Here is a 122,202-nt window from a genome sequence, read left to right on the forward strand (position 1 = left end):
GATAATTTTGGGCGCGTTCCGGGAGGTTTCGGGCTGCTTTGGGGATAATTTCGGGGCGATCCCGGGGGATATTTGGGGCTCTCGAGGGTCGCGCCCCCCAAGCTCAGCTGGGACGGGGAAATCCCAAAAAATCCCATCAAAAAATGAAAAAATCCCATCAAAATCCAATAAAATCCCATCAAAATCCCATCAAAAAACCAAAAAATCCCATAAAAATCCCATAAAAATCAAAAAAATCCCATCAAAATTTTTAAAATCCCATCAAAATCCCATCAGAATCCCAAAAAATCCCATGGAAATCCCATTAAAATCCCATAAAAATGCCATTAAATTTTTTTTTAAAATCCCATAAAAATCCCATTAAAATCCAAAAAAATCCCATCAAAATCTCTAAAAATCCCATAAAAATCCTATAAAATCCATTCAAAATCCCCAAAAAGTCCTATAAAAAACCCATGAAAATCCTATAAAAATCACAAAAAATCCCATTATAATCCTATAAAATTCCCATAAAAATCCCATCAAAATTCCAAATAAATCCCAATAAATTCCATCAAAATCCCATCAAAATCCCATAAAAATCCCATAAAAAAACCATCAAAATCCCATCCAAATCCCAAAAAATGCCATCAAAATCCCAAAAAAATCCAGTGAAAATCCCATTAAAATCCACAAAAATCCGGTAAAACTCAAAAAAATCTCATCAAAATACCTTAAAAACCCATAAAATCCAATAAAAACTCTTAATAAATCTATTAAAGTCCCATAAAAGTCCCATTAAAAATCCGCTCAAATCCATAAAAATTTAAAATAAATCATTTGAAGTCCCATTCAAAATTCATTCCAATCCATGAAAAACCCATTAAAAATCCCAACAACCCATAAAAACCCCCGGGGTTCCATGGAAATCCCATAAAAATCCCCAAAATCCCATAAAAATCCCATAAAAATCCCATTAAATGCATCAATATCCATAAAAACCTCATTAAAAATCAAAAATCCATAAAAATCCCAAAAGTTCCATATAAATCCCATAAAAATCCATATAAATCCTATAAAATGCATTAGAATAAATAAAAAATCCCATGAAAAATCCCAAAACCCCATGAAAAATCCCCAAAATCCATAAAAATCCCCCAAAATTCCATAAAAATCCCTAAAAATCCCTAAAAATCCCATAAATTTCATTAAAATAAATAAAAATCCCATTAAAAATAAAAAAAAATCCATAGAAATCCCCAAAATTCCATATAAATCCCATAAAAATCCCTAAAAATCCCATAAAAAATAATAAAAATCCATTAAGAAATCCCTAAAATTCCATAGAAATCCTATAGAAATTTTAAAAATCCCCAAAATTCCATAAAAATCCCATAAATTTTTTTTTTAATTCCATAAAAATCCCTGAAATTCCCCAAATTCCACTTTGGGGCCCAAAACTGCCTTAAAATCCCCTAAAACAACCCCAAAAATCCCCAAAAAAATCCCCCAAAAATTCAAAAATCCCCAAAATTCCCCCAAATTCCCAATTTCTCCCAAACTCGCAGCTGGAGCAGGGACTGGAAAGTTCATGGGGGTCCCAAACCCCCAAAAAATCCCCAAAAATGCCAAAAAAAGGCCGGGAAAAAAATCCCCCAAAATTCCCAAAAATCCCCGAACCCCAAAATTCCCAAATTTCCCCAAAATTTGCCAAATTTCCCCCAAAATTCCCAATTTTCCCCCAAATTCCCCCCATGAGCAGGGACTGGAAGGTTCCTAAACCCCCCAAAAATCCCCAAAAATGCCCAAAAACACCCGAAAAACGCCCTAAAAAAGCCAAAAAAAATCCCAAAAAAAAAAGAAACCCAAATTCCCGAGACCCCAAATTGCCCAAAAAGCCCCAAATTTGCCCCAAAATCGCACCTGGAGCAGGGACAGGAAGGGGCAGGGGGGTCCCAAAGCCCCAAAAATGCCCAAAAAACCCAAAAAACGCCCTGAGACAGTGAGGGGACAGGAGGGGACAGGAGGGGACAGGAGGGGACAGGAGGGGACAGGAGGGGACAGGAGGGGACAGGAGGGGACAATGAGGGACAGGAGGGGACAGGAGGGGACAGTGAGGGGACAGGAGGGGACAGGAGGGGACAATGAGGGGACAGGAGGGGACAATGAGGGGACAGGAGGGGACAGGAGGGGACAGTGAGGGGACAGGAGGGGACAGGAGGGGACAGGAGGGGACAATGAGGGGACAGGAGGGGACAGGAGGGGACAGGAGGGGACAATGAGGGGACAATGAGGGGACAGGGAGGGGACAGGAGGGGACAGGAGGGGACAGGAGGGGACAGGAGGGGACAGGAGGGGACAATGAGGGGACAGGAGGGGACAGGAGGGGACAGGAGGGGACAGGAGGGGACAATGAGGGGACAATGAGGGGACAGGAGGGGACAGGGAGGGGACAGGAGGGGACAATGAGGGGACAATGAGGGGACAGGAGGGGACAATGAGGGGACAGGAGGGGACAATGAGGGGACAGGAGGGGACAGGGAGGGACAGGAGGGGACAGGAGGGGACAATGAGGGGACAGGAGGGGACAATGAGGGGACAGGAGGGGACAGGGAGGGACAGGAGGGGACAGGAGGGGACAGGAGGGGACAATGAGGGGACAGGAGGGGACAATGAGGGGACAGGAGGGGACAGGGAGGGGACAGGAGGGGACAGGAGGGGACAATGAGGGGACAGTGACACCACGGGGACAGTCCGAGGGTGGCACCGGCGCCGTGGGGACAGGAAGGTGGCACCGGGGACAAGGTGGGGACACTGAGGGGACAATGGCACCGCGGCGACAGCCAGGGGACAGCGGGGGTGGCACGGGCTTGGGGACAGCCTGGGGACACTGCGAGGGTGGCACGGGCTTGGGGACAGCCTGGGGACAGTCCGAGGGTGGCACGGGCTTGGGGACAGCGTGGGGACACTGCGAGGGTGGCACGGGCTTGGGGACAATGTGGGGACACGTTGGGGACGTCGTGGGGAGCGTCCCGAGCCCGTCCCCACGGTGTCCCCACGGTGTCCCCACAATGTCCCCGTGTCCCCTGCGGGTGCCCCAGGCCGGCAGGAGCGGGGAGGGGACAAAGGTGACAAAGGTGACAAGGGTGACAAGGGTGACAAAGGTGACAAAGGTGACAAGGGTGACAAGGGTGACAAGGGTGACAAGGGTGACAAAGGTGACAAAGGTGACAAGGGTGACAAGGCGGACAGGAGGGGACAAAGGTGGCACGGCTCGCACAGCGCGGGGACAGGCACGGGGACACGCGGGTGACAGCGCTGTCCCCAAGGGCTGCCACTGTCCCCAAGGTCCGGCAGTGTCCCCAAACCCTCGGTGCCACCTCGGGAGTGTCCCCAAGGTCCGGGAGTGTCCCCGAGGGCTCGGTGCCACCTCGGGAGTGTCCCCAAGGTCCGGGAGTGTCCCCAAACCCTCGGTGCCACCTCGTCCTCCTTCTCCTCTTCTTCATCATCCTGGCACCTTCCTCCTCCTCCTCCTCCTCTTCGTCATCCCGGGAAAATCTTTTCCTCCTCCGTTATCCCGGGACCTTCCTCCCGGCCCGGGACCTTCCTCCTCCTCCTCATCCTCCGTTATCCCGGGACCTTCCTCCACCCCTGGGACCTTCATCCCGCCCCCGCCCTCCTCCTCCTCCTCCTCCTCCTCCTCCTCCTCCCTTTTTCCGTTATCCCGGGAATTTCATCTCCCCGGGGACCTTCCTCCTCCCCCGCCTCCTCTTCGTCATCCCGGGAAAACTTTTCCTCCTCCGTCATCCCGGAGCCTTCCTCCACCCCCGCGCTCCTCCTCCTCCTCCTCCTCCTCCCTTTTTCCGTCATCCCGGGAATTTCATCCCCGCCCGGGACCTTCCTCCACCCCCGCGCTCCTCCTCCTCCTCTTTTCCGTTATCCCGGGACCTTCCTCCCGGCCCGGGACCTTCCTCCTCCTCCTCCTCCTCCGTCATCCCGGGACCTTCCTCCACCCCGCCCGCCTCCTCCTCCTCCTCCTCCTCCCTTTTTCCGTTATCCCGGGAATTTCATCCCCGCCCGGGACCTTCATCCCGCCCCCGCCTCCTCTTCGTCATCCTGGCAAAACTTTTCTTCCTCCGTCATCCCGGAGCCTTCCTCCACCCCCGCGCTCCTCCTCCTCCTCCTCCTCCTCTTTTCCGTTATCCCAGGACCTTCCTCCTCCTCCTCCTCCTCCTCCTCCTCCTCCTCCTCCTCCTCCTCCTCCTCCTCCTCCTCCTCCTGTTTTCCGTTATCCCGGGACCTTCATCCCTCCCCCGCCTCCTTTTCGTCATCCCGGGAAAACTTTTCCTCCTCCGTCATCCCGGAGCCTTCCTCCACCCCCGCGCTCCTCCTCCTCCTCCTCCTCCTCCTCTTTTCCGTTATCCCGGGACCTTCCTCCCGGCCCGGGACCTTCCTCCACCTCCTCCTCCTCCTCCCCGGCTGTCCCCCGGCCATGGGCGGGGGTCTCGGCGGGGTCCCCCCGCTCCTGTCGCCGCTGTCGCTGTCGCTGCTGGTGGCGGCCGCCGCCCTGGGGGCGACCCCGGCCCCGCCCGGTGAGTCCGGAGGGTCCCGGTTTGGGGGTGTCCCGGTTTTGGGGATCCCGGTTTTTGGGATGTCCCGGTTTGGGGGTCCCGGTTTGGGGGTCCCGGTTTGGGGGTCCCGGTTTGGGGGTCCCGGTTTTGGGTGTCCCGGTTTGGGGGATCCCGGTTTGCGGGTCCCGGTTTGGGGGTCCCGGTTTTGGGGATCCCGGTTTGGGGGTCCCGGTTTTGGGTGTCCCGGTTTTTGGTGTCCCGCTTTTGGCGGTCCCGGTTTTGGGCGGGTCCCGGTTTTGGGCGGGTCTCAATTTTGGAGATTCCCGATGTTGAAAGGTCCCGGTTTTGGGGTGTGCCGGTTCTGGGGTGTCCCGGTTTTGGGGGATCCCGGTTTTGGGGGTCCCGGTTTGGGGGTCCCGATTTTGGGGTCCCGGTTTGGGGGTCCCTGTTGGGGGGGTCCCGGTTTTTGGTGTCCCGGTTTGGGAGGGTCCCGGTTTTTGGCAGTCCCGGTTTTGGGCGGGTCTCAATTTTGGAGATTCGCGATTTTTAAGGGTCCCAATTTAGGGGTGTCCCGGTTTGGGGTGTCCCGGGACAGGAGGGGCCCGGTTTTGGGGATCCCGGTTTTGGGGTGTCCCGGTTTTGAGGATCCCAGTTTTGGGCGGGTCCCGGTTTTGGGCGGGTCTCAGTTTTGGAGATTCCCGATGTTGAAAGGTCCCGGTTTTGGCGGTCCCGATTTTGGGTGTCCCGGTTTTGGGGTGTCCCGGTTTTGGGGTGTCCTGGTTTTGGGGTATCCCGGTTCTAGTGTCCCGGTTTTTAGTGTCCCGGTTTTGGGCGGGTCCCGGTTTTGGGCGGGTCCCGGTTTTGGGCGGGTCTCAATTTTGGAGATTCCCGATGTTGAAAGGTCCCGGTTTTGGGGTGTGCCGGTTCTGGGGTGTCCCGACTTTGGGGATCCCAATTTTGGGGTGTCCCGATTTGGGGATCCCGGTTTTGGGTGTCCCAATTTGGGGATCCCGGTTTTGGGGGTCCCGGTTTTGGGTGTCCCGATTTTGGGGATCCCAATTTTGGGGTGTCCCGATTTGGGGATCCCGGTTTTGGGAGGGTCCAGATTTTGGGGATCCCGATTTGGGGTGTCCCGATTTTGGGGATCCGTCCCGGTTTTGGGGTGTCCCGGTTTGGGGTGTTTCAGTTTTGGGGTGTCCCAGTTTTGTGGTGTCCCGGTTTTCAGTATTCCGATTTTGGGGTGTCCCGGTTTTGGGGTGTCCCGGTTTTGGGTGTCCCACTTTTGGAGGATCCCAATTTTGGGGTGTCCCAATTTCGGGGCGATCCAAATTTTGGGGTCTCCCAAATTCTGGGGTTTCCCAATTATGGGAGGATCCAAATTTTGGGGTGTGCAAAGTTCGGGGGTTTCCCAATTTGGGGAATCCAAATTTTGGCGTGTCCCAATTTTAATCAATCCCAATTTTTGGGGCTCCCTGATTTTCGGATGTCCCAATTTTAGGGGATCCCAATTTTTGGGGCTCCCCGATTTTCGGGTGTCCCAATTTTGGGGTTTTCCCAATTTTTGGGCATTCCCAATTTCGGGGGACCCCAATTTTTGGGGTCTTCTGATTTTGGGGTGCTGCAATTTCTGAATTTCCCAAATTTTGACATTCCCAATTTTGTGATTCCCTGATTTTTAGAAATTGGGGTTCCCCAATTTTGGGGTGTCCCAATTTTTGGGTTTCCCAATTTTAGGCAATCCCAATTTTTTTGGTTTCCCGAACTCTGGGGTTCCCGTATTTTGGGGTCTCCCAATTTTTGGGTTTCCCAGATTTTGGGGTGTCCCAATTTTAGGGGATCCCATTTTTGGGCATTCCCAATTTCGAGGGACCCCAATTTTTGACTTTCCCAATTTTGGGGTTATCCCAATTTTTGGGAACCCCAATTTTGGGATTCCCTGATTTTTTGGGGGGGTCCGAAATTTGGGGTGCGGCCCCCCCGGGGGGATGGGCGGGTCTGGCCCGCCCCCACCCCGGCCGCGATTTTTGGGAATTTTCCAAAATTCCCAAAATTCCGGAGCCTCCCGGGGGAGGGGGAGGGGCAACGGGAACCGGAAACGCCCGGCTCGGACCGGCTCGGACCGGCTCGGACCGGCTCGGACCAGTTTGGGACCAGTTCAGACCAGTTCAGACCAGTTCAGGACCAGTTCGGACAAGTTCGGGACCAGTTTGGGACCAGTTTGGACCAGTTCAGACCAGTTTGGGACTAGTTTGGAACCAGTTCAGGACCAGTTCAGACCAGTTCATTACCAGTTCAGGACCAGTTCAGACCAGTTTGGGACCAGTTCAGGACCAGTTTGGACCAGTTCAGACCAGATCGGGACCAGTTCGGGACCAGTTCAGGACCAGTTCAGGACCAGTTCAGACCAGTTCGGGACCAGTTCGGGACCAGTTCAGGACCAGTTCAGGACCAGTTCGGGACCAGTTCAGGACCAGTTCAGGACCAGTTTGGACCAGTTCAGGACCAGTTCAGACCAGTTCGGGACCAGTTCAGGACCAGTTCAGACCAGTTTGGGATCAGTTCGGACCAGTTCAGGACCAGTTTGGACCAGTTCGGGACCAGTTCAGGACCAGTTCAGACCAGTTCGGGACCAGTTCAGGACCAGTTCAGACCAGTTCGGGACCAGTTCAGGACCAGTTCAGACCAGTTTGGGACCAGTTCAGGACCAGTTCAGGACCAGTTTGGACCAGTTCGGACCAGTTCAGGACCAGTTCAGGACCAGTTCGGACCAGTTCAGACCAGTTTGGGACCAGTTTGGACCAGTTCAGACCAGTTCGGGACCAGTTCAGGACCAGTTCAGGACCAGTTCAGGACCAGTTCAGACCAGTTCGGGACCAGTTCAGACCAGTTTGGGACCAGTTCAGACCAGTTCAGACCAGTTCGGGACCAGTTCGGGACCAGTTTGGGACCAGTTCAGGACCAGTTCGGGACCAGTTTGGAACCAGTTTTGGGTGGATTTTGGGGCAATTTTGGGGGATTTTGGGGCCATTTTGGTTGAATTTTGAGGGGATTTTGGGAGGATTTGGGGTGAATTTTGAGGGGACTTTCCCCATTTTTCCCCACATATCCCATTTTTCCTTTTTTTTTTTTTGGGAATTCCGACATTCCCGATTTTCTCCTGCCCTTTCCCAGCCCTGACCTTCCTGGAGCTGCCCTGACCCAATTCCGGGGCTCCAATTTTCCCATTTTTTCCCATACTTTCGCCGTTTTTCCCCATTTTTTCCTGTTTTTTCCCATTTTTTCCCCATTTCTCCCCCATTTCCCCAACTTTTCCCATTTTTTTTTGGGAATTCCGCCATTCCCGGTTCTCTCCCCAGCCCTGACCTTCCTGGAGCTGCCCTGACCCAATTCCAGGACTGGAAATTTACCGTTTTTTCCCATTTTTTCACCGTTTTTCCCCATTTTTCCCATTTTTTCCCCATTTCCCCCATATTTCCCCCACTTTTCCCATTTTCTTTGGGAATCCCGCCATTCCTGTTTTCCCCAGCCCTGACCTTCCTGGAGCTGCCCTGACCCAATTCCGGGACTGGAAATTTTCCCATTTTCCCCCATTTTTATTGCAATTTTCCCCATTTTTTCGCCCTTTTCCCCCCATATTTCCCCCACTTTTCCCATTTTCTTTGGGAATCCCGCCATTCCCATTTCCGCAGCCCTGACCTTCCTGGAGCTGCCCTGACCCAATTCCGGGACTGGAAATTTTCCCATTTTTTCCCATTTTTTCACCATTTTCCCCCATTTTTATTGCATTTTTCCCATTTTTTCCCCCTTTTTCCCCCATTTCCCCCACTTTTCCCATTTTCTTTGGGAATCCCGCCATTCCCGTTCCCGCAGCCCTGACCTTCCTGGAGCACCCTTCGGACGCGCGCGCGGCCCCGGGGGGGTCGGTGCGGCTGCGCTGCCGCGTCCGCGGCCGGGCCCCGGGGCCGCCCCCCGAGCTGGGCTGGGAGCGCGACGGGCGCGACCTGGACGGGGACAGCGACCTGGCCCAGGTGGCACTGCCCGGGGGGGGGTGGGTGGCCACCAGCCAGCTCAGGTGGGCCACCTGTGTCACCTCTGTGTGTCATTGATGTCACCCGTGTCACCTGTGTCACCTGTGTCACCTCAGTGTCACCTCAGTGTCACCTGTGTCACCCCTGTGTCCCAGCACAGCGACCTGGCCCAGGTGGCACTGCCCGGGGGGGGGTGGGTGGCCACCAGCCAGCTCAGGTGGGCCACCTGTGTCACCCCTGTGTCACCTCAGTGTCACCTGTGTCACCTCTGTGTCACCCCTGTGTCACCTGTGTCACCTGTGTCACCTGTGTCACTCCTGTGTCATTGGTGTCACCTCTGTGTCCCAGCACAGCGACCTGGCCCAGGTGGCACTGCCCGGGGGGGGGTGGGTGGCCACCAGCCAGCTCAGGTGGGCCACCTGTGTCACCCCTGTGTGTCATTGATGTCACCCCTGTGTCACCTGTGTCACCTCTGTGTCACCCCTGTGTCATTGATGTCACCCCTGTGTCACCTGTGTCACCTGTGTCATTGGTGTCACCTCTGTGTCACCCCTGTGTCACCTGTGTCACCTGTGTCACCCCTGTGTCCTGGCACAGCGACCTGGCCCAGGTGGCACTGCCCGGGGGCGGCTGGGTGGCCACCAGCCAGATCAGGTGGGCCACCTGTGTCACCCCTGTGTCACCTCTGTGTCACCTGTGTCACCTGTGTCACCTGTGTCACCTCAGTGTCACCTGTGTCACCCCTGTGTCACCTCAGTGTCACCTGTGTCACCTCTGTGTCACCCCTGTGTCACCTCAGTGTCACCTGTGTCACCTGTGTCACCTCTGTGTCATTGGTGTCACCTCTGTGTCATTGATGTCACCTGTGTCACCTGTGTCACCCCTGTGTCACCTCAGTGTCACCTGTGTCACCTGTGTCACCCCTGTGTCCTGGCACAGCGACCTGGCCCAGGTGGCACTGCCCGGGGGCGGCTGGGTGGCCACCAGCCAGCTCAGGTGGGCCACCTGTGTCACCCCTGTGTCACCTCTGTGTCATTGATGTCACCCCTGTGTCACCTCTGTGTCATTGATGTCACCTGTGTCACCTCAGTGTGTCATTGATGTCACCCCTGTGTCACCTGTGTCACCTGTGTCACCTGTGCCACCTCAGTGTCACCCCTGTGTCACCTGTGTCACCTCAGTGTGTCATTGATGTCACCTCTGTGTCACCTGTGTCACCTCAGTGTCACCTCTGTGTCACCTGTGTCATTGGTGTCACCTCTGTGTCACCTCTGTGTCACCAGTGTCACCCCTGTGTCACCTCTGTGTCATTGATGTCACCTGTGTCACCTGTGAGTTTTTAATGTCACCCCTGTGTCACCTGTGTCACCTCTGTGTCATTGGTGTCACCTCTGTGTCATTGGTGTCACCTGTGTCACCTGTGAGTTTTTAATGTCACCCCTGTGTCACCTGTGTCACCTCTGTGTCATTGGTGTCACCTCTGTGTCATTGGTGTCACCTGTGTCACCTGTGAGTTTTTAATGTCACCCCTGTGTCACCTGTGTCACCTCTGTGTCATTGGTGTCACCTCTGTGTCATTGGTGTCACCTGTGTCACCTGTGAGTTTTTAATGTCACCCCTGTGTCACCTGTGTCACCTCTGTGTCATTGGTGTCACCTGTGTCACCCCTGTGTGTCACTGATGTCACCCAGGTGTGGTTGTTGATGGCACCGACATCTCCGAGTCTCTGCGTCCCCAAAAATCCAAAATCCCCACAAAAATCCCCAAATCCCCAAATCCCCAAATCCCCAAAAATCCCCAAAAATCCCCAAAAATCCCCAAAAACCCCCAAATCCTCAAATCCCTAAATCCCCAAAAATCCCCAAATCTCCAAAAATCCCCAAATCCCCAAATCCCAAAATCCCCAAAAATCCCCAAATCCCCAAAAATCCCCAAACCCCAAATTCCCAAATGCCCAAATCCCCAAAAATCCCAAATCCCAAATCCCAAAAAAAAACCCAAAAAAACCCAAATCCCCCCAAAACCACCAAATCTCCCCTCAAAATCCTGCCAAAGAAACCCCAAAAATCCCCAAAACACCCCAAAATCCTGCCAAAAAAATCCACAAAACACCCCAAAAATCCACAAAACACCCCCAAAATCCCCCAAAATCCCCCCAAAATCCCCAAAATCCCCGAATTCCCCGAATTCCGCAGGCTGGCGCCGCTCTCCGAGTCCGACTCCGGCCGCTTCCGCTGCTGGGCCCGGGCGGGGCCGGGGCCGCGGCTGCTCTCGCGGCCCGCCACGCTGGAGCTGGCAGGTGAGCCCCAAAAACACCCCAAAAACACCCCAAAAACACCCCAAAACCTCACCCGAAATACCCAAAAACACACCCAAAAAACCACCCAAAAACACACCAAAAATACCCCAAAAACACCCCAAAAACGCCCCAAAAACACCCCAAAAGCACACCAAAAACACCCCAAAAACACCCCAAAAACACCCCCGAAATACCCAAAAACACACCCAAAAAAACCACCCAAAAACACCCCAAAACCACACCCGAAATACCCAAAAACACACCCAAAAAAACCACCCAAAAACACCCCAAAACCACACCCGAAATACCCAAAAACACACCCAAAAAAACCACCCAAAAACACCCCAAAACACCCCAAAAACACCCCAAAACCACACCCGAAATACCCAAAAACACACCCAAAATAAACACCAAAAAAAACCACCCAAAATCCCCCAAAAACACACTCGAAATACCCAAAAACACACCACAAAATCGCCCCAAAATATCCCAAAAATCCACCCAAAAAATCCACCCGAAATACCCAAAAACACACCCAAAAAAACCACCCAAAAACACACCCAAAAAAACCACCCAAAACCACACCCAAAACCACCCAAAAACACACCCGAAATACCCAAAAACACACCCAAAAATACCCAAAAAAACTCCCAAAACCACACCCAAAATATCAAAAAAAAACACCCAAAACCACACCCAAAATACCCAAAAATACCCCAAAATCACACCCCAAATACAAAAAAAATCCCTCCAAAAATCCCCCCAAAAATCTCCCCAAAATACCAAAAAAACCACCCAAAACCACACCCAAAACACCTCAAAACACACCCAAAATACCCAAAAATACCCAAAAAACCCCAAAAATACCCAAAAAACCCACCCAAAACCCCGAAAACCACCCCCATAATACCCAAAAAAACCCAAAAATCCCCCAAAACCCCCCAAAAAATCCCCAAAAAACCCACCCAAAATACCCAAAAAGCCCACCCAAAAACCTCCCAAAATATCAAAAAAAAACCCCAAAGATCCCCCCAAAAATGCACTCAAAATACCCAAAAAAACACCCAAAAAACCCACCCAAATATCCCCCAAAAAATACCCAAAAAACCACCCAAAAATCCCCACAAACCCCCCAAAAATCCCCCAAAAAAACCCCAAAAATACTCAAAAAATGCACCCAAAAATCCCCCCAAAAATCCCCCCAAAAAATCCCCAAAAAATCCCCCAAAAATCCTGAAAGGATCTGCCAAAAAATTCCCCCAAAATTCCAGAAGAATGCCCTGAAAAATCCCTGAAAAATCCCAAAAATCCACCCCAAAAAATCCCAAACGAATCTGCCGGAAAATCCCCCCCAAAATCCCAAAATCCCTCCAAAAAATAAAAAAAAAACCAAAAAATTCCCCCAAAATTCCCAAAAGAATGCCCTGAAAAATCCCTGAAAAATCCCAAAAAATCCCCCAAAAAAGACCAAAAAATCCCAAAAAAATCCCAAAAGAATCTGCTGAAAAATCCCCCCAAAAATCCCAAAAAACCCCAAAAACCTCCAAAAATTTCCCTGAATATCCCAAAAAAAAATCCCCAAAAAATCTCCCAAAATCACAAAAATCCCCCAAAATCCCAAATAGCACCCAAAAAATCCCAAAAAAACCCCAAAGAATCTGCCAAAAAAATTTTCCCGTTTTTCCTCCAATTTCCCCTAAAATTCACCAAAAATTTTCCAAAAATTCCCCAAAGTTTCACAATTTTTTCCCAAATTTTCCAAAACTTTTCCTTAAAATTTCCCGAATTTTCCCCAATTTTTTCTCAAAATTTTCCAAATCTCCCCCAAATTTTCCCCAAATTTCCTCCAAATTTTCCCTAAAAATCCCCAAATTTTCCCAAAATGTTGTCAAAAATTTCCCAAATTTTCCCCAAATTCCTTCAAATTTTCCCTAAAAATTCCCAAATTTTCCCCAATTTTTTATCAAAAAATTCACAAATTTCCCCCAAATTCCCTCCAAATTTCTCCCAGATTTCCTCCAAATTTCCCCCAAATTTTTCCCAAAATTTCCTCCAAATTTCCCCCAAATTTTTCCAATCCTTTCCCCAAAGTTTCCAAAATTTTCTCAACATTTTTCCCAGTTTTTTCTCCAATTTTCCCCAAAATTCTCCATATTTTTCTAAAATTCTCCCCAAATTTCCCCCTAATTTTTCTCAAATTTTCCCCAAACTTTTTCCTTATTTTCCCTCGGTTTTTTCCCAAATTTTCCATCAATGTTTCCCCAAAATTCCCCAATTTTTTTCAGATTGCTCCCCATTTTTTTCCCAAATTCTGGCCCCGTTAAAATCCCAAATTTACCCAAATTTTGGGTTTTTTGGGGGGTTTTTTTGGGGGTTTTCACCCCCAAAACTCCCGGAATTTTTCCCAAAATTCCCCAAATTTCCCCCAAATTGTTCTGGAACGTCCCAGGGCTGCCACAGACCCAGAGCCGGGAATTCTGCTCCCGTTTGAACCCCAAATTTACCCAAATTTTGACCGATTTTCCCGGGGTTTTTTGCTGTTTTCACCCCCAAAACTCCCGGAATTTCCCCCAATTTTCCCAAAATGTCCCAAATTTTCCCAAAATCCCGGGAATTTGCCCCAAATCTCGTCCAGGGCTGCCGGAGTTCGAGGAGGAGCCGCGGGCGTTGCGGGTGCCGGGAATTCTACTCCCGTTTGAACCCCAAATTTACCCAAATTTATCCAAATTTACCCAAATTTACCCAAATTTACCCAAATTTTGGGGGTTTTTTGTGGTTTTTTTTGGGGTTTTCACCCCCAAAACTCCCGGAATTTTTCCCAAAATTTCCCAAATTTCCCCCAAATTGTTCCGGAACATCCCAGGGCTGCCACGCACCCAGAGCCGGGAATTCTGCTCCCATTGAAACCCCAAAACTGCCCAAATTTACCCAAATTTATCCCATTTTTGAGCAATATTTTTGGGGTTCTTTTCGGAATTTTTGGAGGGATTTTTTTGTGTTTTCACCCTGGAATTTTTCCCAAAATTCCCCAAATTTCGCCCAAATTGTTCCGGAACGTCCCAGGGCTGCCACGCACCCAGAGCCGGGAATTCTGCTCCCGTTTGAACCCCAAATTTACCCCAATTTTGACCGATTTTCCCGGGGTTTTTTGCTGTTTCCACCCCCGGAACTCCCGGAATTTCCCCCAATTTTCCCAAAATCCCGGGAATTTGCCCCAAAGCTCGGCCAGGGCTGCCGGAGTTCGAGGAGGAGCCGCGGGCGCTGCGGGTGCCGGCGCTCGCCCCGTTCTCGCTGCGCTGCTCCGCCCGCGGCGCCGCGCGGCTGCGCTGGCTGCGGGACGGGACCGCGCTGGGACCGCCCGGGGAGCGCCCGGAGCGGAGCCCGTCCGTGCTGAGAGTGCCAGGTGGGACAGGGGACAGCTGGGGACACCTGGGGACATTTGGGGACAGCTGGGGACATCTGGAATTTGGGGTTTCGGGGGATTTTGGGGGTTTTATTTGGGATTTTTGGGGTTTTTTGGGGGTTTTTGGGGGGCTCGGGGACCCCCTGGGACAGAGCCCGTCCACCCTGCGGGTGCCAGGTGGGGCTGGGGACACTTGGGGACATTTGGGGGCATCTTGGGGACATCTTAGGGACATTTGGGGACATCTGGGGTTACGGGTTTTGGGGATTTTTTGGGTTTTATTTGGGATTTTTGGGGGTTTCAGGGGGATTTTGGGGGGCTCGGGGACCCCCCGGCACGGAGCCCGTCCGTGCTGCGGGTGCCAGGTGGGGTTTGGGACATTTGGGGACACCTGGGGACACCTGGGGACAGCTGAGGACAGCTGGGGACATCTGGGGTTACGGGTTTTGGGGGGTTTGGGGGGTTTTATTTGGGATTTTTGGGGGTTTCTGGGGGATTTTGGGGGGCTCGGGGACCTCCTGGGACAGAGCCCGTCCGTGCTGCGGGTGCCAGGTGGGGCTGGGGACACCTGGGGACAGCTGGGGACAGCTGGGGACACTTGGGGACACCTGGGGACATTTGGGGTTTGGGGTTTTGGGGGTTTTGGGGGTTTATTTGGGACTTTTTGGGGGTTTCTGGGGGATTTTGGGGGGTTTTGGGGGCTCGGGGACCCCCTGGAATGGAGCCCATCCGTGCTCCGGGTGCCAGGTGGGACAGCTGGGGACACCTGGGGACATCTTGGGTTACGGGTTTTGGGTTTTTTTGGGGGTTTATTGGGGATTTTGGGGGTTTCTGGGGGGTTTGGGGGGGTTTTGGGGGGCTCGGGGACCCCCTGGGACAGAGCCCGTCCGTGCTGCAGGTGCCAGGTGGGGCTGGGGACACCTGGGGACATTTGGGGACATCTGGGGTTACGGGTTTGGGGGTTTTTTTAGGGTTTTCTTGGGGTTTTTCAGGGGGATTTTGGGGTTTTTGGAGGCTCGGGGATCCACTGGCACAGAGCCCGTCCGTGCTCCGCATGCCAGGTGGGGTTTGGGACATTTGGGGACACCTGGGGACACCTGGGGACAGCTGGGGACAGCTGGGGTTTGGGGTTTTGGGGGTTTTGGGGGTTTTATTTGGGATTTTTGGGGGTTTCTGGGGGGTTTTGGGGGGCTCGGGGATCCACTGGCACAGAGCCCGTCCGTGCTCCGTGTGCCAGGTGGGGCTGGGGACATTTGGGGACATTTGGGGACACCTGGGGACACCTGGGGACATCTTGGGTTACGGGTTTTGGGGGGTTTTGGGGGCTCGGGGACCCCCTGGCATGGAGCCCGTCCATGCTGAGGGTGCCAGGTGGGGCTGGGGACATCTTGGGGACACTTGGGGACACCTGGGGACACCTGGGGACACCTGGGGACATTTTGGGGACATTTGGGGTTTGGGAAATGGAGGAATTTGGGGGAATTGGGGGGGAATTTGGGGTTTTGGGAAATGGGGGAATTTGGGGGAATTTTGGGGGATTTGGGGGGAATTTGGGGGGGATTTGGGTTTTGGGAAATGAGGGAATTTGGGGGGATTTGGGGGGATTTGGGGGGAATTTTGGGGAGAATTTTGGGGAGAATTTTGGGGACATTTGGAGGGTTGGGAAATGGAGGAATTTGGGGGTATTTGGAGAGTTGAAAAAATGGGTATTTTTGGTGGATTTCGGGGGGAATTTTGGGGGATTTGGGGACATTTGGGTTTTCGGAAATGGGGGAATTTGGGGGGATTCGGGAGGAATTTGGGGTAATTTGGAGAGTTGAAAAATTGGGTATTTTCGGTGGATTTTGGGGGGAATTTGGAGGAATTTGGAGGGTTGGGAAATGGAGGAATTTGGGGGGATTTTGAGGGATTTTGGGGGGATTTGGAGAGTTGAAAAATTGGGTTTTTTTGGTGGATTTTGGTGTGAATTCGGGGGGATTTGGCGACATCTGAGTCCCTTGGGAAGGCCCCGGGGTGTCACTGCTGTGGAGGGGGGTTTGGATGACTAAAATTTTTCCCCAAAACCCCCAAAATTGTCCCCAAATTTGTCCCCCCCCCCCCCCCAGGGCTGAACCGCAGCAGCTCCTTCGTCTGCGAGGCGCACAACGAGCGCGGCGTCAGCAGCTCCCGCATCGCCACCGTCACCGGTGAGCAAAACCACCAAAATCCCCGGAATTCAGCCCAAAATGCACCCAAATATCCCCGGGATTCGGCCCAAAATAACCCCCAAAACACAGCCCAAAATCCCCCCAATTCAGCCCAAAATGCACCCAAATATCCCCGGAATTCAGCCCAAAATATCCCCCAAAACACAGCCCAAAATCGCCCGGATTTGGCCCAAAATAACCCCCAAAACACAGCCCAAAATCCCCCGGATTCGGCCCAAAATAACCCCCAAAATGCCCCGAATTCAGCCCAAAATAACCCTCAAAACACAGCCCAAAATTCCCCCAATTCAGCCCAAAATGCACCCGGAATCCACCTGAATATCCCCCGGATTCAGCCCAAAATATCCCCCAAAACACAGCCCAAAATCCCCGGAATTCAGCCCAAAATACACCCAAATATCCCCCAAAATCCCCCCAAAATCCCCGGAATTCAGCCCAAAATCCCTGGGGTGGCATTTGGGGACATTTTGGGGAATTTTTTGGACATTTGGGGACCCTTGGGGACACCTGGGGACATTTGAGGACCCTGAGGTGACATTTGGGGACATTTGGGTGGAATTTGGGTCGAATTTGGGGACATTTGGGGGCCCTGGGGTGACATTTGGGGATATTTGAGGACATTTGGGTGGAATTTGGGGACATTTGGGTGGAATTTGGGGACATTTGAGGACATTTGGGGACATTTGGTGATCCTTGGGTGACATTTGGGCACATTTGAGGACATTTGGGAGGAATTTGGGGACATTTTGGGACCCTGGGGTGGCATTTGGGGCCATTTGGGCACATTTGAGGACATTTGGGGACATTTTGGGGAATTTGGGGACTTTTGGTGACCCTTGGGTGACATTTGGGGCCATTTGGGCACATTTGAGGACATTTGGGAGGAATTTGGGGACATTTTGGGACCCTGGGGTGGCATTTGGGGCCATTTGGGGGCATTTTGGGGCCATGTGGGGCAATTTGGGGCCATTTGGGGACATTTTGGGGCCACTTGGAGACATTTGGGGACCCTGGGGTGACATTTGGGGCCATCTGGGGCCATTTTGGGCCCTTTTGGGGCCATTTGGGGACACTTGGGGACCCTGGGGTGCCATTTGGGACATTTGGGTGGAATTTGGGGACATTTGGTGACCCTTGGGTGACATTTGGGGCCATTTGGTGACATTTGGGGACATTTGGGGACATTTGGGGACATTTGAGGACATTTTGGGGACCCTGGAGTGATATTTGGGGCCACTTGGGGACACTTGGGGACCCTGGGGTGCCACTGGGGACCCTGGGGGGACACTTGGTGACACTTGGGGCCCCTGGGGTGACATTTGGGGCCATTTGGGGCCACTTGGGGACATTTGGGGGACATTTGGTGACCCTTGGGTGACATTTGGGCACATTTGAGGACATTTGGGTGGAATATGGGGACATTTTGGGACCCTGGGGTGCCATTTGGGGCCATTTGGGGCCATTTTGGGGCCATTTGGGGCCATTTGGGGCCATTTTGGGGCCATTTGGGGCCATTTGGGGCCATTTTGGGGCCATCTGGGGCCATTTTGGGGCCATTTGGGGCCATTTTGGGGCCATTTGAGGACATTTTGGGGACTTTTGAGGACATTTGGGGACCCTATGGTGCCATTTGGGGCCATTTGGGGACCCTGGGGTGACACTTGGGGCCCTTAGGGTGCCACAGGGGACCCTGGGGTGACACTTGGGAACCCTGGGGTGCCATTTGGGGACCCTGGGGTGACATTTGGGGCCATTTGGGGCCCCTGGGGTGCCACTTGAGAACCCTGGGGTGCCATTTGGTGCCACTTGGGGTCCCCGGGGTGCCTCTGGGTCCCCGGGGCGCCGCTGACGCCGGCCGTGTCCCAGTGGTGCCCGCGGCGCCGCGGCACCCGCGGGTGTCGGGGACGGGCCCGCGCTGGCTGGAGCTGAGCTGGGAGCCGGGGGAGGCGCCCGGGGCCGCGGGGCCGCAGGAGTGCGCGCTGCAGGTGAGCCCGGGCCCGAATCCCGGGAAATCCGCCCAAAAATCAATCCCAAAATACCCCGAAATCCGCCCAAAAATCAATCCCAAAATACCCCGAAATCCGCGGGAAATCCACCCAAAAATCAATCCTGAAATCCGCCCAAAAATCAGTCCTGAAATCTGCCCAAAAACCAGTCCTGAAATCTGCCCAAAAATCAGTCCTGAAATCTGCCCAAAAACCAGTCCTGAAATCTGCCCAAAAATCAATCCTGAAATCCACCCAAAAATCAATCCTGAAATCCACCCGAAATCCGCGGGAAATCCGCCCAAAAATCAATCCCGAATTCTGCCCAAAATCAGCCCAAAAATCAATCCTGAAATCTGCCCGAAATCCACCCAAAAATCAATCCCGAAATCCGCCCAAAAATCAATCCTAAAATCTGCCCAAAAATCAATCCCGAAATCCGCCCAAAAATCAATCCTGAAATCTGCCCGAAATCAGCAAAAAAATCAATCCCGAGATCTGCCCGAAATCCACCCAAAAATCAATCCCGAAATCTGCCTGAAAATCAATCCCAAAATCCGCCCGAAATCCACCTGAAATCTGCACGAAATCCGCCTGAAAATTAATCCCAAAATCACCCCAAAATTGTCCCAAAATTGCCTCAAAATCACTCCAAAATTCCCCAAATTGCCCCAAAATTCCCCAAAATTTGCTCTAAATTGCCCCAAAATCAGCCCCAAAATCGCCCCAAAATTGCCCCAAACTAACCCCCAAATGATCCCAGAATTGCCTTAAATTGCCCCAAAATCACCCCAAAATCAACCCCAAATCGCCCCAAAATCACCCCAAAATTGGCCCAAAATGAGACCAAAATTGCCCCAAAATCACCCAAAAAAGCCCCAAATTGCCCCAAAATCAACCAAAAATCACCTCAAAATCAGCCAAAAATCACCTCAAAATAGGCCCAAAATCACCCCAAAATCAGCCCAAAATTATCCCAAAATCGCCCTAAAATTGCCTTAAATTGCCCCAAAATTGGCCCAAAATCCCCCCAAAATCCCCCCACTTTTCCCCAAAATCACCCCAATTTTCCCCCCCAAAAAAACTCCCCAAATTTTCCCAAAACCGCCCAAATTTTGTGCCGCTTTGGGCCAATCGGGGGCCGGTTTTGGTGTCCCCAAGGTGGTCCCGGCCGATGTCGCCGATGTCGCCTCTGACGCCCCCGTGTCGCGACATGGGGGCGACGTCACTGACTCCTCCATATCGCGACATGGGGATGACGTCACCGCGTCCGCCATGTCGCGACATGGGGATGACGTCACCGCGTCCGCCATGTCGGAACATGGGGATGACGTCACCGAGTCCGCCATGTCGCGACATGGGGGCGATGTCACCGAGTCATCCATGTCGCGACATGGGGGCGATGTCACCGCATCCGCCATGTCGCGACACGCCGCCGCTGTCACCGCCCCATCCATGTCGCGACATGGGGGCGATGTCGCCGCCTCCCCCATGTCGCGACATGCCGCCGCTGTCGCGACAGCGCTGGTGTCGCGCTGGGCGGCCGTGCCGCCGTTCCGGCTGCGGCTGGCGGGGCTGCGGCCGCTGTCGCGATACCGCGCGCGCGTCGCCTGTCGCGACAGGCGCGGCCGCTCGGGATGGAGCCGCTGGGAGCCCGCGGCCACCGGAGAGGGCGGTGAGGAGGGGGAAGTGGGAAATGGGAAATAATGGGGAAATGGGAAATAATGGGGAAATGGGGAATGGGAAATGGGAAATAATGGGGAAATGGGAAATAATGGGGAAATGGGAAATGGGAAATGGGAAATGGGAAATGGGAAATGGGGAATGGGGAAATGGGGAAATGGGAAATGGGGAAATGGGGAAATGGGAAATGGGAAATAATGGGGAAATGGGGAAATGGGGAATGGGGAATGGGAAATGGGGAATGGGAAATGGGAAATGGGAAATGGGGAATGGGGAAATGGGGAAATGGGGAAATGGGGAGGGGAAATGGGGAAATGGGGAGGGGAAATGGGGAAATGGGGAAATGGGGAGGGGATCCCAAATTTGGGGACGGGGAGCCCGAGACTGGGGAGGGGGGAAATGGGGAGGGGGAGGGGAGAAATGGGGAGGGGACCCCAAATTTGGGGAGGGGGAGCCCGAGATTGGGAGGGGGGAAATGGGGAGGGGGGAAATGGGGAGGGGGAACTGGAGAGGGGCAGCCCGAATTTGGGGAGGGGGAGGTGGGAAATGGGCTTTCCGAATTTGGGGAGGGGGACCCCGAGACTGGGGAGGAGGACCCCGAATTTGGGGAGGGGGAGGGGAGAAATGGGGAGGGGGACCCCTAAAATGAAGAGGGGGGACCCAAATTTGGGGAGGGGGAGGAGGGAGGGGATCCCAAATTTGGGGAGGGGGGACCCCGAAAATGGGGAGGGGGGCCTCGAATTTGGGGAGGGGAAGGGGGGGACCCCAAATTTGGGGAGGGGGGAGCGAATTTGGGGAGGCGGAGGGGGGGACCCCAAAAATGGGAGGGAAAGTGGAAAAATGGGGGGGACGCCAAAAATGGGGAGGGGGGACCCCAAAATTTTGGGGGAGAGAAACAAAAAAATGGGGGGGACCCCAAATCTGGGGAGGGGCTCTCCCCCCAATTTTGGTGTTTCCCCCCCAAATTTTGGATTTCTCACCCCAATTTCGGGTTTCTGACCCGATTTTGGGGTCTCTCACCCCAATTTCGTGTTTCTCACCCCAATTTTGGGTTTCTGGCCTGATTTTCGGGTTTCTGACCCCAAATTTCGGGTCTCTCACCCCAATTTTGGTTTTCTCTCCCCGATTTCGGGTCTCTCACCCCAATTTTGGGTTTCTGACCTGATTTTCAGGTTTCTCACCCCAATTTTGGGTTTCTGGCCCGATTTTCGGGTTTCTGACTCCAAATTTTGGGTTTCTGACCCCAATTTATTGTTTCTGACCCGATTTTGGGGTTTCTCACCCCAATTTCGGGTCTCTCACCCCAATGTCGGGTTTCTGCCCCCAAATTTCGTGTTCCTCACCCCAATTTCGTGTTCCTCACCCCAATTTCGGGTTCCTCACCCCAATTTCGGGTTCCTCACCCCAATTTCGGGTTCCTCACCCCAATGTCGGGTTTCTGCCCCCAAATTTCGTGTTTCTCTCCCCAATGTCGGGTTTCTCACCCCAATTTCGGGTTTCTCTCCCCAATGTCGGGTTTCCGACCCCAAATTTCGTGTTTCTCACCCCAATTCCGGTGTCCCCCCAGTTCCCGAGGGGCCCCCCCAGAACCTGAGCGCTCGCTGGGTGGGGGCGGGGCGGGCGCGGCTGCGCTGGGGCCCCCCCCGCGCCCCCCTCAACGGGGTCCTGGGGGGGTTCCGGGTGGGCGTCGGGAGCCCCGCCCACCCCGAGGTGAGACCCCAAACCCCCGGAATCACCCCCAAAATCACCCCGAAAACCCCCAAAATCACCCCGAAAATCACACCGAAAATCCCAGAAATCACCCCGAAAATCACCCCAAAAACTCCCCAATTCACCCCCAAAATCACCCCCAAAATCACCCCGAAAATCCTAGAAATCACCCCGAAAATCACCCTGAAAATCCCAAAAACCACCCCCAAAATCACCCCGAAAACCCCCGAAATCACCCCAAAAATCACCCCGAAAATCACCCCGAAAATCACCCCGAAAACCCCTGAAATCACCCCAAAAATCACCCCGAAAATCACCCTGAAAATCACCCCAAAATCACCCAACTCACCCCAAAAATCACCCCGAAAATCCCCAAACCCACCCCAAAAATCACCCCAAAAATCCCAAAAATCACCCCAAAAATCACCCCAAAACCCCCCAAACTCACCCCAAAAATCACCCCGAAAATCACCCCAAAAACCCCCGAACTCACCCCAAATATCACCCCGAAAATCACCCGGGAAATCCCCCAAAATCACCCTGAAAATCCCAAAAATCACCCCGAAAATCACCCCAAATTCACCCCTAATCTCCCCCGAAATCCCTCAAATTTCCCCAAAATTCCCCCAGATCCCCCCAAATTCCCCCCCAAATCCCCAAATCCCCCCAAATCCCCAAATCCCCCCAAATCCCCAAATCCCCAAACCCCCCAAATCCCCCCAAATCCCCAAATCCCCCCAAAATTCCCCAAAATTGCTTCAAATCCCCCCAAACCCCCCAAATTCCCCCAAATCCCCAAATCCCCAAACCCCCCAAATCCCCCCAAATCCCAAAATCCCCTCAAAATCCCCCCAAAATCCCACCAAAATCCCCAAATCCCCCCAAATCCCCAAATTCCCCCAAATCCCCAAATTCCCCCAAATCCCCAAATTCCCCCAAATACCCCAAATCCCCCCAATTCCCCCCAAATTCCCCCAAAATCCCCAAACCCCCCAAATCCCCAAATTCCCCCAAATCCCCAAATTCCCCCAAATACCCCAAATCCCCCCAATTCCCCCCAAATTCCCCCCAAAATCCCCAAACCCCCCAAATCCCCAAATCCCCAATTCCCCCCAAATCCCCCAAATTCCCCCCAAAATCCCCAATTCCCCCCAAATTTACCCCAAATCCCCAAAATCCCCTGAATTTTCCCCAAAACGGGGCCCGCAGCGGGTTCTGGACGTGGGGCTGGCCCAGGAGGCGTCGCTGGATTTGGGGGCGCTGGGCCCCAACGTCTCCCTGCGGGTGGCGCCCTACACCGGGGGGGGGCAGGGGCCCTGGAGCCCCCCCCTGCTGCTGCCGCCCCCCCGTGAGTCACCCCGAAATCCCAAAATCACCCCAAAAAAAACCCCGACCCCGAAAACCCCAAAAAACCCGAAATTCCATCGTTCTGTACCCCAAAAAACCCAAAATCCCAATTCTGCTCCCCAAAATCCCCAATTCTGTCCCCAAAATCACCCCAAAAAAAACCCCGACCCCGAAAACCCCAAAAAACCCGAAATTCCCACCGTTCTGTACCCCAAAAAACCCAAAAACCCCAATTCTGTTCCCCAAAATCTTCAATTCTGCTCCCCAAAATCCCCAATTCTGCTCCCTAAAAATATCCAATTCTGCTCCCCAAAAATCCCCAATTCTGTCCCCAAAAATCCCCCCTGGTGCTGCCCCATGAGTGACCCCGAAACCCCAAAATCACCCCAAAAAAACCCCGACCCCAAAAACCCCAAAAAAACCCGAAATTCCCACCGTTCTGTACCCCAAAAAACCCAAAATCCCCAATTCTGACCCCAAAATCCCTCCCTGCTGCTGCCGCCCCCCCGTGAGTCACCCCAAAATCCCAAAATCACCCCAAAATCACCCCAAAAAAAACCCGACCCCGAAAACCCCAAAAACCCCGAAATTCCCACCGTTCTGTACCCCAAAAAACCCAAAATCCCCAGTTCTGTTCCCCAAAATCTTCAATTCTGCTCCCCAAAAATCCCCAATTCTGTCCCCAACATCTCCCCCCTGCCGCCGCCCCGTGAGTCACCCCGAAATCCCCCAAAATCACCCCAAAAAAAACCCCGACCCCAAAAACCCCCAAAAAAAACTAAATTCCCACTGTTCTGTACTCCAAAAAACCCAAAATCCCCAATTCTGTCCCCAAAATCCTCAATTCTGTCCCCAAAAATCCCCCCTGGTGCCCCCTCATGAGTCACCCCAAAATCCCCCAAAATCACCCCAAAAAAAACCCGACACCAAAAACCCCAAAAACCCCGAAATTCCCACCATTATTTACCCCAAAATCCCCAAAAATCCCCAATTCTGTCCCCAAAAATCCCCAATTCTGTCCCCAAAATCCCCAATTCTGCTCCCAAAACCCTGGCCCTGCACCCCAAATGTCCCAAAATGTCCCCAATTGTCCCCAAATCCCCCCAAATGTCCCCAAATCCCCCCAAATGTCCCCAAATCCCCCCATTGTCCCCACAGCTGCCGAGGTGCCGCTGGAGACGCAGCTGGGTGAGGAGGAGGAGGAGGGGAGGAAGGACGGGGGGAGGATGATGAGGGGGGGATGGGTGGGATGAAGATGAGGATGGGATGGGATGAGGATGATGAGGATGAGGATGGGATGAAGATGATGAGGATGGGATGGGATGGATGGGATGGGATGGGATGAAGATGATGAGGATGAGGATGGGATGAAGATGAGGATGGATGGGATGGGATGAGGATGGATGGGGTGGGATGGATGGGATGGGATGAAGATGATGAGGATGGGATGGGATGGGATGAAGATGAAGATGATGGGATGGGATGAGGATGATGAGGATGGATGGGATGAGGATGATGAGGATGGATGGGATGAAGATGATGAGGATGAGGATGGGATGAAGATGATGAGGATGGATGGGATGAGGATGATGAGGATGGATGGGATGAAGATGATGAGGATGGGATGGGATGAAGATGATGAGGATGGGATGGGATGGGATGAAGATGATGAGGATGGGATGGGATGAGGATGATGAGGATGGATGGGATGGATGGGGTGGGATGAAAATGATGGTGAGGGTGATGCTGATGATGACAATGCCGATGATGATGATGGTGATGACGATGACAATGATGATGACGATGATGATGATGACGACATCAATGACGAAGATGCCAACGATGACAATGCCAATGACCATGACCATGACGATGATGATGACAATGACGATGACAACGATGACGATGACAAATGATGATGACGATGACATTGCCGATGACCATGACGATGACAATACTGATGATGACGATGCCAATGACAATGGTGACAATGGTGACAATGACGATGACGCCGATGCCAAAGACGCCGACGATGACGATGACGATGAAGATGATGACAGTGACGATGATGACAATGACGATGATGACGATGACGACGATGATGACAATGATGACAATGACGATGGTGACCATGCCAATGGTGATGACAATGACGATGACAATGATGATGAAGATGATGACAGTGACGATGATGGCAATGACGATGACAATGATGCTGATGCCAAAAACGCCGACGATGACAATGACGACGACAATGATGATGATGATGATGATGATGATGGTGATGATGATGATGACAGTGACGATGATAACGATGACGATGAAGATGATGACAGTGACGATGATGACGATGACAATGACGATGATGACGCCAATGATGACTATGATGACAATGACGATGGTGACCATGCCAATGACGATGACGATGATGTCAACACCAATGACAATAACAATGACAGTGATGACAATGACGATGACAATGACCATGATGCCAATGACGATGACAATGACAATGACGATGAAGATGACAATGATGACAATGACGATGACAATGATGACAATGACAATGATGACGATGAAGATGAGCCTTCCTCCCTCCGCAGTGCGGCCGCCGCTGGTGGCCGGCGCCGGGTGGCCGCTGCTGGTGGCCCTGGTGGCCCTGGGGACGCTGGTCCTGGTGGCCCTGGTGGCCCTGGTGGCCCTGGCGGCGCGGAGACGCCACAAAGAGACGCGCTACGGGTGAGGGGATGGCGATGGCACCCGTGTCACGCGTGTGTCACGTGTGTGTCATCCGTGTCACCTGTGTCACCTGTGAGTCACCTCAATGTCACCTCAGTGTCACCTCTGTCATCTGTCACCTGTGTCACCTGTGTCACCTCCGTGTCTCCTGTACCACCTCAGTGTCACCTCTGTCACCGGTGCCTCTGCTGGTGACCACGTGGCCATGGTGACCACAATGGCCGTGGTGGCCATGGTGACCCCAGTGACCATGTTGGCCATGGTGACCATGTTGGCCATAGTGACCATGTTGGCCATGGTGGCCGCAGTGACCATGTTGGCCATGGTGGCCGTGGCGGCCGCAGTGTCCCGTTGGTGACCATGGTGACCACGGTGCCATGGCAATGCTGTGGCGATGACCATGCTGGCTGTGGTGGCCATGATGGCCATGGTGACCATGGTGACCACGATGGCCATGGTGGCCATGGCGCCATGGCAATGCTGTGGGTGGTGGCCATGGTGGCTGTGGTGACCACGGTGACCACATGGCCATGGTGGCCGTGGTGGCCGTGGTGACCACATGGCCATGGTGGCCATAGTGACCATGGTGGCTGTGGTGATCACCGTGACCATGTTGACTGTGGTGGCCATGGCGCCATGGCAATGCTGTGGTGGTGACCATGCTGGCTGTGGTGACCACATGGCCATGGTGACCATGGTGACCACGATGGCCGTGGTGACCATGGCGCCATGGCAATGCTGTGGGTGGTGGCCATGGTGGTTGTGGTGACCACGGTGACCACATGGCCGTGGTGGCCGTGGTGACCACGATGGCCATGGTGGCCATGGCGCCATGGCAATGCTGTGGGTGGTGGCCATGGTGGCTGTGGTGACCACGGTGACCACATGGCCATGGTGGCCGTGGTGGCCGTGGTGACCACATGGCCATGGTGGCCATAGTGACCATGGTGGCTGTGGTGATCACCGTGACCATGTTGACTGTGGTGGCCATGGCGCCATGGCAATGCTGTGGTGGTGACCATGCTGGCTGTGGTGACCACATGGCCATGGTGACCATGGTGACCACGATGGCCGTGGTGACCATGGCGCCATGGCAATGCTGTGGGTGGTGGCCATGGTGGTTGTGGTGACCACGGTGACCACATGGCCGTGGTGGCCGTGGTGACCACATGGCCATGGTGGCCATAGTGACCATGGTGGCTGTGGTGATCACCGTGACCATGTTGACTGTGGTGGCCACGGTGCCATGGCAATGCTGTGGTGGTGACCATGCTGGCTGTGGTGACCACATGGCCATGGTGACCATGGTGACCACGATGGCCATGGTGACCACAATGGCCATGGTGACCATGGTGCCATGGCAATGCTGTGGGTGGTGGCCATGGTGGCCATGGTGGCTGTGGTGACCATGGTGCCCCTGGTGGCCTGGGTGTCCCTGGTGACCACAGTGACCATGGTGAACACTATGACCATGGTGGCCACGGTGCCCCTGGTGACCCTGGTGGCCATGGTGACCACAATGACCACCGTGGCCATGGTGGCCATGGTTACCCTGGTGGCCGTGGTGACCACGGTGACAACGTTGGCCTTGGTGACCACGGTGGCCATGGTGACCCTGGTGACCCTGATGTCCCCGCTGTCCCAGGGCCGCCTTCTCTCCGGCCGTTCGCTTCCGCGCCCGCAGCTCCTACGGCCGCGGCACGGCGCAGAGCACGCGTGAGTGATGGCGCGGGACAGCGGTGGCACCTCGGTGGCACCTGTGTCACCTCGGTGGCACCCGTGTCATCTGTGTGTCACCTGTGTCACCTGTGTCATCCAATGTCCCCAGTGTCCCCAGTGTCCCCAATGTCACCAATGTCCCCGATGTCCCCAATGTCCCCAATCCCCCCAATGTCCTCAATGTCCCCAAATGTCCCCAAAATGTCCCCGATGTCCCCAATCCCCCCAGTCCCCCCAATGTCCCCGATGTCCCCAATGTCCCCACTGTCCCCACTGTCCCCAATGTCCCCAATGTCCCCGATATCCCCATGCTATCCCGTGCTGTCCCGTGATGTCCCCATGCTCTCCCCATGATGTCCCCGTGCTGTCCCATGCTGTCCCGTGCTGTCCCCAATGTCCCCGTGCTGTCCCCATGATGTCCCCGTGCTGTCCCCAATGTCCCGTGCTGTCCCCAATGTCCCGTGCTGTCCCCAATGTCCCGTGCTGTCCCCATGATGTCCCCATGCTCTCCCCATGATGTCCCGTGCTGTCCCCGTGCTGTCCCGTGCTGTCCCGTGCTGTCCCCAATGTCCCGTGCTGTCCCCAATGTCCCGTGCTGTCCCGTGCTGTCCCGTGCTGTCCCCAATGTCCCCATGATGTCCCCGTGCTGTCCCGTGCTGTCCCCATGATGTCCCGTGCTGTCCCCATGATGTCCCGTGCTGTCCCGTGCTGTCCCCAATGTCCCGTGCTGTCCCCATGATGTCCCGTGCTGTCCCCAATGTCCCGTGCTGTCCCGTGCTGTCCCCATGATGTCCCGTGCTGTCCCGTGCTGTCCCGTGCTGTCCCGTGCTGTCCCGTGCTCTCCCCATGATGTCCCCATGATGTCCCCGTGCTGTCCCGTGCTGTCCCCGTGATGTCCCGTGCTGTCCCGTGCTGTCCCGTGCTCTCCCCATGATGTCCCCATGATGTCCCCGTGCTGTCCCGTGCTGTCCCCGTGATGTCCCGTGCTGTCCCGTGCTGTCCCGTGCTCTCCCCATGATGTCCCCATGCTCTCCCCGTGCTGTCCCGTGCTGTCCCGTGCTCTCCCCATGCTGTCCCCATGATGTCCCCATGCTGTCCCGTGCTGTCCCGTGCTCTCCCCATGATGTCCCGTGCTGTCCCTGTCCCAGTTCGCTCTCTGGGTCTCAGTGAGGTTCTCCAGGAGCAGCTCCAGGAGGTTTTGGTCGAGCGGCGCCGGGTGGTGCTGGGCAAGGCCCTGGGCCAGGGTGGGTCCCCAAAATCCCCAAAATCCCCTAAAATCACCCAAAATCCCCCAAAATCACCCAAAATCCCCCAAAATCCCCCAAATCCCCCAAAATCCCCCAAAATCCCCAAAATCCCCAAAATCCCCAAAATCCCCAAAATCCCCAAAATCCCCAAAATCCCCAAAATCCCCAAAATCACCCAAAATCCCCCAAAATCCCCAAAATCCCCAAAATCCCCCAAAATCCCCCAAAATCCCCAAAATCCCCCAAAATCCCCCAAAATCCCCCAAAATCCCCCAAAATCCCCCAAAATCACCCAAAATCACCCAAAATCCCCCCAAATCACCCAAAATCCCCAAAATCCCCCAAAATCCCCCAAAATCCCCCAAAATCCCCAAAATCCCCCAAAATCCCCCAAAATCCCCCAAAATCCCCCAAAATCACCCCAAAATCCTCCAAAATCCCCCCAGAATCCCCCTAAACCTCCCCAGATCCCCCCAAACCCCCTCAGAACCCCGCTAAATCTCCTCAAAACCTTCTCGGGAGCCCCCAGATTCCTTCTGGATCCCCCAAATTCCTTCGGGACCCCCCAAATTCCTGCGGGCCCCCCCGAATTCCTCGGGACCCCCCAAATTCCTCGGCCCCCCCCAAAATTCCTTCGGGCCCCCCGAAAATTCCTTTGGGACCCCCCCAAATTCCTTTGGGACCCCCCAAAATTCCTTTGGGGACCCCCCAGATTCCTTCGGGACCCCCCAAAATTCCTTCGGGATCCCCCAAAATTCCTTCGGGACCCCCCCATAATTCCTTCGCGAGCCCCAAATCCCTTCTGGACCCCCCAAATCCCTTCTGGACCCCCCGAATTCCTTCTGGACCCCCCAAATCCCTTCAGGACCCCCCGAATTCCTTCTGGACCCCCCGAATTCCTCGGGCCCCCCCGAATTCCTTCGGGCCCCCCCAAATTCCTTCGGGGCCCCCCGAATTCCTTCTGGACCCCCCAAATTCCTTCTGGACCCCCCGAATTCCTTCTGGACCCCCCAAATTCCTCGGGCCCCCCCGAATTCCTTCGGGCCCCCCAATTCCGTTCCCGGCAGGCGAGTTCGGCGCCGTGCTGGAGGGGACGCTGCAGCAGGACTCGGGCGCGCTGCGCGTGGCCGTGAAGACGATGAAATGTGAGCCCCAAAATCCCCCAAATCCCCCCCAAAATCCCCCCCGAAAAAGTGTCCCCGGATTTGCCCAAAACGGCCGGAATTCGCCCCGAAGTCGCCGTGGGCTCGCCGCGGGAGCTGGAGGATTTCCTGCGCGAGGCCGCGCGCATGAAGGACTTCGACCACCCCAACGTCATGAAGCTGATCGGTGAGCGGCGCCCCGGAATAGCCCAAAAATCACCCCAAAGTACCCCAAAATCACCCCAAAATCACCCAAAAATCACCCCAAAATTACCCCAAAATTACCCCAAAATTACCCCCAAAATCACCCCAAAATCACCCCAAATTACCCCAAAATCACCCCAAAATCACCCCAAAAATCACCCAAAAATCATCCCAAAATCACCCCAAAATTACCCCAAAAATCACCCAAAAATCACCCAAAAATCATCCCAAAATCACCCCAAAATTACCCCAAAAATCACCCAAAAATCACCCCAAAATCACCCAAAAATCACCCCAAAATTAACCCAAAAATCACCCCAAAATTACCCCAAAAATCACCCAAAAATCACCCCAAAATTAACCCAAAAATCACCCCAAAAATCACCCCAAAGTACCCCAAAATCACCCCAAAATACCCCAAAATCACCCAAAAATCACCCCAAAATTACCCCCAAAATCACCCCGAAATCACCCAAAAATCACCCCAAAATTACCCCAAAAATCACCCAAAAATCATCCCAAAATACCCCAAAATCACCCCAAAAATCACCCCAAAGTACCCCAAAATCACCCAAAAATCACCCAAAAATCAACCCAAAATCACCCCAAAAATCACCCCAAAATTACCCCAAAATCACCCCAAAATCACCCAAAAATCACCCCAAAATCACCCCAAAGTACCCCAAAATCACCCAAAAATCACCCCAAAATCACCCCAAAAATCACCCAAAAATCATCCCAAAATTACCCCAAAATTACCCCAAAATCACCCAAAAATCACCCCAAAATCACCCCAAAGTACCCCAAAATCACCCAAAAATCACCCCAAAATCACCCCAAAAATCACCCAAAAATCATCCCAAAATTACCCCAAAATTACCCCAAAATCACCCAAAAATCACCCCAAAATCACCCCAAAGTACCCCAAAATCACCCCAAAATCACCCCAAAATACCCCAAAATTACCCCAAAAATCATCCCAAAATTACCCCAAAATCACCCAAAAATCACCCCAAAATCATCTCAAAGTACCCCAAAATTACCCCAAAATTACCCCAAAAATCACCCAAAATTACCCCAAAATCAGCCAAAAATCACCCCCAAACTACCCCAAAAATCACCCGAAAATCACCCCAAAAATCACCCCAAAATCACCCCAAAATTACCCCAAAAATCACCCCAAAATCACCCCAAAAATCACCCCAAAATTACCCCAAAATCACCCGAAAATCACCCCAAAAATCACCCCAAAAATCACCCCAAAATCACCCCAAAATTACCCCAAAAATCACCCCAAAAATCACCCCAAAATCACCCCAAAAATCACCCAAAAATCATCCCAAAATTACCCCCAAAATCACCCCAAAAATGCCTCCAGATCGCCCCAAAAAAACCCCAAAATACCCCAAAAATCACCCAAATTTATGCCAAAATCATCCGCCCAAAGTCCCCCAAAATCAGCCCCAAAAACCCCAATCACCTCAAAAATGCCCCAAAATCACCCCAAAATACCCCCAAATCACCCCAAAAATCACCTCAAAAATGCCCCAAAATCGCCCCAAAATCACCCAAAAATGCCCCCAAATCCCCCAAAAATCCCCAAAAATCCCCAAAAATCCCAAAAATCTCTGTCCCAATTTTTTTTTTTTTTTTTGGGGGGGGGGGCGGGTCTCAGCTCCATTTTTGAGGGATCTGCACCCAAATTTTTGGGGTTCAGCGCCTCAATTTTGGGGCTCTTCACCCCAAATTTTGGGGGGATTTGCGTCTCAATGTTGGGGTTCTGCACCCCATTTTTTGGGGATCGGTGTCGCATTTTGGGGGGTTCTGAGCCCAAATTTTGGGGGGATTTATGTCTCAATTTTGGGGCTCTTCACCCCAAATTTTGGGGATCCATGTCCCATTTTGGGGGGTTCTGTGCTCCAATTTTGGGGATCCTCGTCCCAGTTTTGGGGTTTTCTGAGCCCCAATTTTGGGGTTTTCTGAGCCCAAATTTTGGGGGGATGCCTGTCCCAATTTTGGGGCTCTGCGCCCCAATTTCGGGGATCCGTGTCCCAATTTTGGGGTTTTCTGAGCCCCAGTTTTGGGGGGATCCCTGTCCCAATTTTGGGGGGCTCTGCACCCCAATTTTGGGGTTCTCTGAGCCGAAATTTTGGGGATACCACTCCCAATTTTGGGGCTCTGCACCCCAATTTTGGGACCCCTGTCCCAATTTTGGGGTCTGCACCCCAATTTTGGGATCCCTGTCCCAATTTTGGGCTCTGTACCCCAATTTTGGGATCCCTGTCCCAGTTTTGGGCTCTGCACCCCAATTTCGGGGATCCATGTCCCAATTTTGGGGTTTTCTGAGCCCCAATGTTGGGGGGATCCCTCTCCCAATTTTGGGGCTCTTCACCCCAATTTAGGGATCCCTGTCCCAATTTTGGGATCCGTGTCCCAATTTTGGGACCCCTGTCCCAATTTTGGGATCCCTCTCCCAATTTTGGGATCTCTCTCCCAATTTTGGGGCTCTTCACCCCAATTTTGGGATCCGAGCCCCATTTCCGGCTCCCCCCAGCCCCATTCCCGCGGGGTCTTCCTCCAGATTTTGGGGGTGTTGAGGGGGTTGCGCCCCCCAGCTCTGGGGGTCGTGCCCCCCAAATTTGGGGGTTTTGGGGTGACGCCCCTCCCCCCGCAGGGGTGTGCCTGCCGCCGTGGGGGAGGGGCTGGGAGGAGCCGCCCCCTCCCCCCATCGTCCTGCTGCCCCTCATGGCCCACGGGGACCTGCACAGCTTCCTGCTGGGAGCGCGCCTCGGGGACCCCCCCACGGTGAGAGACCCCCCAAAAATCCCCAAACATCCCCCCGAAAATCCCCGAAAAAACCCCAAAAAAAATCCCAAAAAAATCCCATTGGAATAACCCCAAAAATCGCCAAAAATCCCTCCAAAATCCCCCCAAAAATCCTCCAAATATCCCCAAAAAATCACCCCAAAAATCCCCCAAAAAAACCCCAAAATTCCCCCGAAAATCCCCAAAAAAACCCCAAAAAATCCCATTGAAATAACCCCAAAAATCCCATCAAAATCCCTCCGAAACCCCCAAATTTGGGTCCTGGGAGCTTCCTGCTGGGAGCGCGCCTCGGGGACCCCCCACGGTGAGAGACCCCCCAAAAAATCCCCAAAAATCCCCCTGAAAATCCCCCAAAAAAACCCCAAAATTCCCCCAAAAATCCCCAAAAAAACCCAAAAAAACCCAAAAAAAATCCCATTGGAATAACCCCAAAAATCGCCAAAAATCCCATCAAAATCCCAAAAATACCTCCAAAATCCCCCAAAATCCTCAAAATATCCCCAAAACATCACCCCAAAAATCCCCCAAAAAAACCCCCAAATCCCCCCAAAACCCCCCCGAAAATCCCCCAAAAAAACCCCAAAAAATCCCATTGAAATAACCCCAAAAATCCCATCAAAATCCCACCGAAACCCCCAAATTTGGGTCCTGGGAGCTTCCTGCTGGGAGCGCGCCTCGGGGACCCCCCACGGTGAGAGACCCCCCAAAAAATCCCCAAACATCCCCCCGAAAATCCCAAAAAAAAACCAAAAAATTACCATTGGAATAACCACAAAAATCGCCAAAAATCCCATCAAAATCGCAAAAATCCCTCCAAAATCCACCAAAAATCCTCCAAATATCCCCAAAAAATCACCCCAAAAATCCCCAAAAAAATCACCCCAAACATTCCCCCGAAACCCCCCGAAAATCCCCGAAAAAAACCCCAAAAAAATCCCATTGGAATAACCCCAAAAATCCCATCAAAATCCCAAAAATCCCTCCAAAATCCACCAAAAATCCTCCAAATATCCCAAAAAAATCACCCCAAAAATCCCCAAAAAAAACCCAAAATCCCCCCGAAACCCCCCGAAAATCCCCAAAAAAAACCCCAAAAAAATCCCATTGGAATAACCCCCAAAATCGCCAAAAATCCCATCAAAATCCCAAAAATCCCTCCAAAATACCCCAAAAATCCTCCAAATATCCCCAAAAAATCACCCCAAAAATCCCCAAAAAAATCACCCCAAACATCCCCCTGAAACCCCCCCGAAAATCCCCGAAAAAACCCAAAAAAAATCCCATTGGAATAACCAAAAAAATCGCCAAAAATCCCATCAAAATCCCAAAAATCCCTCCAAAATACCCCCAAAATCCTCAAAATATCCCAAAAAAATCACCCCAAAAATCCCCCCAAAAAACCCAAAAATCTCCCTCAAAACCCCCCGAAAATCCCCCCCAAAAAACCCCAAAAAATCCCATTGGAATAACCCCAAAAATCCCATCAAAATCCCACCAAAACCTCCAAATTTGGGTCCTGGGAGATTCCTGCTGGGAGCGCGCCTCGGGGACCCCCCACGGTGAGAGACCCCCCAAAACATCCCCAAACATCCCCCCAAAAATCCCCCAAAAAAACCCAAAAAAACCCCAAAAAAATACCATTGGAATAACCACAAAAATCGCCAAAAATCCCATCAAAATCCCAAAAATCCCTCCAAAATACCCCAAAAATCCTCCAAATATCCCCAAAAAATCACCCCAAAAATCCCCCAAAAAAACCCCAAAATTCCCCCGAAACCCCCCAAAAATCCCCAAAAAAACCCCAAAAAATCCCATTAAAATAACACCAAAAATCCCATCAAAATCCCAAAAATCCCTCCAAAATTCCCCAAAAATTTCCCAAATATCCCCAAAAAATCCCCTCCAAACCCCCCAAAATTAAAAAATGCCCCAAAAATCCCCAAAAATCCCCAAAAATCTCAAATTTCCCCAAAAACCCAACAAAAAATCCCCCAAAATCCCCCAAAAATTAAAAAAATCCCCCCAAATCCCCCCCAAATATTCCAAAAATCCCCAAATATTCCCAAAAAACCCCCAAAAAATCCCAAATTTGGGGCTCCATGGAGGATTTTTGGGGATTTGTGAGGGAGTTTTGGGCATTATTTTGGAATTTTTGGCGTCTGTTTGAGGAATATTTGGGAATTTTGGAGTTTTTTGGGGGGGATTTTTAAAGGATTTTTTGGGGATTTTTTTGGGGAATTTTGGGGGAATTTTGGGGGAGTTTTTGGGGGATTTTTTGGGGATTTTTGGAGGATTTTTGGAGCATTTTTGGGGGATTTTTTGGGACTTTTCAGGGATTGTTTTGAGGATTTTTTTGGGGAATTTTTGGGAGATTTTTCAGGGATTTTTTGAGGATTTTTTGGGGATTTTTAGGGGATTTTTTTGGGATTTTTTTGGGAATTTTTAAGGAATTTTGGGGGAATTTTTTTGGGATTTTTCAGGGATTTTTTGAGGATTTTTTGGGGAATTTTTGGGGATTTTTTGAGGATATTTGGGGATTCCTCTGGGATTTTTCAGGAATTTTTTTGAGGATTTTTGGAGGTTTTTTTTGGGACTTTTTGGGGGATTTTTTGGGACTTTTCAGGGATTTTTTGGGGATGTTTTGGGACACTTTTTAGGGAATTTTTTGGGTTTTTTTTTTTTTCTTTTTTTGGTGATTTTTTTGGTGGACTTTTTGGGGATTTTTTGGGATTTTTTGGGGATTTTTTGGGGATTTTTGGGGATTTTTGGGGGATTTTTGGGATTTGGGGACCGTCCCCTCAGTGTCCCCACGCGCTGTCCCAGGTCCTGTCCCCCGGACCCTGCTGGACTTTGGGGCATTTCCGGGGGATTTTTTTGGGGGATATTTTGGGAATTTTTGGGGGATTTTTCGGGGGGATTTTTGGAGTTTTTTTGGTGGATATTTTTGGGATTTTTTGGGGATTTTTGGGGGGATTTTTGGGGGTTTTTTTTTGGTGGATATTTTTGGGATTTTTGGGGGGATTTTTTGGGATTTTTGGGGGGATTTTTGGGGGGGTTTTTTTGGTGGATATTTTTGGGATTTTTGGGGGGATTTTTGGGGATTTTTGGGATTTGGGGACCGTCCCCTCAGTGTCCCCATGCTGTCCCAGGTCCTGTCCCCCGGACCCTGCTGGGCTTTGGGGCATTTCCGGGGGATTTTGGGGGGGTTTTTTGGGGTTTTTTTTTGGTGGATATTTTTGGGAATTTTGGGATTTTTGGGGGGATTTTTTGGGATTTTTGGGGGATTTTTCGGGGGGATTTTTGGAGGTTTTTTGGTGGATATTTTTGGGATTTTTGGGGGATTTTTGGGGGGATTTTGGGGATTTGGGGACCGTCCCCTCACATCCCCCCGCGCTGTCCCAGGTCCTGTCCCCCCAGACCCTGCTGCGCTTCCTGGCCGACATCGCGGCCGGGATGAGTTACCTGAGCCAGAGGAGCTTCGTGCACCGAGACCTGGCGGCACGGAACTGCATGTGGGACACGGACACGGGACAGGGGACATGGGACATGGGACATGGGATACGGACACGGACACGGACACGGACACGGGACACGGGACATGGGATATGGGACACGGACACGGACACGGACACGGGACAGGGGACAGGGACACGGACACGGGACACGGGACATGGGACACGGGATATGAACACGGACACGGACACGGACACGGACACGGGACATGGACACGGACACGGGATATGGGACACGGACACGGACACGGACACGGGACAGGGGACAGGGACACGGACACGGGACACGGGACATGGGACACGGGATATGGGACACGGACACGGACACGGACACGGACACGGGACATGGACACGGACACGGGACATGGGACACGGACACGGGATATGGGACACGGGATATGGGACACGGGACATGGGACATGGGACATGGGACATGGGATACGGACACGGGACATGGGATATGGGACATGGACACGGACACGGACACAGGACAGGGGACACGGACACGGACACGGGACACGGACACAGGACATGGGACACGGAAACGGGATATGGACACGGACACGGGGACATCACTGGGGACATTGGGGACACTGGGGGGATTGGGGGGATTTGGGACATTTTGGGACATTTTGGGGACATTTTGGGACATTTTGGGACATTTTGGGGACATTTTGGGACATTTTGGGGACACTGGGGCAGGATGTGGATTTGGGGTTTTTGGCGTCATTGAGATTTTTGTGATTTGGGGTTTTTGGGATTTGGGGATTTTGAGATTCGGAGTTTTTGATTTTTGGGGATTAAAGCGCAGCTCCACATTTGGGATTTGGGGTTTTTGGGATTTGGGGTTTTTGGGGTTTTTGGTTTTTTGGGGGTTTTGGGGTTTTTGGGATTTGGGGTTTTGGGGGTTTTTGGTTTTTTGGGGTTTTTGGTTTTTGGGGTTTTTGGGGTTTTGGGGTTTTGGGGATTTGGAATTTTTCAGATTTGGGGATTTGGGATTTTTTGATTTGGGATTTGGGGATCGGGGATTTTTAGGGGTTTTGGGATTCGGGGGATTTGGGGTTTTTGGGATTTGGAATTTTGGGATTCGGGGCTTTTGGGGTTTGGGGTTTTTTGGGGTTTGGGGTTTTTTGGGATTTGGGTTTTTTGGGGTGACTCTGACCCGTCCCCAGGCTGGACGAGCGGCTCCGGGTGCGCGTGGCCAATTCGGGGATTTCGTTTTTCGGATTTGGGGTTTTTGGGATTTGGGTTTTTTGGGATTTGGGGTTTTTGGGATTTGGGGTTTTTGGGGTTTGGGGTTTTTGGGATTTGGGGTTTTTGGGATTTGGGGTTTTTGGTTTTTGGGTTTTTTGGGATTTGGTGATTTGGAGTTTTTGGGGTTTGGGGTTTTTGGGATTTGGGGTTTTTGGTTTTTGGGGTTTTTGGGATTTGGGGTTTTTGGTTTTTGGGGTTTTTGGGATTTGGGGTTTTTGCGGTTTGGGTTTTTTGGGATTTGGTGATTTGGAGTTTTTGGGGTTTGGGGTTTTTGGGATTTGGGGTTTTTGCGGTTTGGGGTTTTTGGGATTTGCGGCTTTTGGGGGTTTGGGATTCAGGGTTTTTGGGGGTTTTGGGATTTGGGGTTTTGGGGGTTTTGGGATTCGGGGTTTTGGGATTTGGGGTTTTTGGGATTCGGGGTTTTGGGGGTTTTGGGATTTGGGGTTTTGGGATTTGGGGTTTTTGGGGTTTGGGGTTTTGGGGTTTTGGGGGTTTTGGGATTCGGGGTTTTGGGGTTTTTGGGATTCGGGGTTTTTGGGGTTTTGGGATTCGGGGTTTTGGGGTTTTGGGATTCAGGGTTTGGGGGGGTTTTGGGATTTGGGGTTTTGGGGTTTTTGGGATTTGGGGTGACTCTGGCCCGTCCCCAGGCTGGACGAGCGGCTCCGGGTGTGCGTGGCCGATTTTGGGATTTGGTTTTTGGGGTTTGGGGTTTTTGAGGATTTGGGATTTGGGGTTTTGGGGGTTTGGGGTTTTGGGATTCAGGGTTTTTGGGGTTTTGGGATTTGGGGTTTGGGGTTTTTGGGATTCAGGGTTTTTGGGGTTTTTGGGATTTGGGTTTTGGGGTTTTTGGGATTTGGGGTGACTCTGGCCCGTCCCCAGGCTGGACGAGCGGCTCCGGGTGTGCGTGGCTGATTTTGGGATTTGGTTTTTGGGGTTTGGGGTTTTTGGGATTTGGGGTGACTCTGGCCCGTCCCCAGGCTGGACGAGCGGCTCCGGGTGTGCGTGGCCGATTTTGGGCTCTCGCGCCGCGTCGGCCGATCCCAGTATTACCGGCAGGGCCGCAGCGCCCCCGTGCCCGTCAAGTGGGCGGCCCTGGAGAGCCTGGCTGAGCGCATCTACACCACCAAGAGCGACGTGGTGAGACCAAAAACCCCAAAAATCACCCCAAAAACGGAGCCGGGGCGCCCAAAAACCCTAAAAACCAAAAAAATCCCATTAAAAACCCATAAATCACAAAATAACCCCATAAAACACAATGGAGCCTGGCTGAGCGCATCGACACCACCAAGATCGATGTTGTGAGCCCCAAAAACCCCAAAAATCACCCCAAAAACGGAGCCGGGGCGCCCAAAAACCCTAAAAACCCAAAAAATCCCATTAAAAACCCATAAATCACAAAATAACCCCATAAACGCCAATGGAGCCTGGCTGAGCGCATCTACACCACCAAGAGCGACGTGGTGAGCCCCAAAAACCCCAAAAATCACCCCAAAAATGGCCCCGGGGCGCCCAAAAACCCTAAAAACCCAAAAAATCCCATTAAAAACTCAAAAAATCCCATAAAAAACCCATTAAATCCCATAAAACCCCATAAACGCCAATGGAGCCTGGCTGAGCGCATCTACACCACCAAGAGCAACGTGGTGAGCCCAAAAACCCCAAAAACCACCCCAAAAACAGAGCCGGGGCGCCCAAAAACCCTAAAAAACAAAAAAAAACCCAATAAAATCCCATAAAACCCCATTAAAAACCCAGAGAAACTTCCCAAAAATCCCATAAAATCCCATAAAACCATAAAAATCCCTCCCCAATCCACAAAAATCGTAAAAAAAAACCTTAAAATGCCACAAAATTCCCCAAAAATCACATAAAAATCCTATAAAATCCCATAAAATCCCATAAAACCCATTAAAAATCCTATAAAATCCCATAAAATCTCATAAAATCCCATTAAATCCCATAAAAATCCCATTAAATTCCATAAAAATCCATAAAACCCAAAAACCCCAATGGAGCCTGGCTGAGCGCATCGACACCACCAAGAGTGACGTGGTGAGACCCAAAAACCCCAAAAATCACCCCAAAAACGGAGCCGGGGAGAGCCAAAACCTAAAAAAAACCCCAAAACCCCTAAAAAACCCCATAAAAACCCAATAAAATCATTGGAAACTCCACAAAAATCCCATAAAACCATAAAATATCCCATAAAAATACCATAAAAACCCAAAAAACTCCATAAAAATCCCATAAAAATCCTATTAAAATCCTATTAAAATCCCATAAAAATTCCATTAAAATCCCATAAAAATCCTATTAAAATCCTATTAAAATCCCATAAAAATCCCATAAAAATCCTATTAAAATCCCATTAAAATCCCATAAAAATTCTATAAAAATCCCATAAAATACCATAACAATCCCATAAAAATTCCATAGAAATCCTATGAAAATCCCATAAAATCCCAAAAAAAACAATAAAAACCCCCAAAAAAGCAAAAAATTCCCCATAAAATCTCCGTAGAAGCCACCCAGAAATTCCCCAAAAATCTTCCCAAAATCCCCCCAAAATTGCCCCAAAATCCTTGAAAAATCCCCAAAAATCCCATTTAAAAATCTCATTGAATGTCCCCCAAAAATCCCCCCAAAATCTCCCCAAAATCCCATTTAAAAATCTAAAAAAATTCCCCCAAAATATAAAAAAATCCCAAAAAGTTCCATTTAAAAAACCCCAAAATATTCCCCCAAAATATCCAAAAATCCCAAAAAAATTCCCCAAAATTCCATTTAAAATTCTCCAAAAAATCCCAAAAAATTCTGAATTATCCCCCAAAATAATCCCCCAAATCCCTCCAAAATTTCATTTAAAATCCCAAAAAATCCCAAAAAATCCCAAAAATCCCCCAAAACATTTCCCCCAAAACTCCCCAAAATGTCCCAAAATTTGCCAGGGGTCACTCAGGGGTCACTCAGAGTGACCATGGGGCAATGACCCCTGAGTGACCCTGAGTGACCCTGAGTGACCCTGAGTGACCAATGAGTGACCCTGAGTGACCAATGAGTGACCAATGAGTGACCCCTGAGTGACCAATGAGTGACCAATGAGTGACCAATGAGTGACCCTGAGTGACCAATGAGTGACCAATGAGTGACCCTGAATGACCAATGAGTGACCAATGAGTGACCAATGAGTGACCAATGAGTGACCCTGAGTGACCAATGAGTGACCAATGAGTGACCAATGAGTGACCCTGAGTGACCCTGAGTGACCAATGAGTGACCAATGAGTGACCATGAGTGACCAATGAGTGACCAATGAGTGATCAATGAGTGACCATGGGGCAATGACCCCTGAGTGACCAATGAGTGACCCCTGAGTGACCCTGAGTGACCCCTGAGTGACCAATGAGTGACCAATGAGTGACCCTGAGTGACCCTGAGTGACCAATGAGTGACCAATGAGTGACCCCTGAGTGACCCTGAGTGACCAATGAGTGACCAATGACTGACCCCTGAGTGACCAATGAGTGACCCTGAGTGACCAATGAGTGATCAATGAGTGACCAATGAGTGACCACTGACCACTGAGTGACCAATGAGTGACCCTGAGTGACCCCTGAGTGACCCCTGAGTGACCCTGAGTGACCAATGAGTGACCAATGAGTGACCAATGAGTGACCCTGAGTGACCAATGAGTGACCCCTGAGTGACCCTGAGTGACCCCTGAGTGACCAATGAGTGACCAGAGTGACCAATGAGTGACCACTGAGTGACCCCTGAGTGACCCTGAGTGACCCTGAGTGACCCTGAATGACCAATGAGTGACCAGAGTGACCAATGAGTGACCAGAGTGACCTTGAGTGACCAATGAGTGACCAATGAGTGACCCCTGAGTGACCCCTGAGTGACCCCTGAGTGACCATTGGTGATATCGCAGTGGTCACTCTGGTCACTCTGGTCACTCAGTGGTCACTCTGGTCACTCTGGTCACGCAGTGGTCATTCGGGGTCACCATGTGGGAGGTGTGCCATGGCAGTGGTCACTCAGTGGTCACTCTGGTCACTCACTGGTCACTCTGGTCACTCTGGTCACTCAGTGGTCACTCTGGTCACTCTGGTCACTCTGGTCACTCTGGTCACGCAGTGGTCACTCACTGGTCACTCTGGTCACTCTGGTCACTCTGGTCACGCAGTGGTCATTCGGGGTCACCATGTGGGAGGTGTGCCATGGCAGTGGTCACTCTGGTCACTCTGGTCACTCTGGTCACTCTGGTCACTCAGTGGTCACTCTGGTCACGCAGTGGTCACTCTGGTCACTCTGGTCACTCACTGGTCACTCTGGTCACTCAGTGGTCACTCTGGTCACTCTGGTCACTCTGGTCACTCTGGTCACTCAGTGGTCACTCTGGTCACTCTGGTCACTCTGGTCACTCAGTGGTCACTCTGGTCACGCAGTGGTCACTCTGGTCACTCTGGTCACTCAGTGGTCACTCTGGTCACGCAGTGGTCACTCTGGTCACTCTGGTCACTCACTGGTCACTCTGGTCACTCAGTGGTCACTCTGGTCACTCTGGTCACTCTGGTCACTCTGGTCACTCAGTGGTCACTCTGGTCACTCTGGTCACTCTGGTCACGCAGTGGTCACTCTGGTCACTCTGGTCACTCAGTGGTCACTCTGGTCACGCAGTGGTCACTCTGGTCACTCACTGGTCACTCAGTGGTCACTCTGGTCACTCACTGGTCACTCTGGTCACTCTGGTCACTCAGTGGTCACTCAGTGGTCACTCTGGTCACTCTGGTCACTCTGGTCACTCACTGGTCACTCAGTGGTCACTCAGTGGTCACTCACTGGTCACTCTGGTCACGCAGTGGTCATTCGGGGTCACCATGTGGGAGGTGTGCCATGGCAGTGGTCACTCACTGGTCACTCTGGTCACTCTGGTCACTCAGTGGTCACTCAGTGGTCACTCTGGTCACGCAGTGGTCATTCGGGGTCACCATGTGGGAGGTGGCCGCGGCCGGCCGGACGCCGTACCCGGGGCTGGACAATGCCGAGGTGTTGCCGTTCCTGCGGGGGGGGCGGCGCCTGGGGGCGCCCCCCGAGTGTCCGGCGGGGCTGTGAGTGACCCCTGACCCCTGACCCCTGACCCCTGAGTGACCCCCGAGTGTCCGGCGGGGCTGTGAGTGACCCCTGACCCCTGACCCCTGACCCCTGAGTGACCCCCGAGTGTCCGGCGGGGCTGTGAGTGACCCCTGACCCCTGACCCCTGACCCCTGAGTGACCCCCGAGTGTCCGGCGGGGCTGTGAGTGACCCCTGACCCCTGACCCCTGACCCCTGACCCCTGAGTGACCCCCGAGTGTCCGGCGGGGCTGTGAGTGACCCCTGACCCCTGACCCCTGACCCCTGAGTGACCCCCGAGTGTCCGGCGGGGCTGTGAGTGACCCCTGACCCCTGACCCCTGACCCCTGAGTGACCCCCGAGTGTCCGGCGGGGCTGTGAGTGACCCCTGACCCCTGACCCCTGACCCCTGAGTGACCCCTGGGCCCTCCCACTGAAGCCCCCAGCCCCATTTCCCAAAGTCCCCAGCCCCATTTCCCCATTCCCAAGCCCCCAGCCCCATTTCCCCCATCCCCATTTCCCCCAGCCCCATTTCCCCATTTCCCCATTTCCCCAAGCCCCCAGCCCCATTTCCCCCATCCCCATTTCCCCATTTCCTGAAGCCCCCAGCCCCATTTCCCCAAGCCCCCAGCCCCATTTCCCCCAGCCCCATTTCCCCATTTCCCCAAGCCCCCAGCCCCATTTCCCCATTCCCAAGCCCCCAGCCCCATTTCCCCAAGCCCCCAGCCCCATTTCCCCATTCCCAAGCCCCCAGCCCCATTTCCCCATTTCCCCAAGCCCCCAGCCCCATTTCCCCAAGCCCCCAGCCCCATTTCCCCATTCCCAAGCCCCCAGCCCCATTTCCCCAAGCCCCCAGCCCCATTTCCCCATTCCCAAGCCCCCAGCCCCATTTCCCCAAGCTCCCAGCCCCATTTCCCCATTCCCAAGCCCCCAGCCCCATTTCCCCATTCCCAAGCCCCCAGCCCCATTTCCCCATTTCCCCAAGCCCCCAGCCCCATTTCCCCCAGCCCCATTTCCCCATTCCCAAGCCCCCAGCCCCATTTCCCAAAGCCCCCAGCCCCATTTCCCCCAGCCCCATTTCCCCAAGCCCCCAGCCCCATTCCCCAAGCCCCCAGCCCCATTTCCCCCAGCCCCATTTCCCCAAGCCCCCAGCCCCATTTCCCCAAGCCCCCAGCCCCATTTCCCCCAGCCCCATTTCCCCATTTCCCGAAGCCCCCAGCCCCATTTCCCCCCAGGTACCCTCTCATGCGCCGCTGCTGGGCCGCGGACCCCCGGGCGCGCCCCACCTTCGAGGAGCTGGGGGGGGTCCTGGGGGGGCTCCTGCGGGGGTCGCCGCCCCCCCCCGAGACCCCCGACCCCCTCTACGTCAACATGGCGGCGGCGGGGGGGGGCGGGGACCCCCCCGAGCCCCCCAAAACCCCCCCGGAGCCCCCCGAGAGCGGGGGGGGGGGGCCCGGCCGCTACGTGCTCTGCCCCGCCCCCCCCGAGCCCGGGACCCCTCCCCAATTCGGGACCCCCCCTGATTTTGGGGTCCCCCCCCAGGTCGGGACCCCCCCCGATTTTGGGACCCCCCCCGATTTCGGGGCTTCTGAGGAGGGGGCCTGATGGGTGCCCCCCACCCAAAATAAGTATTGGGGACCCCCCCCCAAAAAGAGAGGAGGGACCCCCCCCAAAATAAGTGTTGGGGACCCCTCCCAAAAAATGCAGGGACCCCCCCAAAAAGGGACTCGGGCATTGTGGGACCCCCCCCAAAAAAATAAAGGGACCCTCCCAAAATTAAGGGACACCCTCCCTAAAAAAGGGACCCCCCCTAAAAAAAGGGACACCCCCAAAAAAAGGTACTGAGACCCCCCTGGGGACCCCCCCAAAAAATAAAGGGACGCCCCCAAAAAGGTACTGGGACCCTCAGGGACCCCCCAAAATAAAGGGACCCCCCCCCTCCCAAAAAAAGGTACTGGGACCCTCAGGGACCCCCCTAAAATAAAGGGACCCCCCCAAAAATAATGGGACCCCCCCAAAAAAGGGACTGGGACCCCCAGGGACCCCCCCCCAAAAATAATGGGACCCCCTCAAAAAAAAGGTACTGGGACCCACCGGGGACCCCCCAGGGACCCCCCCCAAAATAAAGGGACTGGGACCCCCGGGGGAACCCCCAAAATAAAGGGACCCCCCCAAAAAAGGCAGGGACCCCCCAAAAAAGGGACTCGGGCATTGTGGGACCCCCCCTCCCTAAAAAATAAAGGGACCCCCCCAAAATGAAGGGACACCCCCCAAAAAAAGGTACTGGGACCTCCTGGGGACCCCCCCCCAAAATAAAGGGACCCCCCGAAAATAAAGGGACCCCCCAAAATTAAGGGACCCCCCCCAAAAAAGGGACTGGGAACCCTGGGGACCTCCCCAAAAAAAGGGACCCCCCCCCCAAAAATAAAGGGAGCCCCCAAAAATAATGGGACCCCCCAAAAAAGGTACTGGGACCCCCGGGGACACCCCCAAAATAAAGGGACCCCCCAAAAAATAATGGGACCCCCCCAAAAAGGGACTCGGGAACTGTAGGACTCCCCCTCCCCAAAAAATAAAGGGACCCCCCCAAAATTAAGGGACCCCCCCCCCAAAATAAAGGGACCCCCCCCCAAAATAAAGGGAACCCCCCAGAAAAGGTACTGAGACCCCCGGGGACCCCCCCCAAAATAAAGGGAGCACCCCAAAAATAATGGCACCCCCCAAAAAAGGTACTGGGACCTCCTGGGGACCCCCCCCCAAAATAAAGGGACCCCCCCCAAAATAAAGGGACCCCCCCCAAAAAATGAAGGGACCCCCCGAAAATAAAGGGACCCCCAAAAAAAGGTACTGGGACCCCCGGGGACACCCCCAAAATAAAGGGAGCCCCCAAAATTAAGGGACCCCCCCCAAAAAAGGGACTGGGAACCCTGGGGACCTCCCCAAAATAAAGGGACCCCCCCCAAAAATAAAGGGAGCCCCCAAAAATAATGGGACCCCCCAAAAAAGGTACTGGGACCCCCGGGGACACCCCCAAAATAAAGGGACTCCCCCAAAAAAATAATGGGAACCCCTCCAAAAAATGCAGGGACCCCCCCAAAAAGGGACTCGGGCATTGTGGGACCCCCTCCCCAAAAAATAAAGGGACCCCCCCAAAATTAAAGGACACCCTCCCTAAAAAAGGGACCCCCCCTAAAAAAAGGGCCCCCCCAAGCAAAGGTACTGAGACCCCCCTGGGGACCCCCCCAAAAAAATAAAGGGACCCCCCCAAAAAGGTACTGGGACCCCCGGGGACACCCCCCAAAAAAAGGGACCTCCCAAAATAAAGGAAATTTCCTGGGACCCCCCCAAAATCTGGGACCCCCCCCCAAAATAAAGGGACCTCCCAAAATAAAGGAAATTTCCTGGGACCCCCCAAAATCGGGACCCCCCCAAAATTCGGTTCACCCCCATTTTGCCCCCCAATAAAGTTTCGTGTTCTGCTCCTGCCTCCGGCCTGGGAATTCGGGGGTTTGGGGAATTTTGGGGGGATTTTGGGGAATTTTGGGGGAATTCTGGCAGAATTTTGGGGGGTTTTGGGAATTTTGGGGTTTTTTTGGAATTTCGGGGGAATTTTGGGGGAATTTCGGGTGAATTTTGGGGGAATTTTTGTGGAATTTTGGGGGAATTTTCGGGGGAATTTCGGGGGGATTTCGGGGGAATTTTTGGTGGAATTTTGGGGGAATTTGGGGTTTTTTGGCCGCTGATTTTTCCAGGGGGGAGAACAAAAGCGGGGCGGAAGCGCTGAACGCCGCGAGCCGCGCGCTCTGGCCCGGCCCCGCCTCTTCCCTCCCGTTTTGGGGCCGATTCCGGGGAAAATTTGCGAAAAATTTGGGGGAAATTTGGGGGAAATTTGGGCATTTTCGGCTCCTCCCGGAACCAAGACGCCCCGGAACCTTCGGGCGCAGCCGCTGCTTCCCTCAGCGGAAGTGACGTCAAAGAGCGCCGGACGCGCTCCCTGAAGCGCCGCCGGTGTCGCAGCGAAACGGGCCCGGGCGGGAGCGCGGGGAAGTTCGGGGGCTCCCGGGCGGGATTTTGGGGTCCCGGGGTGGATTTTGGGGCTCCCGGGCGGGATTTTGGGGGTCCCGGGGCGGATTTTGGGGTCCCGGGGCGGATTTTGGGGGTCCCGGGTGGATTTTGGGGGTCCCGGGGCGGATTTTTGGGGGTCCCGGGGGGATTTTGGGGTCCCGGGGGGATTTTGGGGTCCAGGGGTGGATTTTGGGGGTCCCGGGGCGGATTTTGGGGTCCCTGGGGGAATTTTGGGGGTCCCGGGGGGATTTTGGGGCGGTTTGGGGCTCCCGGGAGCCGCTGGGGGCGATTGGGGCCGCGGGGATTTGGGGGATTTTGGGGTCCCCGAAAGAAGATTTGGGGATTTTTGGGGTCCCTGAGGGGATTTTGGGGGGATTTTGGGGGGATTTTGGGGTCCCTAAAGGAATTTTGGGGTCCCTGAGGGGATTTTCGGGAATTTTGGGGTCCCTGAAGAAATTTTGGAGTCCCTGCGAGGATTTGGGGGGATTTTGGGGTCCCTGAGGGAATTTTGGGGTCCCTGAAAGAATTTTGGGGGATTTTTGGGGTCCCTGGGGGAATTTTGGGGTCCCTGGAAAAAATTTGGGGTCCCTGAGGCGATTTTGGGGATTTTTGGGGTCCCTGAAGGAATTTTGGGATCCCTGAGAGAATTTGGGGGATTTTTGGGGTCCCTGGAAGAATTTTGGGGTCCCTGAAGGGATTTTAGGGAATTTTGGGGTCCCTGAGGGGATTTGGGACCCCTCCCCCCCATTTTGGCCCCTCCCCCATTTTTAGGGACCCCTCCCCAAATTTTGAGACCCCTGCCCCAAATTTTGGCCCCTCCCCCCCATTTTGGCCCCTCCCCCAAATTTCAGGGACCCCTCCCCCATTTTTAGGGACCCCTCCCCCCAAATTTTGACCCTCCCCCAATTCTGGCCCCGCCCCCATGGAGCCCCCGCGCTGCCCCTCCCCCCCCCGGGAGCCCCAAATTCCCCGGAATCGGCCCCAAAAATGCGCCCGGAACACCCAGGTCAGGAACCGGCGCTACGCCGCCATGAGGGAGCTGATCCGAGGTACATGATCGGTTATTGATTATTGATTGATTGGTTATTGATAAATAATGCTAAACGATCAATAAATGATCGATAAATTCAGTGGGGATCAATGCAGCCACAGCCAGGTCAGGAACCGGCGCTACGCCGCCATGAGGGAGCTCGTCCGAGGTAAATTATCGATTATTGATTGGTTATTGATTAATTATTGGTTGGTTATTGATTAATTACTGATAAATAATGATAAACAATCAATTAATGATCGATAACTGATCAATAATCAATGGGGATCAATGCAGGCATGGCCAGGTCAGGAGTGGTTGGGCACGGAGGGAATTGATCAGAGGGATCCAATATCAATTAATTATTGATAAATGATCGACAGCTATTGATAAATATCATTAAATATAGATAAATGTTGATAATTATTGATAATTATTGATAAATTATCGAGAAAGGATCAATTTTTCCCCATTTCCCCAACATTGCTCCCAAATTTCCCCAATTTCCCCCAAATTCCCCCCAAATTCTTTGATTTTCACCCAAATCTCCCCAATTTCCTCCCATTTCCCCCCAAATTTCCCCTCATTTTACCCCAATTTCCCCCCAAATTTCCTCCCAATTTGCCCCAAATTTTCCCAAATATCCCCAATTTTCCCCCAAATTTCCCTCAATTTTTCCCAAATTCTTTCCAAATCTCCCCAATTTTCCCCAAATTCCCCCCAATTTTCACACATTTCCCCCAAATTTTCCCCAAATTTCTCCCAATTTTCCCCCAATTTCCCACAAATTTTATCCCAATTCCCTCCAAATCTCCCCAATTTTCCCCCAAATTCCCCCAAATTTTTCCCCCAATTTTCCCCATTTTCTACTCAAATTTCCCACCAAATTCTCCCAAATTTTCCCCAAATCTCCCCAATTTCCCCAAATCTCCCCATTTTTCCCCTGTATTTTCCCAAATTCTCTCCAAATCTCCCCAATTCCCCCAAATTTCTCCAATTTCCCCCCAATTCACCCCAAATTCACCCCCAATTCACCCCAAATTTACCCCAAATTCCTCAATTTTCACCCAAATCTCCCCAATTCCCCCAATTTTCCCCCAAATTTCCTCCCTTTCCCCCCATTTTTCCCCAATTTTTACCCCAAATTTCCCCCCATTTTCCTCCAATTTCAGCCCTAAATTTTTTCCCAAATTCCCCCAATTTCCCCAAAAACTCCCCCCTAATATCCCCCCATTTCCCCCCAAATTTACCCCAAATTTATCCCAATTCCCCCCCATTTTTCCCCAATTTTTCCCCAAATTTTCTTCCAATTTCCCCCCTTTTTCCCCAATTTTCTCCAATTTCCCCCCAATTTTACCGCAGATCTCCCCCAAATTTTCCCCAAATTCACCCAAATTTCTCCCATTTTTCCTTTATTTTTTACCTCAAATTTCCCCCAATTTCACCCCTAAATTTTCCCCAAATCCCCCCAATTTTCCCCCAAATTTCCCCCATTTTTTCCCAATTTCCCCCCAATTCCCCCCAAACCCCCCAAACTCCCCAATTTTCCCAAATTCCCCCTTTTTTCCCCCAATTCAGAGGGCGACTACTTCAGCGAGGAGCGGATGCGGCTCCGCGCCCCGCGGCTCTTCCATCGCTACATCGGCCGCTTCCGGGACATTCCCAGGAAAAATCCCCAAAATCCGCCGGGAATTCCCCAAAATCCGCCGGGAATTCCCCAAAATCCGCCGGGAATTCCCCAAAATCCGCCGGGAATTCCCCAGAATGCCCAGAAGGGGCCGGAAATGGCCCGAAAAGGCCCGAAATTGCCCCAAAAGGAGGCCGGGAAGGAGCTGCGGGAGCTGCTGCTGAGCGCGCTGGAGGAGAGCGCGGGTCGGGATTTTGGGGGGATTTGGGGCGATTTTGGGCAATTTTGGGGGATTTTGGGAGATTTTAGGGGATTTTTGGGGTGATTTTTGGGGCGGTTTGGGGAGGATTTAGGGGATTTTGGGGGGATTTGGGGCGATTTTGGGCAATTTTAGGGGGGGTTTGGGGGATTATTGGAGATTTTAGGGGATTTTTGGGGCGATTTGGGGAGGTTTTAGGGGATTTTGGGGGGATTTGGGGGGAATTTGGGCAATTTTGGGGGGTTTGAGGGGGTTTGGGGCGTTTTTGGGGGAATTTTGGGGGGTTTTGAGGGGGTTTTGGGGCGATTTTGGGAGGTTTTAGGGGATTTTGGGGATGATTTTGGGGGGATATTGAGGGGATTTTGGGGGGATTTGGGATATTTTGGGGGGTTTGAGGGGATTTTGTGGGGGAGTTTTGGGAGGATTTTGGGGGGATTTGGGATGATTTTGGGATGTTTGAGGGGATTTGGGTGAATTTTGGGGGGTTTTGGGAGATTTTGGGGGTTTTTAGGGGATTTTGCAGAGGGATTTGGGGGGGTTTAGGGGGATTTTGGGGGAATTTGGGGATTTTGGTGCAATTTAGGGAGGGGTTTGGGGGAATTTTGGGGATTTTAGGGGATTTTGCAGAGGGATTTTGGGGGGGTTAAGGGGATTTTAGGGGAATTTTGGAGGGTCTGTGGAAATTTTGGGGGGTTTAAGGGGATTTTGGGGAGATTTCGGGGGATTTTGGGAGGTTTTGGGGGATTTTGGGGGGATAATGGGGTTTTAAGGGGATTTTTGGGATTTTGGGATGATTTTGGGGGATTTTGTGAAGGTTTTGGGGCATTTTAAGGACTTTTCAGGGGATTTGGGGAGATTTTGGGGGCATATTGGGGATTTGGGGAGGTTTGAGGGGATTTTGGGGAATTTTGGGATGATTTTGGGGGGATATTTGGGGTTTTAGGGGATTTGGGGCGGGGGTTGGGGGAGGTTTTGGGGGATTTTGGGGAGATTTTGTGAAAGTTTTGGGGCATTTTAGGGGATTTGGGGGTGTTTTTGGGGGATTTTTGTGGCATTTTGGTGTATTTTGAGAATATTTCAGGCAAATCTGGGGGATTTTTGGTGTTTCAAAGATTTCGAGTCGTTTGGGGGCAGTTTTTCGATGGGATTTTTTTCCGTTTAATTGGGATTTTTTTCCGTTTTCCGGTGACTTCCCTGATTTCTTGGGGGGATTTCCGAGGGCGATTTTGGGGATTTTTGGGGCATTTTGGGGATTTCTGCTCCCGCAGGCGCCGAGGATGAGGATGAGGAGGAGGATGATGAGGATGAGGAGGAGGATGAGGATGAGGATGAGGAAGGTCGGCAGCGCGTCCCCGACGCGGCCGAGCGGGAGCTGCTGCGCCTGGAGTTCACCTCGCACATGTACCAGCGCTTCCTGCAGGGGCTGGACAGCGACTTCGACTACAGGTGCCCCAAAATCCCCCGAATTCACCCCAAAACGGCCTCCAAATGGTGAAAATTAAAAAAAACCCCGAGAAAATCCAACAAAAAATGAGCAAAATAGCCCAAAAATCCTCCCGAATCTGCCAGCACTTCCTGTAGGGGCTGGACAGCGACTTTGACTCCAGGTGCACCAAAATCCCCCAAATTCACCCCAAAATGGCCTCAAAATGCTGAAAATTAAAAAAAAACCCCGAGAAAATCCAACAAAAAATGAGCAAAATAGGCCAAAATACCCAAAAAATCCTCCCAGAGGTGCCAGCACTTCCTGCAGGGGCTGGACAGCGACTTTGACTCCAGGTGCCCCAAAATCCCCCGAATTCACCCCAAAACGGCCTCAAAATAGTGAAAATTAAAAAAAAACCCCGAGAAAATCCCACAAAAAATGAGCAAAATAGCCCAAAATAACCCAAAAATCCTCCCGAATCTGCCAGCGCTTCCTGCAGGGGCTGGACAGCGACTTTGACTCCAGGTGCACCAAAATCCCCCGAATTCACCCCAAAACGGCCTCGAAATGCTGAAAATTAAAAAAAAAAAACAAAAAAAAAAACCAAAAAATGAGCAAAATAGCCCAAAAGTCCAGAAAAAAAATCCACAAAAATTCGACAAATCCACAAATAAAATCCCACAAAAATACCCCAAAAAAACCTCTCATAAAAAAACCCAAAACCACTGAAATGGCCCAAAACCCCCGAAAATTCACGAATAAACCACAAAATATTCAAAAAATTTAAAAATCCCGAAGAAATCCATCAAAAAATGACCAAAATAGCCCCAAAATCCACAAAAAAGCCCCCAAAAAATCCACAAAATCACAGGAAAAAAAAAATCAAAAAACCCAAAAAAGTTTCTCAGAATAAACCCAAAAAAACCCAAAAATCACAAATAAACCCCAAAATATTCAAAATGTTTAAAAATCCCAAAGAAATCCGAAAAAAAAAGACCAAAATAGCCCAAAATAGCCCAAAAATCCTCCTGGAGGTGCCAGCGCTTCCTGCAGGGGCTGGACAGTGACTTCGACTCCAGGTGCCCCAAAATCCCCCAAATTCACCCCAAAACGGCCTCGAAATGCTGAAAATTAAAAAAAAAACCGAAAAAATCCCACAAAAAATGAGCAAAATAGCCCAAAAATCCACCAAAAATTGACAAAAATCCCTGAAAACCACAGAATAAAAATCCCCAAAAAAAACCCCAAAAAAGTCTCTCAGAAATAACCCAAAAAACCCCAAAATTCACAAATAAACCCCAAAATATTCAAAATGTTTAAAAATCCCCCAAACCTTCCCAAATATCGTTCAAAAATTCCCAAAAATTTCCCAAAAAGCCCAAAAAAAACCCCAAATCTTCCCAAGTATTGCCCAAAAATTCACCACAAATTCCCAAAAAGTCCCAAAAACCCCTAAATAGCATCCTAAAAATCCCAAATATTGCCCAAAAATTCCCAAAAATTCAAAAAAATTCCGGAATTCCCCAAATCCTCCCAAACCTTCCCAAATAGTGCCCAAAAATTCCCAGAAAATCCCCAAAACCTTCCCAAATATCACCCTAAAAATCCCAAATGTTGCCCCAAAATTCCCAAAAAATTCCCAAAAATTCCCAAAAATTCCCAGAAATCCCCAAAATCTTTCCAAATATCGCCCTGCAAATCCCAAATATCACCCAAAAATTCCCAAAAAGTCCCAAAAAATCCCTGAAATCCCCCCAAAAAAAACCAAAAATTCCCCCAAAAATCGCCCAAACCCCCCAAAACCTTCCCAAATCTCGCCCTAAAAATCCCAAATATCGCCAAAAAACCCCCCAAAAAAACCCCAAATCCCCTAAATCTCGCCCTAAAAATCCCAAAAATTCCCCAAATCCCCCAAACCTTCCCAAATATTGCCCAAAAATTCCCCAAAAATTCCAAAAAAATCCTGGAAATCCCAAAAAAATCCCCCAAACTTTGGCCTATATCGCCCAAAAATTCCCAAAAAATCCCTGAAACCTTCCCAAATCTCACCCTAAAAATCCCAAATATCGCCAAAAAAAACCCCAAAATTCCGGAATTCCCCAAATCCCCCAAACCTTCCCAAATATTGCCCAAAAATTCGCCAAAAATTCCGAAAAAATCCCCCAAATCTCGCTCTAAAAATCCCAAATATCGCTCAAAAATCCCCCAAAAAATCCCCCAAAAATCCCCCAAAAATCCCCAAAAATCCCCAAAATCCCCCCAAAATCCCCAAATCCCCAATCCCAATCCCCCGTTCTCCCGGAATTCCCGTTGCCAGCGCGCTGGAGCAGGAGCCGTGCCGGGAGCCGCCGGAGCTCTGGCGGGACCTGGAGGATCAATACTTCGATCAGGAGGAGCCGGGCCCGGCGCCGCCGCTGCCCTAGGGCCGGGCAGCTCCCACAAATCCCCAAATCCCCGGAATATCCCCCAAAATAGCACCAAAATATCCCCGGAATATCCCCCAAAATATCCCCGGAACGTCCCCAAAATATCCCCGAAAACTTCCCAAAATATCCCCAAAAGATCCCCAGAATATCCCCCAAAAATTCCCAAAATACCTCCAAAATATCCCCAGAATATCCTCAGAATGTCCCCAAAATATCCCCAAAATATTCCCAAAATATCCCCGGAATATCGCCGGAATATCCTCGGAATGTTCCCAAAATATTCCCAAAATATCCCCAAAATATTCCCAAAATATCCCCCAAAACTTCCCAAAATATCCCCAGAATACCCCCCAAAAATTCCCAAAATATCCCCGGAATATCCCCCAAAAATTCCCAAAATATCCCCAAAATATCCCCAGAATATCCTCAGAATGTCCCCAAAATATCCCCAAAATATTCCCAAAATATCCCCGGAATATCCCCCAAAAATTCCCAAAATATCCCCGGAATGTCCCCAAAATATCCCCCAAAAATTCCCAGAATATCCCCAAAATATCCCCGAAACATCCCCAGAACATTCCCAAAATATCCCCCAAAAATTCCCAAAATATCCCCAGAACATTCCCGAAATATCCTCGGAATGTCCCCAAAATATTCCCAAAATATCCCCAAAAATTCCCAAAAAATTCCTCCAAATATCCCCAGAACATTCCCAGAGTATCCCCGGAATATCCCCAAAATATCCACCAAAATTCCCAAAATATCCCCAAATATCCCCAAAAATTCCCCAGAATATCCCCCAAAATATTCCCAAATATCCCCAGAAAATTCCCAAAATATCCCCAAAATATTCCCAAAAATTCGCAAAATATCCCCAAAATATTCCGAGGACATTCCCCAAATATTCCCAAAAAATTCCTCCAAACATCCCCAAAATATCCCCAAAATATCCCCAAATTTTCCCAAAATATCCCCAAATATTCCACAAAAAACCCAAAAAATTCCCAAAATATGCCAAAAAAAAAAAATCCACCAAAAAATGGGAATTTTCTGCTTTTTTGGGGGGAGAAATGGGAATTTTGTGGATCTTTTTGGGGGGAATTTGGGGGTTTGGGGGAAATTTGGGGGGTTTTGGGGAATTTGGGGATTTTTTGGGGATTTGGGGATTTTTGGGGTGAATTTGGGGCAGTTTTGGGGTGGGTTTTGGGTGGATTTTTGGGGTGAATTTGGGGATTTTTGGGGTGGATTTTTAGGGTGAGTTTGGGGTGGATTTTTGGGGTGAATTTGGGGAATTTTGGGGGATTTTAGGAGGATTTGGGCTTTATTTTTGGGGGATTTTTGGGGTGGTTTTTCGGGTATTTTTGGCATTTTTTGGGGTGAATTTTGGCGATTTTAGGAGGATTTGGGGTTTATTTTTTGGGGTGGATTTTGGGGAATTTTAGGAGGATTTGAGGTTTATTTTTTGGGGTGGATTTTTCGGGGTGGATTTTTGGGTATTTTTGGCATTTTTTGGGGGATTTTAGGAGGATTTGGGCTTTATTTTTGGGGGATTTTTGGGGTGGTTTTTCGGGTATTTTTGGCATTTTTTGGGGTGAATTTTGGCGATTTTAGGAGGATTTGGGGTTTATTTTTTGGGGGATTTTTGGGGCGTTTTTTTGGGTATTTTTGGCAATTTTGGGGTGGATTTGGGAGGATTTTAGGAGGATTTGAGGTTTATTTTTTGGGGATTTTTCCTCGATGTTTTTTGGCGCTTTCGGGTCACAAACCAACCAAAAAAAAAAAAATCCAAATTAAATAACATTTATTGCTGCGACGCCGCAGAACTGAGCCGGGATTTTTGGGCGCGACTCGGGGATTTTTGGGGTGAATCTGGGGGTTTTTGGGGCGGACTGGGGGGGTTTGGGGTGAATTTGGGGATTTTTGGGGTGGATTTGGGGTCGTTTTGGGGTGGATTTGGGGTGGGTTTTTGGGTATTTTTGGCAATTTTGGGGTGGATTTTGGGGGATTTTAGGAGGATTTGGGCTTTATTTTTGGGGGATTTTTGGGGTGGTTTTTCGGGTATTTTTGGCATTTTTTGGGGTGAATTTTGGCGATTTTAGGAGGATTTGGGGTTTATTTTTTGGGGTGGATTTTGGGGGATTTTAGGAGGATTTGGGGTTTATTTTTTGGGGTGGATTTTGGGGGATTTTAGGAGGATTTGGGGTTTATTTTTTGGGGTGGATTTTGGGGGATTTTAGGAGGATTTGAGGTTTATTTTTTGGGGATTTTTCAGAGGGGTTTTTGGCGCTTTCGAGTCACAAACCAGCCAAAAAAAAAAAATCCAAATTAAATAACATTTATTGCTGCGACGCCGCAGAACTGAGCCGGGATTTTTGGGCGCGACTCGGGGATTTTTGGGGCGAATTTAGGGGTTTTTTTGGGGCGGACTGGGGGGGTTTTGGGGTGGATTTGGGGTCATTTTGGGGTGGATTTGGGGTGGTTTTTTGGGTATTTTTGGTAATTTTGGGGTGGATTTGGGGGGATTTTAGGAGGATTTGAGGTTTATTTTTCTGGGGATTTTTCGGGGTGGTTTTTTGGGTATTTTTGGCATTTTTTGAGGTGGATTTTGGGGGATTTTAGGAGGATTTGAGGTTTATTTTTTGGAGATTTTTCGGGGTGGATTTTCAGGTATTTTTGGCATTTTTTGGGGTGGATTTTGGGGCATTTTAGGAGGATTTGGTGTTTATTTTTTGGGGTGGATTTTGAGCTTTTCCTCGATGTTTTTTGGCGCTTTCGGGTCACAAACCAACCAAAAAAAAAAAATCCAAATTAAATAACATTTATTGCTGCGACGCCGCAGAACTGAGCCGGGATTTTTGGGCGCGACTCGGGGATTTTTGGGGGTGAATCTGGGGGTGTTTTTGGGCGCGACTCGGGGGTTTTTTGGGGTGAATCTGGGGGTTTTTGGGGCGGACTGGGGGTTTTTTGGGGTGAATCTGGGGGTTTTTGGGCGCGACTCGGGGGTTTTTTGGGGTGAATCTGGGGGTTTTTGGGGCGGGCTGGGGGTTTTGGGGTGAATCTGGGGGTTTTTGGGCGCGACTCGGGGGTTTTTTGGGGTGAATCTGGGGGTGTTTTTGGGTGCGACTCGGGGGTTTTTTGGGGTGAATCTGGGGGTTTTTGGGGCGGGCTGGGGGGTTTTGGGGTGAATCTGGGGGTTTTTGGGCGCGACTCGGGGATTTTTGGAGCGAATTTGGGGGTGTTTCTGGGCGCGACTCGGGGATTTTTGGAGCGAATCTGGGGGTGTTTTTGGGCGCGACTCGGGGGTTTTTTGGGGTGAATCTGGGGGTGTTTTTGGGCGCGACTCGGGGGTTTTTTGGGGTGAATCTGGGGGTGTTTTTGGGGCGGACTCGGGGGTTTTTTGGGGTGAATCTGGGGGTTTTTGGGGCGGGCTGGGGCTTTTGGGGTCAGCTGCACTTGCAGGCGCTGACCACCATCCCCGAGAGCTGCTCGACGCGCGCCCGGCGCCCCACGAAGTAGACGATGGGCAGCGGCTCCAGGCTCTGCGGCACGCAGCACGGCGCCGCCGAGCCGCCGGGGTTGTGCAGGTTGTACAGCGCCAGCACCTGCGGGAAACGCAGCCCAAATACAGCCCAAATACAGCCAGAGTACCCCCGAAATACAGCCCAAATACAGCCAGAGTACCCCGGAAATACAGCCCAAATACAGCCCAAATACAGCCCAAATACAGCCAGAGTACAGCCCAAATACAGCCCAAATACAGCCAGAGTACCCCCGAAATACAGCCCAAATACAGCCAGAGTACCCCCGAAATACAGCCCAAATACAGCCCAAATACAGCCCAAATACAGCCAGAGTACCCCCGAAATACAGCCCAAATACAGCCAGAGTACCCCCGAAATACAGCCCAAATACAGCCCAAATACAGCCCAAATACAGCCAGAGTACAGCCCAAATACAGCCCAAATACAGCCCAAATACAGCCAGAGTACCCCCGAAATACAGCCCAAATACAGCCCAAATAGAGCCCGAAATACAGCCCAAAGTACAGCCGAAATACAGCCCAAACACAGCCCAAATATAGCACAAATACAGCCAGAGTACCCCCGAAATACAGCCGAAATACAGCCCAAATACAGCCAAAGTACCCCCGAAATACAGCCCAAATACAGCCAGAGTACCCCCGAAATACAGCCAAAATACAGCCCGAAATACTGCCAAAATACAGCCAAAATATAGCCCAAATACAGCCAAAGTACCCCCGAAATACAGCCAAAATACAGCCAAAGTACCCCCGAAATACAGCCCGAAATACAGCCCAAATGCAGCCCAAATACAGCCAGAGTACCCCCGAAATACAGCCCAAAATACGGCCAAAATACCCCTGAAATACAGCCCAAAATACAGCCAAAATACAGCCCGAAATACTGCCAAAATACAGCCAAAATATAGCCCAAATACAGCCAAAGTACCCCCGAAATACAGCCGAAATACAGCCAAAATACAGCCAAAGTACCCCCGAAATACAGCCCAAAATACAGCCAAAGTACCCCCGAAATACAGCCAAAATACAGCCAAAATACAGCCGAAATACAGCCGAAATACAGCCGAAATACAGCCAAAGTACCCCCGAAATACAGCCTGAAATACAGCCAAAGTACCCCCGAAATACAGCCCGAAATACAGCCAAAGTACCCCCGAAATACAGCCAAAATACAGCCAAAATACAGCCAAAGTACCCCCGAAATACAGCCCAAAATATAGCACAAATACAGCCAAAGTACCCCCGAAATACAGCCCGAAATACAGCCAAAATACAGCCAAAGTACCCCCGAAATACAGCCCGAAATACAGCCAAATTACCCCCGAAATACAGCCCGAAATACAGCCGAAATACGGCCAAAATACAGCCCGAAATACAGCCAAAATACAGCCCGAATATACCTCCGAAATACAGCCCGAAATACAGCCTGGATATAGCCAAAGTACCCCCGAAATACAGCCCAAAATACAGCCAAAATACCCCCGAAATACAGCCCAAAATACAGCCAGAGTACCCCCGAAATACAGCCCGAAATACAGCCAAAGTACAGCCAAAATACAGCCAAAATACAGCCAAAGTACCCCCGAAATACAGCCCAAAATACGGCCAAAATACCCCCGAAATACAGCCCAAATAGCCCTGAAATACGGCCAAAATACAGCCAAAATACAGCCCAAATACAGCCAAAGTACCCCCGAAATACAGCCCAAAATACAGCCAAAATACCCCCGAAATACAGCCCAAAGTACAGCCAAAATACAGCCAAAATACCCCCGAAATACAGCCAAAATACAGCCAAAATACAGCCAAAATACCCCCGAAATACAGCCCAAAATACAGCCCGAATATACCTAAAGTACAGCCCAAATATAGCCCAAAATATGGCCCAAATATACCTAAAATACAGCTTAAATGTACCCCAAAATACACCTAAAATACAGCCCAGATATAGCCCAAAATACACCCAAAAGATACCCAAAATACAGCCAAAATACTGCCGAAATATATCCCAAAATACACCCAAAATACAGACGAAATACAGCCATAATACAGCCCAAATATGGCCCAAAATACAGCCCAAATATACCTAAAGTACAGCCCAAATGTATCCCAAAATACCCCTGAAATATACTTAAAATACGGCCCAAATATACCCGAAATACACCCGAAATATACCTAAAATACAGCCCAAATATACCTAAAATACACCCAAAATATACCTAAAATACACCCAAAATATACCTAAAATACAGCCGAAATGTATCCCAAAATACCCCTGAAATATACCTAAAATACAGCCCGAATATACCTGAAATACAGCCCAAATATAGCCCAAAATATGGCCCAAATATACCTAAAATACGGCTGAAATATACCTAAAATACACCCGAAATATACCTAAAATACAGCCAAAATGTATCCCAAAATACACCCAAAATATACCGAAAATACACCCGAAATATACCTAAAATACAGCCGAAATGTATCCTGAAATACACCTGAAATACACACAGAATATATCCCAAAATACACCCAAAATATACCTAAAATACACCCAAAAGATACCCGAAATACAGCCAAAATACAGCCGAAATATATCCCAAAATACACCCAAAATACAGACGAAATACAGCCCAAATATACCGGAAATACACCCAAAATATATCCCAAAATACACCTAAAATATATCCCAAAATACACCTGAAATACACCCGAAATACAGCCGAAATATATCTCAGAAAACACACAAAACATATCCCAAACTACACCCGAAATACACCAAAATACCCCCGGAATAACCCCAAAATATCCCCGGAATGCTTCCAAAATCCCCCCAAAATCCCCCCAAAATCCCCCCAAAATCCCGCGGGACCCCCAAACCCCACCTTGGTGTGCTGGGTGTCGGCGCTCCAGGGGTAGGACCCCCAAAATCCTCCCCCAAACCCCCCCAAATCCCCCTCAAATCCCCCTCAAACCCCCCCAAATCCTCCTCAAATCCCCCCAAAGTCCCCTCAGGACCCCTCAAATCACCCCCAAACCCCCTGGGACCCCCCAAATCCCCCCAAACCCACCCAAATCCTCCTCAAATCCCCCCAAACCCCACCTTGGTGTGGTGGCTGTCGGCGCTCCAGATGTAGGAGCAGGACCCCCAGACCCCCGGGACCCCCCAAATCCCCCCCGGGACCCCCCAGATCCCCCCAAATCCCCCCAAATCCCACCTTGGCGTGGTGGCTGTCAGCGCTCCAGATGTAGGAGCAGGGCCCCCAGACCCCCGGGACCCCCCGGGACCCCCCAAATCCCCCCGGGACCCCCCAAATCCCCCCTAAACAACCCCTGGGACCCCCCGGGACCCCCCAAATCCCCCCGGGACCCCCAAACCCCACCTTGGTGTGGTGGCTGTCGCCGCTCCAGATGTAGGAGCAGGACCCCCAGACCCCCGGGACCCCCCAAATCCCCCCAAATCCCCCTGGGACCCCCCGGGACCCCCCAAATCCCCCCAAATCCCCCCAAACCCCACCTTGGTGTGGTGGCTGTCGCCGCTCCAGATGTAGGAGCAGGGCCCCCCGCAGAAGTTGGCCATGTAGCCGCGGGGCTCGTGGATCCACTTCCACTGCAGGTCCCGGCGGAAATCGATCCACAGCGGCCGCACGCAGCAGCTCTGCTCCTCCGGGCTGGAATTTGGGGGGATTTTGGGGATTTTGGGGTTTTTGGGGGGTCCCAGGGTGATAAATGGGGGTTTGGGGGGGATTTGAGGGGATTTTGGGGAGGATTTTGGGGGTCCCATGGTGATAAATGGGGGTTTAGGGAGAATTTTGGGGGCTTTAGAGGAGATTTTGGGGGCTTTGGAGAGGATTTGGGGGAGGAATTTGGGAGTTTTGGGGGATTTAGAGAAGATTTGGGGGGGTTTGGGGGCATTTTGGGGGGGGTCCCAGGGTGATTCGAGGGGGTTTTGGGGGGGATTTTAGGGGTCCGGGTGGAAATGGATCCACAGCGGCCGCACGCAGCAGCTCTGCTCCTCCGGGCTGGAATTTGGGGGGATTTTGGGGATTTTGTGGGGGTCTCAGGGTGATAAATGGGGGTTTGGAGGGGATTTGAGGGGATTTTGGGGGGTTTTGGGGGGATTTTTTAGGGGTCCCGTGATGATACATGGGGATTTGGGGGAGGATTTGGGGCGGTTTAGAGAGGATTTTTGGTGGTTTAGAGAGGATTTTGGGGGGTTTAGAGGAGATTTTGGGGAGTTTGGGGTAAATTTTGGGGAGCATTTTGGGGGGTCCCGGCAGCAATGGATGCACTGCGGCCGCACGCAGCAGCTCTGCTCCTCCGGCCTGGAATTTGGGGGGATTTGGGGGATTTTGGGGGGTCCCAGGGTGATAAATGGGGCTTTGGAGGGGATTTTGGGGAAATTTTTTGGGGGTCCCATGGTAATAAATGGGGGTTTAGGGAGAATTTTGGGGGGTTTAGAGGAGATTTTGGGGGCTTTGGAGAGGATTTGGGGGAGGAATTTGGGAGTTTTGGGGGATTTAGAGAAGATTTGGGGGGGTTTGGGGGCATTTTTGGGGGGGTCCCAGGGTGATTTGGGGGGGATTTTGGGGATCGCGGCGGAAATGGATCCACAGTGGCCGCACGCAGCAGCTCTGCTCCTCTGGGCTGGGATTTGGGGGGATTTGGGGGAATTTTGGGGTTTTTGGGGGGTCCCAGGGTGAACAATGGGGGTTTGGAGGGGATTTGAGGGGATTTTGGGGAGATTTTGGGGGGTCCCATGGTGATAAATGGGGGTTTGGGGGGGATTTGAGGGGATTTTGGGGAGATTTTGGGGGTCCCATGGTGAACAATGGGGGTTTGGGGGGGATTTGAGGGGATTTGGGGGGTCCCCAGGGATCCCCAGCTCCCCCTGAGTGAAGCATGGGGGATCTCGGGGAAGATTTGGGGAATTTTGGGGAAGATTTTGGGGGTCCCAGGGTGATAAATGAGGGATTTCGAGGGTCCCCAATGTCCCCAAACCCCCAATCCCCCCAATGTCCCCAATCCCCCCAATGTCCCCAAATCCCCAATGTCCCCAATGTCCCCAATGTCCTCACTGTCCCCAATGTCCCCAAATCCCCAATCCCCCCAGTGTCCCCCAATGTCCCCGATGTCCCCAGTGTCCCCAATGTCCCCAGTGTCCCCAAACCCCCAATCCCCCCAATGTCCCCAAATCCCCAATCCCTCCGATGTCCCCAATGTCCCCAATGTCCCCAATCCCCCCAGTGTCCCCCAGTGTCCCCAATGTCCCCAATGTCCCCAATGTCCCCAGTGTCCCCAATCCCCCCAATGTCCCCAATGTCCCCACCCCCCGCAGTGCTGGCCCTGCAGCTCGCGCCGTTGCCGGTGGCCGTGCAGGGCCTGGGCGCGCTCGGGCGGCAGCGCCATGGCCAGGACGTGCGGGACCCGGCGGTGGCGGCGCGCGATGCTCTGCATGTCCCCCCGCTGCTGCTCGAAGCCTGGGGACACGGGGACATCGGGGACATTGGGGACATCGGGGACACTGGGGGGACATTGGGGACAGTGGGGACACTGGGGACATTTTGGGGACATTGGGGGGATTGGGGACATCGGGGACATTGGGGACACTGGGGGGATTGGGGACATCACGGGGGACATTGGGGACATTGGGGACATTTTGGGGACATTTGGGGACCCAGCTCTCGCTGTCCCGGCGCTGCTGCTGAAAATTCCCCAAAATGCCCCAAAATGAAACCAAATCCACCCAAAAAATCCCAAAACGCCTCAGATCGACCCGAATCCCCCCAAAATCTCCCAGAATCCCCGAAAATCCCCCCAAAATCCCCAAATCCCACCAAAGTCCCCCGAAATTCACCCAAAATCCAAAAATCCACCCCAAAATCCCAAAAAATCCCAAAATCCCCCCAAAACCCCCCAAAATCCCCCCAAAATGCCCCCAAAACTCCCAAAAATCACCTCCAAATCCCTCAAAATCCCCCCAAATCCCCCAAAATTCCAAAATTCCCCAAAATCCGTCAAAGCTCCCCCTGAAAGTCCCCAAAATCCCCCCCAAAATTCACCAAAATCCCCCAAATCCCCCGAATCCCCCAAAGTCCCCCCAAAATCCCCCAAAATCCCCATCAAAATCTCCCCAAAACCCCCCAAAATCTCCATCAAAACTCCCAAAACTTACCTCCAAATCCCCCCAAAACCCCCATAATTCCCAAAAATCCCCAAAATCCCCCCAAAAACCCCCAAAATCTTTCAAAAATCCCCCTCAAAGCTCCTCCTGAAAGTCCCCCAAATCCCCAAAATCCCCCCAAAATCCCCCCCAAATTCCCCAAAATCTCCCCCAAAATCCCCCAAAATCTCCCCAAAATCTCCATCAAAACTCCCAAAAATCACCTCAAAATCCCCCATAATTCCCAAAAATCCCCAAAATCCCCCAAATCCCCCCAAAATCCACTCCCGGTACCTTCGATGGAGATTTTGAGGCTGGGGGCGTCGCCGGCGGCCTCGCAGGGGCAGTGAACGCTGAGCCGGAACAGCCCCAGCGGCTCTAAAGGGGAAATTGGGAATTTTGGGATGATTTGGGGGATTTGGGGGATTTTGGGGGATTTTGGGGAAATTTGGGGGATTTTGGGGAAATTTTGGGGGATTTTGGGGGGATTTTGGGGAAATTTGGGGGATTTTGGGGAAATTTTGGGGGTTTTGGCTCGCAGGGGCAGTGAACGCTGAGCCGGAACAGCCCCAGTGGCTCTGCAGGGGAAATTTGGGAAATTTGGGGAAATTTGGGGGGATTTTGGGGAAATTTGGGGGGATTTTGGGGAAATTTTGGGGGTTTTGGCTCGCAGGGGCAGTGAACGCTGAGCCGGAACAGCCCCAGCGGCTCTGCAGGGGAAATTTGGGAATTTTGGGGAAATTTGGGGAATTTTGGGGGGATTTTGGGGAAATTTGAGGGATTCTGGGGGGATTTGGGAAGGTCTGTGGGTTTTTGGGGCCGTGGCGACGCCGCCGTCCCCCCTGGAGCCACGCTCGGATTTTTGGGGGGATTTTGCCGTATTCGGGTGGAATTTTGGCCAATTCCTGCAGAAGTTCTGGGAATTTTGCGGGTTTTTTGGGAATTTTGCAGGATTTCCAGGAACATTGGGGGGATTTTGGGGAATTTTCCAGGATTTCTGGGAATTTTGCAGAATTTCTGGGAACTTTGTGGGATTTTCATGAATTTTTTAGGATTTTCATGAATTTTGCAGGATTTTGAGGAATTTTGCGGGATTTCCGGTAATTTTGTGGGATTTTTCTGGAATTTTGCGGCATTTCTGGGAATTTAGCGGGATTTCCGGGAATTTTGTGGGATTTTTGGGAATTTTCCAGGATTCCTGGGAACATTGCAGGATTTTCATTAATTTTGCGGGAATTTTGCGGGATTTTTGGGGAATTTTGCGGGATTTTTGGGGAATTTTGCGGGATTTTTGGGGAATTTTCCAGGATTTCTGGGAATTTTGTGGGATTTCCGTGAATTTTCCAGGATTTTCAGGAATTTTGCGGGATTTCTGGGAACATTGCGGGATTTCCGTGAATTTTGCGGGATTCCCGGGACCTTTGCGGGATTTCTGGTAATTTTGTGGGATATAAGGGAATTTTGCGGGATTTCCGGGAATTTTGCAGGATTTCCGGGAATTTTGCGGGATTTTTTGGGAATTTTGTGGGATTTCCGTGAATTTTGCGGGATTTCTAGGAACTTTGCGGGATTTCCGGTAATTTTGTGGGATTTTCTGGGAATTTTGCAGGATTTCCGGGAATTTTGCAGGATTTCCAGTAATTTTGCAGGATTTCCGGGAATTTTGCGGGATTTCCGGGAACTTTGCGGGATTTCCGGGAATTTTGTGGGAATTTTGGGAGCTCGGGCCCACCGGAGCCGCGCAGCCACTGCCGGACGCTGTCGGTGACGTCGAACCAGAGCCACTCGTCCTCGGCGGTGACGCTGACGGAGCGGCCCTGCAGGAAGCGCCAGGAGGAGTTCCCGAAACCCTGCGAGACGGGGACACGGGGGACAACGTTGGGGACATTGGGGACAACGTTGGGGACATCATCAGGGACACGGGGACATCATCGGGGACATCATCGGAGACATTGGGGACATCATTGGGGACAGTGGGGACATCATTGGGGACATCATCGGGAACATCACTGGGGACATGGGGACATTGGGGGGATTGGGGACACTGGGGACATTGGGGACATTGTGGGGATTGGGGACATCGGGGGGCCCAGGTGACGTCACACCAGTTTGTCACCAAATTTGGGGCCAGGCCAGGGCTGGGTCCCCCCACCCTCGCTGGGGGTGGCTCTGGAGCCGTCCCCAATGTTCCCAAATCCCCCAATCCCCCCAATGTCCCCAATGTCCCCAATCCCCCCAATGTCCCCAGTGTCCCCAGTCCCCCCAATGTCCCCAGTGTCCCCAAATCCCCCAATCCCCCCAATGTCCCCAATGTCCCCAATGTCCCCAAATCCCCCAATCCCCCCAATGTCCCCAATGTCCCCAGTGTCCCCAATCCCCCCAATGTCCCCAAATCCCCCAATCCCCCCAATGTCCCCAATGTCCCCAATCCCCCCAATGTCCCCAAATCCCCCAATCCCCCCAGTGTCCCCGCTGTCCCCAATGTCCCCAGTGTCCCCAATGTCCCCAGTGTCCCCAGTGTCCCCAATGTCCCCAATGTCCCCAGTGTCCCCAGTGTCCCCAGTGTCCCCAATGTCCCCAATGTCCCCAATGTCCCCAGTGTCCCCAATGTCCCCATGTCCCCATGTCCCCAATCCCCCCAGTGTCCCCAGTGTCCCCAATGTCCCCAATCCCCCAATGTCCCTGTGTCTCCAATGTCCCCAATGTCCCCAATCCCCCCAATCCCCCCAATGTCCCCATTGTCCCAAATCCCCCCACTGTCCCCAGTGTCCCAGTGCCCACCTGGTAGAGCTCGACTCTCTGCTCCGTGCCCAGGGCCGTCCCCGCAGCTGTCCCTGTGGCTGTCCCCGCTGTCCCCGCTGCTGTCCCCGCTGTCCCCGCTGTCCCCTGGCGCAGCATGCGCAGCTCGGCCCGGCTCAGCTCGGCCCGGCCCAGCCCGGCCCGCAGGCGGGACGTGTTGAACACGAAGAACAGACTGCGAGGGGTGGGGAGCCAGCGCTGCGCCTCACCTGCGGGACAGCGGGGACAGCGTGGGGACAATACTGGGGACAGCACTGGGACAGCGGGGACAGCGGGGACAGCGTGGGGACAGCGGGGACAGGATTGGGACAGCGGGGACAGCGCTGGGACAGCATTGGGGACAGCGGGGACAGGATTGGGACAGCGGGGACAGGATTGGGACAGCGGGGACAGCGCTGGGACAGCATTGGGGACAGCGGGGACAGGATTGGGACAGCGGGGACAGGATTGGGACAGCGGGGACAGCGTGGGGACAATACTGGGGACAGCACTGGGACAGCGGGGACAGCGGGGACAGCATGGGGACAATACTGGGGACAGCACTGGGGACAGTGGGGGGACAGCGGGGACAGCATGGGGACAATACTGGGGACAGCACTGGGGACAGTGGGGGGACAGCGGGGACAGGATTGGGGACAGCGGGGACAGGATTGGGGACAGTGGGGGGACAGCGGGGACAGCGCTGGGGACAGGATTGGGACAGCGGGGACAGGATTGGGAACAGTGGGGGGACAGCGGGGACAGCGCTGGGACAGGATTGGGACAGCGGGGACAGGATTGGGGACAGTGGGGGGACAGCGGGGACAGCGCTGGGACAGGATTGGGACAGCGGGGACAGCGCTGGGGACAGGATTGGGACAGGATTGGGACAGGATTGGGACAGCATTGGGGACAGGATTGGAACAGCGGGGACAGGATTGGGACAGCGGGGACAGCGCTGGGACAGCACGGGGACAGTGGGGACATTGGGGGAATTGAGGACACTGGGGGGACATTGGGGGCGTTGGGGACATCGGGGACACTGGGGACATCCAGGGCCATGGGGAGCACTGGGGACATTTGGGGACATTGGGGGACTGGGGACACTGGGGTCACAGAGGGGCCACCAGGCCACTGGAGGCCACCTCAGGGTCACCCAGGGGTCACCAGGAGGTCACCGAGGAGTCACCGTGGGGTCACCCAGGGGTCACCGTGTCCAGCTGTCCCTCAATGTCCCCATGTCACCCCAGGTGTCCCCATGTCCCTCACCCTCCCCGGGGCTCTCCATGGGGAAGCGCAGCAGCTCCTTGGCGGGGCAGTCCTGCGGCTGCTCGGGCTGCTCCATGTCCCCGTGTCCCCCCGTGTCCCGGTGCCACCCCCGTGTCCCCAGGTGTCCCCAGGTGTCCCAGGTGTCCCAGGTGTCCCAGGTGTCCCAGGTGTCCCAGTTGTCCCCAGTTGTCCCCAGTTGTCCCCAGTTGTCCCCAGCTGTCCCCAGGTGTCCCAGGTGTCCCAGGTGTCCCAGTTGTCCCCAGTTGTCCCCAGCTGTCCCCAGGTGTCCCCAGGTGTCCCCCAGTTGTCCCCAGATGTCCCCCCGTGTCCCAAATGTCCCCAGGTGTCCCTCACCCTCCCCGGGGCTCTCCATGGGGAAGCGCAGCAGCTCCTTGGCGTAGTAGTCCTGCGGCTGCTCGGGCTGCTCCATGTCCCCGTGTCCCCCCGTGTCCCCAGCTGTCCCCAGGTGTCCCCAGGTGTCCCAGCTGTCCCCAGCTGCCCCCAGGTGTCCCCAGGTGTCCCCAGGTGTCCCAGGTGTCCCCAAATGTCCCCAGGTGTCCCCAGGTGTCCCCAGCTGTCCCCAAATGTCCCCAGGTGTCCCCAGGTGTCCCAGGTGTCCCCAAATGTCCCCAGGTGTCCCAGTTGTCCCCAGTTGTCCCCAAATGTCCCCAGTTGTCCCCAGCTGTCCCCAGATGTCCCAGGTGTCCCCAGGTGTCCCTCACCGTCCCCGGGGCTCTCCATGGGGAAGCGCAGCAGCTCCTTGGCGTAGTAGTCCTGCGGCTGCTCGGGCGGGCGCCGCCGGGCGCGCTGCCGCAGCAGCTCCCGGGTGCTGTTGTAGAGCGCCCGCACGTCCTCGGGCAGCGCGGCCGGGCCCGGGCCGGGCTCCGCGGGCGGCGCCGGTAACCGGAGCTTGCTCAGGATCTGGCCCCGCACGGCCTCGATGCGCTTGAGCCGCGCCGCCTCCAGGTCCAGCGTGCGGCAGGACGAGAGAGCGCGGCACGGCACGGCCAGCGCGGCCAGCAGCGCGGCCAGCAGCACCGGGACCCGCACCGGGACCCGCACCGGGACCGGGACCCGCACCGGGACCGGGACCCGCACCGGCACCGGGACCCGCACCGGGACCGGGACCCGCACCGGCACCGGGACCCGCACCGGGACCCGCACCGGGAGGGACACCGGCACCGGCACCGGCACCGACAGCCGCATCCCGGGACAGACCGGACACCGGGATAAAGCCTCGGGAGGGACCGGACACGAGAAACCGGGAGGGACCGGGATAAAGCCTCGGGAAGGACAGAGATGAACCGGGATAAAGCCTCGGGAGGGACCGGGATAAAGCCTCGGGAGGGACCGGACACGGGACACCGGGAGGGACCGGGATAAAGCCTCGGGAGGGATCGGTAGGGACCGGGATAAAGCCTCTGGAAGGACCGGGATAAAGCCTCGGGAGGAACCGGGATAAAGCCTCGGGAGGGACCGGACACGGGAAACCGGGAGGGACCGGGATAAAGCCTCGGGAGGGACCGGGATGGGAGGGACCGGGATAAACCCTCGGGAGGGACCGGGATAAAGCCTCGGGAGGGACCGGACACGGGACACCGGGACGCACCGGGATAAAGCCTCGGGAGGGACCGGGATAAAGCCTCGGGAGGAACCGGGATAAAGCCTCGGGAGGGACCGGGATAAAGCCTCGGGAGGGACCGGGATAAAGCCTCGGGAGGGACCGGGATAAAGGACCGGGATGGATTAAACCGGGACAGGGAGAGACCGGGAGAAATTCCCGGGAGCAGTTAAAGACACCGGGACCGGGATAAACCCCCCGGGAACGGAATAAATCCCCTAAACCGGGACACGCCCCCTCAGAACAGGGGTAACCCCCCCAGAACCGGGATAAACTCCCCTAGAACCGGGATAAACTCCTCAGAACCGGGATAAACTCCTCAAAACCGGGAGAAACTCCTCAGAACCGGGACAAACTCCCCAAAACCGGGATAAACTCCTCAGAACCGGGATGAACTCCCCAAAACCGGGAGAAACTCCCGAAAACCGGGACAAACTCCCCAAAACCGGGAGAAACTCCCCAAAACCGGGAGAGCAGCCCGGAACCGGGACTTAACCCGGGACACCCCGCACGGAACCCGCCCGGATTTCCCCTCCCGGGCTCGGTTCCGCTCCCGACTGTCCCGGTGGTCCCGGTTGTGCCCCGGGTTGTCCCGGGTTGTCCCGTTTGTCGCGGCTGGTCCCGGTTGTCCCCTACCGGTCCCGCTTTGTCCCGGGTGGTCCCGATCCTTCCCGGTCGTCCTCGGTGGTCCCGGTTTGTCCCGGGTGGTCCCGGTTTGTCCCGGTTTATCCTTTTTGTCCCTTTCTTGGCCGCTTTTTGCCCGATTTTGCCAATTTTGGCCCCGTTTCGCCGCGGGCCCCACCCAGGAAACGGGGCCGGGGGGGGGGGAGGGGAAGGGGGGAGGGGAGGGGAAGGGAAACTGAGTCACGGCCCGGGGGGGGGAGGGGGCGACGCTTCCGCGTCTGGGACATTTCCGGAGGGGGGAGGGGCGGGGGGACACCCGCGATGGGGGAGGGGCTCCAGGACCCCCCCCAAAATTGTCACCTCCCTCCCCAAAATTGTCACCTCCCCTCCCCAAATTGTCACCTCTCCCCAAAAATTGTCCCCTCCCTCCCAAAATTGTCCCTCCCCCCCCCAAAATTGTCCCAAATTGTCCCCTCCCCCCCAACCCCCCCTGAGCCGCATTTGGTGACAAAAATTTTATTTGGGGACAAAGGGGAGGGGACAATTTTGGGGGTGAGGTGACAATTTTGGGGAGGTTCCTCCGGGATGCCACCAGGGTTGTCCCCTCCCCCCAAAGTTTGGGGACCCTCCCCAGGTGTCACCTCCTGTCCTGGTGTCCCCAAGTGTCACCTCCTGTCCTGGTGTCCCCAAGTGTCACCTCCTGTCCTGGCCCCCCCAGGTGCCACCCCAAGGTGACCCCGGTGTCCCCAGGGTGTCCCCAGGGTGTCATCCCAGGTCACCCTGTCCCCAGTGCCACCCCGGTGTCCCCAATGGTGTCCCCAACAATGTCCCCAATGTCACCGTGCCACCCCGGTGTCCCCGGTGACACCATGCTACCCCAGTGTCCCCAATGGTGTCCCCAGTGCCACCTTGGTGTCCCCAACCCCTGTCCCCAGTGCCACCATGCCACCCCAGTGTGCCAAATGGTGTCCCCAGTGTCACTGTGCCACCCCGGTGTCCCCAGTGCCACCCCCAATGATGTCCCCAATGTCCCCAGTGTCCCCAGTGCCACCCCGGTGTCCCCAGTGCCACCATGCTACCCCAGTGTGCCAAATGGTGTCCCCAGTGCCACCTTGGTGTCCCCAATGATGTCCCTGATGTCACCGTGCCACCCCAGCGTCCCCAGTGCCACCATGCCACCCCAGTGTGCCAAATGGTGTCCCCAGTGCCACCTTGGTGTCCCCAATGATGTCCCTGATGTCACCGTGCCACCCCGGTGTCCCCAGTGCCACCCCCAATGATGTCCCCAGTGTCCCCAGTGCCACCCCAGTGTCCCCAGTGTCACAGTGCCACCCCGAAGCACGCCATGTGCCGCGGCATCACGCCGAGGCGCAGCCGCACGGTGCCGGTGTCCCCAATGTTGTCCCCATCACCCCAATGTCCCCAATGGTGTCATACTGTCCCCAATGGTGTCGCCATCACCCCAAAGGTGTCCCCAATGTCACAGTGCCACCCCAAACCGTGCCATGTGCCGCAGCAGGACGCCGAGGCGCAGCCGCATGGTGCCAATGTCCCTGATGGTTTCTCCACTAACCCAATGTCCCAAATGATGTCCCCAATGTCCCCATCACCCCAAAGGTGTCCCCAATGTCCCCGATGATGTCCCCAAAGGTGTCCCCAGTGTCACAGTGCCACCCCGAAGCGCACCATGTGCCGCGGCAGGACGCCGAGGCGCAGCTGCACGGTGCTGGTGTCCCCATTACCCCAATGTCCCCATCACCCCAATGGTGTCCCCAATGTCCCCAATGGTGTCCCCAGTGTCACAGTGCCACCCCGAAGCGCGCCATGTGCCGCGGCAGGACGCCGAGGCGCAGCTGCACGGTGCCGGTGTCCCCAATGGTGTCCCCATCGCCCCAATGATGTCCCCAATGTCCCCATCACCCCAATGGTGTCCCCAGTGTCCCCAATCATGTCCCCAATGGTGTCCCCAGTGTCACAGTGCCACCCCAATGTCACAGTGCCACCCCAAACCGTGCCATGTGCCGCAGCAGGACGCCGAGGCGCAGCCGCATGGTGCCAGTGTCCCTGATGGTTTCTCCACTAACCCAATGTCCCAAATGATGTCCCCAATGTCCCCATCACCCCAAAGGTGTTCCCAATGTCCCCAGTGCCACCCCAGTGTCCCCAATGTCACAGTGCCACCCCAAACCGTGCCATGTGCCGCGGCAGGACGCCGAGGCGCAGCCGCATGGTGCTGGTGCCCCCATTACCCCAATGTCCCCATCACCCCAATGGTGTCCCCAATGGTGTCCCCAGTGTCACAGTGCCACCCCAGTGTCCCCAATGTCCCCAATGTCACAGTGCCACCCCAAACCGTGCCATGTGCCAGGGCAGGACGCCAAGGCGCAGCTGCACGGTGCCGGCGGCCTCGGTGCCCCCATTACCCCAATGGTGTCCCCAATGTCCCCAATGGTGTCCCCAGTGGTGTCCCCAGTGGTGTCCCCAGTGTCACAGTGCCACCCCGATGTCCCCAATGTCACAGTGCCACCCAGAAGCACGCCATGTGCCGCGGCAGAACACTGAGCCGCAGCCGCACAGTGCTGGTGTTCCCGATGGTGCCCCCATTACCCCAGTGTCCCCATCACCCCAATGGTGTCCCCAATGTCCCCAATGTCACAGTGCCACCCCAAACCGTGCCATGTGCCGCAGCAGGACGCCGAGGCGCAGCCGCACGGTGCCAGCGGCCTCGGTGCCCCCATCACCCCAATGTCCCCAGTGGTGTCCCCAATGTCCCCATCACCCCAATGGTGTCCCCATCACCCCAATGTCCCCAATGGTGTCCCCAATGTCCCAGTGCCACCCCAGTGTCACAGTGCCACCCCGAAGCGCGCCATGTGCCGCGGCAGGACGCCGAGGCGCAGCCGCACGGTGCCGGTGTCCCCAATGGTGTCCCCATCACCCCAATGGTGTCCCCAATGGTGTCCCCAATGGTGTCCCCAATGGTGTCCCCATCACCCCAATGATGTCCCCAATGTCCCCATCACCCCAATGGTGTCCCCAATGTCCCCAGTGTCACAGTGCCACCCCAAACCGTGCCATGTGCCGCGGCAGGACGCCGAGGCGCAGCCGCATGGTGCTGGTGTCCCCATTACCCCAATGTCCCCATCACCCCAGTGATGTCCCCAATGTCCCCAATGGTGTCCCCAATGTCACAGTGCCACCCCGAAGCGCGCCATGTGCCGCGGCAGGACGCCGAGGCGCAGCCGCACGGTGCCGGCGGCCTCGGTGCGCAGGCGGAAGCGCTCGGCGGCGCCGGCGGCCGCCCCGGCGGGGTCGCGCAGCTCGGGGGCGCCGGGGCCCAGCAGGCGCTGGCGCCGCGTGCCCCGCGGGCGCCAGGTGACGCAGGTGACGCGGTGGCAGCCGGGCGCGCTGGGCACCGCGCACACGCCGTAGCCCGCCAGGCCCCGCCGGCCCCACGCGTCCACGTGCCACACCTCCAGCAGCAGCTTGGGCCAGCCTGGGGACACGGGGACATCAGTGGGGACATCAGTGGGGACACTGGGGACATCAGTGGGGACATCAGTGGGGACACTGGGGGGACACTGGGGGGATTGGGGACATTGGGGACATTGGGGACATTGGGGACATTGGGGACATCGGGGGGATTGGGGACATTGGGGGGATTGGGGACATTGGGGACATTGGGGGGATTGGGGACATTGGGGGGATTGGGGACATTGGGGACACTGGGGACATTGGGGACACTGGGGGGACACTGGGGGGATTGGGGACATTGGGGACACTGGGGACACACCTGGGGACCCTGACACCACCAGTGTCCTCCCTGAACACCCATGGCCCTGACAGTGTCCCCAATGTCCCCAATGTCCCTCCAGTGTCCCCAATCCCCCCAATGTCCCCAATGTCCCCAATCCCCCCAATGTCCCCAATGTCCCCAAATCCCCCAATCCCCCCAATGTCCCCAATCCCCCCAATGTCCCCAATCCCCCCAGTGTCCCCGATGTCCCCACGGGTGTCCCCGCACCCTGCAGGCCGCGTGTCCCCAGGTGCAGGTCCAGGGGGTGGCTCCACTGGGCGGCGTCGCCCCCCTGGGGGTCGTCGAGCTGGGTCTGCCCCGCGCCCGCCCCGGCCAGCAGCGTCCAGGCGGAGCCTGCGCCCAGAACGGCCCAAAATCAGCCCAAAATGTCCCAAAATCACCCCAAAATCACCCCAAAATCAGCCAGCAGCGTCCAGGCGGAGCCTGCGCCCAGAACGGCCCAAAATCAGCCCAAAATGTCCCAAAATCACCCCAAAATCACCCCAAAATCAGCCAGCAGCGTCCAGGCGGAGCCTGCGCCCAGAACGGCCCAAAATCAGCCCAAAATGTCCCAAAATCACCCCAAAATCACCCCAAAATCACCCCAAAATCAGCCAGCAGCGTCCAGGCGGAGCCTGCGCCCAGAACGGCCCAAAATCAGCCCAAAATGTCCCAAAATCACCCCAAAATCACCCCAAAATCAGCCAGCAGCGTCCAGGCGGAGCCTGCGCCCAAAACGGCCCAAAATCAGGGAAAATGACCCCAAAATATCCCAAAAGCAACCCAAAATGGCCCCAAATCACCCCAAAATCAGCCAGGAGGGTCCAGGTGGCGCCAGCACCCGAAACGGCCCAAAATCAGCCAAAATCACCCCAAAATCAGAGAAAATCGCCCCAAAATCAGCCCAAAATTTCCCAAAATCAGCCCAAAATGTCCCAAAATCAGCCCGAAATGTCCCAAAATCACCCTGAAATATCCCAAAATCAGCGTGAAATGTCCCAAAATCAGACTAAATCACCCCAAAATCACCCCAAAAATCACGACAAAATCACCCCAAATTCACCTAGGATACCCCAAAACCCCCAAAATCCCCCAAAATCATCCCAAATCACCCCAAAATCATCCCAAATCACCCCAAAATCACCTGGGACACCAAAATCCTCTTAAATAACCTCAAATCACCCTAAAAATTAACCAAAATCACCCCAAAATGATCCCCAAATCACCTAAAATAACCCAAAAATCATCGAAAACCACCAAAAATTCTCCCAAATGGCCCCAAAGCCCCCAGGTCCCCCCAAAATCACCCCGGAACCCCCCAAAATTCCTCCCAAATTCCCTAAAATCCCCCAGACCCCCCAAAATCCCCCAAAATCTCTGCCAAGCCCCCCAAAATCTCCCAAATCCCCCCAAAATCTCCCAAATCCCCCCAAAATCTCCCAAATCCCCCCAAAATCTCCCAAATCCCACCAGAAATCCCCCAAATTCCTCCCAAAATCCCCAAAATCTCCTTCAAAAACCCCAAATCTCCTCAAAACCCTCCCCCAAATCCCCCCAAAATCCTCCAAACAAACCCGAATTTCCCACCCAAATCCCCAAAATCCACCCACTACCTCCCAAAATCCCCCCAAAATCCCTCCCAAAATCCCCAAATTCCTCCCAAAATCCCCCCAAATCTCCCCAAGACCCCCAAAATCTCCCCCAAACCCTCCCCCAAATCCCCCTAAAATCCCCAAAGTGCCCCCAAAACCCCCCGAAATTCCTCCCAACTCCCCCAAAACCCCCCAAATTCCACCCAAAACCCCCAAATCCGCCCAAAATCCTCCAAAATTCCCCAAATCTCCCCCTAAAACCCCCCCAAAACCTCCCGAAATTCCCCCAAAATCTCCTTCAAAATCCCCCAAACCCCCCAAATCCCCCTAAAATCCCCCCAAAATCTCCTTCAAAATCCCCCAAACCCCCCAAAATCCTCCAAAAATCCCCAAATCTCCCCTCCAAATTCCCAAAACCCACCCATTACCTCCCGAAATTCCTCCCAAAATCCCCCAAATTCCTCCCAAAATCTCCCCAAATCCCTTCGAAATCCCCCCAAAATCCTCCAAAAAAATCCCCAAATCCCCCTAAAACTCCCCCAAAACTCCCCGAAATTCCTCCCAACTCCCCCAAATCCCTCTCAAAATCCCCAAAATCCCCAAAATTCCCAAAATTCCCCAAAATCCCCCAAATCCCCCAGACCCCCACCCCGCCGCGCTCACCGGCGTGCAGCCCCCACTTGCAGAAGAGGCGCCGCTCGGAGAAGCCGCAGCCGCTCTCGATCTGCCCGAAGAGGTGCAGCTCCGCCATGGGCTGCGGGACCCGAAACCCGCCGGATTCACCCCAAAAATCCCCCCAAAAAAATCCCCAAAAATCCCCAAAAATCCCCCCCAAAACCGCCCCGTTCTCCCCTCCCGCCATCCCCGCCCGTCCCTCCCTCATCTCCACCCATCCCCTCCGTCCCCCGCCCCAAATTCCCCCCAAAAATCCCCAAAATCGCCACTATTCCCCCCAAAATTCCCCAAAATTTCCACAATTCCCCCCAAAATTCCGCCCGCGCGGCGCTCACCCGCCCCCTGCCCGCGCCGCCACTGCGCATGCGCGGGCGGCGCTGCCGCATCGCCTTGCCACGGTAACGCCGGGCCGGCGCTGATTGGTCAATGCTGGTCAGGCCACGCCCACAAAGAGCGGCGTTATCACTGCGCATGCGTGTGAGGCAGAGTTTGCCGTACGGCCGCCGCCATCTTGGGCGTTACAGAGTAGGGGGGCCGCCATCTTGAGGGCGGCGCCGCCATCTTGTGTGTACCGCCGCCATCTTGGGGTGCCCCAAAGTGGGGGAAAAAAACAAAATTGGGGGAAAATCCAAAACTTGGGAGGAAAAACCCAAAACTGGGGGAAAAACCCAGAAACTGGAGGGGGAAACTGCAAAACTGGAGGGGAGAAACTAGAATTGGGGAAAAAAAACAGAAATTTGGGAGAAAACCCAAAATTGGGAGGAAAAACCCAAAACTGGGGGAAAAAACTCCAAAACTGGGGGGAAAACCCCAAAATTGGGGCGAAAACCCCAAAACTAGGGGGAAACCCAAGAACTGCGGAAAAACTCCAAAACTGGGGAGAAAACCCCAAAACTTGGGGGAAAACCCCAAAATTGGGGGGAAACCCAGGAATTGGGGGAAGAAACCAAAATATTGGGGGGGGAAACAAAAATGGGGGGAAAAGCCTCCAAAACTGGGGGGAAAAAATCAAAATTGGGAGAAAACTCAAAATTGGGGGAAGAAACCCAATATTGGGGGGAAAAAATCTAAAACTGGGGATAAATCCCCCAAAATTAGGGGGAAAAAACCCAGAAATTGGGGAGGAAATCCCCAAAACTGAGAAAAACCCAGAAATTGGGGGGAAAAACCCAAAATTGCGGGGGAAACACCGAAACTGGGGAAAAACCCCAAATTTCACGTCCCTCCCCTCAATTTTACTTTTCCCTCCAAATTTTGGGATTCCCTCTCCCAGATTTCAAGCCCCTCCCCCAAATTCCCACCCCTCTCCCTCCCCAAATTCCTCCTTCCCCCCAAATTCTGCCCCTCCCCCCCAAATTTTTCCTTCCCCTCAAATCCCGCCCCTCCCCCTCCCCAAATTCCTGCCCCAAATTCCCACCCCTCCCCCTCCCCAAATTCTCGCTCCTCCCCCCAAATTCCCTCCCCTCCCCAAATTCCTCTTCCCCAAATTCCTGCCCCTCCCCCCAAATTCTGCCCCTCCCCCAATTCTGCCCCTGCCCCCCAAAATTTTATTCCCCTTCAAATTCCCGCCCCTCCCCCTCCCCAAATTCCCTCCCCCCCCCCCAGACGGGGTCAGAGGTCACGGGGGGGTCACCCCAAATTTACTGCACGGACACCACAGCACAGAACCGACCACGACACCACGGGGGGGGGCCCCCCAAAATTTGGGGAGGGGTTGGGGGGGGGGAGAGACCCCCAACCCCCTCCCCTCCCGCACCCCCCCTCCCGACCCCCCCCAAAAACCCCCCCAAAATCCGCCCGCGGGGGGGGGAGGGGAGGGGGGCGCGGGAGGGGAGGGAGGGACCCCCAAAATTTCCCATCATGCAACACTCGGCGCCCCCCCCCCCCAAAATTTGGGAGCCCCCTCCCCAAAACCTCCCCTCCCCCCCCCCAGCTCGGTTATGGCTTTTGTCGGGTTTTTGGGGGGGGGTCGGGGGTTTTGGGGGTTTTTGGGGATTTTTGGGGGTTTTTGGGGGGCGGCCCCCCCCTAGGGGAGGGTGATGAAGGCCGAGGCCTTTTCCTTCAGCTGCCGCAGGCACAGGTGGCAGCTCCAGCTCCCTGCCCCAAAACGCCGAATTTCAACCCAAAAATGGCCCCGGAACGGCCCCAAATATCCCCCCGAAATCGGTAAATATTCCCCAAAAATAGCCCAAAAACTCCCCCAAATATCCCCCCAAAATTGGTAAATATTCCCCAAAAATAGCCCCAAAATTCCCCCAAATATCCCCCTGAAATTGGTAAATATTCCCCAAAAATAGCCCCAAAATTCCCCCAAATATCCCCCCGAAATCGGTAAATATTCCCCAAAAATAGCCCAAAAACTCCCCCAAATATCCCCCTGAAATCGGTAAATATTCCCCAAAAATAGCCCCAAAATTCCCCCAAATATCCCCCTGAAATTGGTAAATATTCCCCAAAAATAGCCCAAAAACTCCCCCAAATATCCCCCCGAAATTGGTAAATATTCCCCAAAAATAGCCCAAAAACTCCCCCAAATATCCCCCCAAAATTGGTAAATATTCCCCAAAAATAGCCCAAAAACTCCCCCAAATATCCCCCCGAAATCGGTAAATATTCCCCAAAAATAGCCCAAAAACTCCCCCAAATATCCCCCCGAAATTGGTAAATATTCCCCAAAAATAGCCCCAAAATTATCCCAAATATCCCCCTGAAATCGGTAAATATTCCCCAAAAATAGCCCCAAAATTCTCCCAAATATCCCCCTGAAATCGGTAAATATTCCCCAAAAATAGCCCCAAAACTCCCCCAAATATCCCCCCAAAATTGGTAAATATTCCCCAAAAATAGCCCAAAAACTCCCCCAAATATCCCCCCAAAATCGGTAAATATTCCCCAAAAATAGCCCAAAAACTCCCCCAAATATCCCCCCGAAATCAGTAAATATTCCCCAAAAATAGCCCAAAAACTCCCCCAAATATCCCCCTGAAATCGGTAAATATTCCCCAAAAATAGCCCCAAAATTCCCCCAAATATCCCCCTTAAATTGGTAAATATTCCCCAAAAATAGCCCAAAAACTCCCCCAAATATCCCCCCAAAATTGGTAAATATTCCCCAAAAATAGCCCAAAAACTCCCCCAAATATCCCCCCAAAATCGGTAAATATTCCCCAAAAATAGCCCAAAAACTCCCCCAAATATCCCCCCAAAATTGGTAAATATTCCCCAAAAATAGCCCCAAAATTCCCCCAAATATCCCCCCGAAATTGGTAAATATTCCCCAAAAATAGCCCAAAAATTCCCCCAAATATCCCCCCGAAATTGGTAAATATTCCCTAAAAATAGCCCAAAATTCCCCCAAATATCCCCCAGAAATTGGTAAATATCTCCCAAAAATATCCCCAAAATTCCCCAAAACTCCCCCAAATATCCCCCAGAAATCGGCAAATATCCCCCAAAAATATCCAAAAAATATCCCAAAAACTCCCCCCGAAATTGGCAAATATCCCTCAAATATCCCCCCAAATTCTCCCCAAAATCCCCAAATCCCCCCAAAAATCCCCCCAAATCCCCCAAATCCCCCCAAAATCCCAAAAAAATCCCCAAAATCCCCCAAATAACGACCCAAAATCTCCCAAATTCCATCCCTAAAATGCCCCAAAACGCCTCCAAACCCTCCCAAAATCCCCCCAAATTTCTCCCAAAATCTTCTCCAAAATTCCCCCAAAATCCCCCCAAAAATCCCCAAAATCTCAAAAAAATCCCCCAAAATCCCTAAAAGACTTCCCAAATCCCCCCAAAAATCCCCTAAAATTCCCAAAATCTCCCAAAATCCCCCAAAAATGCCCCTAAATGCCTCCAAGCCCCCCCAACCCACCCAAATTCTCCCAAATTCTCCCAGATTTCTCCCAAAATTTCTCCAAAATCTGCCCAAAAATACCCAAACATCCCCAAAATCCCCCAAATTCCCTTAAAATCCCCCAAAATATTCTCCAAAATCCCCCAAAATTTTCTCCAAAATCCTCCCATAAATCTCCCCAAATTCTCCCCAAAAATTCCCAAATCCCCCCAAATTTTCCCAAAATCTTCTCCAAAATCCCCCCAAAAAACCCTAAATGCCCCAAAATCACCCAAATTCCCCTAAAATGCCCCAAAATCTTCCCCAAAATCTCCCCAAATTCTCCCCAAAACCTCCCAAATCCTTCCAAAATTCCCTAAATTCCCTCCAAAAAAAAACCCCAAAATCCCTCCAAAACCCCCACAAAACTTCCAAAAAATCCCCCAAAATCTCCAAAACCTCCCAAATCCTTCCAAAATTCCCTAAATTCCCTCCAAAAAAAAACCCCAAAATCTCCCAAATCCTTCCAAAATTCCCCCAAATTCCTCTCAAAAATCTCCCAAAATCCCAAAAAAATCCCCCAAAGAATGACCCAAAATCTCCCAAATTCCCCCCCAAAAATCCCTCCAAACCCCCCCAAAATCCTCCCAAATTTCTCCAAAATCCCCCATAAATTGTCTCCAAAATCCCAAAATTCCCCAAATCCCCCCCAAAATCCCAACCAAAATAGTCCCCAAAATCCCACCAAAACCCCCGCAAAACCCCAAAAATCCCCCAAAAATCCCCCCAAAATCCCCCCCAAAATCCCCCAAATCCCCCTAAAAATCCCCCCAAAATCCTCCCAAAATGCCCCAAAATCCCCAAAATGCCCCAAAATCCCCCAAATTCCCTCCAAAACCCCCCAAAATATTCCCCAAACTCCCTCCAAAACCCCCACGAAACCCCCACAAATCCCCCCAAAAATGCCCCAAAATCCTTTCAAACCCCCCCAAAATCCTCCCAAATTTCTCCCAAAATTTCTCCCAAAATGCCCCAAAATGCCCCAAAATGCCCCAAAATGCCCAAAAAGGCCCAAAACACCCCAAAGTACCCTCGGGGGGCTCGGCCATGGGCGGGCTCAGGCAGTACATGTGGTAGCCGCGGTCGCAGTCGTCGCAGAACAGCAGCTGCTCCTGGGGCCAAAAAAGGCGATTTTGGGCAAAAGCAAAAAAATGGGGTTTGGGGAAAAAGAACGGATTTGGGGAAAGGACGGGGCCGGGGGAAAGGAATGGAGTTTGGGGGGAAAAAGGGATTTTTGGGGGAAATAAATGGAATTTTTTGGGGGGAAATGGAGGGGTTTGGGGTAAAAAGAAAGGGGTTTTTGGGGAAAATAAATGGATTTTTTGGGGGAAAAAATAAATTAATTTTGGGGGAAAAGAAAGGGATTTTTGGGGGAAAAAGAAATGGATTTGGGGGGAAAAAGGGATTTTTAGGGGAAAATAAATGGAATTTTTGGGGGGAAATGGAGGGCTTTGGGGTAAAAATAAGGGGGTTTTGGGGAAAATAAAGGGGTTTGGGGAAAAAAACCCCAATTTTGGAAAAAATAACAAATTTTGGGGAAATAACAGGATTTGGGGGAAAAAAGGGATTTTGGGGAAAATAAATGGAATTTTTTGGGAAAAAAATGAATGGGTTTTGGGGTAAAAATAAAGGGATTTTTGGGGAAATAAACTGATTTTTGGGGGAAAAAAGAAAGGGATTTTGGGTCAGGAAGAATGGATTTTGGGGAAAAAGAAACGGATTTTTGGGAACAAATGGCTTTTGGGGGAAAAACAGATTTTTGGGGGAAAAATAATGGAATTTTGGGGGAAAAATGGGATTTTTGGGGAAAATGAATGGAATTTTTGGGGGGAAAATGGATGGGTTTGGGGGTAAAAATAAAGGGATTTTTGGGGAAAAAAAAGGAAAGGGATTTTGGGGAAAAATAATGAATTTTGGGGAAATAACAGGATTTGGGGGGAAAAACAGATTTTTTGGGGAAAAGAAATGGAATTTTTTGGGAAAAAATGAATGGGTTTGGGGGAAAAAGAAAGGGATTTTTGGGGAAAATAAACAGATTTTTTTGGGAAAAAAAAACCAATTTTGGGAAAGAAAGTAAAGGGATTTGCGGACAAGAAGAATAGATTTTGGGGAAAAAGAAACGGATTTTGGGGTAAAAATGGATTTTTGGGGAAAAAATAAAGGGATTTTGGGTGAAAAACCCCAAATTTGGGGAAAATATAAACTGATTTAAGGGGGAAAGAGATTTTGAGACAAAAAAAAAATTGGGACAAAATTTTTGGGGAAAAATCAATGGATTTTGGGGGGAAAATCCGATTTTGGGAAAAATTAATTGATTTTGGGGACAAAGAAATGGATTTTGGGGGGATTTTGGGGAGGAATTTTGGGGGGATTTTGGGGGAATTTTGGGAGGATTTTGGGGGGATTTTGCGCAGTGTTTTGGGGGGATTTGCTGGGATTTTGGGGGGATTTGGTGGGATTTGGGGGTGTTTGGTGGGATTTTGGGGGGATTTTGGGGTGTTTGGTGGGATTTTGGGGGGATTGGTGGGATTTTGGGGTGTCTGGTGGGATTTTGGGGTGTTGGGTGGGATTTTGGGGTGTCTGCTGGGATTTTGGGGGTGTTGGTGGGATTTTGGGGTGTCTGGTGGGATTTTGGGGGTGTTGGTGGGATTTTGGGGTGTCTGGTGGGATTTTGGGGGTGTTGGTGGGATTTTGGGGTTCTGCTGGGATTTTGGGGTGTCTGGTGGGATTTTGGGGTGTCGGGTGGGATTTTGGGGCTGTTGTTTGGGATTTTGGGGTGTCGGGTGGGATTTTGGGGGGATTTTGGGGTGTCGGGTGGGATTTTGGGGTGTCGGGTGGGATTTTGGGGTGTCGGGTGGGATTTTGGGGGGATTTTGGGGTGTCGGGTGGGATTTGGGGTGTCGGGTGGGATTTTGGGGGGATTTGGGGTGTCGGGTGGGATTTTGGTGGGATTTTGGGGTGTCGGGTGGGATTTTGGGGTGTCTGCTGGGATTTTGGGGTGTCTGCTGGGATTTTGGGGCTGTTGTTTGGGATTTTGGGTGTCGGGTGGGATTTTGGGGGGATTTGGGGTGTCGGGTGGGATTGGGGCCGGGCTCGCTCACGTCGTTCTCGGCGCTGCCGCACAGGCTGCAGGATTTGCACTCGATGCATTGCCAGCGGTACGAGCGCGCCGCCGCCGCCATGGCCAGCGAGAACTGCAGGCACGACGGGTGCCCTGGCCAGAGCACCCAAAAGCACCCCAAATCACCCCAAAATCACCCAAAATACACCCCAAAATTACCCTAAAATAACCCAGAACTGAGCCCAGAACCCACCCCCAAATCACCCCAAAATCACCCCAAAATCACCCAAAATACACCCCAAAATTACCCAAAATACACCCCAAAATCACCCCAAAATAACCCAAAATACACCCCAAAATTACCCAAAATACACCCCAAAATCACCCCAAAATAACCCAAAATACACCCCAAAATTACCCAAAATACACCCCAAAATTACCCCAAAATAACCCAGAACTGAGCCCAGAACCCACCCCAAAATCACCCCAAAATCAGCCCAAAAATAACCCAAAATACACCCCAAAAATACCCTAAAAATACCCCAGAACTGAGCCCAAAACCCACCCCAAAATCAGCCCAAAATCAGCCCAAAATCACCCCAAATCACCCCAAAATAACCCAAAATACACCCCAAAATTACCTCAAAATAACCCAGAACTGAGCCCAGAACCCACCCCCAAATCACCCCAAAATCACCCAAAATACACCCCAAAATTACCCCAAAATAACCCAGAACTGAGCCCAAAACCCACCTCAAAATCACCCCAAAATACCCAAAATACACCCCAAAAATACCCTAAAAATACCCCAGAACTGAGCCCAAAACCCACCCCCAAATCACCCCAAAATTACCCCAAATCACCCCAAATTACCCGAAATCACCCCAAGTTACCCCAAAAATAACCCGGAACCCACCCCAGAATCACCCAAAAAACACCCCAAAAATATCCCAAAACCCGAAACCTTAAAATCCCCAAAATTACTCCAAAGTCCCAAAAAATGCCCTAAAAACCCCAAAATTGTGCACCTGTCCCCAATGTCCCGTGTCCCGTGTCCCATGTCCCATGTCCCGTGTCCGTGTCCGTGTCCATGTCCCATGTCCCATGTCCCATGTCCCATGTCCCGTATCCGTGTCCGTGTCCGTGTCCCATGTCCCGTGTCCGTGTCCGTGTCCGTGTCCCGTGTCCCGTGTCCCGTGTCCCGTGTCCCATGTCCCATGTCCCGTGTCCCGTGTCCGTGTCCGTGTCCGTGTCCCGTGTCCGTGTCCCATGTCCCGTGTCCGTGTCCGTGTCCATGTCCCCTGTCCCGTGTCCGTGTCCGTGTCCCGTGTCCCGTGTCCGTGTCCCATGTCCGTGTCCGTGTCCATGTCCCATGTCCCATGTCCCATGTCCCATGTCCGTGTCCATGTCCATGTCCCATGTCCGTGTCCCGTGTCCCCTGTCCCATGTCCATGTCCCATGTCCCGTGTCCCGTATCTGTGTCCGTGTCCGTGTCCATGTCCCATGTCCCATGTCCCATGTCCCGTGTCCGTGTCTGTGTCCCGTGTCCATGTCCCCTGTCCCATGTCCCATGTCCCATGTCCCATATCCCGTGTCCCTTGTCCCATGTCCCATATCCCATGTCCCATCTCCCATATCCCATGTCCCATGTCCCATGTCCCAGTCCCCTGTCCCGTGTCCGTGTCCGTGTCCGTGTCCCACCTGCGCGCCCGCAGTCGGCACACGCGATCAGCGGCTCCTCGCTGCCGCGCGCTCTGGGGCCGCCGGCGCAGAAGTCGCAGGGGCCCTCGGGGGGGGGCCCGGGGGGGGCGGGGCGGCCTGGGGGGGTGACAGGGGACCCCCAAATCCTGGGTGGGACCCCGGAAAAACCACCCCGAAAAACCGCGCCCAAAACCGGCAGGAAACGGGGAAAACGCACGAAAATCGCCCCAAAACCACCCTAAAATCACACCCGAGAAAATCCGGAATCCACCCCAAAAACACCCCAAAATTACCCCCAAAACCACCCCGAAATCACCCCAAAAACACCCCAAAATTACCCCCAAAACCACCCCAAAACCACCCCAAAACCACCCCAAAATTACCCCAAAATCATCCCAAAATCACCCCAAAATTACCCCCAAAACCACCCCAAAATCATCCCAAAAACACCCCAAAATTACCCCAAATCCACCCCAAAACAACCTCAAAACCACCCCGAAATCACCCAAAAATCACCCCAAAATAACCCCCAAAATCACCCCAAAATCATCCTAAAATCCCCCCAAAAATTCCCCCCAAACCACCCCCAAAATCACCCCAAAATTTCCCCCAAAATAACCCCAAAATCTCCCCAAAATTACCTCCAAAATCACCCCCAAAACACGCCCAAATTCACCCCCAAATCCCCCCAAAAACACCCCAAAATAACCCCAAAATCACCCCAAAACCAACCCCAAAATAACCCTAAAATCCCCCAAAATTCCCCCCAAAACCACCCCAAAACCACCCCAAAATACCCCAAATTACCCCAAAGCCACACCAAAATCAACTCCCAAAATTTTCCCAAGAACATCTCAAACTGCCCCCAAAACCCCCCCATAATCACCCCAAAATCCCCCAAAAGAACCCCAAAGCCTCCCAAAAAATCACCCCAAAATGTATGGAAAATCACCCCAGTCCCCCCAAAATTACCCCAAAATCACCCCAAAATCACTCCAAAATCACCCCCGAAATCAGTCCAAAATCCCCCAAAATTCCCCCCAAAACCACCCCAAAATCACCCAAAAACCACCCCCAAAATAACCCTAAAATCACCCCAAAATTCCCCCCAATATCACCCCATAATCACCCCAAAATCCCCCAAAATTACCCCAAAGCCACCCCAAAATCAACCCCCAAAACTATCCCAAGAACACCCCAAAATCCCCCCAAAATCCCCCCAAAATCCCCCCAAAACTCCCCAAAAGAACCCCAAAGGCACCCAAAAAATCACCCCAAAACTCTCCCAAAAATCACCCCAAAGTGTCCTGAAAATCACCTCAGTCCCCCCAAAATTACCCCAAAATCCCCCAAAATCATCCCAAAATGCCCCAGAATCACCCCAAAAATACACCAAAATCATCCCCAAATCATCCCCAAAATCACCCCAAAAATACACCAAAATCATCCACAAATCATCCCCAAAATCATCCCCAAATCCCCCAAAATCATCCCAAAATGCCCCAGAATCACCCCAAAAATACACCAAAATCATCCCCAAATCATCCCCAAAATCACCCCAAAAATACACCAAAATCATCCACAAATCATCCCCAAAATCATCCCCAAATCCCCCAAAATCATCCCAAAATGCCCCAGAATCACCCCAAAATCACCCCAAAAATACACCAAAATCATCCCAAAATCACCCCAAAAATACACCAAAATCATCCCAAAATCCCCCAAAATCACCCCCAAACTCACCCCAAAATCACCCCCAAAATCACCCCAAACCCACCCCAAAATCTCCCCCAGAATTCCCGCCAAAATCACCCCAAAATTACCCCCAAAATCACCCCAAAACCACCCCGAAAATAACCCTAAAATCCCCCCAAATTCCCCCCAAAACCACTCCAAAATTCCCCCCAAAATCACCCCAAATTCCCCCCAATATCACCCCAAAGCCACCCCAAAATCCCCCAAATTACCCCAAAGCCACCCCAAAATCACCCCCAAAATTTTCCCAAGAACATCTCAAAACCATCCCAAAATTCCCCCAAAATCCCCCAAAATCAACCCAAAATTAGCCCCAAAATCCCCCAACAACCCCCCCAAAATTAGCCACAAAATCCCCCAAAATCCCCCAAAATCCCCCCAAAAAATCCCAAAACCTGTCCCAAAGAAGCCCCCCCGGAGACCCCCAAAATGTCGGGCTGGGACCCCAAAAAAAGCCCCAAAAAATCCCAAAACGGCCCCAAAAATCCTCCCGGGGGATTCCAGGGGAGTCGGGCGATTTCAGAGGATTTTGGGTGAATTTTGGGGGATTTGGGGTGAATTTTGGGATTTTGGGGTGAATTGGGGGGATTTTGGGGGATTTTGGGGTGATTTTGGAGGAAATTTTGGGGTGATTTTGGGGTGGTTTTAGGGTGGTTTTGGGGGGATTTTGGGAATTTTGGGGTGATTTGGGGTGATTTTGGGGGGATTTGTTGGATTTTGGGGGGATTTTTGGGGGATTTTGGGGTGATTTGTTGGATTTTGGGGGGATTTGGGGATTTTGGGGTGATTTGGGGGTGATTTTGGGGATTTGGGGTGATTTTGGGATTTTGGGGTGATTTTGGGGATATTGGGGGACTTTTTGGGGATTTTGTGGTGATTTGGGAATTTTGGGGTGATTTTGGGGTGATTTTGGGGTGATTTTGGGGATTTGGGGTGATTTTGGGATTTTGGGGATTTTGGGGGGGTTTTGGGGGATTTTTGCGGTGATTTGGGGGATTTGAGGGATTTTGGGGTGATTTGGGGTGTTTTTGGGGGATTTTGGGGGGGATTTGGGGAATTTGAGGTGTTTTGGGGGGGTTTTGGGTGGATTTGGGGGATTTTGGGGTGATTTGGGGTGTTTTTGGGGGATTTTGGGGGGATTTGGGGATTTTGGGGTGTTTTGGGGGGGGTTGGGTGGATTTTGGGGATTTTGGGGTGATTTGGGGTGTTTTTGGGGGATTTTGGGGGGATTTGGGGATTTTGGGGTGATTTGGGGTGTTTTGGGGGATTTTGAGGGGGATTTTGGGGATTTTGGGTTGATTTGGGGTGTTTTTGGGGGATTTTGGGGGGATTTGGGGATTTTGGGGTACCTGTGTTCCTGCGCTGGTTTTCGGGGGCCCAGTTGAAATCTTTGTAAAACTCTGGGGGGGCAAAGGCACAAAAAGGGGGTGAAGACCCCCCAAAAACCCCCCAAAAACTCCCCAAAAACACCAAAACCCCCCAAAAACCCCCAAAAACCGGGATAGAGACCCACCAAACCCCCCCAAAGCCCCCCCCAAACCGGCACACAGACCCCCCAAATCTCCCCAAAACCTCCCAACCCCCCCAAAAAACAGCACAGACACCCCCAAACCCCCCAAATCCCCCCAAAAACCGGAATAGAGACCCCCAAAATGGGACTGCAACCCCCCCAAACTCCCCTAAACCGGGACAGGGACCCCCAAAAATGGGACCCAACCACCTCAAACACCCCCAAACCCCCCCAAAACCGGGATAGAGACCCCCCAAACCCCCCCCCAAACCCCCCAAACCGGCACAGAGACCCCCCCAGACCCCCCCAGACCCCCCGAAACCGGGATAGAGACGCCCCAAAACCCCCAAGCCCAGAACAGAGACCCCTCCAGACCCCCCAAACCCGGCACAGAGACCCCCCCAAACCCCCCAAACCCCCCCAAACCCGGCACAGAGACCCCCCAAACCCCCCCAAACCCCCTCAGACCCCCCAAACCGGCACAGAGACCCCCACAGACTCCCTCAGACCCCCTAAACCCGGCACAGAGACCCCCCAAACGCCCCCCCAAAACCCCCAAAACCGGGATAGAGACCCCCAAAAATGGGACCAAACCCCCCAAACCCGGCACAGGGACCCCCCCAGACCCCCCCAGACCCCCCCAAACCCCCCAGCCCCCCGCCCCCATCCCCGGGCCGGGCTCCCGGCTCACGCCTGTGCGGGTTCCTGCGGGGCGGCCCCGCGCCCCCGCCCGGCTCCTCGGGCTCGTCCTCGGCCAGGTGCGAGTGGCTGTAGTGGTAACTGAGCCCCGGGCGGTTCTTGTAGCGCTTCCCGCAGACTGCCGGCACCAAAACCTCCTCAAATCCCCCCAGAATGGGCTCCGGAACCCCAAAAACCCCAAAAACCTCCTCAAATCCCCCCAGAATGGGCTGGGGGACCCCAAAAACCTCCTCAAATCCCCCCAGAATGGGCTCGGGGACCCCAAAACCTCCTCAAATCCCCCCAAAATGCGCTCGGGGACCCCAAAAACCCCAAAATCTCCTCAAATCCCCCCAGAATGGGCTCGGGGACCCCAAAAACCCCAAAATCTCCTCAAATCCCCCCAGAATGGGCTCGGGGACCCCAAAATCTCCTCAAATCCCCCCAAAATGGGCTCGGGGACCCCAAAAACCCCAAAAACCTCCTCAAATCCCCCCAAAATGCGCTCGGGGACCCCAAAAACCCCAAAACCTCCTCAAATCCCCCCAAAATGGGCTCGGGGACCCCAAAAACCCCAACAACCTCCTCAAATCCCCCCAAAATGGGCTCGGGGACCCAAAAACCCGGACGGGGAACCCAACTCCCCCAAATCCCCAAATTCCACCGCTGTTCCCAAAATCCCGCCGTCCCAGAAACCCCAAATCCCGATCCCAAATCCCGATCCCAAATCCCAATCCTAAATGCCGATCCCAAATCCCGATCCCAACTCCCGATCCCAAATCCCGATCCCAAATCCCAATCCCAAATCCCGATCCCAACTCCCGATCCCAAATCCCGATCCCAACTCCTGATCCCAAATCCCGATCCCAAATCCCGCTCCCAAATCCCGATCCCAAATCCCAATCCTAAATCCCGATCCCAAATCCCGATCCCAAATCCCAATCCTAAATCCCGATCCCAAATCCCGATCCCAAATCCCAATCCCAAATCCCAATCCTAAATCCCGATCCCAAATCCCGATCCCAAATCCCGATCCCAAATCCCAATCCTAAATCCCGATCCCAAATCCCGATTCCAAATCCCGATCCCAAATCCCGATCCCGATCCCAAATCCCGATCCCGATCCCAAATCCCAAATCCCGATCACAAATCCCAATCCCGATTCCAAATCCCGATCCCAAATCCCGATCCCAAATCCCGATCCCAATCCCGATCCCAAATCCCGATCCCGATCCTGTTGCTGTTCCCAGTCACATTTCCAATCCCAGTTCCGATCTTGATCCCTTTCCTGATCCTGATCCCGTTCCCGATCCTGTTCCCAAATCCCAAATCCCGGTCCCAAATCCCGTTCCTGATCCGATTCCCGATCCCAAATCCTGATCCTGATCCCAAATCCCGATCCCGATCCCAAATCCCGGTCCCAAATCCCAAATCCCGTTCCCAATCCCGATCCCAAATCCTGATCTCAATCCCGCTCCCACTCCCATTCCCGTTCCTGTTCCTGATCCTGTCGCCCATCCTGATCCCATTCTCAATCCCGAGCCCATTCCTGTTCCCGATCCCAATCCCCATCCCAAATCCCGGTCCCAAATCCCGTTCCTGATCCCGTTCCCGATCCCAAATCCCAATCCCAAATCCCAAATCCCATTCCCAATCCCGATCCCAAATCCTGATCTCAATCCCAATCCCGATCCCCGTCCTATTCCTGCTCCCTTTCCCAATCCCATCCCAATCCTGATCCCGATCCCGTTCCCGATCCCAAATCCAATCCCAGCCCTGATCCCGATCCCAATCCAGTTCCCAATCCCAATCCTGACCCCATTCCTGATCCTGATCCCATTCCCAATCCAATTCCCCATCCCAATCCCAAATCCCAATCCCAATCCCAATCCTGACCCCATTCCTGATCCTGATCCCATTCCCAATCCAATTCCCCATTCCCAATCCCAATCCCAATCCCAATTCCAAATCCTGTTCCCAATCCCAATCCCCATCCCAAATCCCCATCCAAAATCCCAATCCTGATCCCGATCCCAAATACCAAATCCTGATCCCATTCCCAATTCCAAATCCTGATCCCAATCCCGTTCCCAAAACCTGAACCCAAATCCCAAATCCCCAAATCCCAAATCCCAAATCCCCAAATCCCAGATCCCAATCCCAATTCCAATCCCAATCCCATTCCCAAATCGCGATCCCAATCCCGCTCCCGATCCCATTCCCAATTCCAAATCCCAAACCCCATTCCCAATCCTGTTCCTGTTCCCAATCCCAAACCCCAAATCCCAAATCCCAAATCCTAATCCTGATCCCAAATACCTATCCCAAATGTCAAATCACATTCCCAATCCCAATCCCAATCCCAAATCCTGTTCCAAATCCCGATCCCCATCCAAAATCGCCATCCCAAATTCCCATTCAAAATCCCAATCCCGATCCTGATCCCAAATCCCACATCCCCATCCCGTTCCCAATCCCAAATCCTCTTCCCATTCCTGACCCAAATCCCAATCCCAAAACCTGAACCTAAATCCCAAATCCCAAATCCCAAATCCCAAATCCCAAATCCCAAATCCCAAATCCCAATCCCGATCCCAAATCCCATTCCCGTTCCCATTGTTCCCTTATTCCCGTTATTCCTGTTGTCATTCCCATTGTTATTCCAGTTATTCCTGTTATCATTCCTGTTGTTATTCCCGTTATTCCTGTTGTTATTCCTGTTATTTATTCCCATTATTCCCGTTGTTATTCCCATTGTTATTCCCGTTGTTATTCCCGTTGTTATTCCTGTTGTTATTCCTGTTATTCCCATTATTCCTCTTATTCCCATTATTCCCGTTGTTCCCGTTATTCCCGTTGTTATTCCCATTGTTATTCCCGTTCTCATTCCTGTTGTTATTCCCGTTGTTATTCCCGTTATTCATTCCCGTTGTTATTCCCATTGTTATCCCCGTTATTTATTCCTGCTGTTATTCCTGTTGTTATTCCCATTATTCCCGCTGTCATTCCTGTTATTCATTCCCGTTGTCATTCCCATTCTCATTCCCGTCATTCCCGTCATTCCCGTTGCCATTCCCGTCATTCCCGTTCTCATTCCCGTTCTCATTCCCGTTCTCATTCCCGTCATTCCCGTTCTCATTCCCGTTGCCATTCCCGTCATTCCCGTTGCCATTCCCGTTATTCCCGTTCTCATTCCCATTGTCATTCCCGTTCTCATTCCCGTTATTCCCGTTCTCATTCCCGTCATTCCCGTTCTCATTCCCGTTCTCATTCCCGTTCTCATTCCCGTCATTCCCGTTCTCATTCCCGTCATTCCCGTTGTCATTCCCGTTATTCCCGTTCTCATTCCCATTATTCCCATTGTCATTCCCGTTGTCATTCCCGTCATTCCCGTCATTCCCGTTCTCATTCCCGTTCTCATTCCCGTCATTCCCGTTGCCATTCCCGTTCTCATTCCCGTCATTCCCGTTGTCATTCCCGTTGTCATTCCCGTTCTCATTCCCGTTCTCATTCCCGTTATTCCCGTCATTCCCGTTCTCATTCCCGTTGCCATTCCCGTTATTCCCGTTGTAATTCCCGTTCTCATTCCCGTCATTCCCGTTGCCATTCCCGCTGTCATTCCGGTTCTCACGGCGGCTCACTCACTGTCGCACACGTAGGGTTTGTCTCTCTCCTCCAGCGCCGCCTCCACCCTCCTCTTCATCACCAGCCCCAGAGCCTGGGGGACAGGGAGGGCGGGCGGACAGACGGACGGAGGGACGGACGGAGGGACGGACGGACGGACAGAGGGACGGAGCGACAGAGGGAGGGACGGAGGGACGGATGGATGATGGATGTCCATCTGTCCACCTGTCCCTCTGTCCATCTGTCCCTCTGTCCCTCTGTCCACCTGTCCCTCTGTCCATCTGTCCCTCTGTCCACCTGTCCCTCTGTCCATCTGTCCCTCTGTCCATCTGTCCCTCTGTCCCTCTGTCCCTCTGTCCATCTGTCCATCTGTCCAACTGTCCCTCTGTCCCTCTGTCCATCTGTCCCTCTGTCCCTCTGTCCCTCTGTCCATCTGTCCATCTGTCCAACTGTCCCTCTGTCCCTCTGTCCCTCTGTCCCTCTGTCCATCTGTCCATCTGTCCAACTGTCCCTCTGTCCCTCTGTCCCTCTGTCCCTCTGTCCCTCTGTCCCTCTGTCCATCTGTCCCTCTGTCCCTCTGTCCCTCTGTCCATCTGTCCATCTGTCCACCTGTCCCTCTGTCCCTCTGTCCCTCTGTCCCTCTGTCCCTCTGTCCATCTGTCCATCTGTCCAACTGTCCCTCTGTCCCTCTGTCCATCTGTCCCTCTGTCCCTCTGTCCCTCTGTCCCTCTGTCCCTCTGTCCCTCTGTCCATCTGTCCATCTGTCCATCTGTCCCTCTGTCCCTCTGTCCCTCTGTCCATCTGTCCATCTGTCCAACTGTCCCTCTGTCCCTCTGTCCCTCTGTCCACCTGTCCCTCTGTCCACCTGTCCATCTGTCCCTCTGTCCCTCTGTCCCTCTGTCCCTCTGTCCACCTGTCCATCTGTCCATCTGTCCCTCTGTCCCTCTGTCCCTCTGTCCCTCTGTCCCTCCGTCCATCCCCGTGTCCATCCCCGTGTCCGTCCCTCCGTCCGTCCCCGTGTCCGTCCCGGTGTCCGTCCGTCCCGGTGTCCATCCGTCCCGGTGTCTGTCCGTCCGTCCGCGCTCACCTTGCCCTTGGCCTTGCTCTTCCTCCGGGGCGCGTCATCGTCCGGCTCCTCCCCGTCGGGGTCGTGCGGGAACTCGGGGGGAGGCGGCTTCTGGAACCCGGGAACCCGGGAATTCGGGAATTCGGGAATTCGGGATTGGGAATTCGGGAATTCGGGAATCCGGGAATTCGGGAATCCGGGATTGGGAATTCGGGAATTCGGGATTGGGGATTCGGGATTGGGAATTCGGGATTGGGGATTGGGAATTCGGGATTGGGAATTCGGGAATTCGGGATTGGGAATTCGGGAATCCGGGATTGGGAATTCGTGAATTCAGGATTGGGAATCCGGGAATTCGGGAATCCGGGAATTCGAGATTGGGAATCCGGGATTGGGAATCCGGAATTCGGGATTGGGAATTCGGGAATTCAGGATTGGGAATTCGAGAATTCGGAATTCGGGATTGGGAATTCGGGAATTCGGGATTGGGAATTCGGGATTCGGAATTCGGAATTCGGAACCCGGGAATCCGGAATTCGGAATTCGGGAATCCGGGATTGGGAATTCGGAATTCGGAATTTGGGAATTCGGGAAATCGGGAATCCGGGAATTCGGGAATCCGGGAATTCGGGATTGGGAATTCGGGATTGGGAATTCAGGAATTCGGGAATTCTGGATTGGGAATTCAGGAATTCGGGATTGGGGATTCGGGATTGGGAATTTGGGATTGGGTATTCGGGATTTGGGAATTTGGGATTGGGGAATTTGGGAATTGGGGATTGAGAATTTGGGATTGGGGATTTGGGATTGGGAATTCGGGATTGGGGAATTCAGGATTTGGGAACTGGGGATTGGGAACTTGGGATTTGAGAATTCGGGATTGGGGAATTTGGGATCGGGAATTGGGGATATGGGGGAATTCGGGATTGGGAATTTGGGATTTGGGAATTCGGGATTTGGGAATTTGGGATTGGGGAATTCGAGAATTTGGGATTGAGAATTTGGGATTGGGGATTTGGGATTGGGAATTCGAGAATTTGGGATTGAGAATTTGGCATTGGGGATTTGGGATTTGGGATTTGGGATTTGGGAATTCGGAATTGGGGAATTCGAGAATTTGGGATTGAGAATTTGGGATTGGGGATTTGGGATTGGGAATTCGAGAATTTGGGATTGAGAGTTTGGGATTTGGGATTTGGGAATTCGGGATTGGGAATTCGGGATTGGGGAATTCGGTTTTGGGAATTTGGGACAAGGGAATTTGGGATTGGGAATTCGGGATTTTGGAGGCTTTGGGATTTTGGGGCAATTTGGGATTTGGGACAAAATTCAGGATTTTTGGGGAAATTGGGGATTTTGGGGGTAATTCAGGGGAATTTGGGGTTTGGGAGAAAATCTGGGAATTTGGGATTTGGGGGAAATCGGGGGAATTCTGGGTTTGGGAGAAAATCAGGTTTTGGAGGAAATTTGGGATTTTGGAGGAATTTGGGACTTTGGGAGAATTGGGGGATTTTGGGGGAATTGGGACATTTTGGGAGGATTCGGGATTTGTGGGGAAATTCGGGATTTTGGGGGAATTCGGGATTTTGGGGGAAATTCGGGATTTTGGGGGAAACTCAGGATTTTGGGGGAATTCGGGATTTTGGGGGAATTCGGGATTTTGGGGGGAATTTGGGGGTTGGGAGAGAAACGGACACGGGAGGGACGGACGGACACGGGATGGACACACGGACAAACACACGGATGGACACACAGATGGACCCATGGATGGACACACAGATGGACACACGGACAGATGGACACATGGATGGACACACGGATGGACACATGGATGGACACATGGATGGACACACAGATGGACACACGGACAGATGGACATACGGACGGACATACGGACGGACACACGGACGGACACACGGACGGATGGACACACGGACGGACACACAGATGGATACACGGATGGACACACGGACGGACACACGGACAGACAGACGGACGGACACGGGATGGACACACGGACGGACAGACGGACGGACATACGGATGGACACACGGATTGACACACGGACAGATGGACACACGGACGGACACACGGATACACGGATGGACACACGGATGGACACACGGACGGACAGACGGACGGACACACGGATTGACACACGGACAGACACACGGACAGATGGACACACGGACGGACACACGGACAGACACACGGACAGACACATGGACAGATGGACACACGGACAGACACACAGATGGATACACGGATGGACACACGGACGGACACACGGACAGATGGACACACGGATGGACACACGGACGGACACACGGACAGATGGACACACGGACACACGGACACACGGACGCACTGACCGCTCCGTCGGGCGCCCCGTCCTCGTCGCGGCTCTCGGGGGTCTCGGCGCTCAGCAGCGCCTCCAGCACCGGCCCCTCGGGCAGCGCCCCCTCCCGGCGCAGCGGCGCCTCGCAGCCTGCGGCGGCACGCCAACGACACGCCAACGGCACGCCAACGGCACGCCAACGACACGCCAACGACACGACACCCACACGCCACCCACACGCCACTGACATGCCACCCACACGCCACCCACATGGTCCAGACACGCCTCCGGCACAACACCCACATGCCACCCACACGCCACCCACATGCCACTCACATGCCACCAACACACCACCCACACAGCCCAGACACGGCCCAGACATAGCCCAGACACGCCATGGACATGCCACAGACACGCTCCGGACACACTCCAGACACGCTCTGGACATGCTCTGGACATTCTCCGGACACGCCTCTGCCCACCCTGCAGCCACTCCGGCCACCCTCTGACCACCCTCTGACCACTCTGACCATCCTCTGACCATCCTCTGACCACCCTCTGACCATCCTCTGGCCACCCTCTGGCCACCCTCTGACCACCCTCCGACCATCCCTCTGCCCACCCTCTGACCATCCTCTGACCACCCTCTGACCACCCTCTGACCACCCTCTGACCACCCTCTGGCCATCCTCTGACCACCCTCTGACCACCCTCTGGCCACACTGACCACCCTCTGACCATCCTCTGACCACACTGACCACCCTCTGACCATCCTCTGACCACACTGACCATCCTCTGACCCCCCTCTGACCACCCTCTGACCACCCTCTGGCCACCCTCTGACCATCCTCTGACCATCCTCTGACCACCCTCTGACCATCCTCTGACCACCCTCTGGCCACCCTCTGACCATCCTCTGACCATCCTCTGACCACCCTCTGACCATCCTCTGGCCACCCTCTGGCCACCCTCTGGCCACCCTCTGGCCACCCTCTGGCCACCCTCCGGCCACCCTCCGGCCGCTCCGGCCGCTGCGGACACTCACAGGGCCGCAGCCGCGGGGCCTCCAGGATGTTCAGGCGCCGCTTCTTGCGCCAGCAGCGGGCGGGGTAGGAGTAGATCTGACCAGGGGACAGGCCTGGGGAATGGCCGGAGAGTGACCACTGCACCCCGGGGTGACCACTGCACCCCCTGAGTGACCACACGGGGTAGGAGTAGATCTGACCAGGGGACAGGCCTGGGGAATGGCCGGAGAGTGACCACTGCACCCCCAGAGTGACCACTGCACCCCGGGGTGACCACTGCACCCTGGGGTGACCACTGCACCCCTGGAGTGACCACTGCACCCCTGGAGTGACCACTGCACCCTGGGGTGACCACTGCACCCCTGGAGTGACCACTGCACCCTGGGGTGACCACTGCACCCCTGGAGTGACCACTGCACCCTGGGGTGACCACTGCACCCCTGGAGTGACCACTGCACCCTGGGGTGACCACACGGGGTAGGAGTAGATCTGACCAGGGGACAGGCCTGGGGAATGGCCGGAGAGTGACCACTGCACCCCAGAGTGACCACTGCACCCCTGGGGTGACCACTGCACCCCGGGGTGACCACTGCACCCTGGAGTGACCACTGCACCCCGGGGTGACCACTGCACCCCAGAGTGACCACTGCACCCCGGAGTGACCACTGCACCCCGGGGTGACCACTGCACCCTGGAGTGACCACTGCACCCCAGAGTGACCACTGCACCCCTGGGGTGACCACTGCACCCCGGGGTGACCACTGCACCCCGGGGTGACCACTGCACCCCAGAGTGACCACTGCACCCCGGAGTGACCACTGCACCCCGGGGTGACCACTGCACCCCGGGGTGACCACTGCACCCTGGAGTGACCACTGCACCCCGGAGTGACCACTGCACCCCAGAGTGACCACTGCACCCTGGAGTGACCACTGCACCCCGGGGTGACCACTGCACCCTGGAGTGACCACTGCACCCCGGAGTGACCACTGCACCCCGGGGTGACCACTGCACCCCTGGAGCGACCCTGACCCCAAAGTGACCCCGACCCCAAACTGACCCCGACCCCAAACTGACCCTGACCCCAAACTGACCCCAACCCCAAACTGACCCTGACCCCCCCAAACTGACCCCGACCCCAAACTGACCCTGACCCCCCAAACTGACCCTGACCCCCCAAACTGACCCTGACCCCAAACTGACCCCGACCCCCCAAACTGACCCCGACCCTGACCCCAAACTGACCCTGACCCCAAACTGACCCCGACCCCCCAAACTGACCCCGACCCTGACCCCAAACTGGCCCTGACCCCAAACTGACCCCGACCCCCCAAACTGGCCCTGACCCCCCAAACTGACCCTGACCCCAAACTGACCCTGACCCCAAACTGACCCCGACCCCCCAAACTGACCCTGACCCCAAACTGACCCTGACCCCAAACTGACCCCGACCCCAAACTGACCCTGACCCCAAACTGACCCCGACCCCCCAAACTGACCCTGACCCCCCAAACTGACCCTGACCCCAAACTGACCCTGACCCCCCAAACTGACCCTGACCCCAAACTGACCCCGACCCCCCAAACTGGGGGGGTTTTTCCCCCATTCCCAGGGGTCTCTCCCCATTTTGGGGGTCCCGGGGTTGGTCTCGGGGGTCTCTCCCCATTTTGGGGGTCCCGGGGGGTCTCGGGGGTCTCTCCCCATTTTGGGGGTCCTGGGGGGTCTCGGGGGTCTCTCCCCATTTTAGGGGTCCCGGGGTTGGTCTCAGGGGTCTCTCCCCATTTTGGGGGTCCCGGGGGTCTCATCGGGCCGGCGCTGTGCTCTGTCTGTGTCCCGGGGGTCTCTCCCTGCCCTGGGGGGGGTCCCGGGGGTCTATCCCCATTCCAAGGGTCCCGGGGGTCCCGGGGGTGGTCTCAGGGGTCCCGGGGGTGGTCTCAGGGGTCCCGGGGGGTCCCGGGGGCGGTCTCAGGGGTCCCGGGGGTGGTCTCAGGGGTCCCGGGGGCGGTCCCAGGGGTCCCGGGGGTCCCGGGGGTCTCACCGGGCCGGCGGTGCGCTCTCTCCATCCAGATGTAGGAGTTGCTCTGGTCCCTCCCCATCCCGGGGCTCCCGTGGGTCACTCCCCAACCCCGGGGGTCTCTCCCTGTCCCGGGGGTCCCGGGGGCGGTCCCGGGGGTCCCGGGGGTCTCACCGGGCCGGCGGTGCGCTCTCTCCATCCAGATGTAGGAGTTGCTCTGGGCCACGCCGGTCTGCGCGTCCAGGAAGGGCAGGCGGAGGCTGCGCTCGGCGCAGAGCCGGGCGTTGTAGCTGCGGCAGTGCTCCAGCGCCTCGCGGTAGAACTCCTCCCCCAGGCTGCGGGGGCACCCGCCTGAACCCCGACATCTTCCCGAAATACACCCCGAAACCCGCGACCCCCGCCCAGCCCGGCCCCGAGCTCCGCGACCCCCGCCCAGCCCGGCCCCGGTGTCCCCGGGGTGTCCCAGGCACAGCCGCTCCCCCAGGCTGCAGGGACAGCGCCTAAACCCCCAAATCCACCCAAAATCTTCCCAAAATGGGCCCCAAAATCTCCCCAAAATCTGCCCCAAAATCTCCCCAAAATCTGCCCCAAAATCCTGCCCAAAAACCTTCCCAAAACCCGCGACCCCCGCCCAGCCGGGTCCCGGTGTCCCCAGGGTGTCCTGGGATGCCCCCGGTGTGTCCCGGGGTGTCCCAGGTACAGCCGCTCCCCCAGGCTGCGGGGGCACCGCCTGAACCCCCAAATCCACCCAAAATCTTCCCGAAATACACCCCAAAACCGCGACCCCCGCCCAGCCCGGCCCCGAGCTCCGCGACCCCCGCCCAGCTGGGTCCCGGTGTCCCCGAGCGTCCCCGGTGTGTCCCGGTGTGTCCCGAGGTGTCCCAGGTACAACTCTGCACTCAGGCTGCGGGGACAACGCCTGAACCCCCAAATCCACCCAAAATCTTCCCAAAATACACCCCGAAACCCGCGACCCCCGCCCAGCCCGGCCCCGGTGTCCCCGGGGTGTCCCAGGCACAGCCGCTCCCCCAGGCTAGGGGGGCACCATCTGAACCCCAAAATCCGCCCCAAAATACACCCCAAAATCCGAATACACCCCAAAATCCTCCACAAAATCCACCCCAAAATCCGCCCCAAAATCCACCCCAAATCCGCCCCAAAATCCTCCCCAAAATCCATTAACTCTGCCACAAAATGCCTCCTAAAATCCACCCCAAAATCTGCCCCAAAATCCTCCCCAAAATCCGCCCCAAAATCCTCCCCAAAATCCGCGAACTCCGCCAAAAAATCAGCCCCAAAATCAGCCCCAAAATCCTCCACAAAATTCTCCCCAAAATCCATGAACTCCACCACAAAATGCCTCCCAAAATCCACCCCAAAATCCACCCCAAATCCACCCCGAAATCCTCCCCAAATCCTCCCCAAAATCCGTCCCAAAATCCACCCCAAAATCCTGCCCAAGATCTGCCCCAAAATCCTCCACAAAATCCACCCCGAAATCAGCGAACTCCGCCACAAAATCCACCCCAAAATCCTCCCCAAAATCCTCCCCAAAATCCACCCAAAATCCACCCCAAAATCCACCCAAAATCCTCCCCAAAATCCACCCCAAAATCCTCCCCAAAATCTGCCCCAAAATCCACGAACTCCGCCAAAAAATCCTCCCCAAAATCCTCCCCAAAATCTGCCCCAAAATCCGTGAACTCCGCCAAAAAATCCTCCCCAAAATCTCCCTGGACATCCCAAAATCTCCGGGATTGGAACCTGGAGCAGGACCGGGACCGGAATTGGGACTGGGATCAGAAACGGGATTGGGACCGGGATCAGAACCGGGATTGGGACCGGGATCAGAACTGGGATTGGGACCAGGATCAAAACTGGGACTAGGACCGGATCAGAACCGGGACTGGGATCAGAACCGGGACTGGGATCAGAACTGGGACTGGGATCAGAACCGGGATCAGAACCGGGATTGGGACCAGGATCAAAACTGGGATCGGGATCAGAACCGGGACTGGGACTGGGACCGGATCAGAACTGGGACTGGGATCAGAACCGGGACTGGGATCAGAACCGGGATTGGGATCAGAACTGGGATTGGGACCTGGATTGGGACTGGGATCGGGATCAGAACCGGGACTGGGATTGGGACTGGGATCAGAACCGGGACTGGGATCAGAACAGGGATCGGGACTGGGATTGGGACTGGGATCGGGATCAGAACCAGGACTGGGATTGGGACTGGGATCAGAACCGGGACTGGGATCAGAACCGGGATTGGGATCAGAACTGGGATTGGGACCTGGATTGGGACTGGGATCGGGATCAGAACCGGGACTGGGATTGGGACTGGGATCAGAACCGGGACTGGGATCAGAACTGGGATCGGGACTGGGATTGGGACTGGGATCGGGATCAGAACCAGGACTGGGATTGGGACTGGGATCAGAACCGGGACTGGGATCAGAACGGGATTGGGACCGGGATTGGGATTGGAACCAGGACTGGGACTGGGACCGGGATCAGAACCAGGACTGGGGCCAGAACTGGGATGGGGATTAAGATTGGAACCAGGATCAGAACTGGGACTGGGATTGGAACCTGGACAGGGACTGGGACTGGGATTGGGATTGGGATTGGGATTGGGATCAGAATCGGGACTGGGAACGGAATCAGAACCGGCATTAGGACTGGGACTGGGATTGGGACTGGGATTGGGACTGGGATCGGAACCGGGATTGGGACTGGGATTGGAACCTGGACAGGGACTGGGATCGGGATCAAAATCGGGATTGGGAATGGAATCAGAACCGGCATTAGGACTGGAATTGGGATTGGGATTGGGATTTGAACCGGGACAGGGACTGGGATTGGAACCGGGATTGGGACTGGGACTGGGATCAGAACCAGGAATGGGACTGGGATCAGAACTTGGACTGGGGCCAGAACCAGGATGGGGACCAAGACTGGAATCAGGATTGGGACTGGGATCGGGACTGGGATTGGGACTGGGATCAGAACCGGGATTGGGATCAGAACTGGGACTGGGATCAGAACGGGATTGGGATCAGAACCGGGATTGGGATCAGAACTGGGATTGGGACCGGGATTGGGACTGGGATCGGGATCAGAACCAGGACTGGGATTGGGACTGGGATCAGAACCGGGACTGGGATCAGAACCGGGACCGGGATCAGAACCGGGACCGGGATCAGAACCGGGATTGGGATGGGATTGGGATTGGAGCCAAGACTGGGACTGGGCCTGGGATCAGAACCGGGACTGGGATCGCAGGGATGGAGGGTCTGGTACTGGAGGGGAGGGACCCAACTGGAACAGGGACCAGCATTGGCACCGGCACCGGGACCGGATCAGAACCGGCACCGGCACCGGATCAGAACCGGCACCGGGATGGAATCAGACCTGGGACTGGAACCAGGATCAGAACCTGCACCAGGAGGGGGTTAGGACCAGGACTAGGATTGAGATCAGAACCGGGACTGGGCCGGGATCAGAACTGGGACTGGGACCAGGACAGGGATTGGGATCAGAACCGGGACTGGGCCGGGATCAAAACTGGGATCTGAACCGGGACTGGGACCAGGACAGGGATTGGGATCAGAACCGGGACTGGGCCGGGATCAAAACTGGGATCTGAACCGGGACTGGGACAGGGATCCGAACTGGGACTGGGATAGGGATTGGGATCAGAACCGGGATCAGAACCGGGATCAGAACTGGGATCTGAACTGGGATCTGAACCGGGACTGGGACAGGGATTGGGATCAGAACCGGGATCAGAACCGGGATCTGAACTGGGATCTGAACTGGGATCTGAACCGGGACTGGGCCGGGATCAGAACCGGGATCAGAACCGGGATCTGAACTGGGACTGGGACTGGGATAGGGATTGGGACCAGAACCGGGACTGGGCCGGGATCAGAACCGGGATCAGAACCGGGATCTGAACTGGGACTGGGATGGGATTGGGACTGTGGCCGGGACTGGGACCAGGACCGGGACCGGGATTAGGACCAGAATTGGGACTGGGACCCCGCCGGTACCGGATCCCCATCCCGGTACCGGATCCCCATCTTGGCAGTACCAGATCCCCATCCCAGTACTGGATCCCCATCCCAGCCGGTACCGGGGGTTTCCATCCCCACCGAGTCCCTCCCGCCGCTACCGGGGGCTCCATCCTGGAGCCTCCATCCCCCGCCGGTACCGACACCTCCATCCCCGCCCGAACCGGGTCCAACCCCGCCGGTACCGGCACCTCCATCCCCGCCCGAACCGGGTCCAACCCCGCCGGTACCGGCACCTCCATCCCCGCCCGAACCGGGTCCAACCCCGCCGGTACCGGCACCTCCATCCCCGCCCGAACCGGGTCCAACCTCGCCGGTACCGACACCTCCATCCCCGCCCGAACCGGGTCCAACCTCGCCGGTACCGGCACCTCCATCCCCGCCCGAACCGGGTCCAACCTCGCCGGTACCGGCACCTCCATCCCCGCCCGAACCGGGTCCAACCCCGCCGGTACCGGGCCCAAACCCCAAACCTCCATCCCCTCCCGGTGCCGGTACCGGGGATTTCCATCCCCTCCCAGCACCGGTACCAAACCCCCATCCCCTGCCGGTGCCGGTACCGAACCCCCATCTCCTTCCGGTACTGGTACCGAACCCCCATCCCCTCCCGGTGCCGGTAGCGGAGCCTCCATCCCCTCCCATCACCGTTACCGGAGCCCCATCCCCTCCCGGTCCCGTTACCGGAGCCCCATCCCCTCCCAGCACCGGTACCGAACCCCCATCTCCTCCCGGTACCGAACCCTCATCTCCTCCGGGTGCCGGTACCGGAGCCTCCATCCCCTGCCGGTGCCGATACCGGAGCCTCCATCCCCTGCCGGTGCCGATACCGGAGCCCCCATCTCCTCCCGGTGCCGGTACTGGTGGTCGCCCATTCCCTCCAATCACCGTTACCGGAGCCCCCATCCCCTCCAGGTGCCGGTACCGGGAGTCTCCATCCCCTGCCGGTGCCGGTACCGGGAGTCTCCATCCCCTGCCGGTGCCGGTACGGGATCCTTCATCCCCTCCCGGTGCCGGTACGGGATCCTCCATCTCCTCCCGTTGCCGGTACCGGAGCCTCCATCCCCTCCCGGTACCGAGCCCCCATCCCCTCCCGGTACCGAGCCCCCATCCCCTCCCGGTACCGAACCCCCATCCCCTCCCGGTACCAGGGCTCTCATCCCCTCCCGGTGCCGGTACGGGATCCTCCATCCTCTCCCGTTGCCAGTACCGGAGCCCCCATCCCCTGCCGGTACCGAGCCCCCATCCCCTGCCGGTACCGAGCCCCCATCCCCTGCCGGTGCCGGTACCGAGCCCCCATCCCCTGCCGGTACCGAGCCCCCATCCCCTGCCGGTGCCGGTGCCGAGCCCCCATCCCCTGCCGGTACCGAGCCCCCATCCCCTCCCAGCCCCGGTACCGGGGGTCCCACCCCGCCCCCGCCGCCGCCGTGCCGGTGCGGGCTGGGGGTGGGGGGGGCCCAGCCCGGTGCCGGGGCGGTGCCGGGGCGGCGCCGGGCGGCGGTGCCGGTGCCGGGGCGGTGCCGGTGCCGGTGCCGGTGCCCCGGAGCCGCGCTCACCATTTGAGGGGCTTGTGCAGAGCCGTGGCCATTTTGCGCCGCCGGGGCCGCTCCGCGCTCGGGGAGGGGGCGGCGGGGCTCGGCCCCCCCCTCCCCTCCCCCGCTGCCCCCCCGGGGCCGCCGCCGAGCCCGCGGGACCCCCGCCCGCCCCGCCCCTCCCCCCCCGCCCCGCGCTGCCGGTGCCCGCCGGTACCGGGCGGGGGGGAGGGGAGGGGGGCAATGGCGGCGGGGCGCCGGGACTACAACTCCCGGCGTGCCCCGCGCGCCGCTGGTTGGCTGGGGGAGCTGTCAATCACCGCAAAGGGGCGGGGCTAAGGGCGGGGCTCCCTCCTGTCAGCGCTATTGGGGGGGGGGGGCAGGGAGCCCCAAAATCGCCCAAAATTCCATCAAAATCCCCCAAATCCTCCCCAAAATCCATCAAAATCCCCCAAATCCCCCCCAAAATCCCCCAAATCCTCCCCAAAATCCATCCAAATCGCCCAAATCCTCCCCAAAATCCCCCAAATCCCCCCCAAAATCCATCAAAATCCCCCAAATCCTCCCCAAAATCCATCCAAATCCCCCCCAAAATTCCATCAAAATCGCCCCAAATCCTCCCCAAAATCCATCAAAATCGCCCAAATCCTCCCCAAAATCCACCCCAAATTCCCCAAATTCTCACCAAAATCCCCCCAAAATCCCCAAAATCCTCCCCAAAAATCCATCAAAATCCCCCAAGTCCTCCCCAGAAATCCCAAAATCCCTCAAAATCGCACCAAAATCCACCCCAAATCCTCCCAAAGCCCGCGGAATCCACCCCAAATCCCCCCAAAAATCCCAAAATCCCCCAAATCCTCCCCAAAATTCCCCAAAATCCCCTGGAAATATCCCCGAAATCCACTTAAAATCCCCCAAATCCGCCAAAATCCCCCATATTCCCCAAATTCCCCCCAAAAATCTCCCCAAATCCTCTCAGAGACTCCCGAAAAACCCCAAATCCCCCCAAAATTCCCCCAAATTTCCCCAAAAAATCCCCAAAAATCCCCCCAAATCCCCCAAAATCTCCCAAATTACCCCAAAATCCCCCCAAATCCCCCAAAAATCTCCCCAAAATCCCCCCAAATCGCCCCAAAAATGCCCCAAAAAGCTGAAAACGTAAATTTTTTATTTCACATTTTTCACACTTCGGTTTTGGGGGAAATCCCCAAAATTCCCGGGAGTTTTGGGGAGTTTTGGGGATTTTTTTTGGGGGGGTTCCCCAATTTTTCCCCCCTCCCCAAAATTCCCTCCCCCCCTCCCCAAATTTAGTGCAAATAAATAAAAAGTGGAAAATGAGGAAAAAATGGGAAAAAATGGGGAAAAAAATGGGAAAAAAATGGGAAAAAAATGGGAAAAATTGGGAAAAAAATGGGAAAAAAGACCCCCCCAATTTGGGGGGATGGAGAAAAAATTGGGGGAGGGGCGACCCCCACACCCCCCCAAAAAATTTGGGGGAATCCCCAAAAAAAAAAAAAAGCAAAAAATGCAAAAAAAAAAGAAAAAAAAAAAAAAAAAGGAAAAAAGGGGGAGAAAGGGAAAAAAAGGCCAAAAAAGGCAAAAATAAAGGGGAAAAAAAGGAAAAAAAAGAAAAAATAATGGAAAAAAAAGGGGGGGAAAGGGAAAGAAATGGTAAAAAAAGGCCAAAAAAGGGGGATAAAAAGGGGGAAAAAAGGGAAAAAAAAGGAAAAAACAGAAAAAAAAGGAAAAAACACCACAAAAAATGGGCGGAAAAAAAGGGGGGAAAAGGGGAAAAAAGGCAAAAAAAAGGGGGGAAAAAAGGAAAAAAACCCTGCAAAAAATCGGAAAAAAAAAAGGGGGGAAAAAGGGGAAAGAAAAAGGAAAAAAGGGAAAAAAGACAAAAAAAGGGAAAAAAAAGGTAAAAAAAAGGGGGGAAAAAAAAGGCGAGAAAAGTAAAAAAAAGGAAAAAAATAAAGGAAAGAAAAGCAAAAAAAAAGGCAAAAAAAGGCAAAAAACCGGAAAAAAATTAAGGGAAAAAAAGGGACAAAAAAAGGCAAAAAAGGTTAAAAAATGGAAAAAAAAAGGGAAAAAAGGGAAAAAAATTAAGGAAAAAAAAGGGACAAAAAAAAGGCAAAAAAAAGACAAAAGTTAAAAAAAGGAAAAAAAAAAGTGGGAAAAAGGGGGAAAAAAGGCAAAAAATGGTAAAAAAAGGGCAAAAAAAGGGCAAAAAAAGAGGTAAAAAAAAGGAAAAAAAGGGGGGAAAAAGGCAAAAAAAGGAAAAAATTAAGGAAAAAAATGCAAAAAAAAAGGCAAAAAAAGGTGGACAAAAGGTAAAAAAATGCAAAAAAAAAGGCAAAAAAAGGGGGAAAAAAGGTAAAAAAATGCAAAAAAAAGGCAAAAAAAGGCAAAAAAAAAGTTATAAAACTGGGGGAGGTCCCCAAATTTTGGGCGCCCCCCCCAAAAACCGCGTGAAAAATCGGGGACCCCCCAAAAGAATTTGGGGACCCCCCCAGAGCCCGAGGGGGTTTTGGGGGATTTTTGTTTTTGCCCAAAAGCCGCGGATTTGGACCCAAAATTTGGGGTTTGGGGACCCCCCCCAAAATTGCGGCGGGTCTGGAAGAGGCACCTGGTCCTGGAAGGGAAGGAAAGGGTTAAATCTGGGGGGAATTTGGGGGATTTGGGAAAATTTGGGGGGTAAATTTTGGGGGAAATTCGGGGGATTTTGGGAAATTTTGGGGTTACGTTTTGGGGGAAATTTGGAGGATTTTGGGGTTAAATTTTGGGGGAAATTCAGGGGATTTGGGGAAAATTTGGGGGTAAATTTTGGGGGAAATGTTGGGGATTTTGGGAAATTTGGGGGGTAAATTTTAGGGGAAATTCGGGGGATTTTGGGGAAATTTTGGGGTTGAATTTGGGGGAAATTTGGGGGATTTTGGGAAATTTGGGGGGTAAATTTTAGGGGAAATTCGGGGGATTTTGGGAAATTTGGGGTTAAGTTTTGGGGGAAATTTGGAGGATTTTGGGAAAATTTGGGGGTAAATTTTGGGGGAAATTTGGGGGATTTTGGGAAATTTGGGGGTTAAATTTTAGGGGAATTCGGGGGATTTTGGGGAAATTTTGGGGTTGAATTTGGGGGAAATTCGGGGGATTTTGGGAAATTTTGGGGTTGAATTTGGGGGAAATTTGGAGGATTTTGGGGTTAAATTTTGGTGGAAATTCAGGGGATTTGGGGAAAATCTGGGGGTTAATTTTGGGGGAAATTTTGGGGATTTTGAGAAAATTTGGGGTTAAATTTGGGGGAAATTTGGGGGATTTTGGGAAATTTGGGGGGTAAATTTTAGGGGAAATTCGGGGGATTTTGGGAAATTTTGGGGTTGAATTTGGGCGAAATTTGGAGGATTTTGGGGTTAAATTTTGGGGGAGATTTGGGGAATTTGGGGGATTTTAGGGTTAAAGTTTGGGGGAGATTTGGGGGATTTTGGGGTTAAATTTTGGGTATTTTGGAGGATTTTGGGGTTAAATTTGGGGGAATTTTGGGGTTAAATTTTGGGGATTTGGGGTTAATTTTGGTGTTAAATTTTGAGGATTTTGGGATATTTTGGGGTTAACTTTTGGGGGAATTTGGGGGATTTAAGGAGTTAAATTTGGGGAGATTTGGGGGATTTCGGGGGAAATTTGGGGGATTTTGGGGACTTAAGGGGTTAAATTTGGGGGATTTTGGGAAATTTTGGGGTTAAATTTTGGGGGAATTTGGGGTTAGTTTTTGGGGGAAATTTGGGGGATTTGGGATTAATTTTGGGGTTAAATTTTGGGGGATTTGGGGTTAATTTAGGGGTTAAATTTTGGGGGAATTTCTGGGATTTTGGGGTTAAATTTTGGGGATTTAGGGGTTAGTTTTGGGGGGAAATTTGGGGGATTTGGGGTTAATTTTGGGGTTAAATTTTGGGGATTTTGGGGTTAAATTTGGGGATATCTGAGGAATTTTAGGGGTTAAATTTGGAGGATTTTGGGAAATTTGGGGGTAAAATTTTGGGGGAATTTGGGGGATTTTGGGATATTTTAGGATTCAATTTTGGGGGAAATTTTGGGGATGTGGGGTTAATTTTAGGGTTAAATTTTGGGGAATTTTGGTGGTAAATTTGGGGATTTTGGGGGATTTTTGGGGTGTTTTGGACTTAAATTTGGGGTATATTGTGGGACTTAAGGGGTTAAATTTGGGGGATTTTGGGGTTAAATTTTGGGGGAATTTGGGGGATTTTGGGGGTAGATTTTGTGGGAAATTTGGAGGAGTTAAATTTGGGAAATTTTGGGGAATTTTAGGGTTAAATTTTTGGGGGATTCTGGGGGTAAATTTGGGGGGATTTTGGGGAATTTTGTGGGAATTTGAGGGATTTTGGGGTTAAATTTTGGGCAATTTTGGGGTTAAATTTTGGGGGAATTTGGGGGATTTAAGGAGTTAAATTTGGGGAATTTTAGGGTTAAATTTTGGGGATATTTTCGGGGTGTCTCACCTGGATTTTTGGGATATTTTTGGGGTGCCTCTCCTGGATTTTTTGGGATATTTTTGGGTGATCTCACCTGGATTTTTTGGGATATTTTCGGGGGATCTCAGGTGGGATTTTTGGGATATTTTCGGGGTGCCTCACCTGGATTTTTTGGGATATTTTTGGGGTGTCTCACCTGGATTTTTGGGATATTTTCGGGGTGCCTCACCTGGATTTTTGGGGATATTTTTGGGTTGTCTCACCTGGATTTTTGGGATTTTTTGGGGGATCTCAGGTGGGATTTTTGGGATATTTTTGGGGTGTCTCACCTGGATTTTTTGGGATATTTTCGGGGTGCCTCACCTGGATTTTGGGGATTTTTTGGGGTCTCAGCAGCCGCAGCTCTGCCGGGTGGGGGCCGGAGCCCCCCGGGGCTGCCGGAGCTGCCGGAGCGACGCGTCCCCGTACTGGATCCCCGACCCCATCCGCTCGGGATCCAGCTCCCCTGGGGGAAAAATGGGAATTTCAGGATCCCAAAATCCCCCAAAATCACCCCAAAATCCCCTCAGATCCCCTCAAAAAAACCCGGGGTATTGGGGACCCAAAATCCCCTAAAATCCCCCCAAAATCCCACCCAGATCCCCGACCCCATCCGCTCGGGATGCAGCTCCCCTGGGGGAAAAAATGGGAATTTCGGGATCCCAAAATCCCCCAAAATCACCCCAAAATCCCCTCAGATCCCCTCAAAAAAATCCAGAGTACTGGGGACCCAAAATCCCCTAAAATCCCCCCAAAATCGCCTTAAATTCCCCCAAAATCCCACCCAGATCCCCGACCCCATCCGCTCGGGATCCAGATCCCCTGGAGGAAAAATGGGAATTTTGGGATCCCAAAATCCCCCAAAATCACCCCAACATCCTCCCAGATCCTTTAAAAAAAACCCGGGGTATCGGGGACCCAAAATCCCCAAATCCCAAATCCCAAATCCTGATCCCAAATCCCAAAATCCCCAAATCCCCAAATCCCAAACCCCAAATCCCAAAGTCCCAAATCCCCAAATCCCCAAATCCCAAATTCAAATCCCCAAATCCCAAATCCCAAATCCCAAACCCCAAATCCCAAATTCAAATCCCCAAATCCCCAAATCCCAAATCCCAAATCCCCAAATCCCCAAGTCCCAAAGTCCCAAATCCCAAATCCCCAAATCCCAAATTCCCAAATCCCAAAGTCCCAAATTCCAAATCCCCAAATCCCAAACCCCAAATCCCAAACCCCAAATCCCAAACCCCGAATTCCCAAATCCCAAATCCCGAATTCCCAGCTTTCCCGCGGTACCGGAGTCGATCTTGCTGAGGATGCTCCTGGCGCATTTCAGGAACGCCAAAATTCCCGATTTCCCCAAAATCCCCAAACCCCAAATCCCAAATCCCGAATCCCGAATTCCCGAATCCCGAATTCCCGAATTCCCGAATTCCCAGCTTTCCCGCGGTACCGGAGTCGATCTTGCTGAGGATGCTCCTGGCACATTTCAGGAACGCCTCCTCCACGTTCTCGCCCGTCAGCGCGCTCGTCTCCAGGAACATCAGCTCTGAGCCGCAATTCCCAACATTCCCAACGGGAATTCCCAACATTCCCAACGTTCCCATCGGGGATTCCCAACGTTCCCACCGGGAATTCCCAAATTCCCATCGGGAATTCCCAAATCCCCCAAATTCCCATCGGGAATTACCCAGGATCCCAATGGGAATTCCCAAATCCTCCACAGGAATTTTCCACGTTTCCATTGGGAATTCCCAGATTCCCAATGGGAATTCCCAAATTCCCAACAATCCCATCAGGAATTTCCCCATTCCCATCGATGATTCCCAAATTCCTCACGTTCCCATTGGGAATTCCCCAGGATCCCATCAGAAATTCCCAAATTCCCATTGGGAATTCCCAAATTCCCATCAGGAATTCCCATTATTCCCATTGGGAAATCCCATCAGGAATTTCCTCACATTCCCATCGGGAATTCCCAAATTCCCATCGGGAATTCCCAGGATCCCGTTATTCCCACGGGAATATTCCCAAAATCCCGTTATTCCCTCCAGGAATTTTCCCCCAACATTATTCCCCAAAATCCCATTTTCCCCCATAATTCCCCAATCCCAAATCCCATTTTCCCATCACGATCCCACAATCCCAAATCCCAATTCCATGACCCCAAATCCCATTTTCCACATTTTTTTCCCCATTTTCACCCCATTTTTTCCCAGTTTTTTCCCCATTTATTTCATTTTTTTTCCATTTCTCCCATTTTATCCCCATTTTTTCCCCATTTTCCCCCAATCTTTTTCAGTTTTCCACCCTTTTTTCCCATTTATTCCCATTTTTTCCCGTTTTTCCCATTTTCCCCCCATTTTTTCCCATTTTCCTGGTTTTTCTCAAAGTTTTCCTGGGTGAAGCGCGAGGCCTCCAGGAAGGTGACCTCCCCACCATCCCAAACCCCTTTTCCTCCATTTTCTCCCATTTTCCCCCATTTTTTTCCCATTTTTTCCCCATTTTTTCCCATTTTCCCCCATTTTTTCCCATTTTTTCCCGTTTCTCCCCATTTTTTCCCATTTTCCCGGTTTTTCACACCATTTTCCCGGGCGAAGCGCAAGGCCTCCAGGAAGGTGACCTCCCCACCATCCCAAACCCCTTTTCCCCCATTTTTTCCCCATTTTCCACCATTTTTTTTCCCATTTTCCCCCATTTTCTCCCATTTTCTCCCATTTTTTCCCGTTTTTTCCCGTTTTTTCCCATTTTTTCCCATTTTCCCGTTTTTCGCACCGTTTTCCCGGGCGAAGCGCAAGGCCTCCAGGAAGGTGACCTCCCCACCATCCCAAACCCCTTTTCCCCCATTTTTTCCCCATTTTCCACCATTTTTTTTCCCATTTTCCCCCATTTTCCCCCATTTTCTCCCATTTTCTCCCATTTTTTCCCGTTTTTTCCCGTTTTTTCCCATTTTTTCCCGTTTTCCCGTTTTTTCGCACCGTTTTCCTGGGCGAAGCGCGAGGCCTCCAGGAAGGTGACCTCCCTCTCGCCCTCCAGGTCCTTCTTGTTGCCGCAGAGGATGATGACGATGTTGGGGCTGGCCAAGGTCCGCGCGTCCGTCAGCCACTGCGCCAGCGCGTTGTACGTCTCCCGGCTGGCATTTGGGGCCAGAAACGCCAGAAACGGGAAAAAACGGGAGAAAAATGTGAAAAAATGGGAAAAAATGGAAAAAAATGGGAAAAAAAGGTGAAAAAATGGGGAAAAATGGCAGGAAAACGTCATAAATTGACACATTGATGTCACAGGCACTGCGCCAGCGCGTTGTACGGCTCCTGGCTGGGATTTGGGGTCAGAAACGCCAGAAATGGGGAAAAAACGGAAAAAAAATGTGAAAAAACTGAAAAAAGGTGAAAAAACTGGAAAAAAAGGTGAAAAAATGGGGAAAAATGGCTCCAAAACATCATAAATTGACATGATGACATCACAGGCACTGCGCCAGCGTGTTGTACGTCTCCCGGCTGGGATCTGGGGCCAGAAACGCCAGAAACGGGAAAAAACGGGAGAAAAATGTGAAAAAATGGGAAAAAAATTGCAAAAAAATGGATAAAAATGGGAGAAAACGAGGGAAAATTGGACAGAAACGTCATAAATTCACACACTGATGTCACAGGCACTGCGCCAGCGCGTTGTACGTCTCCCGGCTGGCATTTGGGGCCAGAAACGCCAGAAATGGGAAAAAACAGGAGAAAAATGTGAAAAAACGGGAAAAAAATGGGAGAAAAGGGGAAAAAATGGGAGAAAAAAGTCATAAATTGACACATTGATGTCACAGGCACTGCGCCAGCGCGTTGTACGGCTCCTGGCTGGGAATTGGGGCTAGAAATGTCAGAAATGGGAAAAAAACAGGAGAAAAATGGGAAAAAAGAAGAAAAAATGGGAAAAAATGGGAAAAAAATGGGAGAAAATGGGAAAAAATGTCTTAAATTGACATGATGACATCACAGGCACTGCACCAGCGCGTTGTACAGCTCCCGGCTGGGATTTGGGGTCAGAAACACCAGAAATGGGAAAAAACGGGAGAAAAATGTGAAAATTTGGGAAAAAAACTTAAAAATGGGATAAAAAAATGAAAAAAAGGAGAAAAATGGGAGAAAATGGGAACATTTTGCATGATGACATCACAAGTTCACAGTGATGACGTCACAGCCACTGCGCCCGCGCGTTGGATGTCTCCTGGCTGGGAATTGGGGAAAAAAACCCCGGAAATGGGGAAAAATGGGGAAAAATGGGGAAAAATGGGGAAAAATGGGGAAAAATGGGGAAAAATGGGGGAAAATGGGGGAAAATGGGGAAAAATGGGGGAAAATGGGGAAAAATGGGGAAAAATGGGGAAAAATGGGGAAAAATGGGAAAAAAGGGCTCCAAGATGTCATAAATTCACATGATGACGTCATAAATGCAGGTGATGACGTCACAGCCAGCGGAGGTTTCCCAGCGGGGAATTTTGGGAATGGGAATTCGGGATCGGGAATTTGGGAGCCGCGAGGGACGGAGGGAAAAACGGGAAAAAAATTGGGGGAAAAAAGCCGGAAATGCCCCAAAACGCCCCCGAAGGTCAGAGATCGGCGGCGGTGACGTCATCGTGTCGCGCGGTGACGTCATCGTGTCGCGCGGTGACGTCATCGATCGCCGCGGAAACGCAAAAAATGCCCCAAAAAACCCGTGGAAACGGCGCGGTGACGTCATCGGCTCGCGCAGTGACGTCACAGCCCGTCGATGACGTCATCGTCCCCGCTCGATGACGTCACCGGGGCGTTGATGACGTCACAGGCCCCGCCCTCACCTGGTGATGTCATAGACGAGCAGCGCCCCCGCGGCCCCGCGGTAATAACTGCGCGTCACCGACCTGCCGGAAATTTGGGGGAAATTTGGGGGAATTTGGGAAAATTGGGGAAATTTGGGAAAATTGGGGGAAATTTGGGGGAAAAGTGGGGGGAAATGATGTGGGAAAATCAGGAAAAATGAGAGGAAAATTGGGAAAATTGGGGAAAATTGGGGAAAATTTGGGGAAAATTTGAGAAAAATTGGAAAAATAATGGGGAAAATTGGGGGAATTTGGGAAAAATATTGGGGAAAATAATCGGGGAAAATTGGGGTAAAATTGGGGGAAATTTGGGGAAATTGGGGGAAATTTGGGGAAATTTGGGAAAGTTGAAGGAATTTGGGGAAATTGGGGAAATTTGGGGGAAATTGGGTGAAATTGGGGAAATTTGGGAAAAATTGGGAAAGTAATGGGGGAAATTGGGGGAAAATTGGGGGAATTTGGGAAAAATAATGGGGAAAATAATCAGGGGAAATTTGGGGATAATGGGAGAAATTTGGAGAAATTGGGGGAAATTTGGGGAATTTGGGGAAAATTGGAAGAAATTTGGGGGAAAAGTGGGGGAAATAATGGGGGGAAATGGGGAAAATGTGAGGAAAATGGGGAAAATTGGGGGGAAATTGGAAAAATTGGGGAAAATTTGGGGAAATTGGAAAACTAATGGGGGAAATTGGGGGGAAATTGGGGGAATTTGGGAAAAATAACTGAGAAAATAATCGGGGCAAAATTGGGGGAAATTTGGGGAAAATTGGAGGAATTGGGGAAATTGGGGGAAATTTGGGGAAATTTTGGTAAAATTTGAGGAAAATTGGAAAACTAATGGGGGAAATTTGGGAAAAACAATGGGCAAAATAATTGGGGGAAAATTGGGGCAATTTGGGGAAAATTGGGGGGATTTGGGGGGAAATTTGGGGGAAATTGGGGGAATTTGGGAAAAATAATGGGGAAAATAATCGGGGGAAATGGGGGAAAAATTGGGGGAAATTTGGGGAAATTGGGGGATTTTGGGAAAATTAGGGGAATGGAGGGGAAATTTGGGGGAAATTGGGGAAAATTGGAGGAATTTGGGGAAATTGGGGGCAACTTGGGGGAATTTACTAAAATTTTGGGAAAATTTGGAAAATAGGGGAAAATAATGAAAAAAATTAGGAAAAAAATGAGGAAAAATTAGGAAAATATATGAAAAAAAAGGAAAAAATAATGAAAAAAATGAGGAAAAAAAATGAGGAAAAGTTAGGAAAAATGAGGAAAAAAGGAGGAAAAAATCAGCAAAAAATCAGGAAAAATATTAAAAAAGAAGGAATAAATAATGAAAAAAAATAGAAAAAAATGAGGAAAAATTAGGAAAAATGAGGAAAAAAGGAGGAAAAAATCAGGGAAAAGTCGGGAAAAATTAAGAAAAATGAGGGAAAAAAGGAGAAAAAATAATTTTAAAAGGAGAAAAAAATCAGGAAAATTTATGAAAAAAGAAGGAAAAAATAATGAAAAATGAAGAAAAATCAGGAAAAATAGGAGGAAAAAATAATGAAAAAAGGAGGAAAAAAAAGAAGAAAAATTAGGAAAAATCAGGAAAAATTAGGAAAAAAGAAGGAAAAAAAGGAGGAAAAAATCAGGGAAAAACAGGAAAAATGAGGAAAAAAGAGGAAAAATAATGAAAAAATGAGGAAAAAATCAGGAAAAAAATTAGGGAAAAATCAGGAAAAAAACAGGAAAAAAACAGGAAAAATGAGGAAAAAATAAGGAAAAAATCAGGGAAAAGTCAGGAAAAATGAAGAAAAAAATCTGGAAAAATGAGGGGAAAAAAGGAGGAAAAATAATGAAAAAATGAGGAAAAAAATCAGGAAAAAAATGAGGAAAAATTAGGAAAAATGAGGGAAAAATGAGGAAAAAATGAGAAAAAAATAATGAAAAAAACTGGAAAAAATCAGGAAAAAGTATGAAAAAAAGCAAAAAATAATGAAAAAATGAGGAAAAAATCAGGAAAAATTAGGAAAAATGAGGAAAAAATCAGGGAAAAGTCAGGAAAATACCAGGAAAAAATATGAAAAAGAAGAAGGAAAAAATGAGGAAAAAAGGAGGAAAAAATCTGGGGAAAATGAGGAAAAAATAATGAAAAAATGAGGAAAAAAATAATGAAAAAATGAAGAAAAAATCAGAAAAAAATCAGGAAAAATCAGGAAAAAATCAGGAAAAAAGAGGAAAAAAGTGGGAGCAATCAGGGAAAAGGGGGGATGTGGTTAAAGGAGGGAAAAGAAGAAAAAGGGAATTTTGGACCTGAAGCGCTCCTGGCCGGCCGTGTCCCAGATCTGCAGTTTGACGCTTTTGCCGCCCACGTTGACGACCTTGGAGCCAAATTCCACCCCGATGGTGTGGTTGGAATCCTGCTTGACTGGAAAATGGAAACATTGGGGAAATTTGGGGGGAAAAATGGGGGGAAATGGGGAAAATGGGGGGAAATGGGGGAAAATGGGGGGAAATGGGGGGAAATGGGGGGAAATGGGGGGAAATGGGGGGAAATGGGGGAAAAATGGGGGGAAATGGGGAAATAATGGGGGGAAATGGGGAAAAAATGGGGAAAAATGGGGAAAAATGGGGGAAAATGGGGAAAAATGGGGAAAAATGGGGGGAAATGGGGAAAAAATGGGGAAAAAATGGGGGGAAATGGGGAAAAAATGGGGGGAAATGGGGGAAAATGGGGAAAAATGGGGGAAATGGGGAAAAATGGGGGGAAAATGGAAAAAATGGGGAAAAAATGGGGGGAAATGGGGAAAAAATGGGGGGAAATGGGGAAAAATGGGGGGAAATGGGGAAAAAATGGGGGGAAAATGGAGAAAATGGGGGGAAAATGGAGAAAATGGGGAAAAAATGGGGGGAAATGGGGAAAAAATGGGGGGAAATGGGAAAAAATGGGGGGAAAATGGAGAAAATGGGGAAAAAATGGGGGGAAATGGGGAAAAAATGGGGGGAAATGGGAAAAAATGGGGGGAAAATGGAGAAAATGGGGAAAAATGGGGAAAATGGGGAAAAATGGGGGAAAATGGGGAAAAATGGGGGAAATGGGGAAAAAATGGGGGGAAATGGGAAAAAATGGGGGGGAAATGGAGAAAATGGGGAAAAATGGGGGGAAATGGGGAAAAAATGGGGGGAAAATGGAGAAAATGGGGGGAAATAGGGGAAAATTGGGGGAAAATGGGGAACGAATGGGGAGGAAATGGGAAAAAATAGGAAAGAATGGGAAAAAAGGGTAAAAAATTGGGGGAAATGGGAAAAATGGGTAAAAAATGGGGGAAAATGGGGAAAAAATGGGGAAAAATTGGGAAAAATGGGGGGAAAATGGGAAAATGGGTAAAAAATAGGGGAAATGGGGAAAAAATGGGGAAAAATTGGGGAAAATGGGGGAAGAAATGCGAAAAAATGGAAAACAGGAAATAACTGAAAAATGGGGAAAATTAGGAAAAGTAGGGGAAAAGGGGGGAAAATGGGAGGGAAATGGGGAAAAATTGGGGGGAAATGGGGGAAAGTGGGAAAAAATGGGGAAAAAATGGGGAAATGGTGGAAAAATTGGGGGAAAATGGGGAAAATGGGAAAATATGGGTGAAATGGGGAAAATATGGGGGAAATGGGGAAAAGTGGGAAAAAATGGGAAAAAAGGGGAAATGGGGAAAGAATGGGGAAGAAATGGGGAAAAGTAGGGGAAAATGGGGGAAAATGGGGCAAAAATGGCAGGGAAATGAGGAAAAATGGGGAAAATTGGAAAAATGGGGAAAAGGGAAAAAATGGGGGAAAAAGGGGAAAAATGGGGAAAATGGGAAAAATGGCAAAAAATGGAGGGAAGTGGGGGAAAACGGGGAAAATGGGGGAAAATGGGGGAAAATGGCCAAACAATCTCCAAAAATCCCCCAAAAAATGGCTAAAATTTCCCAAAAATTCCAAAAAAAATTCCCCAAAAGTTCCCCCACTGCCCAGAATTCCCGAAGTGCCAGAAATTTGGGAATTCCTACACTTGCTCTCGATGAAGTGGTGCAGCAGGCAGGATTTGCCGGTGCCGGCGCTGCCGATCACCAGGAACTTGAAGAGGAAATCTGGGAAAAAAATTCCCCAAAAACAAAATCCCAAATTCACACCCAACATTCCCCAAAATTCACACCCAACATTCCCCAAAATTCAGACCCAAAATTCCCAATTTTAGACCCCAAATTCCCAATTTTAAACCCAAAATTCCCAACTTTTGACCCCAAATTCCCCAAAATTCCCAAATTCAGACCCCAAATTCCCTAATTTAGACCCCAAATTCCCAAATTTAGACCCTAGATTCCCAAATTTAGACATAAAATTCCCAAATTTTGACCCAAAATTCCCAAATTTAGACCCAAAATTCCTCAATTTAGACCCAAAATTCCCAAATGTAGTCCCAAAATTCCCCAAAATTCTCAAATTTAGACCCAAATTCCCCCAAATCCCCAAATTTAGACCCAAAATTCAGACCCAAAATTCCCAAATTTAGACCCAAAATTCCCCAAAATTCCCAAATTTAGACGTAAAATCCCCCAAAATTCTGAAATTTAGACACAAATTTCCCAAATTTTGACACAAAATTCCCAAATTCCAACCCAAAATTCCCAAATTTTGACTCAAAATTCCCAAATTTAGAACCCAAATTGCCCCAAAATCCCCAAATTTAGACCCAAAATTTTCCCAAAATTCCATAATTTAGACCCAAAATTCCCTAATTTAGACAGAAAATTCCCAAATTTTGGCCCAAATGTATGCAGACACCCCAACCCCTATAGCCTGCCCCCCCAATCCCCTATAGACACACCCAGACACCCCAGACCCCTATAGAACCCCTATAGAACCCCCCCAGACCCCCATAGAACCCCTATAGGCATCCCCAGACCCCTATAGAACCCCTATAGGCATCCCCAGACCCCTATAGAACCCCTATAGACCCCTATAGATCCCCTATAGCCACCCCCAGACCCCCATAGAACCCCTATAGACACCCCCAGACCCCTATAGATCCCCCATAGACCCCCCCAGACCCCTATAGATCCCCCATAGACACCCCCAGACCCCTATAGGTCCCTTATGGAGACCCCGTAGCCACCCCCAATCCCCTATAGAGACCCACAGACCACCTTGAGGGACCCCCAGACCCCTATAGAACCCCTATAGATCCCCCAGACCCCTATAGAATCCCTATAGACACCCCGAGACCCCTACAGAACCCTTATGGAGACCCCATAGCCATCCTAAATCCCATATAGGCCCCTATAGATCCTCTATAGACACCCCCAGACCCCTATAGAACCCCTATAGGCACCCCCAGACCCCTATAGATCCCCCACAGACACCCCCAGACCCCTATAGATCCCCTATAGAGACTCCATAGCCACCCCCAATCCCCTATAGATCCCCCCAGACCCCCTTGAGGGACCCCCAGACCCCCCCAGACCCCTATAGATCCCCCATAGACACCCCCAGACCCCTATAGATCCCCCATAGACACCCCCAGACCCCTATAGATCCCCCATAGACACCCCCAGACCCCCTTGAGGGGCCCCCAGACCCCCCCAGACCCCTATAGATCCCCCATAGACACCCCCAGACCCCCTTGAGGGGCCCCCAGACCCCCCCAGACCCCTATAGATCCCCCATAGACACCCCCAGACCCCTATAGATCCCCCATAGACACCCCCAGACCCCTATAGATCCCCCATAGACACCCCCAGACCCCTATAGATCCCCCATAGACACCCCCAGACCCCTATAGATCCCCTATAGATCCCCTCCAGACCCCCCCCAGACCCCTATAGAACCCCTAGAGACACCCTCCAGACCCTCCACAGCCCCCCCCAAGCCCCTACAGATCCCCTATAGCCGCCCTATAGCTCCCCTATAGACCCCCCATAGATCCCCTACAGGGACCCCCAGAGGCCGCCAGCCCCCAGCCCGCCACAGATCCCCTATGGATGCCCTAGATAACCCCCCCAGAGCCCCTCTGGCCCCCATAGATCCCCTACAGGTCCCCTATAGATCCCCTATAGATCCCCCGGCTCCCTATGGCCGCACCGTAGGTCTCCGACATGCTGGAGCCGGGCACGGGCACCGGGAACAAAGATGGCGGCGCCCAGGGACGGACACTTCCGGGTACACTGCGCATGCGCTGGCACTCTGCGCCAGGAGATGGGCGGGGCTAAAGTGGCGAAAGGGGCGTGGCTAGTAAGGGGTGGGGAAAGGGGGCGTGGCCAATGAAAGGGCGGGAAGCGCGAGGGAAAAGGGGCTATTGGCTGGCACCTCATGAATATGCAAATACAGCAAGGGGGGGGAAACCTCGGCGGCACAGCCTCGCCCCTATTGGTTATCAGGTTATGAATATGTAAATTAAAGATATCATTCACACCCCCGCCCGGCAAAGCCACGCAGCCATTGGCAGGAGCCTCATGAATATGCAAATGAAGCGTTCACGCCCCGCCCAGCAGAGCCCCGCGGTCCCAATTCCCCTTTGCCCCCCAAAACCTCCCCAATTATCGCCAAAAAAACCCAAAAATCACCAAAAATCAAAAAATCCCCCCAAATGCCCCCGAAACCTTCTCAAATCTCCCCCAAATCCTCCCCAAGACCCCCAAAACTTACCTGAAAAAACCCAAACCCCACAAAAATTTCCCCAAAATCCCCCCAAGACCACCCCAAAATTGCCTCAAATCCTCCCCAAATCCCCCTAAAACCTCTCCAGAACTCCTCCAAGAGCCCCCCCGAAAATCCCCCCAAAATTCTCCCAAAATGCCCTCAAATCTCCTCAAAATCCTCCCACAAACCCCAAAAATCCCCCCAAAAATCCCAAGTTCTCCCAAAACCCCCTCAAATCCCCTCAAAATCCTCCCAAAAACCCCCAAAATCCCCCAAAAAACCACCTGTAAAAACACAAAGCCCCTAAAAAATCCCCCCAAATCCTCCCTGAAACCGCCCCAAATCCAACCCCTAAACCCTACAAGACCACCCCAAAACCGCCCAAAAAAAAACCCCAAAAATCCCCCCCAGAAAAACCCCAAAACTCACCAAAAAACCCCAAAACCACCTCAGAAAATCCCTTTTTTTTATTGTGGGGAGGGGTCTGCAGTGCATTGAATTTGGGGAGGGGTCCGCAGGGGGTGCAGGAGCACGGCCCCAAAATCCTCCAAATTTCCCCCAAATCCTCCGAAACCCACCCAAATCCCCCACAACCCGCACAAAGCCCCAAAACCCACCCAAAGCCCCCCAAAACCTCCCCAAAATCCCCCCCAAATCTCCCCAAGACCTCCCCAAACTCCCCCCTGAACCTCCCCAAGTCGCCCTAAAACGTCCAAAAAACCCCTTCAAGAACCCCTCAAAATCCCCCCAAAAATCTCAAATTCTCCCAAAACCCACTCAAATCTACTCAAAATCCTCCCCAAAGCCCCAAAAATCCCCCCAAAAAAACTAAAAACCCAAACCCCCCCAAAAATTCCCCAAAATTCCCCCAAGACCACCCAAAGTTACCCCGCATCCTCCCCTAAACCCTCCAAGACCTCCTCAAAATCCCCCCAAAAATCCCCCCAAAACCCCCTCAAATCTCCTCAAAATCCTCCTCCAAACCCCAAAAACACCTAAAAAACCCCAAAACCTCCCAAAAACATCCCCAAAACCCCCCCTAAATCTCCCCAAGACCCCCAAAATCCCCTCAAATCCTCCCCAAAACCACCCCACATCCTCCCCTAAACCCTCCAAGACCATCCCAAAAACGCCCAAAAAAACCCCCAAAAATCCCAAATTCTCCCAAAACCCTCTCAAATCTCCTCAAAATCCTCCCCAAAACCACAAAAAACCACCTAAAAAAACCCCAAAACCTCCCAAAAATTCCCCCAAATCCCCCAAATCCTCCCTGAAACCGCCCCACAGCCTCCCCTAAACCCTCCAAAACCTCCCTAAAATCCTCCTAAAAATCCCCCCCAAAAATGTCAAATTCTCCCAAATCCTCCCCTAAACCATCCGAGACCTCCTCAAAATCTTCCCCAAAACCTCAAAAATCCCCCAAAAAACCATCTCAGACCTCCCCAAAATTCCCCAAATCCTCCCCAAAACCATCCGAGACCTCCTCAAAATCCCCCCTAAAAATCCCCCAAAAAACCACCCAAATCCCCCCAAAAAATTCCCCAAATCCTCCCCAAAACCATCCGAGACCTCCTCAAAATCCTCCCCAAAACCCCCAAAAAACCACCCAAATCCCCCCCAAAAATTCCCCAAAATCCCCCCCAAAACCATCCCAGACCTCCTCAAAATCCCCCCCAAAACCCCGAAAAACCACCCAAATCCCCCCAAAAATCTCCCAAATCCTCCCCAAAACCATCCGAGACCTCCTCAAAATCCTCCCCAAAACCCCAAAAAACCACCCAAATCCCCCCAAAAAATTCCCCAAAATCCCCCCAAAACCATCCCAGTTTCCTCAAAATCCCCCCTAAAAATCCCCCAAAAAACCACCCAAATCCCCCATCAAAAATCCCCCAAATCCTCCCCAAAACTGCCGCACATCCTCCCCTAAACCCTCCAAAACCTCCCTAAAATCCCCCAAAACTCTCAAATTCTCCCAAATCCTCCCCAAAACCATCCCAGACCTCCTGAAAATCCTCCCCAAAACCCCAAAAATACCCCAAAAAAC

At 52.7% G+C, this 122,202-nt stretch overlaps 6 protein-coding genes and 2 long non-coding RNA genes across 12 annotated transcripts; 2 read left to right on the plus strand and 6 right to left on the minus strand.

Moving 5' to 3' along the window:
• Window positions 1–4,277: 4,277 nt before the first annotated feature.
• On the plus strand, window positions 4,278–44,857 carry LOC110483538 (tyrosine-protein kinase receptor UFO-like). Its single transcript, XM_085564724.1, has 20 exons — window positions 4,278–4,571; window positions 8,421–8,622; window positions 10,774–10,877; window positions 14,098–14,280; window positions 16,386–16,466; window positions 18,354–18,472; window positions 19,634–20,147; window positions 21,723–21,865; window positions 23,075–23,213; window positions 24,371–24,400; window positions 25,816–25,951; window positions 27,597–27,667; window positions 28,819–28,914; window positions 29,985–30,062; window positions 30,154–30,246; window positions 32,938–33,068; window positions 36,492–36,601; window positions 38,833–38,992; window positions 42,833–42,969; window positions 44,207–44,857. The coding sequence occupies exons 1-20, from the start codon at window positions 4,472–4,474 to the stop codon at window positions 44,574–44,576; spliced, it is 2,997 nt and encodes a 998-aa protein (XP_085420850.1). The 5' UTR covers window positions 4,278–4,471; the 3' UTR covers window positions 44,577–44,857.
• Window positions 44,858–47,923: 3,066 nt separating this feature from the next.
• CCDC97 (coiled-coil domain containing 97) lies at window positions 47,924–54,814 on the plus strand. The gene is made up of 4 exons (XM_085564744.1): window positions 47,924–48,085; window positions 49,645–49,938; window positions 51,221–51,398; window positions 53,696–54,814. The coding sequence occupies exons 1-4, from the start codon at window positions 47,959–47,961 to the stop codon at window positions 53,799–53,801; spliced, it is 705 nt and encodes a 234-aa protein (XP_085420870.1). The 5' UTR covers window positions 47,924–47,958; the 3' UTR covers window positions 53,802–54,814.
• Window positions 54,815–57,115: 2,301 nt separating this feature from the next.
• Window positions 57,116–68,674, minus strand: TGFB1 (transforming growth factor beta 1; the record flags this gene model as incomplete). Its single annotated transcript, XM_077789108.2, has 7 exons — window positions 57,116–57,406; window positions 60,863–61,016; window positions 62,675–62,825; window positions 63,803–63,886; window positions 65,241–65,358; window positions 66,290–66,516; window positions 68,278–68,674. Coding segments are annotated over 7 exons (1,290 nt in total), but the record flags the coding sequence as incomplete, so codon positions are not given.
• Window positions 68,675–68,711: 37 nt separating this feature from the next.
• LOC146764399 (uncharacterized) lies at window positions 68,712–69,577 on the minus strand. The gene is made up of 3 exons (XR_014950853.1): window positions 69,176–69,577; window positions 68,998–69,020; window positions 68,712–68,871 (listed from the first exon to the last, which is right to left on the minus strand). It is a non-coding gene; the product is annotated as an uncharacterized LOC146764399 (long non-coding RNA).
• A 697-nt stretch (window positions 69,578–70,274) lies between these two features.
• LOC146764400 (uncharacterized) lies at window positions 70,275–71,444 on the minus strand. The gene is made up of 3 exons (XR_014950852.1): window positions 71,044–71,444; window positions 70,912–71,011; window positions 70,275–70,708 (listed from the first exon to the last, which is right to left on the minus strand). It is a non-coding gene; the product is annotated as an uncharacterized LOC146764400 (long non-coding RNA).
• Window positions 71,445–72,609: 1,165 nt separating this feature from the next.
• On the minus strand, window positions 72,610–77,130 carry B9D2 (B9 domain containing 2). Of its 2 annotated transcripts, none has more exons than XM_085564700.1 (4): window positions 76,199–77,130; window positions 75,852–75,912; window positions 73,825–73,950; window positions 72,610–73,296 (listed from the first exon to the last, which is right to left on the minus strand). In XM_085564700.1, exons 1-4 carry the CDS (start codon window positions 76,334–76,336, stop codon window positions 72,989–72,991), a joined length of 633 nt encoding a protein of 210 aa, XP_085420826.1. In that variant the 5' UTR covers window positions 76,337–77,130; the 3' UTR covers window positions 72,610–72,988. The 2 variants fall into 2 exon arrangements, with proteins under 2 accessions (XP_085420826.1, XP_077645258.2); XM_077789132.2 differs by having other exon boundaries at window positions 75,852–75,942; window positions 76,199–76,742.
• Window positions 77,131–77,481: 351 nt separating this feature from the next.
• On the minus strand, window positions 77,482–104,315 carry LOC110482799 (zinc finger protein neuro-d4). 3 transcript variants are annotated; one of them, XM_085564739.1, is made up of 12 exons: window positions 104,169–104,315; window positions 98,705–98,865; window positions 96,537–96,629; window positions 95,526–95,641; window positions 93,175–93,264; window positions 92,109–92,181; window positions 88,477–88,602; window positions 87,625–87,675; window positions 84,521–84,637; window positions 82,860–82,972; window positions 80,789–80,870; window positions 77,482–77,960 (listed from the first exon to the last, which is right to left on the minus strand). In XM_085564739.1, the coding sequence occupies exons 1-12, from the start codon at window positions 104,198–104,200 to the stop codon at window positions 77,890–77,892; spliced, it is 1,125 nt and encodes a 374-aa protein (XP_085420865.1). In that variant the 5' UTR covers window positions 104,201–104,315; the 3' UTR covers window positions 77,482–77,889. The 3 variants fall into 3 exon arrangements, with proteins under 3 accessions (XP_085420865.1, XP_085420866.1, XP_085420867.1); XM_085564740.1 differs by lacking the exon at window positions 84,521–84,637; XM_085564741.1 differs by lacking the exons at window positions 98,705–98,865; window positions 104,169–104,315 and adding an exon at window positions 98,555–98,636.
• Window positions 104,316–105,294: 979 nt separating this feature from the next.
• LOC144247715 (ras-related protein Rab-4B) lies at window positions 105,295–119,758 on the minus strand. 2 transcript variants are annotated; one of them, XM_085564711.1, is made up of 8 exons: window positions 119,601–119,758; window positions 117,530–117,610; window positions 115,803–115,917; window positions 113,490–113,552; window positions 111,646–111,800; window positions 110,121–110,216; window positions 108,992–109,133; window positions 105,295–106,776 (listed from the first exon to the last, which is right to left on the minus strand). In XM_085564711.1, the coding sequence occupies exons 1-7, from the start codon at window positions 119,689–119,691 to the stop codon at window positions 109,018–109,020; spliced, it is 717 nt and encodes a 238-aa protein (XP_085420837.1). In that variant the 5' UTR covers window positions 119,692–119,758; the 3' UTR covers window positions 105,295–106,776; window positions 108,992–109,017. The 2 variants fall into 2 exon arrangements, with proteins under 2 accessions (XP_085420837.1, XP_085420838.1); XM_085564712.1 differs by lacking the exon at window positions 110,121–110,216.
• Window positions 119,759–122,202: the final 2,444 nt, after the last annotated feature.

The sequence above is a fragment of the Lonchura striata genome, chromosome 34 (genome assembly GCF_050655825.1).
Source record: "Lonchura striata isolate lonStrDom1 chromosome 34, ASM5065582v1, whole genome shotgun sequence".
Classification (NCBI taxonomy): Eukaryota; Metazoa; Chordata; class Aves; order Passeriformes; family Estrildidae; genus Lonchura; species Lonchura striata.

Excerpts from the sequence above, each read along its gene's own strand:
- LOC110483538 (XM_085564724.1), top strand. The coding sequence starts at position 4,472 with ATGGGCGGGGGTCTCGGCGGGGTCCCCCCGCTCCTGTCGCCGCTGTCG. Across the intron at positions 18,473-19,633 it reads CGCAGGAGTGCGCGCTGCAG|GTGGTCCCGGCCGATGTCGC; the intron begins GTGAGCCCGGGC and ends GGTGTCCCCAAG. Across the intron at positions 30,247-32,937 it reads CAACGTCATGAAGCTGATCG|GGGTGTGCCTGCCGCCGTGG; the intron begins GTGAGCGGCGCC and ends CTCCCCCCGCAG.
- CCDC97 (XM_085564744.1), top strand. The coding sequence starts at position 47,959 with ATGGAGCCCCCGCGCTGCCCCTCCCCCCCCCGGGAGCCCCAAATTCCC. Across the intron at positions 49,939-51,220 it reads CGCGCTGGAGGAGAGCGCGG|GCGCCGAGGATGAGGATGAG; the intron begins GTCGGGATTTTG and ends CTGCTCCCGCAG. Across the intron at positions 51,399-53,695 it reads GACAGCGACTTCGACTACAG|CGCGCTGGAGCAGGAGCCGT; the intron begins GTGCCCCAAAAT and ends TCCCGTTGCCAG.
- B9D2 (XM_077789132.2), bottom strand. The coding sequence starts at position 76,336 with ATGCGCAGTGATAACGCCGCTCTTTGTGGGCGTGGCCTGACCAGCATT. Across the intron at positions 73,951-75,851 it reads CAAGTGGGGGCTGCACGCCG|GCTCCGCCTGGACGCTGCTG; the intron begins GTGAGCGCGGCG and ends TTCTGGGCGCAG. Across the intron at positions 73,297-73,824 it reads GGGGACACGCGGCCTGCAGG|GCTGGCCCAAGCTGCTGCTG; the intron begins GTGCGGGGACAC and ends CCGTGTCCCCAG.
- LOC110482799 (XM_085564739.1), bottom strand. The coding sequence starts at position 104,200 with ATGGCCACGGCTCTGCACAAGCCCCTCAAATG. Across the intron at positions 98,866-104,168 it reads CTGCACAAGCCCCTCAAATG|CCTGGGGGAGGAGTTCTACC; the intron begins GTGAGCGCGGCT and ends GTGCCCCCGCAG. Across the intron at positions 88,603-92,108 it reads CAAACCCTACGTGTGCGACA|TCTGCGGGAAGCGCTACAAG; the intron begins GTGAGTGAGCCG and ends TGGTGCCGGCAG.
- LOC144247715 (XM_085564711.1), bottom strand. The coding sequence starts at position 119,691 with ATGCGCAGTGTACCCGGAAGTGTCCGTCCCTGGGCGCCGCCATCTTTG. Across the intron at positions 117,611-119,600 it reads CAGCATGTCGGAGACCTACG|ATTTCCTCTTCAAGTTCCTG; the intron begins GTGCGGCCATAG and ends TTTTTTTCCCAG. Across the intron at positions 113,553-115,802 it reads GCCGGCCAGGAGCGCTTCAG|GTCGGTGACGCGCAGTTATT; the intron begins GTCCAAAATTCC and ends AATTTCCGGCAG.